Below are 144,179 nucleotides of genomic sequence, written 5' to 3'. Positions count from 1 at the left end.
CCTGTTTTTGTGTCGCACTTAGTTTTTCTCAGTATTAGTTTGTTTTGTGTTGCTGAGCCATTTGGCCTCCCTTAAGTTGAGTCCCAGTTTTGTTTTGTATGGAGTTTGTTTTTCATTAGGCCCGAGCAGCTAAGCGCTGCGAAGGCCTATTGTATCTGTAGGATTTCACTATTATTATTCCGGCTTCTTTTTCTTTTCCACGCGGAAACGCGAATGGGGAGGCCTTAACGTATTCGAAAACTCACGTAACTTTGCCCAAAATTGTCCCCCGCGTGAAATCGCATGATTTTAATGTACTCGAAAGTGGGCGTCGCCAAACTGCTCTATAGCGCCACCTAACGTGAGATAGCCCGAACCGTACATCGTAGAGATCTGAAACTCGGTATGTATGTAGATCGCCTCAAATCAAGAACAAAAGTCTCTTGGAGGTATGCTCTAAAACGTACAAGGAGGCGGCCATCTTGGGTCAAAGGGCAAATTTTGGCCATTTTTCATATTTACACACCTCGCAGGAAATTTTTCACGCCCCAGAGATTTTGAGCTACGGACTTCATCTTTGGTCGGTATGCAGTTAAGGGATGGGGGAACAAAAGTTATCAGAAATCTTGAGTTTTTGAGCATGTTTAGGGGGCTTGGCCAAGCGGCGAACTTGGCGTACTCGCCAGTGTAAACGAAACGCTATATCTTTCACCTAAAAAGTTAAATCAGCACCAAACTTGGTATGAGTCATCCATGTTGGATGCATGAGGGTCCTATGTGGTCATATGCTGACGTCATCTAAGCCCCGCCCCCTCAGAACAGGAAGTCACTTTCTTTACTTGTAAAGCTCCATCTCTGGCCCCATTCACCTAATCAACATGATCTTGTGTCAGAATACAGATAACATGTTGGTCTCACTTGCTTTAAAGCACCAACAGTTTTCAGATGAAGGCGTGGCTATGGCGGCTTGGTGAAGTCAGACATCACGCCGTTACCATACGTTTGGCTCTAAATTCTACAGTTTTGAGCCGAGATGCACCAAACTCACTGGGATCGATCCTAATCCGCCCCCCAACAGGTGTTTAGTCCAATATTTGATGGGCGTGGCCTAATGCCTCCACAGCGCCCCCTAGAAAATCTAAAAACATCAGCCCCAAGCCATGCTTTCACCGACAATCATGAAACTCAGCACACCTGTGCGTATTGTCAGGACCTACAAAATAGTGTGGGCGTGGCTTAATGGCACATTCCAATCCGTCGCCGTTTGCATACGTTCGGCTCTAAATCTCACACGCATCATCCGATTTGCACCAAACAAGATATGAATGACCTTTGTTAACCTCTAAAGAGCCCAATAGGATTATATTGGAGTGTGACTCCAGTGCGCCCCCTAGATCATTTAAACAGCTATATCTCCTTGAGATATCATCCGATCTGCACCATATTTTTTGTGCATCATTACGGAGCGGCGCTTGACACGTTGGCGTGGTACATTTCTGACGTCACTAAACCCCGCCCCCACAAAACAGGAAGTGACGGTAACTCCTGTCTGGAAGGTGAGATATCGGTCCAACTTTGAACACGTGCCACTGGTGTCGTACTGTCGTGGCCTGAAGGCGATTTGGGAGATTCGTCGCACGCTCCGCCCGGTGGACGGGTGCGGGAGACGCGTGACGGCGTTGATGACCACGTCGGGGCGGCGGTGCCGGCGCTCAGGCGGTCGCAAGGCCGGAGCTGCGCTTGGCTGCGAGGGCCGATATCACTGCTCGCAGTTTTAATTAGTTTTGGTTATTGTTTCTCATGTGCCACACTCCTGTTTGGAGGTCATTATCATCGTTTTCTGCCCAATTTCATATCCAACAAAATAAACCCCTTTTCTTTATCACCATCAAAACTGTCTGGGATCATTAATGTCAAGTCTCTCACCCGCTGGCCGAGCCGGGATGTAACAACTGGTAATAACACGTGATAACTTGTAATAACATGGAATAATTGGTAGTAACTGGTAATAACTAATAGCAACTTCTAATAACTTGTAATAACTGGTAGTAACTTGTAATAACAGGTAGTAACTTGTAATAACAGGTAGTAACTGGTAATAACTGGTAATAACTGGTAGTAATTGGTAGTAACTGGTAGTAACTTGTAATAACTTGTAGTAAAATTGTATCTATTTTGGACAATTAAACTCATCCTTTGCACAGTGAATTTCAGCTTTTACCCTCTGGTTCCCGTTTTAAATATCCACTAGCCCGGACAAACAGATACAAGCACTCTTTTATACCCTCCGCTGTTCAGCTGCTTAACTCCACTAAGAAATGCAGATAGCCACATGTCAGGTTGTGTATTTATTTATTTTCTAGGTAGGTCTAGTTTTTTATACTGTGCATCTCACTTCTCCATAGCATTGTTATCTTTAAATCTTACATTGTGCAACCCCCCCTAAACCAAAAAATGTATTTATTCAATATTATTATTATTATTCTTTTTATCTTCTACAAGTTTTATAATGTCTTGTGGGAGTATGTGAGTGTATGCGTGTGTACTACTGCTGCAAAACAATTGCCCAAGTTGGGACAAATAAAGTTACTTACTTGGTAATAACTAGTAATAACTGGTAGTAACTTGGAATAACTGGTAGTAACTTGGAATAACTGGTAATAACTTGGAATAACTGGTAATAACTTGGAATAACTGGTAATAACCCTGAACCCAAACAGGAGGGGTGTTCCCCAGGGAGGGTTCAAAGGCAAAGAATGATAACAAGCTGAGAAAACATGACGAAGCACGTTTGACCCGGTCCAACGGGCTACCAACGGGCTACCAACGGGCTACCAACAGGCTACCAGCGGGCTACCAACGCGCTACCAACGGGATACCAGTGGGCTACCAACAGGCTACCAGCGGGCTACCAACGCGCTACCAACGGGATACCAGTGGGCTACCAACAGGCTACCAGCGGGCTACCAACGGGCTACCAACGGGCTACCAGCAGGCTACCAACGGGATACCAGTGGGCTACCAACGGGCTACCAACAGGCTACCAACGGGCTACCAACGGGCTACCAACGGGCTACCAGCAGGCTACCAACGGGCTACCAACGGGCTACCAGCAGGCTACCAACGGGATACCAGCGGGCTACCAGCTACCAGACTATCACCTTATATGGACATTCACGTTCGTATATAAGCTGTAAAGCAAAGTGTAAAATGTCCAAAGAAACACAAAATACTCTGATTACCCAAGATGAACCGGAACTGTATTGATTACTGATTTCTTTTTTTTTTTTTCATTATTTTTGTGGCTTTTATGCCTTTATTCGACAGGACAGTGTAGAGAGACAGGAAGCAGGGGCAGAGAGAGGGGGAACAACATACATACCCATGGGCTACCAACGGGCTACCAACGGGCTACCCACGGGCTACCAGTGGGCTACCAGCAGGCTACCAGCAGGCTACCAGCAGGCTACCAGCGGGCTTCCAGCGGGCTACCAACAGGCTACCAACGGGCTACCAGCGGGCTACCAACGGGATACCAGTGGGCTACCAACAGGCTACCAGCGGGCTACCAGCGGGCTACCAAAAGGCTACCAACGGGCTACCCACGGGCTACCAGCGGGCTACCAACGGGCTACCAACAGGCTACCAACGGGCTACCCACGGGCTACCAGCGGGCTACCAACGGGATACCAGTGGGCTACCAACAGGCTACCAGCGGGCTACCAGCGGGCTACCAACAGGCTACCAACGGGCTACCCACGGGCTACCAGCGGGCTACCAGCGGGCTACCAACGGGCTACCAGTGGGCTACCAACAGGCTACCAGCGGGCTACCAGCGGGCTACCAACAGGCTACCAGCGGGCTACCAACAGGCTACCAACGGGCTACCCACGGGCTACCAAAGGGCTACCAACGGGCTACCAACGGGCTACTAACAGGCTACCAACGGGCTACCAGCGGGTTACCAGCGGGCTACCAACGGGCTTCCAGCGGGCTACCAGCGGGCTACCAACGGGATACCAGTGGGCTACCAACAGGCTACCAGCGGGCTACCAGCGGGCTACCAACAGGCTACCAACGGGCTACCCACGGGCTACCCACGGGCTACCAAAGGGCTACCAACGGGCTACCAACGGGCTACTAACGGGCTACCAACGGGCTACCAGCAGGTTACCAGCGGGCTACCAACGGGCTACCCACGGGCTACCAGCGGGCTACCAACGGGATACCAGTGGGCTACCAACGGGCTACCAGCGGGCTACCAGCGGGCTACCAGTGGGCTACCAACAGGCTACCAACGGGCTACCCACGGGCTACCAAAGGGCTACCAACGGGCTACCAGCGGGTTACCAGCGGGCTACCAACGGGCTTCCAGCGGGCTACCAAAGGGCTACCCACGGGCTACCAGCGGGCTACCAGCGGGCTACCAACGGGATACCAGCGGGCTACCAACGGGCTACCAGTGGGCTACCAACGGGCTACCAACGGGCTACCAGCGGGCTACCAACGGGCTACCAACGGGCTACCCACGGGCTTCCAGCGGGCTACCAGCGGGTTACCAGCGGGCTACCAACGGGCTTCCAGCGGGCTACCAAAGGGCTACCCACGGGCTACCAGCGGGCTACCAACGGGCTACCCATGGGCTACCAGCGGGCTACCAGCGGGCTACCCACGGGCTACCAACGGGTTACCAGCGGGCTACCAACTGGCTACCAGCGGGCTACCAACGGGCTACCAGTGGGCTACCAGTGGGCTACCAATGGGTTACCAGCGGGCTACCAACGGGCTACCAACGGGCTACCAACGGGTTACATTCACGTTCGTATATAAGCTGTAAAGCAAAGTGTAAAATGTCCAAAGTAACACAAAATACTCTGATTACCCAAGATGAACCGGAACTGTATTGATTACTGATTTCTTTTTTTTTTTTTTATTATTTTTGTGGCTTTTTATGCCTTTATTCGACAGGACAGTGTAGAGAGACAGGAGGCAGAGAGAGGGGGAACAACATGCAGCAAAAGGACTTCCCCTATGTTGATGCATATCTGATATGAGTTTATTCTCTCCAATAAACACTAAGGTATGTAGAGAGGGCATGACTGATTGACAGGGTAGGGATCCAATCATGACGCCATTCTCAGCCTGCGCTCCTACCGGGTAATCCATGTTATTTTTGTAATTAAATCATTAATTTTAAATTCAAACTGAAAACATGAACTGAATAAGTCATTCAAGTCAACGTGTCTCAAGTCAAGTCAAGTGGCGAGTCTTTAACTTCCAAGTCCGAGTCGAGTCTCAAGTCTTTTATTTTTTCAAGTCAAGTCACAAGTTATCAAAACAGCGACTCGAGTCCCAGGCTGTGTCCGAAACCGCCTACTACCTACTACATACTGCATACTACATACTACCTACTACATACTGCATACTACATACTACATACTGCATACTACATACTACATACTACATACTGCATACTACATACTGCATACTACTAACTGCATACTGCATACTGCATACTACATACTATATACTACATACTGCATACTACATACTACATACTACATACTACATACTACATATTATATACTACATACTATATACTGCATACTATATACTGCATACTACATACTGCATACTACATACTACATACTGCATACTACATACTATATACTACATACTACATACTGCATACTACATACTACATACTGCATACTGCATACTACATACTACATACTGCATACTACATACTACATACTACATACTGCATACTGCATACTATATACTACATACTGCATACTACATACTGCATACTACATACTGCATACTGCATACTACATACTATATACTACATACTGCATACTACATACTACATACTACATACTGCATACTACATATTATATACTACATACTACATACTGCATACTATATACTGCATACTACATACTACATACTGCATACTGCATACTACATACTGCATACTACATACTACATACTGCATACTACATACTACATACTGCATACTACATACTACATACTACATACTGCATACTACATACTACATACTGCATACTACATACTACATACTACATACTGCATACTACATACTATATACTACATACTGCATACTACATACTGCATACTACATACTACATATTATATACTACATACTACATACTGCATACTGCATACTACATACTGCATACTGCATACTGCATACTACATACTACATACTACATACTGCATACTACATACTACATACTACATACTGCATACTACATACTGCATACTACATACTACATACTACATACTGCATACTACATATTATATACTACATACTACATACTGCATACTACATACTGCATACTGCATACTGCATACTACATACTGCATACTGCATACTATATACTACATACTACATACTGCATACTACATACTATATACTACATACTATATACTGCATACTACATACTGCATACTACATACTGCATACTACATACTGCATACTACATACTGCATACTACATATTACATACTACATACTACATACTGCATACTACATACTGCATACTGCATACTACATACTAGATACTGCATACTGCATACTACATACTGCATACTACATACTACATACTACATACTGCATACTGCATACTACATACTGCATACTACATACTGCATACTACATACTGCATACTGCATACTACATACTGCATACTACATACTGCATACTGCATACTGCATACTGCATACTACATACTGCATACTACATACTGCATACTGCATACTACATACTGCATACTACATACTGCATACTACATACTGCATACTACATACTGCATACTGCATACTACATACTGCATACTAGATACTGCATACTACATACTACATACTGCATACTACATACTGCATACTACATACTGCATACTACATACTACATACTGCATACTACATACTGCATACTACATACTACATACTGCATACTACATACTTCCATACTACATACTACATACTGCATACTGCATACTACATACTGCATACTGCATACTACATACTACATACTGCATACTACATACTGCATACTACATACTACATACTGCATACTACATACTGCATACTACATACTACATACTGCATACTACATACTTCCATACTAGATACTACATACTGCATACTACATACTGCATACTACATACTACATACTGCATACTACATACTGCATACTACATACTACATACTGCATACTACATACTTCCATACTAGATATTACATACTGCATACTACATACTGCATACTACATACTATATACTGCATACTACATACTGCATACTACATACTACATACTGCATACTGCATACTGCATACTACATACTGCATACTACATACTACATACTACATACTGCATACTACATACTATATACTACATACTGCATACTACATACTGCATACTACATACTGCATACTGCATACTGCATACTACATACTATATACTACATACTGCATACTACATACTACATACTACATACTGCATACTACATATTATATACTACATACTACATACTGCATACTATATACTGCATACTACATACTACATACTACATACTACATACTGCATACTACATACTATATACTACATACTACATACTGCATACTACATACTACATACTGCATACTACATACTACATACTACATACTGCATACTACATACTACATACTGCATACTACATACTACATACTACATACTGCATACTACATACTATATACTACATACTGCATACTACATACTGCATACTACATACTACATATTATATACTACATACTACATACTGCATACTACATACTGCATACTGCATACTACATACTGCATACTGCATACTGCATACTATATACTACATACTACATACTGCATACTACATACTACATATTATATACTACATACTACATACTGCATACTACATACTGCATACTACATACTACATATTATATACTACATACTACATACTGCATACTACATACTGCATACTGCATACTACATACTGCATACTGCATACTACATACTGCATACTACATACTACATACTGCATACTACATACTACATACTACATACTGCATACTACATACTATATACTACATACTGCATACTACATACTGCATACTACATACTACATACTACATACTGCATACTACATATTATATACTACATACTACATACTGCATACTACATACTGCATACTACATACTGCATACTGCATACTGCATACTGCATGCTATATACTACATACTACATACTGCATACTACATACTATATACTACATACTATATACTACATACTACATACTGCATACTATATACTGCATACTACATACTACATACTACATACTGCATACTACATATTATATACTACATACTACATACTGCATACTACATACTGCATACTGCATACTGCATACTACATACTGCATACTGCATACTACATACTACATACTGCATACTACATATTATATACTACATACTACATACTGCATACTACATACTGCATACTGCATACTGCATACTGCATACTACATACTGCATACTGCATACTACATACTGCATACTGCATACTGCATACTATATACTACATACTACATACTGCATACTACATACTATATACTACATACTGCATACTACATACTACATACTGCATACTACATACTACATACTACATACTGCATACTACATACTATATACTACATACTGCATACTACATACTGCATACTACATACTACATACTACATACTGCATACTACATATTATATACTACATACTACATACTGCATACTACATACTGCATACTGCATACTGCATACTACATACTGCATACTATATACTACATACTACATACTGCATACTACATACTATATACTACATACTATATACTACATACTACATACTGCATACTACATACTGCATACTACATACTACATACTACATACTGCATACTACATATTATATACTACATACTACATACTGCATACTACATACTGCATACTGCATACTACATACTGCATACTGCATACTACATACTACATACTGCATACTACATATTATATACTACATACTACATACTGCATACTACATACTGCATACTGCATACTGCATACTACATACTGCATACTGCATACTGCATACTACATACTGCATACTGCATACTATATACTACATACTACATACTGCATACTACATACTATATACTACATACTGCATACTACATACTACATACTGCATACTACATACTACATACTGCATACTACATACTACATACTGCATACTGCATACTGCATACTATATACTACATACTACATACTGCATACTACATACTATATACTACATACTATATACTACATACTAGTATGTATGTAACTATATAAACTGGTAAACATGAAAAGACGTCACCAAAATAAAATAAATAAACCTGTTGCTGCGCGAGGATGACAGCGCGGCCGTGATCTGTGTGTGGTAACGGGGTCGGAAAGTACAGCGCTGACCGGCCACCTCTGTTCCAGAAGGCGCTCCAACATGCAGTGAGTTCCATCTCGTGGAGACATCCTGGATGAGTTTGTGTTCAACAACGTTCTGTTGTATTTGTTTTTCAGTGAGAGCCGCTGTAGCCTTGGCACTTTTCTTAAAATGTCCAACAAGACGTCTGGCAGCTGCTATAACTCGGCAAATGGGATTTTAAGAGCCGCACTGATGCACCGCTGCAAAGTGTGCCCTGCGCAACGAACTCCTGGGACGTTACCCCAGGACGGGTTACGCGCTAACTGATCGTTCTGTCCTTGTAACACTAATTTACCGTTTTGATTTGTTTGACGTCTTCCTTTGTCACGCCCTTCAAATTAAAAGTCCCGGGAGCCCTTTGACGAGACAGCTTTTTTTTTTCCTGCGACCAATCAACCAATGGAATTTGGTCGACTGGTAATTTTTTTGGTCGACCAACGACCAATCAATTATTTGCCGTCAGCCCTACTACATACTGCATACTACATACTGCATACTACATACTACATACTGCATACTACATACTGCATACTACATACTGCATACTGCATACTACATACTGCATACTACATACTGCATACTACATACTACATACTGCATACTACATACTGCATACTGCATACTACATACTACATACTGCATACTACATACTGCATACTGCATACTGCATACTACATACTGCATACTACATACTGCATACTGCATACTACATACTACATACTGCATACTACATACTGCATACTACATACTACATACTGCATACTACATACTTCCATACTACATACTACATACTGCATACTGCATACTACATACTGCATACTGCATACTACATACTGCATACTACATACTGCATACTGCATACTACATACTGCATACTACATACTACATACTGCATACTACATACTGCATACTACATACTACATACTGCATACTACATACTTCCATACTAGATACTACATACTGCATACTACATACTGCATACTACATACTACATACTACATACTACATACTGCATACTACATACTACATACTGCATACTACATACTACATACTAAATACTGCATACTACATACTACATACTACATACTGCATACTACATACTATATACTATATACTACATACTGCATACTACATACTGCATACTACATACTGCATACTGCATACTGCATACTACATACTACATACTACATACTGCATACTACATACTACATACTGCATACTACATATTATATACTACATACTACATACTGCATACTATATACTGCATACTACATACTACATACTACATACTACATACTGCATACTACATACTATATACTACATACTACATACTGCATACTACATACTACATACTGCATACTACATACTATATACTACATACTGCATACTACATACTACATACTGCATACTACATACTACATACTACATACTGCATACTACATACTATATACTACATACTGCATACTACATACTGCATACTACATACTACATATTATATACTACATACTACATACTGCATACTACATACTGCATACTGCATACTACATACTGCATACTGCATACTGCATACTATATACTACATACTACATACTGCATACTACATACTACATATTATATACTACATACTACATACTGCATACTACATACTGCATACTACATACTACATATTATATACTACATACTACATACTGCATACTACATACTGCATACTGCATACTACATACTGCATACTACATACTACATACTGCATACTACATACTACATACTACATACTGCATACTACATACTATATACTACATACTGCATACTACATACTGCATACTACATACTACATACTACATACTGCATACTACATATTATATACTACATACTACATACTGCATACTACATACTGCATACTACATACTGCATACTGCATACTGCATACTGCATACTATATACTACATACTACATACTGCATACTACATACTATATACTACATACTATATACTACATACTACATACTGCATACTATATACTGCATACTACATACTACATACTACATACTGCATACTACATATTATATACTACATACTACATACTGCATACTACATACTGCATACTGCATACTACATACTGCATACTGCATACTGCATACTACATACTACATACTGCATACTACATATTATATACTACATACTACATACTGCATACTACATACTGCATACTGCATACTGCATACTGCATACTACATACTGCATACTGCATACTGCATACTATATACTACATACTACATACTGCATACTACATACTATATACTACATACTGCATACTACATACTACATACTGCATACTACATACTACATACTGCATACTGCATACTACATACTATATACTACATACTGCATACTACATACTGCATACTGCATACTGCATACTACATACTGCATACTGCATACTGCATACTATATACTACATACTACATACTGCATACTACATACTATATACTACATACTGCATACTACATACTACATACTGCATACTACATACTACATACTGCATACTGCATACTGCATACTATATACTACATACTACATACTGCATACTACATACTATATACTACATACTATATACTACATACTATATACTACATACTATATACTACATACTAGTATGTATGTAACTATATAAACTGGTAAACATGAAAAGACGTCACCAAAATAAAATAAATAAACCTGTTGCTGCGCGAGGATGACAGCGCGGCCGTGATCTGTGTGTGGTAACGGGGTCGGAAAGTACAGCGCTGACCGGCCACCTCTGTTCCAGAAGGCGCTCCAACATGCAGTGAGTTCCATCTCGTGGAGACATCCTGGATGAGTTTGTGTTCAACAACGTTCTGTTGTATTTGTTTTTCAGTGAGAGCCGCTGTAGCCTTGGCACTTTTCTTAAAATGTCCAACAAGACGTCTGGCAGCTGCTATAACTCGGCAAATGGGATTTTAAGAGCCGCACTGATGCACCGCTGCAAAGTGTGCCCTGCGCAACGAACTCCTGGGACGTTACCCCAGGACGGGTTACGCGCTAACTGATCGTTCTGTCCTTGTAACACTAATTTACCGTTTTGATTTGTTTGACGTCTTCCTTTGTCACGCCCTTCAAATTAAAAGTCCCGGGAGCCCTTTGACGAGACAGCTTTTTTTTTTCCTGCGACCAATCAACCAATGGAATTTGGTCGACTGGTAATTTTTTTGGTCGACCAACGACCAATCAATTATTTGCCGTCAGCCCTACTACATACTGCATACTACATACTGCATACTACATACTACATACTGCATACTACATACTGCATACTACATACTGCATACTGCATACTACATACTGCATACTACATACTGCATACTACATACTGCATACTACATACTGCATACTGCATACTACATACTGCATACTACATACTGCATACTGCATACTACATACTGCATACTACATACTGCATACTACATACTACATACTGCATACTACATACTGCATACTACATACTACATACTGCATACTACATACTGCATACTACATACTACATACTGCATACTACATACTACATACTGCATACTACATACTTCCATACTACATACTGCATACTGCATACTGCATACTACATACTACATACTACATACTGCATACTACATACTGCATACTGCATACTGCATACTACATACTACATACTGCATACTGCATACTGCATACTACATACTACATACTGCATACTACATACTGCATACTACATACTACATACTGCATACTGCATACTACATACTACATACTACATACTGCATACTGCATACTACATACTGCATACTATATACTACGTACTACATACTATATACTATATACTACATACTATATACTACGTACTACATACTATATACTGAATACTACATACTACATACTATATACTACGTACTACATACTACATACTACATACTACATACTGCATACTACATACTACATACTACATACTATATACTATATACTACATACGACGTACTACATACTATATACTATATACTGCATACTACATACTACATATTACATACAGCTTACTAAATACTGCATACTACATACTGCATACTGCATACTACATACTGCATACTGCATACTACATACTGCATACTACATACTACATACTGCATACTACATACTACATACTGCATACTACATACTATATACTACATACTGCATACTACATACTGCATACTACATACTACATACTACATACTGCATACTACGTATTATATACTACATACTACATACTGCATACTACATACTGCATACTACATACTGCATACTGCATACTGCATACTATATACTACATACTACATACTGCATACTACATACTATATACTACATACTATATACTACATACTACATACTGCATACTATATACTGCATACTACATACTACATACTACATACTGCATACTACATATTATATACTACATACTACATACTGCATACTACATACTGCATACTGCATACTGCATACTACATACTGCATACTGCATACTGCATACTACATACTACATACTGCATACTACATATTATATACTACATACTACATACTGCATACTACATACTGCATACTGCATACTGCATACTGCATACTACATACTGCATACTGCATACTACATACTGCATACTGCATACTGCATACTATATACTACATACTACATACTGCATACTACATACTATATACTACATACTGCATACTACATACTACATACTGCATACTACACACTACATACTGCATACTGCATACTACATACTATATACTACATACTGCATACTACATACTGCATACTGCATACTGCATACTACATACTGCATACTGCATACTGCATACTATATACTACATACTACATACTGCATACTACATACTATATACTACATACTGCATACTACATACTACATACTGCATACTACATACTACATACTGCATACTGCATACTGCATACTGCATACTATATACTACATACTACATACTGCATACTATATACTACATACTATATACTACATACTATATACTACATACTATATACTACATACTAGTATGTATGTAACTATATAAACTGGTAAACATGAAAAGACGTCACCAAAATAAAATAAATAAACCTGTTGCTGCGCGAGGATGACAGCGCGGCCGTGATCTGTGTGTGGTAACGGGGTCGGAAAGTACAGCGCTGACCGGCCACCTCTGTTCCAGAAGGCGCTCCAACATGCAGTGAGTTCCATCTCGTGGAGACATCCTGGATGAGTTTGTGTTCAACAACGTTCTGTTGTATTTGTTTTTCAGTGAGAGCCGCTGTAGCCTTGGCACTTTTCTTAAAATGTCCAACAAGACGTCTGGCAGCTGCTATAACTCGGCAAATGGGATTTTAAAAGCCGCACTGATGCACCGCTGCAAAGTGTGCCCTGCGCAACGAACTCCTGGGACGTTACCCCAGGACGGGTTACGCGCTAACTGATCGTTCTGTCCTTGTAACACTAATTTACCGTTTTGATTTGTTTGACGTCTTCCTTTGTCACGCCCTTCAAATTAAAAGTCCCGGGAGCCCTTTGACGAGACAGCTTTTTTTTTTCCTGCGACCAATCAACCAATGGAATTTGGTCGACTGGTAATTTTTTTGGTCGACCAACGACCAATCAATTATTTGCCGTCAGCCCTACTACATACTGCATACTACATACTGCATACTACATACTACATACTGCATACTACATACTGCATACTACATACTGCATACTGCATACTACATACTGCATACTACATACTGCATACTACATACTGCATACTGCATACTACATACTGCATACTACATACTGCATACTGCATACTACATACTGCATACTACATACTGCATACTACATACTACATACTGCATACTACATACTGCATACTACATACTACATACTGCATACTACATACTGCATACTACATACTACATACTGCATACTACATACTGCATACTACATACTACATACTGCATACTACATACTTCCATACTACATACTGCATACTGCATACTACATACTACATACTACATACTGCATACTACATACTGCATACTGCATACTACATACTACATACTGCATACTGCATACTGCATACTACATACTACATACTGCATACTACATACTGCATACTACATACTACATACTGCATACTGCATACTACATACTACATACTACATACTGCATACTGCATACTACATACTGCATACTATATACTACGTACTACATACTATATACTATATACTACATACTATATACTACGTACTACATACTATATACTGAATACTACATACTACATACTATATACTACGTACTACATACTACATACTACATACTACATACTGCATACTACATACTACATACTACATACTACATACTATATACTATATACTACATACGACGTACTACATACTATATACTATATACTGCATACTACATACTACATATTACATACAGCTTACTAAATACTGCATACTGCATACTACATACTACAAACTATATACTACATACTGCATACTACATACTACATATTACATACAGCTTACTAAATACTGCATACTGCATACTACATACTACATACTACATACTATATACTACATACTACATACTACATACTACATACTATATACTACATACTACATACTGCATACTATATACTACAAACTATATACTACATACTATATACTACACACTGCATACTGCATACTACATACTACATACTACATACTACATACTACATACTACATACTGCATACTATAAACTACATACTGCATACTACATACTATATACTACATACTGCATACTACATACTATATACTGCATACTACATACTACATACTACATACTACATACTATATACTGCATACTATATACTACATACTGCATACTACATACTATATACTACATACTGCATACTACATACTATATACTGCATACTACATACTACATACTGCATACTATATACTACATACTACATACTGCATACTGCATACTACATACTGCATACTACATACTGCATACTGCATACTACATACTGCATACTACATACTGCATACTACATACTACATACTGCATACTACATACTGCATACTACATACTACATACTGCATACTACATACTGCATACTACATACTACATACTGCATACTACATACTGCATACTACATACTACATACTGCATACTACATACTTCCATACTACATACTGCATACTGCATACTGCATACTACATACTACATACTACATACTGCATACTACATACTGCATACTGCATACTGCATACTACATACTACATACTGCATACTGCATACTGCATACTACATACTACATACTGCATACTACATACTGCATACTACATACTACATACTGCATACTGCATACTACATACTACATACTACATACTGCATACTGCATACTACATACTGCATACTATATACTACGTACTACATACTATATACTATATACTACATACTATATACTACGTACTACATACTATATACTGAATACTACATACTACATACTATATACTACGTACTACATACTACATACTACATACTACATACTACATACTGCATACTACATACTACATACTACATACTATATACTATATACTACATACGACGTACTACATACTATATACTATATACTGCATACTACATACTACATATTACATACAGCTTACTAAATACTGCATACTGCATACTACATACTACAAACTATATACTACATACTGCATACTACATACTACATATTACATACAGCTTACTAAATACTGCATACTGCATACTACATACTACATACTATATACTACATACTACATACTACATACTACATACTATATACTACATACTACATACTGCATACTATATACTACAAACTATATACTACATACTGCATACTACACACTGCATACTGCATACTACATACTACATACTACATACTACATACTGCATACTATATACTACATACTGCATACTACATACTATATACTACATACTGCATACTACATACTATATACTGCATACTACATACTACATACTGCATACTATATACTACATACTACATACTGCATACTGCATACTACATACTGCATACTACATACTGCATACTGCATACTACATAGTACATAGTACATACTGCATACTACATACTATATACTACATACTGCATACTACATACTATATACTGCATACTACATACTACATACTGCATACTATATACTACATACTACATACTGCATACTATATACTGCATACTATATACTACATACTACATAGTGCATACTATATACTGCATACTATATACTACATACTACATAGTACATAGTACATACTGCATACTGCATACTGCATACTACATACTGCATACTGCATACTACATACTGCATACTCATTCGATCAGACAGTATGCAGAGCGTTTACCCACAATGCATTTCGCTCCTGCCCGAGCCGAAATCAGCCAGCCTGAAGCTGATTTCTCTTAAGCTCTAAACTCTGTAAACTTTAGCAACATTTGAAACATTTTCAGGTGAGAAAGTAGTCGTTTAGATCCCCAACGTGTTGAAAACCTGACAAAATACCGGCTGTTTACAATTTTGTTCCCACGAATTCGGCGCTGCTAAAGCTAGCCGCAGTTAGCAACGCACTTCCTGTTATTTTCACAAAATAAAATACCCGTTGCCTTTTATCATAGGGAAAGCCATTACCATACAATTGGTGCTTTTGTTTTGAAAACAGGAAGTGAACCTACCCTCGTTGTAGCTAGCTTGAAACTGCCGTTTTGACGGGAAATGACGATCGGCGACGTCACGTTACGTTGCATCTTGGGTAGTTTGAGTATGAGTAGTGACCTCATGATGCATACCCAACATTTCAGAGAATCTAGTATGCATCCGGGAACTTCTGCTTACTCAAACTCGCATACTAACTCAGAAAGTTAGTAGGAGTAGTGGGAGTAGTATGCGAGTCCCCATCTCTATAAGGAGGTGAACAAATAACAGAAACTGGCTCATCAAAGGCTTATTTTTTCTTAAAACTAAATTCGGTTTAAAGGAAAGTGCAGAACCTGAAAGATTTTCAGCTGATGCAGAGGAGAGAACTGGATGGATTAATCTCACAGTTTTTTCATGTTCAGAAGAATAATAAAATAATGATAACATAGACAGATAATGACAGGAACATTTTTTATTCATTTCAGTCTGTCAAAGTTTAAACAGAAGCTCAAAGTAAAAGCATTTCATAGGTTGGAGGCAGTCACATGGTCTGACAGGAAGTCATTACGATTGCAGCAGCAGCTACAGAAGTTAGTGGGACATCACATCAAGCGAACAGGTGAAAAGTTTATTATTCACCGATTTACAAATGTTTTCTCTCCTGAGCTGCACCATAAGATATTTATTTTTCCAATTCTGATAACTTTCTGTGGACAAAATCTTTATGCACAAATCTGTTGTGTTTTAAGCAGCCGAAAAATAAACAAAATGACAGAAAACATTCAATGTTTCCCTTTATAAATGATCCCAACATTCATAATTTATTTCTTATTTATTCATATTCTCAGTAATGTTTCAGATTAACAAGAAGCATGTTTCCCCCGTGAGATCGGTTAACTGTAGTTTTAATCAGAAAACGATCTTCTCGGTGAGATTGGTGAAGCTGAACTGATTAAAGTCTTCAGCAGAAGCAGCAGAAAGATTTGATGTTTGTAGTTCTAGTGAAACCTGAGATGAGTGAGAATAGCAGAAGGCTCATTTCATCATTTTCTTTTTGACCGCACGGTTCACTTTTTAGACAAATTTTTCTTCACACTCCTTACCGTGGAAACCCATCTTACACTCACACACTGCTTTCAGGACATTTTTTAAAGGGACACACTCACCTCTGTCTATACCACCGCAGTCCACATCTTTACACGGATCCTCGTTTTGCATCTCTTCATCACTTTTAATCATAACCCTAAAGTGCCCACCATCAAAAATCTTGTATTTATTACACTGTCCTTTGTGAATGTACGGTAATTCAGATGTTTTATCTTGATCAATGTACTCGTCATCTGAGTCTTGCTCTTTTTTACTGGGATCAACAACGCTATCATGACTTTTGCTGATATATGAGTGAACAGCTGTAACCATGCCCATGAGCTCAGCACCTTTGTTGTCCTTACATTGTTTGAGTTTTTCTATGACTTCTTGACAGTCGGGCTTTTTACCCAGGCACTTTGTGATGTCTTCCTTCACCTTTTCAGCCCTGCTGTAAGTCCCTTTGACCTGCTTAGCCACGGCTACACTAACTTCCCCTTTTGTCACTTCAGCAAATCCTGATAAAAAATGTTTATTCAGCTTTTTGAAGAACCAAAATGAATATTGTGAATTTCTAGTGATAAAGGCAACGACCAACCAGTCGTACCTGTCGAACTTCTGCTCCAGAGAGGACCGGATGTCTTTTGCTAGTTCACTGCGATCCTGGTTCTCATCAATCAGATCCAGCGTGTCCTTCTTAATGTATTCATCAGGGTGTAAAATGCAGTACTTGTGGATGTTGGACATGGCCATTGATGTTTCATGTGTGATTTTAATGAGTTCCTGATCTCTGTTAACTCCAATGGTGCTGTAATATAACCCACTGATGATGTTGCCCATGAACATAAGTTTATCAATCAGCACAGTGAAGTCATCGATGCTCTTTTCGTGACATCTAACATGGTCAGCCAGCAGCTTTCCAAAGTCAGTGATGAAGGAGGGTTGCTGTGCGTTTAGTAAGAGGTGCAGCTTATCAGGAGCAGACGCCATGTTTGTATGAAGTTCCTTAAAAGTATTCTTATATTGATCAGAGCACGAACCCTTACATTCATCTTGGAATTGGTCGAACTTTTTCCAGGCTAACATAATATTAATCTCAGCCTCCTGGTAGGGACCGCTTGCCCAGGTGTTCCACAGAGTTATTTCATGATGTCTGTCAAGCTTTTCATTTAGCTTTTTAAATTCAGCCTTCAGACTTCCTATTATTTGTTCTGTATCTCCTGCCTGCCCTGTTAACAACTTAAAAACAGCTTTTACATAATGCCTTGCAGGTTCTGGTATGAGGTCAAGAAGTGGCTCCGCTGCAGCTACCACCTTTATAATCTTATCTTTTACATCAGTAGGATTAAGTGGCTTCCCTCCAGTTACTATCTTTTTAACAGATTTTCCTACATCAGAAGGACCCGTCCTCTTCTGCAGAGCGTGGTGTTCCTGCTGGCTGGAGGACGGAGGAGCACTCAGGCTGCAGAGCAGGAGCGAGGACAGCACCAACAGCAGCAGCAGCTGGCCGGCCGACGCCATGACTGAGAACACACAGAAACATCTGTTTGCATCTGGCCAACAACAGGACGTCAGAAAGCTGAGTCATGACAGAACAATGATGACACAGCAAAAATATTCAGTTACGTTTAGCATTAAATGGGTTCAAATTCAGCAGTACAACAAACTCCGGATTCTAAACCCAGTTCATCCAACTCAGGGCCAGATGTAAGCGCTCCATCACAGAGACAAACTTAAGATTTACTAAAAAAAAAAGCCTTTGTAAGTAATATTTAATGCTGCAATATCAAGTAAATTTTACTCACCATAAAACAGTTTAGAAGATATTAAGTAACATTTACTTATCTAAGTTTTAAGTTATATTTATTTAAACAAATGAAGTAAAGTCTACTTGTTTTTCATAGGCAGGAACATCATTTTACTCATATACTCAACATAATTTTAAATAAATGAGTTTCAAACTTAATCACATTTTAACTACTGATTTTATCTATTGTTCTTATTTCTTTCTTTTTTTAGTTTAAAATCTAAATCCTGCTTTTTATTTCTACTGTTTTAATGTATCTGTAAAGCACTTTAAGTCGCCCTGTAGTTGAATTGTGCCGTACAGATAAACTTGCCTAAATTTTATATATCTGTATTATTTGCTGTTATGAAGTAACTTAGTAGATTTTAACGATACACTTTCAGAGTAAAGTTTATGTAGTATTTCCAGGTTTATGTACATACAACTATTAAACATTTAAATTGTATGAGGAAACCTGAGTAAAACTTACTCTTCCCCCATAATTCATGTATTACGTTAATAAAATGTTTCATTTTACTTTAGAAACTTGAGTTCTTACTGAATCTTAGAAATACAGTTACTCTAATAAAGTTTACTTCAGCAAAAAGTCACTTTGTTCAGTGCACTCGCTCCTCGGGACAGTTTAGAGACACCAGGTAACCTAACAGGCATGTTTTTGGGTGCTGGGAGAACCCGGAGAACCCGGAGAACCCGGAGAACCCTGAGAGAACATGCAGACAGACAGTGCTAACCACTGTGCAGCTGTGCAGCCCTCCTACACAGATACCACAAAGTAATTAAACTGGGATATTAACACAAGCCTGAACAAATGCAGCTGAAAATAAACATAGAAAACTAGATTTATTATGAGATTCTATTCAATAGTTTTTCTCAATCATTTTTTGAAATGTAATTTTAGTTGCATTTATCAACTTATTTACTGAGACATTTCTAAAAATGTTGTATTTATTTTGTATTCATGGCAGACACGAAGCAGCAGTTTCATTATTTTCTGATCGTACGTAAAACTTCTTTTGTTCTACGAGTTAAAACTCGTTATCCAAACATGTTTGACCTTAAAAATCAGCAATTTATCATTCGTGTTGATAGATTGTTAAAGGAAAAATAATCTTTAGTCCTGTTCAGACTACATGAAAAGGAGTTCACCTCAGACGTGGAGAGGAGTTCTGGAGTTCTGGAGTTCTGGAGTTCTGGAGTTCTGGAGTTCTGGAGTTCTGGAGTTCTGGAGTTCTGGAGTTCTGGAGTTCTGGAGTTGTGCAGTTCTGGAGCTCTGGAGTTCTGGAGTTGTGCAGTTGTGGAGCTCAGATCCGGTCGGTCGCACCACAGCGGGGTCAGTGTGCAGGTTGAAGGAGCTCAACAGGTTACTTATATGAACATTTCCAGCCACTCCCCTGATGGATCCTTTTCATCCAGTTTTGGCTGCAGAGGAAAAAGAGATAACGCTATCTGACATTCTTCTGGGAGGTTCTTCTTTCTTTTGAATTTCCCCCATTGGGGGATGAATAACGTATTTATCTATTCTGTTCTCATTGGTCTGAAAGGGTGTGTCCGTTTTGATAAGGCACCTTCCAAATAAGCCGTTCAAATTTGTTAAAGTTTAAATTTTGACCTGAGTCAAAGTCTCTGTGAACAGATGATCTTCTGAGAATCGTTCATTTTCATAATGAGCTGCTGCTGTAACCACAGTCAGAGATGTGTTATTAGTTCAGTGGCATATTTAATGTTCCATAATACAAACGGCACTAAATAACATGTGAAGATGAACTTTTTAACATTCCTGCAGGTTTAACAGCTATGAGAACACATTCTGATGCCCGCTGTTGTAAACACACGATATCTTTGAAATAAAAGACTGTTTTTTTTTTTTAACTATACTTGCAGTAAACTCATTTCCTCTCAAACAATTGGAAAAGTTTAAAAAATAGTGACAGGCAACTGACTGAAACTCTTCAAACAGATTATTTCTGTATCGTAAATCACAAAGTTGAGCTGCAACTATTTTTTCAAGAAGCCTAAAAGAGAGAGATGGGATGTGATGAGACTGAGTATAGTTTGTGAAAAATGGACCTTAACCCCTTAACGCCTATTGTTGCCTATATGCTACAAACCGTTTGGATCAATCAACCAGCTGAGATAGCATCTTTATTCCCCCAATGCCGGTTAGTCCATATTCACTACGGACCTGGGAACCTTTATATAAATAAATATGTAAAAAAAAAAAAGGGTGGATAAAAAAACATTGTTTTTTCACTGTTATATTACTGTGTTGTTGTTATCTTATTATTGACCATTATGCCTGGTGTTGCAAATAAGCAACATACCAAAATTTCTATTTATTTTTTGTGCAAAAGTGAAATGAATAATCTCAGCATTATTTACCATCTACTTAAAGGCTAAAACATTTTTTTTTTATATACAGCTATATAGATTCAGGCGTTAAGGGGTTAAAGGGTCAGAATGACTTGTGGAAGTGTCTGAAGTGGTATGATGTTTACATGCACTGCCATGAGGTCATGTTGCTCGATGGCTTTCTCTCTTCACTCCTCAGCTGGGAACCTGAGACAGCTGTTGCTGTCGCAGACTTTAAAATGTGTCGCCATTTTACCTCATCAACACAGTGACACTCGGTGTCCATGCCTCATCTCTTTCTTTTCCTCGATGAGCCACTTTTGATGCTCAGCTTCTGCTAACAAACCAACGTCTTTGCATCACTGACTCTATTATCAGACTGATAAACTGATTTCTGTTGTTGCCCCTCCGTTCTGCTGACTTCACCCCAGGAGCAGATGCAACAGCTGTGGAAAACACCCGTTAAAACACCTGAACATGTCTGTGCTGTTTAATCGTGAATGATATTCTCCAGTTTTGTTCTGAAGAAAATATCAATTTTCACATTCTATTAAGAATCATCTGGCATGAAACAAAATAAATAAATACAAAATGAATAAAGTGGTTCAGTTGAAAAGCCCAAACATCCTCCAGTCATAGTAAAGTAGCAAGTTTCTGGTTGAAAAACCTCGATCTGATCAGATAAAAGCTGACAGTTGAGACGTATTTGAATATGACTGACAATGTTCACTGTGGACTTGTCTCCACATTTGAATGCAGAGCTGTTACTGAGAACTGTATTCAAACTTCACATTGCAAACATGGAAATATATGAAGGTTGGTTATCCAACAATGCCTCTGTGCTGAAAAAAAAAAAAAAAGAAAGATTAATTGTGAGCTGGCACAGAGAGGACCAGATTAATATAATAATTCTATCATGAAAAACTTTCTCACTCCCAAAGATCCACATACCTGTTCGGTCCAATTTTTTCCAAAGTTCCAAGGAATGGAGAAACACTGGGACTCGGCTGGGATCGAACGCGCACTCCTTTTGTTGTAGAAAATAATTTATTGTGTCCAGGATGATAACAAGTGATGAATGAAAGTGCAGTCAAAATAAGTTAACAGTCCAAACTAAACGAAAAGATGATGAAAATGTAACAACATTAAGTAAGTACGGTCAAAAATAGTATGACAGCCCGGTCTGCATTTCCCATTCACCAAACCAACTCAAAAAACCCGGATATAATGACTTTTGACCCAATGACGTCACCCCAATGGGGATCGTCATACTTAAAGCAATCAACCTAATAACAAAACTAAATCATAATCCAGGCATAAGCATTCCACATTTTCCATAACAACTAAATATTTCATACCACATATGTCATACATAACCCAAATGTTACCTTAGTAGGCCAAAACATAAAAACCATAAAATGGCTGTAACATACCAATACTCGGTAAATAACCTTTGTTTTTCAGAGAACCTTTCTCACTTTCATTCTCATCGTCTGCACCAACACTGAACAAGAGGAGGTTGGAAGAGTCGAGAGGGAACGCAACCATTTTTTCTTTAACCCCTCGTCCTGTCCAGCATTATGGCAGCAGAACTGTAATCTGAATACCGTTTATGCTAAACACATTTGCTATGCCAAGGGAAGCTTTATGAATGTAAAGCTCAACCATCAGAAACAGAAACATGAAGAGACAAACATGGAAACCAATGAAAAATCTAACAACCAGCTGCTACACCTGTAAAAACAAAACTGAAGTCAATCCACGGCCTCTGTGGGGAGTCCAGCCTCAGAGGCACCAGGAGCACCTGGAAGCAGACAAACAGAGAACAAACACACAAACAAAAAAACAAGCAGAGAACAAACACACAAACAAACAAACAGAGAACAAACACACAAACAAACAAACAGACAACAAACAAACAAACAAGCATAAAACAAACAAACAAACAAGCAGAGAACAAACACACAAACAAAAAAACAAGCAGAGAACAAACACACAAACAAACAAACAGACAACAAACAAACAAACAAGCAGAAAACAAACAAAAAAACAAGCAGAGAACAAACACACAAACAAACAAACAGAGAACAAACACACAAACAAACAAACAAGCAGAGAACAAACACACAAACAAACAAACAAGAAGTACAAGCAGCAATCTCTAAATGAGACTAAAGATTCGGGGTCGGTTAAGGCTCTCCGTTTAGGCGAAAAGAAAATCTCTTTAACCGACAAAAATATAACCCTCAAGGCAGAACTCCTTTTAAAATATCAGCAGCCAATGGCCAAAGGCTTATTAAAATGTCTCACTGCAGAGTTCATCCAGGAAGAACTAAAAATACGATCTGACTTTGATGAATCCACATCCGTGAATAAATTGTTTGGTCATAATAATGAAGCTGTTGCACATTGTTTCCTTTATCATCCACCATAACTCTGGATTTGATGGAGTCGTATCCTACAGTGGGCGACTGGGAATATTTTCCCAACATCCTGTCTTCAACCCTCCTGTTGTCTTGCGGGTCCAAAGTGAGCCACCACCATGTTTAGCTGCAGAAAAAATACCGTAAACTATCTTTTTATGACTTTTCCTAACGGGACCCCATCATTAGAAAAAGTCACACTTTATTTTTGTTTATGTTTCCATGTGGGCTGTACACCACTAGGGCACAAAGATTGTCTTATGGGTCATTTTTGACCCGTGAATTATAAAAACATTTAAACACCAGAAAAAAGTTCGCTGTTTTTTTCCCTTTCAATATAATTAATTCAGAAGTAATTACTTCACATTTATATAATAGCAATAATAAACCTTTATTATGTAAAAGAAAACTGAGAAAACAAGAAAACTGTTGGTCCAACTGACCAAAAAAAATAAAAAGTGTAATCCTGAAAACTGCTGATTGTCTTTTTGTATTGTGTAACAAAAAATACATGAAAAAAATGTATTGAATTGAGTTGAATAGATGAATAACAGGTGGTTTCATCATACAAAATAGATTTTGGATTTAAAATTCAATTAAGTTGCTTTATTTTGGTCATTTTTGACCCATAGCACAAAGGGAGTAAACACAATGTTAAGACCGCACAAAGGGTTAATATTCTTCTGGCCGATCTACACAACCTGGACACTGTGCAAAGCCGTCGGCCCCCTGGATCCTCCTCACTGATGACATCACACAGGTTGTGGAGCACCGAGAGCTGTGATTGGTCAGCATCGACGTACAGTTTGTCAGAAGCAGCGAGGAGCCGATGGCACAAAGAGACCATGTGATCAGACCAAATCAAATTTATTGTAAAAACAACGGAAGCCCCAACGGACCAAGCACAGACGTGAAGAAAATTAAATCAAAAGAAAGAAAGAAAGAAAAATTAAAGTACTTTATTGATCCAAAAGGGAAATTAGAATTAAAATAATCAGAGGAGCTCAAATGATTCAACAGTAAATCATCAGAAATCCAGAAGATGTGACTGGAAAGTATAGCGGTGAGATCTACCTCCAGTAGGGGTCCTTAGGCCCCTCACGCTACCTGCCCACCTGCATGAAAGGTGCTACCTCCAGTAGGGGCCCTTAGGCCCCTCATGCTACCTGCCCACCTGCATGAAAGGTGTTACCTCCAGTAGGGGTCCTTAGGCCCCTCCCGCTACCTGCCCACCTGCATGAAAGGTGCTACCTCCAGTAGGGGCCCTTAGGCCCCTCATGCTACCTGCCCACCTGCATGAAAGGTGTTACCTCCAGTAGGGGTCCTTAGGCCCCTCATGCTACCTGCCCACCTGCATGAAAGGTGCTACCTCCAGTAGGGGTCCTTAGGCCCCTCATGCTACCTGCCCACCTGCATGAAAGGTGCTACCTCCAGTAGGGGTCCTTAGGCCCCTCATGCTACCTGCCCACCTGCATGAAAGGTGTTACCTCCAGTAGGGGTCCTTAGGCCCCTCACGCTACCTGCCCACCTGCATGAAAGGTGCTACCTCCAGTAGGGGTCCTTAGGCCCCTCACGCTACCTGCCCACCTGCATGAAAGGTGCTACCTCCAGTAGGGGCCCTTAGGCCCCTCACGCTACCTACCCACCTGCATGAAAGGTGTTACCTCCAGTAGGGGTCCTTAGGCCCCTCACGCTACCTGCCCACCTGCATGAAAGGTGTTACCTCCAGTAGGGGTCCTTAGGCCCCTCACGCTACCTGCCCACCTGCATGAAAGGTGCCTCCTCCAGTAGGGGTCCTTAGGCCCCTCACGCTACCTGCCCACCTGCATGAAAGGTGCTACCTCCAGTAGGGGTCCTTAGGGGCCCCTCACGCTACCTGCCCACCTGCATGAAAGGTGTTACCTCCAGTAGGGGTCCTTAGGCCCCTCACGCTACCTGCCCACCTGCATGAAAGGTGCTACCTCCAGTAGGGGTCCTTAGGCCCCTCACGCTACCTGCCCACCTGCATGAAAGGTGCTACCTCCAGTAGGGGTCCTTAGGGGCCCCTCACGCTACCTGCCCACCTGCATGAAAGGTGTTACCTCCAGTAGGGGTCCTTAGGCCCCTCACGCTACCTGCCCACCTGCATGAAAGGTGCTACCTACAGTAGGGGTCCTTAGGGGCCCCTCACGCTACCTGCCCACCTGCATGAAAGGTGCTACCTACAGTAGGGGCCCTTAGGCCCCTCACGCTACCTGCCCACCTGGGATCTGAAAGTCTTTTTGGATAAAAAGCATCAACAACATCATCAGTTAAAGACTTTCGTGAATCTTTGGGATGAAATAAGGAGCTGAAACAGGAAATGTGGCGCTCTGAATTTTATGTCCTTTCAGGGCTTCCGTAACAATAAACATGAAATACAGACGCAGCCTGAAATGCCTCCATCATCTGATAACTTTTCATGTCCTCACATCTGCAGAATCTCGTTCCTCTCGTTTCCTCAGATCAGTTACATTCTCAGGAAATCACTTTTCCAGGTCTTGAAGCATGAATTTCCAGGTTTTTCCAGGATGTGTGCAAACACAGATTGTTCATTGTGCTGAGCTCCCACTCTGACAGAAATCTGCCCCCCATGTCTATCCTCACCCTTTCCTCCCCCGTCTCCCCCCTCTGCTGCCTCTCTGCTCTCTTTCCCGCCCCTTTGCTGCCCCCTGGTGGTGGCTCTCAGTTCTTGCGCTGCTCCTGGTCTTTCCTTCGCTGTTTTTCTTTCTGTTTCCCCAGCTTGCCCAGAGCTTTTCTCTCCTTCTCCGCCGCCGTTTGGACGTCTTTGATGCGACGCTTCAGGGCGCCGCGATCGGACGAGCTGAGCACGCCCAGAGCCTGCAGAGGGCGAGAGGACAGGCTCAGGCGTCTCTTTGGAAACAGACTTTTAATGACATGGCTGGCATGAAGAGCTGAATTAGTATACACATTTAGACCTTTACATACGTATCATATTATTTTTATTTTTCTCCTTCCAGTTATTTATTTATTAATTTCATTTTGATAATTATTATTGCTATTATAATCGTTGCTTTTTTTTCTTGTATGTACCTTCTTGTTCTATGTTGTTCACCGTTTGTAAATTTAAAAAATGTGCAATAAACATATGTTTAAAAAAAAAGGAAATAAAAGAAAAATAAATAAATAATAATAGTAAAATAAAATACAGCTTTAATGGCAAAAAAAATTAAATAATAAAAAAGAAAATACAGCTTTAATAGCAAAAAAAGAAAAAAATAATAATAATATTAATAATAATAAAATAAAATACAGCTTTAATGGCAAAAAAAGAAAAAAATAATAATAATATTAATAATAATAAAATAAAATACAGTTTTAATGGCAAAAAAAAGAAAACATTGGGCCTTCAGCCTGCTGCCGTTCATCTGCTGCATCTGTACCTTCTTGTTCTATGTTGTTCACCGTTTGTAAATTTAAAAAATGTGCAATAAACATATGTTTAAAAAGAAAAAAAGGAAATAAAAGAAAACAAAAAAATAAATAATAATAATAATAAAATAATGGCATAAAATGCCATAAAATGGGGCTTTAATGGCAAAGAAAAAGAAAACTTTGGGCCGTCCTCACCTTCAGCCTGCTGCCGTCCATCTGCAGCAGCTGCTCTCCATCGACGTCTCGGGCACTGAATTCTGGGACGTACTGCTCCATGTTCAGCGCTCTGAGCCACTGGCAGACCTGCTGGGTGGTCCAGGAGGACATCGCAGAGGACGGCTCGTCCAAGGGCTGAGCAGGAAGAGAGGAGGAGCAGTGAATTCTGCAGAAACATGTTTCAGAGGCACAGCGTGTGTAGTTTTCTCTTTTTTCTGTCCTAACCCGTGTAACTGTTTAGAATGGACTTACCTTTTATTTTCTCCTTGTTTTTTATTTATTTATTTTATTATTTATTATCCCTTTTTTTATCTTGTGCATTTAAGATCCTTCAATTTTTTATATATATGGAGGTGTGAATATGTAAAGTTAAAAAAAACTGTTTACTTTTGAGTATGTCATTGTTTTGTCTATGGGACATGTTTGAATAAAAATTAAAAAATAAAAATATTTCTCTTTCCGTATTAATCACAGGTCATGAACTTTCAACTCCCATCATGCACTGTGTCGTTCTTAAAGGGGTATTATGACAGAAATAAATCTATGAAATAAATAAATAAAAAATAAAGTAATTTTAACACATATTTAGCCATAAACCAAATGAATTGTTTTAACTAAATACTAAATAAAATAAATAAATATACCCATTAATTGAACATATTTTCCGGGCTGTTACCTCGTCAGAGGACTGGGACAGGGTCTGGTACGGGTGGGACGATCTGGAGGAGGAGTCGACCGGAGGGGAGGTGGAGGAGGAGGTGTGCGGGGGGGAGAACTCCTCACTGAGAGCCGACTCCTGCAGGAGGAGGACACAGCAAGCACCCAGGAATCATTTATTTTCTGTATCACACTTCCTTTTCCTCACAGCAACTAAAGTTTCTGTGTTCACGTTAATATACAAATATATATATATATATATATATATATATATATATATATATATATATATATATATATATATATATATATATATGTGAAAATTAGGGCTGGGCACGTTAACTCGTTGATTATTTGACGCTGATAAATATTTTATCGCGCATTAACGCAGGTTTTATTTATTTATTTAAAAATAAATATTTTAAATATTTTTTACATTTAAAATAAATAAATATGAATATTTATTTATTTTAAAATAAATAAACAAATATATTTGGGGGGGGGGGGCTTCTGTGCCTTTAATGAATAGGAAAGTTCAGAGAGACAGGAAGCAGGGGGCAGAGAGAGGGGGAACAACATGCAGCACAGGGCCGTCCGATGCGGGACTCGAACCAGCTGCAGAGAGGACTATAGCCTCTGTACATGGGGCGCCAGCTCAACCCACTACACCACAGACCTGTTTTATTATTTATTTTATTATTGTAAAAGTCTGTTGCTCACAGGCTTTTATTTTGTAAAAGTATTTTGCTGTCTGCTGCGGAACCAGAAAATGTAAATGTAGATATAATTTATTTCTACAGCCCTTTACAAACAATCCTAAGTGCTTTACAGCAGGTAATAAATAAAGTGAAGAAGAAGTAAAAACAAATAAAAACAATAAAATAACAGTGAAAGCAATAAAATACAACAAAATCAAATCAGATAAAAGTGTCCTCATGCTACTGGGTATTAAAGCCATCCTAATAAGCAGGTTTTTAGCCTGGATGTGAAGAGGCCCAGGTCAGAAATAAGACTCAGCTGGACGGGGGGCTTATTCCAGAGCCTGGGGGCAGCTTTGGGAAAAGGCTCGCTCACCCCAGGGTTTGTGTTCTGACCTGGGCACTTCCAGCAGAAACTGATCTGCTGACCTCAGAGCTCTACCAGGACTGTTAAAAGCTCAGATAAATACGACGGGGCGAGGCCGTTAAGAGCTTTAAAAACAAACATTAAAGGGGAACTCCGGTATTTTCAACATTAAGCCTCTTTTCTGAGTCGTCTGCAATGTTTTAGAACCCCCCTCACCGCTTTTTTGATGTTTACTGCTGTCTCCGGTATTTGCCTAATTTTGATTCATCTCAACCTGCTCAGAACGGCAAGTCATGTGCATGTCCAAAAAGGTCCGTAAAAGCACCATAAACGTCCGTTTTCAAAATCATCAACTCACTGGAGTGGTTACTGGTGTGCACTGGTAATCCAGATCACATTTCGTAGCGAAAAGTTGCTTCTGTCGTGTTTTATTTGACATTTTGTAAATCCCATTGAGTTGTATTGAAGACTGGATGTTCGTCGATAGCGGACATGTTTGTAGTTCTCTCGCACCGGAAATGCTGCTAGGTGTATTGCATTTCCGGTGCGAGAGAACTACAAACATGCAAGACATGCACATGACTTGCCGTTCTGAGCAGGTTGAGATGAATCAAAATTAGGCAAATACCGGAGACAGCAGTAAACATCAAAAAAGCGGTGAGGGGGGTTCTAAAACAATGCAGACGACTCAGAAAAGAGGCTTAATGTTGAAAATACCAGAGTTCCCCTTTAAATGATTAAAATCAGTTCTATAAAGGACAGGAAGCCAATGGAGGGAGTTAAGAACAGGAGTGATAAAAAAAATACATTTTAAAAATTAAACAATTTAAAAATAAATAAATAAATAAAATAATAATAAAAATAAAAATAAAAAATAAATTAAAATAAAATAAAATAAAACAATAAAAACAATGAAAAAAAACGATTTTTTTTTTAAAAACAAATATTAAAATAAAAAATGAAAATTGTTTAAAAAAAATAATTAAAAAAAGAACAGGAGTGATCAAAATAAATGAATAAATAAATAAACAAATTAAAATAAAAAATAAAAAATAAATAAAATAAATAAATAAAAATGATAATGAAAAAATACATTAAAAAAATTAAATAAAATAAAAATAAAAAGGAACAGGGGTGATGTGCACACGTCTGTTGGTGTTGGTTAAAGACGGGCAGCAGCGTTCTGCACCAGCTGAAGGCGACAGAGAGAAGACCGGGAGACGCCCACATAAAGCGCATTAAAATAGTCTGACCTTGAACTTATTAGGGCACGGATGGCTTTCTCAAGGTCACGATGACTTAAAAACATTTTAACTTTGGCCAGGAGACGCAGCTGGAAAAAAGTAGTCCTGACGACATTGTTAATATGTTTGTCCGACCTCAGATCAAAGGTCAAAGGTCACTCCCAGATTTCTGACAGTTGAACTGAGCTTTGAAGACGAGGTGCCAAAGCCGGCCATCACAGTGTCCCCAAACACAATGCGTTCAGTTCTGTCATCATTTAAATGGAGAAAATGTTGGGCCAACCACTGCTTAATATCAGCAACACAATTAAACAAAGAACATTGTGCACAAGAAAAAGAAAGTAAGCGGCGGATCCACCAAACATGGAGAAGGGTACGGAACTTTTACTCGGCCGTTTTCATGTTAAAGTTCTTCCAGACGGCGGAGTCGACAGAACCAAAGTCATCTGTAAACTCTGCCAAGTTGAATTGTCTTCTCAGCGTAGTAGTTCCAGTCTAAAATATCACTTAAAGGCAAAACACACAACTGATAGCAGCAAGTCATTCAAGGAAACAGACAGTGGAGCGAGGCTTCTACATAAAAACTACAGAAAGATGCTGATGTTAAAAGTGTGTTTGCACAACAAATGTTATGGCACTTTCATTCATATGGCAGCACATTTAAAATAAAGCTAAATGCTAAAGGCTATACGCTACTTTTGGATTCATTTTTGGATTCTGCGTACAAATGCGATTAATCGTGATTAATCAGGGAAATCATGTGATTAATCGCGATTAATCAGGGAAATCATGTGATTAATCGCGATTAATTAGGGAAATCATGTGATTAATCGCGATTAATCAGGGAAATCATGCGATTAATTGCGATTAATAAGGAAAATCATGCGATTAATTGCGATTAATCAGGGAAATCATGCGATTACTTGCAATTAATCAGGGAAATCATGCGATTAATAAGGGAAATCATGCGTTTAATTGCAATTAATCCGGGAAATCATGCATTTAATTGCGATTAATAGGGGAAATCATGCGATTAATTGCGATTAATCAGGGAAATCATGTAAGTAATTGCGATTAATTATGATTAATAAGGAAAATCATGTGATTAATTGCGATTAAGGGAAATCATGCGATTAAAGACATGGTTGGTAATCCTGTTCAGAAACACATTTTGTAATACTGGGTGAAATGGTCCGTCTATCCTGAGAGAAATCTATACAAGATGTATTTAGAAAAAGGGACGAAAATATCGGAATGGGGAGGGGAAGGGGGGGGGGGGGTGGAGCTTAGAGGAGGGACCACTTTCGAATCTTGCTAGCTCTCTTGCTAGCTCTCTAGGATTACCTACCATAGCTTTAATTGCAATTAATAAGGGAAATCATGCGATTAATTGCGATTAATCAGGGAAATCATGTGATTCATTGCGATTAATTGTGATTAAGGAAAATCATGCGATTAATTGCGATTAATCAGGGAAATCATGCGATTAATTGCGATTAATCAGGGAAATCATGCAATTAATCAGGGAAATCATGCGATTAATTGCGATTAATCAGGGAAATCATGTGATTCATTGCGATTAATCAGGGAAATCATGCGATTAATTGGGATTAATCAGGGAAATCATGCAATTAATCAGGGAAATCATGCGATTAATTGCGATTAATCAGGGAAATCATGTGATTCATTGCGATTAATCAGGGAAATCATGCAATTAATCATGGAAATCATGCGATTAATCAGGGAAATCATGCGATTAATTGCGATTAATCAGGGAAATCATGCGATTAATCAGGGAAATCCTGTGACTAATTAGATTAAACATTTTAATCGTTGCCCAGCCCTAATGAAGTGGAGCGACCATCAGCCACCTGATGGGACACACTGATACACCTCACTGGGATATACAGTAAGGACACCAGGAGATCATTGGAATGAGATAAATGAGGTCAAATGATATCAAAGAAAGGCAAAGTGATCCTGACTGAAGCGGCTGGACCAGAGGGCATCACAGCAGACGCTCAGGACAACTACAAACACCTCGGGGCATTTTACTCTTAAAACAGAAATCAGGCATCACTCAGGGCACACTGCAGCCTGTCGGAGCCATTAGCAGCTCGCTGATGGACGTTTAATGGAGCTCTTTCCTTCCTCTGAGCTTTAATGGTGAAGAAGATGAGTCATGGCCCCAACAGATAAAAGAGAAACAAGAGAATCCAATGTGAATGTATGTATGTGCCGTAGACATGGACACACAGTCCTTGTGTGTCCATGTCTACGGCACATAAACATAGGTCCTCTGGGCTCTAACCACACATACAGCACCAACCACAGCTGGGGGATCATGTGACTCTGTTGGGTAAAACCACAGCTGGGGGGTGATGTGACTCTGTGGGGTAAAACCACAGCTGGGGGGTCATGTGACTCTGTGGGGTAAAACCACAGCTGGGGGATCATGTGACTCTGTGGGGTAAAACCACAGCTGGGGGATCATGTGACTCTGCTGGGTAAAACCACAGCTGGGGGATCATGTGACTCTGTGGGGTAAAACCACAGCTGGGGGGTCATGTGACTCTGTGGGGTAAAAGCACAGCTGGGGCATCATGTGACTCTGCTGGGTAAAACCACAGCTGGGGGGTCATGTGACTCTGTGGGGTAAAACCACAGCTGGGGGGTCATGTGACTCTGTGGGGTAAAACCACAGCTGGGGGGTCATGTGACTCTGTGGGGTAAAACCACAGCTGGGGCATCATGTGACTCTGTGGGGTAAAACCACAGCTGGGGCATCATGTGACTCTGTGGGGTAAAACCACAGCTGGGGCATCATGTGACTCTGTGGGGTAAAACCACAGCTGGGGCATCATGTGACTCTGCTGGGTAAAACCACAGCTGGGGGATCATGTGACTCTGCTGGGTAAAACCACAGCTGGGGCATCATGTGACTCTGCTGGGTAAAACCACAGCTGGGGCATCATGTGACTCTGTGGGGTAAAACCACAGCTGGGGCATCATGTGACTCTGCTGGGTAAAACCACAGCTGGGGGGTCATGTGACTCTGTGGGGTAAAACCACAGCTGGGGGATCATGTGACTCTGTGGGGTAAAACCACAGCTGGGGCATCATGTGACTCTGTGGGGTAAAACCACAGCTGGGGCATCATGTGACTCTGCTGGGTAAAACCACAGCTGGGGCGTCATGTGACTCTGTGGGGTAAAACCACAGCTGGGGGGTCATGTGACTCTGTGGGGTAAAACCACAGCTGGGGGATCATGTGACTCTGTTGGGTAAAACCACAGCTGGGGGATCATGTGACTCTGTGGGGTAAAACCACAGCTGGGGCATCATGTGACTCTGTGGGGTAAAACCACAGCTGGGGCATCATGTGACTCTGTTGGGTAAAACCACAGCTGGGGGGTCATGTGACTCTGTGGGGTAAAACCACAGCTGGGGCATCATGTGACTCTGTGGGGTAAAACCACAGCTGGGGGATCATGTGACTCTGTGGGGTAAAACCACAGCTGGGGCATCATGTGACTCTGTTGGGTAAAACCACAGCTGGGGGGTCATGTGACTCTGCTGGGTAAAACCACAGCTGGGGCATCATGTGACTCTGTGGGGTAAAACCACAGCTGGGGGGTCATGTGACTCTGTTGGGTAAAACCACAGCTGGGGGATCATGTGACTCTGTTGGGTAAAACCACAGCTGGGGCATCATGTGACTCTGTTGGGTAAAACCACAGCTGGGGGGTCATGTGACTCTGTGGGGTAAAACCACAGCTGGGGCATCATGTGACTCTGTTGGGTAAAACCACAGCTGGGGGGTCATGTGACTCTGTTGGGTAAAACCACAGCTGGGGGGTCATGTGACTCTGTGGGGTAAAACCACAGCTGGGGGGTCATGTGACTCTGTTGGGTAAAACCACAGCTGGGGGGTCATGTGACTCTGTTGGGTAAAACCACAGCTGGGGGGTCATGTGACTCTGTTGGGTAAAACCACAGCTGGGGGGTCATGTGACTCTGTTGGGTAAAACCACAGCTGGGGCATCATGTGACTCTGTGGGGTAAAACCACAGCTGGGGCATCATGTGACTCTGTTGGGTAAAACCACAGCTGGGGGGTCATGTGACTCTGTTGGGTAAAACCACAGCTGGGGGGTCATGTGACTCTGTTGGGTAAAACCACAGCTGGGGGATCATGTGACTCTGTTGGGTAAAACCACAGCTGGGGGGTCATGTGACTCTGTGGGGTAAAACCACAGCTGGGGCATCATGTGACTCTGTGGGGTAAAACCACAGCTGGGGCATCATGTGACTCTGTGGGGTAAAACCACAGCTGGGGCATCATGTGACTCTGTTGGGTAAAACCACAGCTGGGGGGTCATGTGACTCTGTTGGGTAAAACCACAGCTGGGGGGTCATGTGACTCTGTGGGGTAAAACCACAGCTGGGGCATCATGTGACTCTGTTGGGTAAAACCACAGCTGGGGGGTCATGTGACTCTGTTGGGTAAAACCACAGCTGGGGGGTCATGTGACTCTGTTGGGTAAAACCACAGCTGGGGGATCATGTGACTCTGTTGGGTAAAACCACAGCTGGGGGGTCATGTGACTCTGTTGGGTAAAACCACAGCTGGGGGGTCATGTGACTCTGTGGGGTAAAACCACAGCTGGGGCATCATGTGACTCTGTTGGGTAAAACCACAGCTGGGGGGTCATGTGACTCTGTGGGGTAAAACCACAGCTGGGGGGTCATGTGACTCTGTTGGGTAAAACCACAGCTGGGGCATCATGTGACTCTGTTGGGTAAAACCACAGCTGGGGCATCATGTGACTCTGTGGGGTAAAACCACAGCTGGGGGGTCATGTGACTCTGTTGGGTAAAACCACAGCTGGGGGGTCATGTGACTCTGTTGGGTAAAACCACAGCTGGGGGGTCATGTGACTCTGTTGGGTAAAACCACAGCTGGGGGATCATGTGACTCTGTTGGGTAAAACCACAGCTGGGGGGTCATGTGACTCTGTTGGGTAAAACCACAGCTGGGGGGTCATGTGACTCTGTTGGGTAAAACCACAGCTGGGGGATCATGTGACTCTGTTGGGTAAAACCACAGCTGGGGGGTCATGTGACTCTGTTGGGTAAAACCACAGCTGGGGGGTCATGTGACTCTGTTGGGTAAAACCACAGCTGGGGGGTCATGTGACTCTGTTGGGTAAAACCACAGCTGGGGGATCATGTGACTCTGTTGGGTAAAACCACAGCTGGGGGGTCATGTGACTCTGTTGGGTAAAACCACAGCTGGGGGGTCATGTGACTCTGTTGGGTAAAACCACAGCTGGGGGATCATGTGACTCTGTTGGGTAAAACCACAGCTGGGGGGTCATGTGACTCTGTTGGGTAAAACCACAGCTGGGGGGTCATGTGACTCTGTGGGGTAAAACCACAGCTGGGGCATCATGTGACTCTGTTGGGTAAAACCACAGCTGGGGGGTCATGTGACTCTGTGGGGTAAAACCACAGCTGGGGGGTCATGTGACTCTGTTGGGTAAAACCACAGCTGGGGCATCATGTGACTCTGTTGGGTAAAACCACAGCTGGGGGGTCATGTGACTCTGTTGGGTAAAACCACAGCTGGGGGGTCATGTGACTCTGCTGGGTAAAACCACAGCTGGGGGATCATGTGACTCTGTGGGGTAAAACCACAGCTGGGGGGTCATGTGACTCTGTGGGGTAAAACCACAGCTGGGGGGTCATGTGACTCTGTTGGGTAAAAGTCTGCAGGAACCGCTTGTCATCCAAGATGAGAAAATCAGGAAAATCAATGCACATAAACACACACATGCTGCAAACTGTGAGTGTTCAGATAAAAACAGTTCAGACGTTTCACAGCAGAGGTCCTGCAGCAGGAAAACATTCTCAGAACCAACGGGAAACTCCTCTGAAATGTTCTGATACGATCCAGACTGGGCTCACTTCTCCTGAAAAAAACAACTCATAAGATTTACTTAAAAAACCCTTTGTAAGTATTTGCACTCAAATGATTTCAGTAATATTTAATGCTGCAATATCAGATAAATTTTACTCACCATAAAACAGTTTAGAAGATATTAAGTAACATTTACTCAATTACATCTAAGTTTTAACTTATATTTATTTAAACATTAAGTCTACTTGTTTTTCATAGGCAGGACATCATTTTACTCAAAATTTTAAGTAAATGTTATATATCTGTAGTATTTGCTGTTATGAAGTAACTCAGTAGATTTTAACGATACACTTTCAGAGTAAAGTTTATGTAGTATTTCCAGGTTTATGTACATACAACTATTAAACATTTAAACTGTATGAGTAAACCTGAGTAAAACTTACTCTTCCCCCATAATTCATGTATTACGTTAATAAAATGTTTCATTTTACTTAAGAAGCTCGAGTTCTTACTGAATCTTAGAAATACAGTTACTCTAACAGAGTTTACTTCAGCAAAAAGTCACTTTGTTCAGTGGACCCTCCGGACTGGGGTCATTTCTCCCGAACTTTAACCCTTCAGAATGTAAAATAAACTCTCTGGTTCCATTTAAAGAACGCAGACGTACTCATTCTTGTTCTTCAGTGTTTTAACCCATTGAGGCCGGGAAAGCATTGCAGCATTTCTACCTTTAAAGCAATACAATGTAACTTCTCAAAAAGCCCACTCTGGAGCTCCCCCTACAGGCTTGGAGGTAATGTACGGTTACACTGTCGTAAATACAACACCCTTTCACTTTCACTTTCACGTTTGTTGACGAACCGGCGAGGAGTCAGAAGGTGCAAGCTATGTCGACCGAGAAGGTAAGAGTAATCAAATGTACCTGGCAGCGTGAGAGGGTCTATTTGTTTTTGCGGTAGGTGTGCCAGAAAGCAAGTCGAAGTACTTCCGCTCAGCTCCCGGGCCGCTCCAGCAAAGTTACATAGCGTAGTTATTCCATCTCAGACCCCCGAAGGGCATAGGAGACAGGCCAGTCGTAATATTAAAACTCATTCTAGCCGCACAATTTGTTTCAAGCTGTTATTTTAAGGTAGAAATGTCACATAGTATTACTTTAAGGCCGGGAAAGCGTACACGTCTTTTTTCATGTATAAGGTTGTTTTGCACCAATTATTGACCTCTGCGCTAATTAAATGCATTATATTAGACACGTGAGAGTGTCGTCATGTTCCTCGTGTCATTGTTTTGAAGTCAAAGACCTCATGACACGTGGAACATACTGTAATACACATAAACACATTGAAAGTACTCATACAAAATAGTCACTTGAAGCTGGTTTTAATCATTATGAAAGAGAAATTGAGTTTGTACGGTCTTTTAAAAGTGCGATTTCTGCGATCTGCTGGTGAGCTTCCTGTTAGTCCGTCACGTGCCCTATGACGTGCACTCCGGAACGATCCTGACATCTGTCATAGCTACATCAGGGATTCTGACAACTCCTCCGAATCATCCTCGGATCCTGACACATTTTTCGAAGTGGCAGAGTCCGACCAATGCTGGAGGACAATGTGAGGGGCGTTATGCCCGAATTTACGAGCCATACCTGGATGAGTTGGAGCCACACGGTTCCACGGAAAGTTCGGATGGCGAGGCGGAAGGCGCTGTTGCTCATATGCCTCATATGCAGTGGCGGTCCGACACTGATTTACGCCCCGGGCGAAACCCGGTGCTGGTTTATAATAATAAACTTGAATCCACTGTGTACTTGTATGTAACTTTATTACCAGCGTCCTGATATAACGACTCTGCCTCCTAACGCTCTCTGGTCGCTATGGTAACGCTGAAACATGTCTTCAAAATGCAGCTTTCTTTTTCTTAGTGGTCACAGCCTCTTCTTCTGTCTCCTCATGTGAAGAAGCTTTCCAAACACGCCTGTTTTAGACTCATTTTGCTCGGTTCGTGGGTTTAATTTCAGCGCTGATGCTGAGCGAGTCAAGAACAGACGGATGGAACGGAGAAAATTCGGTCATTTTTCAAAATAATGTGGCTCTTTGTGGTAACACAGTCAAAAATGCGGCTCTGACCGGTTGGCCACCCCTGCTTTAGGGGTTCTTGTGGGGGGTGTGAGCCAATGCCAGTGGTAGATGAGTCGGTGTGCTGCTGAACAGTCTAAAGTGTGCGAGAGGAGGAGGGAGCACACGTCATTTTTATGACGTCTGCTCCAGGGACGCTGCCTGTGGATTTCAGTGGCGTGCGTTCAAATTTCGAAAAATAACAGAGAACCGGGCATATTTATCACAAAAATGTATTTCAACTCGAAAATAATAGTTATTTCAGACTAAACAAAAAAAGGTCGTCTCCAGGTGTCATGAGCCCTTTAAGTTACATCGAACATGGAGGACTTTCAGTGGGAAGACATTTCAGACGGGAGCGGTTGTGAGGAGTTTCTTGGCTCTGATGATGCTGATGAACGTGCTGACCCAACTGATGGAGATTTATGGCGAGCACATATGTTTTAGGATGATTATGAAGGGTTTGAATGTGAGTGGAAGACTGACAATTAGCACCGTAATCGACGGTTTCAACCGCACACCAGCGGTGAAAATGGATTTACCTGCAGATGCCACACCGTTGCAGGCATTTAATCATATTTTTACTGAGGAGCTTTGGGCGCATCTCGTTTCCGAGACGAACAGATACAGTGAGCAGGTACTTCAGACTCCAGCTCGAGCAAAGATGGCAAGGTGGTCCCACGTAACTGTGCCGGGGATGGAAACGTTTATTGGAATGTGTATGGGCTCCTTGTGCTGCCAGTACGAAGAGATTACTGGCGATAAAATAAATAGATAAATAAATCATTTAAATATAGAATAAAATTTTATTTTATTTTATTACTGTTTTCTAATTGAAAATAGTGCTGTTCCTGCACTTTACTTTTTACATTTTCTATTTTCGTGAAGGTGTATGTAAATAAACTCAATTTCCAAAGAAAGCCACAGGTGTAAACTCTCAAATACTTTTTGAATTTTGTTTCTATCTGCTACAGAGGCTGAGAAATCAATCATTTAGTAGGCGTTGACACAATTGCTGAATTTCCAGAAAAACTTCAGGTTTTAGGGGGTCTTTCTGAAATCGCCCATAGGTTTTACAGGCATTCTTTTCCAGGCGTTTTAGGCCTAAATGGGTTACACAGAGAGATGAATACAGGTAACCAGGGACAAAGTGTCGGGCCTCTTTCCTACCTGAGAGTGAGACTTTGTGGGCCTCTGGGAGCCCAGCGGGGGGATTTTGGGGGAGCAGGGCGGCGTCCCGGAGGAGGACAGCGAGCCCCCCCGTCCTTCGCTGAACCAGGAGAAGGAGACGAAGGATCCGGAGGACCGAGACGGACTCTCTGAGGGCTCTCTGAGGACAGAGGACAGCGTCAGGACGGGAAACACACGGATTCTGACGACTTGTTGTTGTGTGTGAGGGACCCACCTGCTGCCCACGGAGAACCTGTTGGATTTATCTTTCCTCACTCTGATGTAGGAACGCCTGAGCGTCACCCTGAGACACAGAGACAGAGCTGTGGACGTTTCCTCCCTTCATCTCACATTAACCATGTAGCACCCACAGCTGCAGATATGCAACAAGCTTTTTATTTATTTACTTTGTTTATTTACATAATATTTTTATTTATATTTTTATTTACATTATATTTTTATTTATATTTACATTATATTTTTATTTATATTTACATTATATTTTTATTTATATTATTTATTTACATTATATTTTTATTTATATTTATATTATTTATTTACATAATATTTTTTATTTTTATTTACATTACATTTTATGTCACAGCATCATTTTCTTGGCTCAGTGATCACACTCTGCTCTGCGGTGCTGTTCTGGTTGGTTCTGCTCTGCTTTGTCCACCTTTCACAGCGCTAATGGGAGCTCAGCTCTCCAAATTGTATTATTATGATTATTTTTTTTGCCTTCATGTGCACATTTTTTATTTACATTACATTTTTATTTACATGATATTTTTTGCATTTTATATGTGCTTGACTTTTTCACAACAAAGATCTGTGAAATCTGTTTGATTTGTTGTTGAATGGAAAGTTTATGATGGTTGCGTTCCGCACTTTGTATTAAGAATATTCCATAAAGGATTATTATATACATTTTATTGTGGCAGCAGCAGTTACTGGTGAACTTTCACTATAACGATCTGCAGAGAATGACTTGGTTTTGGGAACTAAATGAATCAGGAAAGCCCACAGCTGCAAATATGCAACATTGCCTAAAATGATCAAAAATAGCCAAATTCCAAAAATATTGGTTTATTCCCACCCAAAAAGATGCAAGAAGAGCCAAAATGATTTTTCTCAATGATTATTCATATGCTGGGTGCTACAAGGTTAAACACCAGTTGTACGCATGCACCAGTTTAGTCAGTGAGCTCTTTGTCTTATGGGTCATTTCTGACCCGTGAATTATAAAACCATTTAAACACCAGAAACATTTTTTTCCCCTTTCAATATAATTAATTCAGAAGTAATTACTTCACATTTATATAATAGCAATAATAAACCTTTATTATGTAAAAGAAAACTGAGAAAACAAGAAAACTGTTGGTCCAACTGTTTTTAACAGTTTTTTAACAGTTATTTAATGGTGTTTTAACAGTTTTTTAATGTTTTTTTAATGTTTTTTTAACAGTTTTTTAACAGTTTTTTAAGTTTTTAATGTTTTTTAACAGTTTTTTAACAGTTTTTTACAGTTTTTTAAAAGTTTTTTCAATTTAATTAATTCAGAAGTAATTACTTCACATTTATATAATAGCAATAATAAACCTTTATTATGTAAAAGAAAACTGAGAAAACAAGAAAACTGTTGGTCCAACTGACCAAAAAATAAATAAAGTGTAATCCTGAAAACTGCTGATTATCTTTTTGTATTGTGTAACAAAAACTACATGATAAAAAATGTGTTGAGTTGAGTTGAATAGATAAATAACAGGTGGTTTCATCACACAATGTTAAGCACACAAAGGGTTAAAGAAACAAAGTCTCACCCCAGGTCCAGGAAGCGTCTCTTCGTCTTCTTGTCAAAGACGACGGTCGGGCTGCCGGGATCAGCTGGGCTGGCGTCGCGACTCGAATCTGAGACCAACACTGACGCACAGAACCAAACACACATCAGCGCCTGCAGAACAACACGACTCGGCAATCCTTCAAAGCTCCTGATGCTCTCTCAGGAGGAACAACACTCCAGGTGCGTACCTTCGCTGTCGGGCCTCCGGTTCCTCCTCATGTAGACGGGCGAGCAGTCGGAGGAGGGGTAGGATTTAGATGGAGAGCTGCTCGGCGTAACTAAGGCCTCCTGAGACGTGGCGTTGGTCAGCTGATGGTACCGCCCCCGCGGGGGAGTAGCCAGTGATGTGCCTCCATCCTCTGGAGAGCGACGGCCCTGACAGATCCAGATGTTTCAGGATGAAGGATGATGTTTTACACGATTTCATTCATGGGCTGTGTTCCAAACAGCATACTACTCCTACTACTCCTACTACTCATACTACTCCCACTACTCATACTACTCACACTACTCATACTACTCCCACTACTCATACTTCTCATACTAACTTTTTCCCAGGATGCATACTAGATTCTCCTAAATGTTGGGTATGCATCATGAGGTTACTACTCATACTCAAACTACCCAAGATGCAACATAACGTGACGTCGCCGATCGTCATTTCCTGTCAAAACTGTCACGCCCATCGACTTATGTTTTTAGTTTCATGTTTTAGGTCACGGTTTTTGAGTTTCAGGCCGTTTCTCAATATATGTTCTTGTCCGTTCTTGTGTTCTTGTGAAACGTCATCAGTCGCAGCCCAAGTACTGTCCCAAGACACAAGTTCGCATTTCGCCGAGAACGGTGAAAGTTCCCGGATGTGTTCTCGACACGCCCATTTTACCGAGGATGCATCGGTAGCTAACTTGTGCTAACTTGTCAGCGCAAATATCCCACAATGCACTGCGCTCCTACCCGAGCCGAAATCAACAGGCTGAAGCTGATTTCATTTTAGCTCTAAACTCTTTAAATATATCACTTTATCCACGTTTAAAACATTTTGAGGCGAGAAAGTAGCCTTTTAGATCCCGATTTTATCGTTCATTTGTCTTAATACCAGCTATTTACAATTTTGTTCGGAAGAATTTTGCGTCTCAAACTTGTTAATCAGAGCAGGCTGCCTCGGGCACGAAGAACGCATCGTCTCAAAACTGAAAACGGAGCATGTGTACTTGTGATCTCCCGAGTTCATTCTTCCGAGGTTGACTAGCAAGAACATTCTCCTCAAGAACACAAGTCTGTTCTTTGCATTCTTGGTATTGAGAAACGGCCTCAGTCTATGTTTAGTTTTTAGGTTAGCCATGTTGTAGTTTCCCTGCACTCTGTTAATTAGTTTCACTCACTTCACCTGTGTTTTTTCCCTCAGCTGCACCCAGTCACCAATCACTCACTCCCTATTTAGCTTCCTGCCTCCCCTCTCAGTTTGTTGGTTCTTTGCTTGTCTTCCCTGCCTGCCATGTTTTTCACCTGCCCTTCATGCATGCCTGTTCTGACCTAAAGTTAAGTATTTATCTAATCCATGCCTTGTTGAGACCTTTGTTTGTTTTTTCACAGTTTGATTTTTGAATCCGGCTAAGCCGCGCTTAGTGTTGAAACTTTGTTTTTTGTTAATAAATCAGCCTTTATTTTTGAAAAGTCCGCATCCGTGTCCTTCCCTAAACCCCACCCTGACAAAAACGGCAGTTTCAAGCTAGCTACAACGAGGGTAGGTTCACTTCCTGTTTTCAAAACAAAAGCACCAATTGTATGGTAATGGCTTTCCCTATGATAAAAGGCAACGGGTATTTTATTTTGTGAAAATAACAGGAAGTGCGTTAGCTCACTGCGGCTAGCTTTAGTAGCGCCGAATTCGTGGGAACTAAATGGTAAACAGCCGGTATTTTGTCAGGTTTTCAACACGTTGGGGGTCTAAACGACTACTTTCTCACCTGAAAATGTTTCAAATGTTGCTAAAGTTTACAGAGTTTAGAGCTTAAGAGAAATCAGCTTCAGGCCGGCTGATTTCGGCTCGGGCAGGAGCGAAATGCATTGTGGGTAAACGCTCTGCATACTGTCTGATCAATGAGTATGTAGTATGGAAGTATGTAGTTTCGAACACAGCCACAGTTTCCATAACAAGCTTTAAATCTGTGCTGTGCTCTGATTGGTCTCACCAGTGATGCATCAAAAGAGAAGGCGGGGCTTCGAGACGACAGCAGTGAATCAGGGGAGGGGGAGGAGCCTCGCATGGCCAGGTGGAGAGGTGAGCGGGCAGACTGTAGTGGACTGTCCTGGCATAGAGACACACACATCAGAGTTAATCTGAATTAATATCTAAGTAAGTAAATTAAATCAGCTGGTTAACTCTGGATCAGGGGGTAAGAAGATGTTCATAAATGATGTTGCTGATATGGGATGTCATACAGCTTCATGTCAGAGGAGGCGAACTGTCCCTTTAATCTGAATAAATATCTACATCCCCAGAGTCAGGACGATCTCTACCTTCCTGTCGAAGCCGTCGTCGCCCTCCGTGGAGCTCACGCTGTCACGGTAACGGGACCTGGAGGGGCGCTGCCGGCGGGCCTTGACGGACAGCTGGGCTCGGCCTTTCTGGATGCTGTTGTCCAGCAGCTCGGTCTCTGGGATCGCCTCATTGAGGTCTGAAACACAGTGCAGGGGCCACATTTAATTCATTAATGTTTCCTCCAAGGGTGGAGGGGCCGCGTTCTGTCAGGTGGCGTACACCAGTGGTTTTCAAAGTGGGGGCCGCTAGGGGGCGCTAGGGGGGCCTCAGAAAATTGGAGTGAAGATGATAAAAAAATAGAATTTAATTTTTTTTAAACATCATTATAAAAAATTGTCAAATTTACAGCCGTACAGAAAAATGGCGTCCTCTGTCTGGAGACCCTCTCAAATGAGTGTTTAAAACCTTCAAAACTTCAGCGTCACCTGATACAAAAACACCCAGCAGACTTCTTCAGACTAAAGAAGAGCATTTAGTCAGGCTGCGTTCACACAGCGAGCTGCTGTCCGTGAAGAAAAGAAAGAAAATACCTTCTAAAAGTTGATGTTTATTTACACATTTTGTAGCATTGTCTGTGGATTGCAAAGGGGGCCAGAAGCTGATGCTGTTTGGGGGACCTCGGCATGGAAAGGTTTGGGAACCCCTGGTGTACATGACACCTGGTGAGATAACAGGATGGACGGACGGACGGACGGACGACTGATGGAAGGATGGATGGATGGCTAGATGGATGGATGGAGTGATAGATGGAGTGATAGATGGATGGATGGATGGATGGATGGATGGATGGATAGATAGATAGATAGATAGATGGATGGATGGAGTGATAGATGGAAGGATGGAGTGATAGATAGATGGATGGATGGATGGAAGGATGGATGGATGGAGTGATGGATGGAAGGATGGATGGATGGAGTGATAGATGGATGGATGGAAGGATGGATAGATGGATGGACGGACGGACGACTGATGGAAGGATGGATGGATGGAGTGATAGATGGATGGATGGAGTGATAGATGGATGGATGAACAGCAGTTTGTGCTGCTGGGTTTTCTGATGACACTTTGAGTTTTCATTAAAACCAGCTCCTCCTCCTCCATCAAATATTCAAGGAGCTGACCATCAGCCGCACAGTTAGACAGCAGCTCCCACCCTGAACTTTATACTTCTTTTAGTATATATTTAGTATATATATATTTAGTATATATACTTCTTTTAGTATATACATCTTTATACATCTCCATGACCACCTTTAAATAGGTGATGAATACTAGTTAACTGTTGGTGCTTTCTGTGTTTCTCATCACTGTTTAGATGTGAACAAACTGTCAGAGGGGAAGATAATGACCTCCTGCTGTTCCTCCCCCACACAGAGCTAACAGAGCTTTATTTCCCAGGGGGAGAGAGGGGAGAGAGGGGAGAGAGGGGGAGGTAAACCTCCGGGAGGAGATGAAGAGCAGAGCCGGGACAGACGGGTTGGAAAGCATCAAAGTCAGGTGACTCTGAGAAAGTAACGACCTGATGAACAAAGGATGGAGCGATGAGACAGAAATGAGATGAGCGATGGGAGCTGGAGGGAGGAATGTGTGGGGGAGGAATGTGTGGGGGAGGACGCAGAGGGCCGAATCATATTAGATGGGGGAGGAAGGAGAAACATCGGGTGATATTAGAAACACTGGAGAACAGCAGCAGGAGGACACATTGGAAACGTGCTAATCAGCAGAATCAGCTGCTCCAACGACCTCAGTGACTCCAAACTAACTGGAATTATTTTCTTCAGGAAATCAGAAACAGACATTCATTCCTTTCCTTTTTCAGATTTGATCAATTTCTGGTTTAGATTTGCTACTTGGAAACCTCAGAATATGTGTTGAAATAGAGTTTACAGACTCGTCACAGTAGTCATGACGGTCTTCGTGTTAGCGAAGCTTTCCTGAGGACATTTCGAAGCTTTATCGCATAGATAAACGCTGCAGAGCTCTGATCAGAGATGGGACCAAGTCACACATGTTAGCGTTGCCAACTCCCTGAAAAATAAATAAGGGACACCTCATTAGAGAAGGGCCGGCCTTCCCTCTTCCTGGCCTGGTGAATTTTTTTAGCTCTTTTTTTGTGAGTGAAACGATTTTTTAACTATTTAACTCGAACCTGAATTGAATTAGATGCATATTTTGGAGTGACATGAACACATGTGAAACAAATTATTATCCAGCAATTCACTTTAATACAAAATACCGAAATTAACTGAATAAAATAAGTATCTTTCTTAAAGGAGAAGCTCATTTTTTTACACCTGGACCTTATTTCTGGCATAAAATACGTTCATCTAGTCACCGATAACAGTTTGGTGAAAGTCGGCGTCCTTCGTAAGATATTTAGATCACTGGAGATTCGTTTATATCTGTTTATTATCTGTCTTTATTTCACCGATACTTTAAGACTAATGAATGAATGAACACGTACTGTAGCACTGTTAGCTCAGAGCTGTTAGCTCAGAGCTGTTAGCTCAGAGCTGTTATTTTGTAGCAGAGTGGTGCAAAAAGTCTACATTAAGTGGTTTCAGAGAGTTACATGGTTCTGTAAAATAATTCAGAAAATAATACAGCAATGTACTTTGTACTTTTGAATACTTAAGCAGGGCCGGCCCAAGCCTTTATGGGGCCTTAAGCAGAATTTCATTTGGGGCCCCCCTACCATCACCTCAGCTCCAGATGCCTCATTATTCCACAGGCTACACTGTTCTGTGTGTAACGGACCCACAATTATTAGCATTATTTGTAATCATCTTACATTATACAGGAGTCATTCTTGTTTTTAACCTTAAAGGGATAGCAAACTCATAAATATGGTTTAATTAACTTCTACATAAAGAGTGATGTATAAGTATGGCTCATTAATTTAACTATTTGAAAGTAACATCAGCAGGCTGGAGACTGCATTTATAGTAAACACGTTAAAATGTTTAATTTCTTTCAGATGTGCAATGGTGTGCAAAGTGTTCAAAATCCAAATACAAAATGGAATCAAATGACATTCACATTATCTTACAGAAAAATAAAGTTGTAATCAAAATTAAATACTTAAATAATAATAATAAATACAATACTTAAATAATTTTGCCCAAAGGTGGCAGCAGCCAACAGGAGGCATAAATTAACCTAGTATTAGTATTTTGTCAAAATATAAAAAAAAATTTTGTGGTGTAATACAATTTCGTTTAAATTATTCAATGTTATTTTAATTTCATGTATATATTTACTTTTTTATCACAACGTCTCGATGCTCTCTGGGGCCCCCTGGTGGCGTGGGGGCCCTAAGCGACCGCGTAGTTGGCATATGCCTTGGGCCGGCTCTGTACTTAAGTATTTTTAAAAGTAAGTTCTTCAGTATTTTAACTTGAGTAAAATTTTGAACTTGTAGTTGAGTAAGATTTGACCATGAGTATCAATACTTTAAATAAAGTACTGGAGTTGAGTACTTTGTCCACCATTGCTTAAAGCTGTCTGCTTACTGTCACCCATGCATGCAACAGTACCTCCTTGACCAATGAGCTGACAGCGTATTTTCAGGTGTGAATGTGCTGTCAGCTCATTGGTCACAGAGCAGGACAGGGCCTGGGAACAAGTTTACCGTACATTTTCATATAAAGCCCCGTTATTCATTTCCATTGGCATGATACTGACTATTTTTCAGACTCTCACAGTAATATGGGACAAAGTGCTGTTGTTTCTAAATACGGGACGATTCCGTTTTTCAAGGGACGGTTGGCAACCTTAACACATGTGCAAGTCTCAAGTAATTTTTTCTTGGTCAAGTTAAGTCACCTTATTATTGCAATTTTACCTGCAGAATCTGATCTTAGTAAAGTGAAAACACAAAGATATAAGTAACTGTCAGTAAACATCATTGGCCAATGGGTCCAACCTGTCCACCCCGTATCATATCAAGCTAACGTTAGCTAGCTACCGACTAGGCTTACAGGATAATATTAGCTAATTTGACGAGCACTTACTGGTCAGAATGGATCTTCAAATGACGAACAAAGTTCGAAGTTATGCTAGATGCTCAACACTCAAGTCATTCAAGTCATCGTGGTTCAAGTCAAGTGCCGAGTCTTTAACTTCCAAGTCCGAGTCGAGTCTCAAGTCATCAAAACAGTGACTCGAGTCCCCATCTCTGGCTCTGATTGACTAGCCGAGCATTCCTGTGACCACCAGGTGGCGGTAACGTGCAAAGAGATGCAGCAGAGTGCAAGACCCTGAAGACGAATGCATGAACCAGTCACTGTTTTCCTCAGAAGCTTTGAAGCTACAGCTGTAATGTGTCATTATGGTTGTTATGAAGTGAAACGAGGTTTCATGAGGTGTGTGCGTCTCACCGAACACGCTGTCCGTGTCATCCAGGCTGGCGGACATGGTTCAGCACGATCTGTTCAGACGGAAGACAAAAAAACAACAAGATTCATCAAACACAACAAGGACCAAACAAGGAGGATCAAAGAGTCATTTTTACTCCTGAAAACAACTCTGAAATACAACAGAAAGTTTCCTAAAATACAATGAAGACTTCCAACTGTGATTAGTTTTATTTTATAGTTTATTTAACAGGAAGAATAACTGATTCTCATCACTGTGGACCCCAGATGGTGCATGATGATGGTCCCTGAGGACCCCAGATGGTCCATGATGATGGTCCCTGTGGACCCCAGATGGTGCATGATGATGGTCCCTGTGGACCCCAGATGGTGCATGATGATGGTCCCTGAGGACCCCAGATGGTCCATGATGATGGTCACTGTGGACCCCAGATGGTGCGTGATGATGGTCACTGTGGACCCCAGATGGTGCATGATGATGGTCACTGGACCCCAGATGGTGCATGATGATGGTCACTGGACCCCAGATGGTGCATGATGATGGTCCCCGTGGACCCCAGATGGTCCATGATGATGGTCCCTGTGGACCCCAGATGGTCCGTGATGATGGTCACTGTGGACCCCAGATGGTGCATGATGATGGTCACTGTGGACCCCAGATGGTCCATGATGATGGTCCCTGTGGACCCCAATTGGTCCATGATGATGGTCCCTGTGGACCCCAGATGGTCCATGATGATGGTCCCTGTGGACCCCAGATGGTGCATGATGATGGTCACTGGACCCCAGATGGTGCATGATGATGGTCCCTGTGGACCCCAGATGGTCCATGATGATGGCCCCTGTGGACCCCAGATGGTGCATGATGATGGTCACTGTGGACCCCAGATGGTGCATGATGATGGTCCCTGTGGACCCCAGATGGTGCATGATGATGGTCACTGTGGACCCCAGATGGTCCATGATGATGGTCACTGAGGACCCCAGATGGTCCATGATGATGGTCCCTGTGGACCCCAGATGGTCCATGATGATGGTCACTGTGGACCCCAGATGGTCCATGATGATGGTCACTGTGGACCCCAGATGGTCCATGGTGATGGTCCCTGTGGACCCCAGATGGTGCATGATGATGGTCCCTGTGGACCCCAATTGGTCCATGATGATGGTCCCTGTGGACCCCAGATGGTCCATGATGATGGTCCCTGTGGACCCCAATTGGTCCATGATGATGGTCCCTGTGGACCCCAGATGGTCCATGATGATGGTCACTGTGGACCCCAATTGGTCCATGATGATGGTCCCTGTGGACCCCAGATGGTGCATGATGATGGTCACTGTGGACCCCAATTGGTCCATGATGATGGTCCCTGTGGACCCCAGATGGTGCATGATGATGGTCCCTGTGGACCCCAGATGGTGCATGATGATGGTCCCTGTGGACCCCAGATGGTGCATGATGATGGTTCCTGTGGACCCCAGATGGTCCATGATGATGGTCCCTGTGGACCCCAGATGGTCCATGATGATGGTCACTGTGGACCCCAGATGGTCCATGATGATGGTCCCTGTGGACCCCAGATGGTGCATGATGATGGTCACTGTGGACCCCAGATGGTGCATGATGATGGTTCCTGTGGACCCCAGATGGTGCATGATGATGGTCACTGTGGACCCCAGATGGTCCATGATGATGGTCCCTGTGGACCCCAGATGGTGCATGATGATGGTTCCTGTGGACCCCAGATGGTGCATGATGATGGTCACTGTGGACCCCAGATGGTCCATGATGATGGTCCCTGTGGACCCCAGATGGTGCATGATGATGGTCCCTGTGGACCCCAGATGGTCCATGATGATGGTCCCTGAGGACCCCAGATGGTCCATGATGATGGTCCCTGTGGACCCCAGATGGTCCATGATTCAATTCATTTTTATTTATATAGCGCCAAATACAACAAATGTCATCTCAAGGCACTTAGATAGTAAGTCCAATTCAAGCCAATTGGAATTCAATTAATTAATAATAATCATAATTCATAAAATAATCCAATTCGTTCATATAGAGCCAATTCAAAAACAATTTCCTAGCTAAGAAAACCAACAGATTGCACTGAAAACTTTTTGTTTTTCGGTCCAGCAGCTTAACTATGGGATGTTTCATGATGATTGTCCCTGTGGAACCCAGATGGTCCATGATGATGGTCCCTGTGGACCCCAGATGGTCCATGATGATGGTCACTGTGGACCCCAGATGGTGCATGATGATGGTCCCTGTGGACCCCAGATGGTCCATGATGATGGTCCCTGTGGACCCCAGATGGTCCATGATGATGGTCACTGTGGACCCCAGATGGTGCATGATGATGGTCCCTGTGGACCCCAGATGGTCCATGATGATGGTCCCTGTGGACCCCAGATGGTGCATGATGATGGTCACTGTGGACCCCAATTGGTCCATGATGATAGTCACTGTGGACCCAAGATGGTCCATGATGATGGTCACTGTGGACCCCAATTGGTCCATGATGATGGTCCCTGTGGACCCCAGATGGTCCATGATGATGGTCACTGTGGACCCCAGATGGTGCATGATGATGGTCCCTGTGGACCCCAGATGGTCCATGATGATGGTCCCTGTGGACCCCAGATGGTGCATGATGATGGTCACTGTGGACCCCAATTGGTCCATGATGATAGTCACTGTGGACCCAAGATGGTCCATGATGATGGTCACTGTGGACCCCAATTGGTCCATGATGATGGTCCCTGTGGACCCCAGATGGTGCATGATGATGGTCCCTGTGGACCCCAGATGGTGCATGATGATGGTCCCTGTGGACCCCAGATGGTGCATGATGATGGTCCCTGTGGACCCCAGATGGTGCATGATGATGGTTCCTGTGGACCCCAGATGGTCCATGATGATGGTCCCTGTGGACCCCAGATGGTCCATGATGATGGTCACTGTGGACCCCAGATGGTCCATGATGATGGTCCCTGTGGACCCCAGATGGTGCATGATGATGGTCACTGTGGACCCCAGATGGTGCATGATGATGGTTCCTGTGGACCCCAGATGGTCCATGATGATGGTCACTGTGGACCCCAGATGGTGCATGATGATGGTCACTGTGGACCCCAGATGGTGCATGATGATGGTCACTGGACCCCAGATGGTGCATGATGATGGTCCCTGTGGACCCCAGATGGTGCATGATGATGGTCACTGTGGACCCCAGATGGTCCATGATGATGGTTCCTGTGGACCCCAGATGGTGCATGATGATGGTCACTGTGGACCCCAGATGGTCCATGATGATGGTCACTGTGGACCCCAGATGGTGCATGATGATGGTCACTGGACCCCAGATGGTGCATGATGATGGTTCCTGTGGACCCCAGATGGTGCATGATGATGGTCACTGTGGACCCCAGATGGTCCATGATGATGGTCACTGTGGACCCCAGATGGTGCATGATGATGGTCACTGGACCCCAGATGGTGCATGATGATGGTCCCTGTGGACCCCAGATGGTCCATGATGATGGTCACTGTGGACCCCAGATGGTCCATGATGATGGTCCCTGTGGACCCCAGATCGCCCATGATGATGGTCACTGTGGACCCCAGATGGTCCATGATGATGGTCACTGTGGACCCCAGATGGTCCATGATGATGGTCACTGTGGACCCCAGATGGTGCATGATGATGGTCACTGTGGACCCCAGATGGTGCATGATGATGGTCACTGGACCCCAGATGGTCCGTGATGATGGTCACTGTGGACCCCAGATGGTGCATGATGATGGTCCCTGTGGACCCCAGATGGTCCATGATGATGGTCCCTGTGGACCCCAATTGGTCCATGATGATGGTCACTGTGGACCCCAGATGGTCCATGATGATGGTCACTGTGGACCCCAATTGGTCCATGATGATGGTCACTGTGGACCCCAGATGGTCCATGATGATGGTCACTGTGGACCCCAGATGGTCCATGATGATGGTCACTGTGGACCCCAGATGGTGCATGATGATGGTCCTTGTGGACCCCAGATGGTGCATGATGATGGTCCCTGTGGACCCCAGATGGTCCATGATGATGGTCACTGTGGACCCCAGATGGTGCATGATGATGGTCCTTGTGGACCCCAGATGGTGCATGATGATGGTCCCTGTGGACCCCAGATGGTGCATGATGATGGTCCCTGTGGACCCCAGATGGTGCATGATGATGGTCCAGCTGAAATGGAGTTCAGATTGGCTTGCTACTTTTATTGTTATTTTATTGCTAATTTTATTTTAAATTAAATTTCCATCTGTGATGAAGTCATTCTTATTGCTTTTATTGATGACTCTCTTGTGATGCAGTTGCTGTTTTGAAGCACTTTGGTCAGCTGAGGCTGTTTTAATGTGCTATATAAATACATTTTGAATTGAATTGCAGCCCGAACATTCACAGATTCCACTGGAGACCGGACATGCTGTGGGTGTTAGACCTGTGGGCTGCTTCAGAGGCTGGGTGGAGATGCCGGGTGGCGATGCCGGGTGGAGAGGCCGGGTGGAGATGCCGGGTGGAGAGGCCGGGTGGAGAGGCCGGGTGGAGATGCCGGGTGGAGAGGCTGGGTGGAGAGGCTGGGTGGAGAGGGTGGGTGGAGAGGGTGGGTGGAGAGGCTGGGTGGAGAGGCTGGGTGGAGAGGGTGGGTGGAGAGGGTGGGTGGAGAGGCCGGGTGGAGAGGCTGGGTGGAGATGCCGGGTGGAGAGGCTGGGTGGAGAGGCCGGGTGGAGAGGCCGGGTGGAGAGGCCGGGTGGAGAGGCTGGGTGGAGATGCTGGGTGGAGATGCTGGGTGGAGATGCTGGGTGGAGAGGCCGGGTGGAGATGCTGGGTGGAGAGGCTGGGTGGAGAGGCTGGGTGGAGATGCTGGGTGGAGATGCTGGGTGGAGAGGCTGGGTGGAGAGGCTGGGTGGAGATGCTGGGTGGAGATGCCGGGTGGAGAGGCTGGGTGGATATGCTGGGTGGAGAGGCTGGGTGGAGATGCTGGGTGGAGAGGCTGGGTGGAGATGCTGGGTGGAGAGGCTGGGTGGAGAGGCTGGGTGGAGAGGCTGGGTGGATATGCTGGGTGGAGAGGCCGGGTGGAGATGCCGGGTGGAGATGCCGGGTGGAGATGCCGGGTGGAGATGCCGGGTGGAGAGTCTCACACAAACTGATGCAATGAGACAAACACACAGAGCAAAGCGGCTCTCGTTCCCGGAGGAGGAAAACGCCGCGTCAGTCAGAAAGCGAGGGAGGAAGGTGTGATGAGGATGGCAGCAGAGAAGAAGCCCCGACAGAAGAAGAAGAAGCCCCGACAGAAGAAGAAGAAGCCCCGACAGAAGAAGACAGAAGAAGACAGAAGCAGACAGAAGCAGACAGAAGCAGACAGAAGAAGAAGAAGCAGAAGAAGCAGACAGAAAGCTTGGGCTCGGCGCTGAACAACAGACGGACTCACCTCTCGGAGCGTCTCCCTCTCTCTGTTGTCATGGCGCGTCAGCCTCTCCTCCTTCTGCCTCCAGCAGCAGCTGGTTGCCGAGGACCGCAGCTCCCAGAGTTCCACGGGGCTTCTCCGGGGCCTGTCGGCAGGTTTGGGCCGCAGCAGGGGATTGTGGGAGCCGTAGTTTCCTCCTGCGGGCTCCTCGGGCTCGGCCGGAGAGTAGGTCTGCTGACGGCTGCTGAATGCTGGCTCACCGCTACTCAGCAGAATGCTGCAGCCTCCGTCTGAGGCAGCCAAGGACAGCCGAGAGGAGGCAGGGGGAGGCAGGGGGAGGCAGGGGGAGGCAGGGGGAGGCAGGGGGAGGCAGGGGGCGGAGGATTGGGTGGAAGAGGCGGAGCCATGAGAACAGCACAAACAGGAGAGAAATCAGATGGAAGAGCTGCGAAACACATGATGCAGAGTGACTAAAGTCACGTGGAAAACACACAGAAGGGAAATATTTTCTGCTTTTTCCTCAGAAAATTCCTCCACAACCGTGTGAGAGACTGATAACATCATACAGAAAATTATTACTTTAAGCTATAGCTGCTAAATACTTAGCCTATATGTGGTTACTTGTTTCTTTTACACACTTCATCTGCATTAAGGGAAATATTTTCTGCTTTTTCTCAGAAAGACTCAATGAAACCATGAAAATTTCAGGTCGGGCTGAAGGCTGTTTGTTGAGCTTCTGAAATCATTTGTGGACCTCCTGAGGGGATATGTGCAGCTCTGTGGGATCACCGCAGATTTTAAAAATACGTTTCCAAAATTCTGAATTATATTCTGAGGCCCCAGAGTCCTGCAGCGCCCCCTGCTGGCCGAGGGTTGTGATGCACAACACACACTTTAGGGGCTCTGAGACTGAAGTTCTGCTTTCAGAGATCCAGAAAGAACAACTTTAGGGGCTCTGAGACTGAAGTTCTGCTTTCAGAGATCCAGAAAGAACAACTTTAGGGGCTCTGAGACTGAAGTTCTGCTTTCAGAGATCCAGAAAGAACAACTTTAGGGGCTCTGAGACTGAAGTTCTGCTTTCAGAGATCCAGAAAGAACAACTTTAGGGGCTCTGAGACTGAAGTTCTGCTTTCAGAGATCCAGAAAGAACAACTTTAGGAGCTCTGAGACTGAAGTTCTGCTTTCAGAGATCCAGAAAGGAAAATCTGTCAGTTTTAGCAGAGTCAGCAGTGGAATTACGGGACCTGCTAAAGCCAAGAAATGGGAAGTTATTACGAGTGCTGTTAATTCCGTGTCAGCTGTAGTTCGTAATGTCACTGAAATAAAGAAATGGTTTGATATGAAAATGGCTTAAAAAAAAACGTCTCGCCGTGGCCAGGCGCAGCTGAGCCGTCAGCAGGCGGCTGAACAGATATCAGGGTTCCAACATGAAAAACATGATCAACTACAGACTTAAATATCATTTTATTGGGTACATGAAGTCAAATCAAACCAGAAAATGTGAAAACAAAGTTAAAAAAAAAGACAATAATGTAAATAATAAGCAGCGAGTGATGTCATCATCAGTGTGACATCATCGGGCTGGTTGCCCAATTCCAGAAACTTCTGACTTCCTGCTGTCAGTGTGTGCACGTGTGTGTGCACGTGCACGTGTGTGTGCACGTGTGTGTGTGTTTAAGGCAGCGTTTCTCTGACCTTTGACCCCGTTCTAAACTCACTGAGTTCACATGTGCCCCCCCGACCTTCGTCTTCATCATTCAGAACTTCTCTGAATATATAAATCAGTCAATAAATACTCCAATAAATAATCCATAAATATCATCAATAATAAATAAAACATCATAAATAACCTGCAGCTGATTCAGAAAACTGATCACACTATTATTTTCTGTCATTAAGATCATTTGGTTGTAAAAGTGTTTATAAATAAATTAAACTGGATCAGGTCTCAGGTCGTTGTTCCCTGCAGCTGCACCTCAGTGTGAGGACGTTGGTAAGCAGCAGAAGAAGAAGAAGAAGAAGCGTGGGAGGCGTGCCGGGCACGCTCAGACCTGCGCGCCGTCTGTCCGCTCTGACTGCAACCTTTTCTGTTTCCTGGAGAGTTTCTAAAGGCTGCCGTCACATTCCTGACAGCCGGAGCGGCCCGACGTGCCGCGACCTGCCACAGGCCTCCAGGACTGATCTGATCTGGATCTGATGTGGCGGCGGCCTGATAAAGATCCTGGTCCTGGTCTCATTGCCCCCCCCACCCCCCCGCCACCATCTCTAAAAACAGAGACACATGTGCAGTGTGGAGGTTTCTCCGTCCCTGGGTGCTCCAGCTCAGCTTCAGGGCTGTAAAAAGGTGGTTGGACCTCAGAAGGAGTCAGAATCTCCTCGCTTTGAGGTTCACAAACTTCTGAGGCGCTGCTGCATCATGGTTAATGTTCCTGAAACGTTGGTTTCAGGCGAAGATCTCAGCAGCTGAAGCCCGCCGCTGGACTCTGAGGGAAGCCCGAGCAGCTGGTCGCCGTCCTCCGTCACAGTGGTGGGCGGGGCTTACGCTGCAGCTGCGGCTCACGGCCTGTAGGTGGCGAGCGCCCTCAGGCTGCGGGTCAGGTCGTGGCAGAAGGAGCGCAGCTGCGTCAGCGTCACGTGGACCAGCACCTGGACCGTGTAGCTGTCCTGAAGATGAGGGGCCAAGTCCAGCCTGGGGGTCCGATCCGAAGCGTCGGCTCCGAGCTCCCCCAACTCCTTCAGCTGCAACACACCGACAGCGTCAGCCAATCACACCATGATCACATGATCACACACTGGAAAAAATCTAAATCTCAACAAGTATATTTGTCTCATTGAGTATCTCATTACACTTAATATCAGACACAACTGCCTAACAAGTACCATTTCAGCCAGATATAGGGACTGGTTTTAATACAATGCATCTGGAATATCTTGTTAAGTGAAAAAGTCTTAAAAACAAATTGTTTTGAGTCATATTTCACATGAAACAAGCTTTTTTTTTTTTACATTTAAAGAGGTTTTTAAGTTAATTTCAAGATCACTTTTATCTCAAAAGTCCCAAATATCACATTTTATTTCAAGAAATCTTGACGAGCCGATTTTCACTAGTTCCATTGGCAGATTTTTTTGCTTATTTCAAGCAAAATCGTCTTTTATTTGTTGTTTTTTTACTTATTTTTGATCCCAGCTGCTCATGCAAAGATGAAGCAGCAGCTAACCCTGACCCCGCTGTGATGTCGCAGCAGGTCTTACCTTGTTAATGTGGGTCAGCAGGTCTCTGAGGTCCGCCCTCAGGTCCTCCAGACCGCTGAGTTTACCGGACAGAACTCCCAGCAGCTCCTGGTACAGCTGGCTGCCGGCCGACATGTGGCTCACACATGTGTCCTGCAGGGACAAAACATCCTGTTACGTTCAGAGTCAGAGAGTCAGAGAGGCAGAGAAAACCCTGACAGTGCTGAGCATCTTCAAACTGTTCCACCTTTCCCCCCGAGAAAGAGTCCCATAAAAAACTCTCCAAACAAGAAAGAACCGCTTAACTTCCACAGCCGCCCAAGCAACCCAAAGATCTCACATAAACTCCACCTCAGTACACCTCAGAGACCGCTGTGGTCGCCCTAATACCCTGAAACAACTGGCTTCACACAAGATATGACTCTGACTCTACCCCCAAACCAGTCATAGAGCCTTCTATGACCCTAACCCTTCCTAACCCTAACCCTTTGGCCTAGGGTTACCTAAGCGCACGCTAGGTCCTTTAACCAACGCACGCTAGCTCCTTTAGCCAGAGCACGCTAGCTCCTTTAACCAACGCACGCTAGCTCCTTTAGCCAGAGCACGCTAGCTCCTTTAACCAACGCACGCTAGCTCCTTTAGCCAGAGCACGCTAGCTCCTTTAACCAACGCACGCTAGCTCCTTTAGCCAGAGCACGCTAGCTCCTTTAACCAACGCACGCTAGCTCCTTTAGCCAGAGCACGCTAGCTCCTTTAACCAACGCACGCTAGCTCCTTTAGCCAGAGCACGCTAGCTCCTTTAACCAACGCACGCTAGCTCCTTTAGCCAGAGCACGCTAGCTCCTTTAGCCAGAGCACGCTAGCTCCTTTAACCAATGCACGCTAGCTCCTTTAGCCAGAGCACGCTAGCTCTTTTAGCCAGCGCGAGATGCAGGCACAATGGATCGGTTTTTAATTAAAAAAGGGCAAAAACCAGCACAGAAACCATGCTCATCCTGAATGTCTCACTATGATTACAACAACAAACTACAAATACAACATGAAGAAAGTCAAGGACATGCACGCCAGCTTCCGCTCATCCCAGTATTAAAGGTAAATGTGGTCTGAATTGAAAATGTATTGGCTGTGTCGTTTCTTTTTTGTGTGGAAAATCTGCCAATGTGGCTCTTGTGAAAAAAATAGTGAGTATCACTGCTGTAGACTGACCGGAGTGAAGCGTCCCGACAGCGGCTTGAGGACGGGCGCGGCGGGGATTCCCATCGACGTCACCATCAGCTGCAGGTTCGAGATCTGACTGGAGGGGTCGAGGGTGAAACCCTGAGGAAGAGAGGACACCTTTAACCCTCCTGTTGTGGTCCAAAGTGAGCCACCACCATGTTTAGCTGTAGAAAAAATACCTTAAACTATCTTTTTATGGCTTTTCCTAAAGGGACCCCATCATTAGAAAAAGTCACACTTTATTTTTGTTTATGTCTCCATGTGGGCTGTACACCACTAGGGTACAAAGATTGTCTTATGGGTCATTTCTGACCCGTGAATTATAAAAACATTTAAACACCAGAAAAAAGTTCAGTTTTTTTTTCCTTTCAATAGAATTAATTCAGAAGTAATTACTTCACATTTATATAATAGCAATAATAAACCTTTATTATGTAAAATAAAACTGAGAAAACAAGAAAACTGTTGGTCCAACTGACCAAAAAAAAAAAAAAGTGTAATCCTGAAAACTGCTGATTGTCTTTTATATTTAAGTTGCTTTATTTTGGGGCTTTGGCAGGGCGGTGCGCTCACCTCGGTGCTGACGGAGGCGCTGTGCGCCGCAGGAATGTCTCTCAGGATTTTCTCCACCAGCGTCTTCGCCCGCTCGGCCGCCGCTTTGAACGCCGGCGAGCTGATGGGAGCCGATTGGACCAGAGATGCAAACAGGAAGCAGTGCAGCAGGGCAACAACTGGAGGGATGAGAGCGGCTTTAATGGGATGCACGAGGAGATGAATACACATTCAGGACCAATATTTGGCTGATTAATGTTTTTAAACCTGTGATAATATATAACATAACATATTATAATATAACAGAGGAAAAAATAGAAAGATACTTTATTTATAATAGAACATGTTGTTCACATTCTAACTGTAACTGGACCCTCAGGATCAGTTCATTTTGATTTGTTTATTTAATTCTGGCCCCAACGGTGTGCCGTACACCCGCTGACACGGGCTCAGGTGAGCCTTCAGTCCGGAGCGCGCGCCTCAGGTGTGCACCTACCTGTGGTGGAGTCCATGTCTCAGGGTGGCTGTGCTTGTCCGTGCGTCGGTGAGTGTCCGCCCCGCAGCTCCGCAGTGTCTCTATGAACCTCCATTAGCGGCAGTTTGGGTGTTTTAAGCGCGCGCTGCGCCGCTGGGGGGGTTTCCTCTGACGGGGTCCGGAGTCATGAAGAAGTCCGAAGTTACGAAGCCGCCGGGAACCTGCGTCACACTGATCGAGAGGTGCGCAGGAGGAGGTGTGCGCGCTGCAAGCTACAGGTGAACCACGTGACCGCAGCCTTTATTTCAACATGCTGAGTCAGTCCCGGAGTCTGAGATTAAAGACTGAAGAGTTCCGGGAGGTCTGAGGAAGCAAGAAATGACCTCAGAGGGCTGAGAGTTACTGATACCTGCTGGTTTTAACGGCTTTAACGTTGTTTTTTTTACTGTTTTAAACAGTTTTTTTTTTACTATTTTATGTTCCTGCAGCCAGATGTGCCTGCAGACAGATGTGCCTGCAGCCAGATGTGCCTGCAGCCAGCTGTGCCTGCAGACAGATGTGCCTGCAGCCAGATGTGCCTGCAGCCAGCTGTGCCTGCAGACAGATGTGCCTGCAGCCAGCTGTGCCTGCAGACAGATGTGCCTGCAGACAGATGTGCCTGCAGCCAGCTGTGCCTGCAGACAGATGTGCCTGCAGCCAGATGTGCCTGCAGCCAGCTGTGCCTGCAGACAGATGTGCCCGCAGACAGATGTGCCTGCAGCCAGCTGTGCCTGCAGACAGATGTGCCCGCAGACAGATGTTCCTACAGACAGATGCGCCTGCAGACAGATGTGCCTGCAGACAGATGTTCCTACAGACAGATGCGCCTGCAGACAGATGTGCCTGCAGCCAGCTGTGCCTGCAGACAGATGTGCCTGCAGCCAGCTGTGCCTGCAGACAGATGTGCCCGCAGACAGATGTGCCTGCAGCCAGCTGTGCCTGCAGCCAGATGTGCCCGCAGACAGATGTTCCTACAGACAGATGTCCCTGCAGACAGATGTGCCTGCAGACAGATGTGCCTGCAGCCAGATGTCACACATCTGTCAGAGGGAGGGGCCTCTCGGAGCATCCTCTGGCCCGGCTGACCGATGGGCGGCTTGGCTCAGAGCTCCAGAAGTTTCTGAAAGGAAACCCTGAAGAGCCGCTGGAGCCGCCATGAGTCGCCCAGGCAGTCCAGGATTTCTTCAACAGGGAAACCCACCAAAGGAGGAGGAAGTGAGTAATGAGCCACAGGGTTAGGCTTTCAGGACTCTGAGAACCGGAAACAATGAGTCAAAACAACACAAACAAAACCTGTTACAGGTTCCAGCTCAGCTGTGGTACATTAGAGTTTCATCCAGAACCAGGACCAGAACCGGTCCGGTTGGATCTCTGGCTGAGTGATGCCTGCTGCAGGTTTCATTAGACAGAACACGGATGTTGTTGGATTTATTTTCTGCGTCCCCATGCAGCTCAGCGGTTCTGAACAGAGCCGGTCTGATCTGCAGGTATGAGGAAGTGGCGTCTGATGCATTGAGTGTCAGAGCAGAGTTGTGCAACAGTGTAAGAACCGAGGGGAGGGCGAGTCTTTGTGTTCCTGTGTGTCATCGCTCTTTAAGAAATCCTGGAAATGTGTCAGCAGGAAACATGGCTGCTGTCCCCGCCTCACTTCCTGCTGCTGTCAGCAGGCTCTGCAGCTTCTTCACATTCATGCTGGAACCAGCTGCGGGGCAGGAAGGCAAAAGCACCAATTGTATGGTAATGGCTTTCCCTATGATAAAAGGCAACGGGTATTTTATTTTGTGAAAATAACCGGAAGTGCGTTAGCTCACTGCGGCTAGCTTTAGTAGCGCCGAATTCGTGGGAATAAAATTGTAAACAGCCGGTATTTTGTCAGGTTTTCAACACGTTGGGGATCTAAACGACTACTTTCTCTCCTGAAAATGTTTCAAATGTTGCTAAAGTTTACAGAGTTTAGAGCTTAAGGGAAATCAGCTTCAGGCCGGCTGATTTCAACTCGGGCAGGAGCGAAATGCATTGTGGGTAAACGCTCTGCATACTGTCTGATTGATTATGTATGTAGTATGCAGTATGTAGTATGCAGTATGTAGTATGCAGTATGCAGTATGCAGTATGGAAGTATGCAGTATGTAGTATGGAAGTATGCAGTATGTAGTATGCAGTATGGAAGTATGCAGTATGGAAGTATGCAGTATGTAATATGCAGTATGGAAGTATGCAGTATGTAGTATGCAGTATGTATTATGCAGTATGGAAGTATAAAGTATGCAGTATGCAGTATGGAAGTATGCAGTAAGTAGTATGGAAGTATAAAGTATGCAGTATGCAGTATGGAAGTATGCAGTATGTAGTATGGAAGTATGCAGTATGCAGTATGTAATATGGAAGTATGCAGTATGCAGTATGTAATATGCAGTATGGAAGTATGCAGTATGCAGTATGTAGTATGGAAGTAATAGTATGCAGTATGTAATATGCAGTATGGAAGTATGCAGTATGTAATATGCAGTATGGAAGTATGCAGTATGTAGTATGCAGTATGTAATATGCAGTATGGAAGTATGCAGTATGCAGTATGGAAGTATGCAGTATGTAGTATGGAAGTATGCAGTATGTAATATGCAGTATGGAAGTATGGAAGTATGTAGTATGGTAGTATGTAGTATGCAGTATGTAGTATGGAAGTATGCAGTATGTAATATGTAGTATGGAAGTATGCAGTATGGAAGTATGCAGTATGTAATATGCAGTATGGAAGTATGCAGTATGTAGTATGGAAGTATGCAGTATGGAAGTATGCAGTATGTAGTATGGAAGTATGCAGTATGGAAGTATGCAGTATGGAAGTATGCAGTATGTAGTATGGAAGTATGCAGTATGCAGTATGGAAGTATGTAGTATGGAAGTATGCAGTATGGAGTATGGAAGTATGCAGTATGCAGTATGAAAGTATGCAGTAGGCGTTTTCGAACACAGCCAGGGTCCATACAGGTGTGTGTTATGGAGGGAGAGAAGAAGAAAAATGATTAAACATTTATTAAAAAAAGGTGGCTTGGGCATCTGGTTTGGATGCCTCCTGGACGCCTCCCTGATGAGGTGTTCAGGGGCCGTCCCACTGGGAGGAGGACCCAGGGAAGACCCAGGACACGTTGAAGAGACCTCATTCGCAAATACAGGAACTGGGGAACGCGGCCCTCGGGAACGCGGCCCTCGGGAACGCGGCCCTCGGGAACTGGGGAACGCGGCCCTCGGGAACGCGGCCCTCGGGAACGCGGCCCTCGGGAACGCGGCCTTCGGGAACTGGGGAACGCGGCCCTCGGGAACTGGGGAACGCGGCCTTCGGGAACTGGGGAACGCGGCCCTCGGGAACTAGGGAACGCGGCCGTCAGGAACTGGGGAACGCGGCCCTCGGGAACGCGGCCTTCGGGAACTGGGGAACGCGGCCCTCGGGAACTGGGGAACGCGGCCCTCGGGAACTGGGGAACGCGGCCCACGGGAACTCGGAAACCACGGCCCTCAGTTCCTGGAAACATTTCAGCTCCTTCTCCTCAGCTGGGTCTGTTCTGGGTTCCATAGGAACACATCTGACGGAGGTGTTTGGTGGTCGGTAGCTCCGCCAGCTATTACAACGGAATTCGAGGAGGACCGTTCTTAGAACGGCGTTCTTAGAACTTTTCTGTCTGAATGCGGCTGTTGTTTCCAGTTTCTGCTGATTGAAAGGACTCAACTGTCCGCCTGGTGGTACGAAGTGGTACTACGGCAGAGTCTGACTTTAGCTGAGTTTCTGCCACGTGTTACAGTCTCAGCCGCAGCTTCCTCACATTCTGTTCATCATTTTAACCATTTTTAGATGATTGAAACAGGATAAAATGGATTTATGGATGATTTTAAACTAATAGTCATAGATTCTTGTGGTTTACAGAAATGAAGATCTGACAAACGGAGCTGAATTGGAAAACAAATGTAAATATTTTCACGTGATAAGAAGCTGCAGGTTGAGGATAAAGTCATGCTTGAAGCTAAAAGAGAAAAACATGTTCTCTGGCCTCTGATGTGACATTTTGTTTGTTAGCATCGAGCTAACTTATTGGAACGAAATTCCAGGAGGACGGTTCTTAGAACGGCTCTGTCCGAACGCAGCTTACGTCTCTCGGCTGGCCTGGGAACGCCTCGGGGTCCCCCCAGAAGAGCTGGAGGAAGTGGCCGGGGACAGGGCCCTCTGTCTGGGTTTCTCTGCTCAGGCTGCTGCCCCCACGACCCGACCCCCGGAGAAGATGATGGATGGATTTATTAACCCCTTAACGTTTTTATGTCCCGCCGGCGGGACGTTGCATACTTCAGGGCAAATCTGGGGTTTTCCTCAGCCCCCCTTTATATGTACCTAAATATGTTATATACCGTTGGAAAGCTAAGGGTCTTGTGATTTCAATGATGTATGGCAATCCAGGATACAATCAGAACTGTGGACACAATAAACACTTATGTAAAACCAGTCGCAGATACAAAAAAGTGTCAAAGTCACCTATAAAGCCTCACGGTATTTTAAGAAAAGATACAACTCCAACAAAAACGGTCCTGATACGTTGGCAAGGGTCCAGTAAATGTGCTCCAGTAAAATAGTTATTCTACAACAAGTCTGACACAAAGTCTGCGGCGAAAAACTTTCAGAATTTCTGTCAGAGGCATATTTGTCCGCACATTCTTGATCATAACCTCAGTTAGCATGCATGTATGCTAACTTCATTTAGCATGCATGTATGCTAACTTCAGTTAGCATGCATGTATTAGCCCCGACGTGATACCGAAACTTTTAGCTTTTGAATGACATGTTACTTGTTCCAATAGATGCCTGTTTACCCCGTCTGCTGGGGCACAATAATCAGTTACTCACTGATGCGTAAAAAGTATCTGCCCCTAGTCTTATGTGTGCGGCTTTAACAAGTTTTGGCGGATTTTACTTTGGAGTGGCGCATTGAATAGCAAATGAAATTCTGAACAAATCGGCATTCAGGTTGAGGGGTGGTCTCTTCTTCCATATATGGAAAATGTAACGCGTAAAAAGCGTCACAGAGAAATAGTCTAGCTTTTTGAGTTGCAAATTACACATCGTCGTGCGTAATTTCAGATTCTGCAGTTTATTGGTTTATTTTTCTAAAACATGGCAAACGGACATAAAAACAAAATACAGTATTTATTTAATTATTATTATTTTTTCTGCCTTTTGAAATGTAATAATTTGTGTGCAGGACATATTTTGATACGATTTTGTTCTTCCCTACTGCCCTTTTAGGTACATGGGGGGGGTGACCTATCAGATGGCCTGATAAGATACTTCTTGCACAGAACACAGAAGTAGACTTCCTTGTTCCACTTCATGGACGGTGCTTTTGTGAATGCATCTTGCAAGAAAGAACATGGCGGAAGCAGAGGTGAGGTTCCTTTGCACCAGAAGACATTCAGGGAGACCTTAGCCTTGGAGTTGCAGAGACGGGGTCTACCACCTCAGCTGAGCCTGTGCATACATCAGGACGCATCAGGACGCATCAGGACGCATCAGGACGCATCAGGACGCATCAGGACGCATCAGGACGCATCAGGACGCATCAGGACGCATCAGGACGCATCAGGACGCACCAGGACGCATCAGGACGCATCAGGACGCAGCACTGCTGGATGCAGCACATCAGGACGCAGCACATCAGGACGCATCAGGACGCATCAGGACGCTTCAGGACGCAGCACTGCTGGATGCAGCACATCAGGACGCATCAGGACGCATCAGGACGCATCAGGACGCATCAGGACGCATCAGGACGCATCAGGACGCATCAGGACGCATCAGGACGCACCAGGACGCATCAGGACGCACCAGGACGCATCAGGACGCACCAGGACACATCAGGACGCATCAGGACGCATCAGGACACATCAGGACGCATCAGGACGCAGCACTGCTGGATGCAGCACATCAGGACGCAGCACATCAGGACGCATCAGGACGCATCAGGACGCTTCAGGACGCAGCACTGCTGGATGCAGCACATCAGGACGCATCAGGACGCATCAGGACGCAGCACAGCTGGATGCAGCACATCAGGACGCATCAGGACGCAGCACAGCTGGATGCAGCACATCAGGACGCATCAGGACACATCAGGACGCAGCACAGCTGGATGCAGCGCATCAGGACGCATCAGGACGCATCAGGACACATCAGGACGCATCAGGACGCATCAGGACGCAGCACAGCTGGATGCAGCGCATCAGGACGCATCAGGACACATCAGGACGCAGCACAGCTGGATGCAGCGCATCAGGACGCATCAGGACGCAGCACAGCTGGATGCAGCACATCAGGACACATCAGGACGCATCAGGACGCAGCACTGCTGGGTGCAGCACATCAGGACACATCAGGACGCATCAGGGCGCACCAGGACGCATCAGGACGCATCAGGACGCATCAGGGCGCATCAGGACGCATCAGGGCGCATCAGGACGCATCAGGACGCATCAGGGCGCATCAGGACGCATCAGGACGCATCAGGACGCATCAGGACGCATCAGGGCGCATCAGGGCGCACCAGGACGCATCAGGACGCATCAGGACGCAGCACTGCTGGGTGCAGCACATCAGGACACATCAGGACACATCAGGACACATCAGGACGCATCAGGACGCATCAGGACGCAGCACTGCTGGATGCAGCACATCAGGACGCATCAGGACGCATCAGGACGCATCAGGACGCAGCACAGCTGGATGCAGCACATCAGGACACATCAGGACGCATCAGGACGCATCAGGACGCATCAGGACGCAGCACAGCTGGATGCAGCACATCAGGACACATCAGGACGCATCAGGACACATCAGGACGCATCAGGACGCATCAGGACACATCAGGACGCATCAGGACGCATCAGGACACATCAGGACGCATCAGGACGCATCAGGACGCATCAGGACGCAGCACAGCTGGATGCAGCACATCAGGACGCATCAGGACGCATCAGGACACATCAGGACACATCAGGACGCATCAGGACGCATCAGGACGCATCAGGACGCATCAGGACACATCAGGACGCAGCACAGCTGGATGCTTGAGGTGCAGACACTGCCAGACAAAGACTCCTGTGAAGTGTGCCACATGTGATGTGGTCCTATGCTTTGTCCCAGGCAGAGACCGCTACAATGATTAGCATGTTGCCAACAGCAAAAAATGTCAATACAAATTGTAAATACTGTTCAGTGTGGTTTGCTATGTCATTATTTATGGATATAAACTAATTTAATTTAGAACAAACTATTTGTTTGGACTTTTATTGTATGCACAAAGCTCTGGTTACAGACAGAATGTGTTTGTGCTTCCGTTTCTCTTTGTCAGTAATACTGACAGAGGACCTGGATGTGAGAGAAGACAGTCCCAAGTGTAACCTTTCATTAGAGCCCCAGATCATGACTGTGTGTTGAAGCGTTCAGGAATGGCTGCCCCCCCCTCTGGCACAGCTCTGGCACAGCTTTGGCACAGCTTTGGCACAGCTCTGGCACAGCTCTGGCACAGCTCTGGCACAGCTCTGGCACAGCTTTGGCACAGCTCTGGCACAGCTCTGGCACAGCTCTGGCACAGCTCTGGCACAGCTTTGGCACAGCTCTGGCACAGCTCTGGCACAGCTCTGGCACAGCTCTGGCACAGCTTTGGCACAGCTCTGGCACAGCTTTGGCACAGCTTTGGCACAGCTCTGGCACAGCTCTGGCACAGCTCTGGCACAGCTCTGGCACAGCTTTGGCACAGCTTTGGCACAGCTCTGGCACAGCTCTGGCACAGCTTTGGCACAGCTCTGGCACGATGCTAAAGTCACTGTTAAGACACATATTTAGGAAGAAAAAATTTGGCAGACAGAAAAATCATCTCTTTCACTGTATTCCAGCTCATATTGCTCTGTGACAGCAGCACTTACAGAGATTCTGACTGTTGTAGGTGAAAATTCAGAGTGTTCTCTTTTAAAAAGAGACCTCAACCTGCCCTCTACTCCAAGTGGTTCAAGTACAGCTTTCAATTTACTTTGGCTATGCTTTTTTTAGGAGTTGCAGGCAAAAATTGCCCGCCTGTTAAGGGGAACTTAAATGAATCTTCTTCAAACCAAAAGTCTTTTCAACAGAAGTCTTCACTCGCTCAGCCTCTCTGGCAGTGTTCAACAAAGCCACTCACACGTGTTTCCAGGTAAGTTTCCAGGTAAGTTTCCAGGTAAGTTTCCAGGTAAGTTTCCAGGTAAGTTCCCAGGCATTCCACAGTGAGAGAAACAGTCCATAAGAGTTTCCACGGTGGATCCGTGCACAGCAGCTCCCATCTGACAGAATGCAGCACTCATCAGGCCTTAGTGGCCACAGCTGTGTGGAGAGGGGTGCAGTTCTCCACTCCCCCACCAGATGGAGCCATGGCGAGATGTGGTTGGAGCCAGCTCACTGGAACGGAGCAACCATAGATATGTATAGAACCATAGATATGTATAGAACCATAGATATGTATAGAATCATAGATATGTATAGAACCATAGATATGTATAGAACCATAGATATGTATAGAATCATAGATATGTATAGAATCATAGATATGTATGGAATCATAGATATGTATAGAACCATAGATATGTATAGAACCATAGATATGTATAGAATCATAGATATGTATAGAACCATAGATATGTATAGAACCATAGATATGTATGGAATCATAGATATGTATGGAATCATAGATATGTATAGAACCATAGATATGTATAGAACCATAGATATGTATAGAATCATAGATATGTATAGAACCATAGATATGTATAGAATCATAGATATGTATAGAATCATAGATATGTATAGAACCATAGATATGTATAGAATCATAGATATGTATGGAATCATAGATATGTATAGAACCATAGATATGTATAGAACCAGAGATATGTATAGAATCATAGATATGTATAGAATCATAGATATGTATAGAACCATAGATATGTATAGAACCATAGATATGTATAGAATCATAGATATGTATAGAACCATAGATATGTATAGAACCATAGATATGTATAGAATCATAGATATGTATAGAATCATAGATATATATAGAACCATAGATATGTATAGAATCATAGATGTGTATAGAATCATAGATATTAATAGAACCATAGATATGTATAGAATCATAGATATGTATAGAATCATAGATATGTATAGAATCATAGATATGTGTAGAATCATAGATATGTATAGAATCATAGATATGTATAGAACCATAGATATGTATGGAATCATAGATATGTATAGAATCATAGATATGTGTAGAACCATAGATATGTATAGAATCATAGATATTAATAGAACCATAGATATGTATAGAACCATAGATATGTATAGAATCATAGATATTAATAGAACCATAGATATGTATAGAATCATAGATATGTATAGAATCATAGATGTGTATAGAATCATAGATATTAATAGAACCATAGATATGTATAGAACCATAGATATGTATAGAATCATAGATATGTATAGAATCATAGATGTGTATAGAATCATAGATATTAATAGAACCATAGATATGTATAGAATCATAGATATGTATAGAATCATAGATATGTATAGAATCATAGATATTAATAGAACCATAGATATGTATAGAATCATAGATATGTATAGAACCATAGATATGTATAGAACCATAGATATGTATAGAATCATAGATATGTATAGAATCATAGATATTAATAGAACCATAGATATGTATAGAACCATAGATATGTATAGAATCATAGATATTAATAGAACCATAGATATGTATAGAACCATAGATATGTATAGAATCATAGATATGTATAGAATCATAGATATTAATAGAACCATAGATATGTATAGAACCATAGATATGTATAGAATCATAGATATGTATAGAATCATAGATATTAATAGAACCATAGATATGTATAGAACCATAGATATGTATAGAATCATAGATATGTATAGAATCATAGATATGTATAGAACCATAGATATGTATAGAACCATAGATATGTATAGAATCATAGATATGTATAGAATCATAGATATATATAGAACCATAGATATGTATAGAATCATAGATGTGTATAGAATCATAGATATTAATAGAACCATAGATATGTATAGAATCATAGATATGTATAGAATCATAGATATGTATAGAATCATAGATATGTATAGAACCATAGATATGTATAGAACCATAGATATGTATAGAACCATAGATATGTATAGAATCATAGATGTGTATAGAATCATAGATATTAATAGAACCATAGATATGTATAGAATCATAGATATGTATAGAATCATAGATGTGTATAGAATCATAGATATTAATAGAACCATAGATATGTATAGAATCATAGATATGTATAGAATCATAGATGTGTATAGAATCATAGATATTAATAGAACCATAGATATGTATAGAATCATAGATATGTATAGAATCATAGATATGTATAGAACCATAGATATGTATAGAATCATAGATATGTATAGAATCATAGATATTAATAGAACCATAGATATGTATAGAACCATAGATATGTATAGAATCATAGATATTAATAGAACCATAGATATGTATAGAATCATAGATATGTATAGAATCATAGATATGTATAGAACCATAGATATGTATAGAACCATAGATATGTATAGAATCATAGATATGTATAGAATCATAGATGTGTATAGAATCATAGATATTAATAGAACCATAGATATGTATAGAATCATAGATATGTATAGAATCATAGATATGTATAGAATCATAGATATTAATAGAATCATAGATATGTATAGAATCATAGATATGTATAGAATCATAGATATTAATAGAATCATAGATATGTATAGAATCATAGATATTAATAGAATCATAGATATGTATAGAATCATAGATATGTATAGAATCATAGATATTAATAGAATCATAGATATGTATAGAATCATAGATATGTATAGAATCATAGATATGTATAGAATCATAGATATTAATAGAATCATAGATATGTATAGAATCATAGATATTAATAGAATCATAGATATGTATAGAATCATAGATATTAATAGAATCATAGATATGTATAGAATCATAGATATGTATAGAATCATAGATATTAATAGAATCATAGATATGTATAGAATCATAGATATGTATAGAATCATAGATATTAATAGAATCATAGATATGTATAGAATCATAGATATTAATAGAATCATAGATATGTATAGAATCATAGATATTAATAGAACCATAGATATGTATAGAACCATAGATATGTATAGAACCATAGATATGTATAGAATCATAGATATGTATAGAATCATAGATATGTATAGAATGGCTAGATGTCTCGTCCGCGTTGCTGGGCAACGGAGTGGAACGTTCGCAGATGGCGGCCATCTTACCACAGGCAGCTCTCTCTGGCCGACCACATTGTGTTGATGGTGAAACACTCAAACATTCAAGACATGACTTGCTTAATTCTCAAACGTTTAGGTTATTATAAACATCAAAGTAGTAAGCTAATTATCACACTACAGACGAAGTCCATATTTATTTTTTAATATAAAACCGTAAATATTTCAGGTTTATTTGCCCCATGACTCAGCTTTATTTACCCCTTGGGATGACTCCCTCAGGGAAATTCAAGTCCCCAGTAGCTCCAAACACACACATAGGATCTCTATAAATCTAAACACAGTATAATATAGAATAATTAATATCATATCATTAAAATATAATTAATATAGAATAATCTAAAACAAAGTGTAAAAAAGAATATAGGCTATACAAGATATACAAAGTAAAGAGTTAAATAAAATAAGTTATAGCACTATGGTTGAGTTATTGCCCATATTGCACTACACTTGTGTTAATTACACATTGTATGCACATAGTCTGACCATAAATAGAAAAGATATTGCACAGTAGTGACGTGAATTATTGCACAGATGACCGAATAAATAAAATATCCCACGGGGTCTTTTAGTATGGAAAATAGTGTAAAATGGTGGAGATTTCTGCGAGATCAGATTAATAGCGTCAGAGCAGATCACTTAGCGTAACTATGGTTACCTCAGGTTTGACTGTCTCCCGGACATCTCACCCTGTGGTAAGATGGCCGACTTGTGCGGACGTTCTAAACTCAGACGTAACACATCTAGCCATTCTGTACACATCTATGGTTCTATACATATCTATGGGTTCCAGGATCTCAGCGTGATGGCCTGTAGGCCTTTTTCTGTTTCTATGTTGGTGTAGAGGCTTTCTACATCCACTGTGAATAACATGCAGTTTGGGTCGAGGTTGAGTGCTGTGCTTTTTTGTAAAAAATCCTGCGTGTCCTTGATGTAACTCTCATGTTGGTTGGCCAGTGGGTTCAGGTGGTAATCCAGGAATTGTGTCGTAGGATTCGCCCCCGCAGTCCGAGACGATGGGGCGGCCTGCCGGGAGTTTGTTTGGAACCGTCCATTTTTCTGGTTCCTTGTGTATTTTGGGTAGAAGGTAGAAGTATCGGGGTCTGTTGGGTTGTTCTGTAGGTTTTGCATTTGGGATTTGGTTAGAAATTTACGCTTGTGTAAGTTTTCCAAGATGTTGGTTATTTCTTTAATTAAATTCAATTCATTTTTATTTATATAGCGCCAAATACAACAAATGTCATCTCAAGGCACTTAGATAATAAAGTCCAATTCAAGCCAATCGGAATTCAATTAATTGTAATCATAATTATTCATAAAATAATCCAATTCATTCATTTAGAGCCAATTCAAAAACAATTTCCTAGCTAAGGAAACCAACAGATTGCACTGAAACTTTGTTTTCAGGTGCAATGTCCCGTCCTGAGCGTGCCTGAGGCGACTGTGGAGAGAAACGACCGTTTGTGGGCAAATTCAATTTGCTCCCGGGCTAGTCTAGTCAGTTGTGGCCGTTTTGCGAGGCTGAAAATCGAAACTTAATCAGGCCAATCAAATGGTGAGGAGCGGGGTCGGGGGCGGGGCTACCTAGTGACGACAGAGGTGCGAGGTTTCAGTGTGTAGTTCCAGAGAGAGGTAAACAATGGCTGCGCCCAGCCAACAGTCTTTCCATTTGGCTTTGGCAGCGACTCTAGAACATTTAAATATACAGTTTTCTTTGCGAGACGAACAGATAACTGCACTTAAGTTTTTCTTGAAAAAAAAGGACGTTTTCGGAGTTTTGCCCCCCGGGTACGGTAAAAGTTTAATTTACCAGCTTGCTCTGTTTGTGGGACGACGCTCTGATTGGTTGTTGCGCCATCCTATTGCGCGGCGTTGAGTGCAGAGGCAACTTAACAGACAGCCGTTTATCCCGCCCACACTGCTATCCAGCGTCACCAGACCCCTGCACAGCTTCTTGCTGTACGGGTCTGGCTTGCTAGGCTAGGTAATCCGGCTAGTTGGCTGGGGTTTAAAAAATAAAGCGTTTTGCTTCTCAGAACAATATGCGTTCAACAGAGTAATACATTTGCATCACAAAATGGTTCTTCAGGAAAAAGTCAGAGCTCACAATCTCTTGGCCCTATTTTCTCCCTCTCTACCGTTTTATTCAGTTCTGAATCAGCTTTTAATCAAAGATTAATCTGATGGTTTCATATCCGTCCTGATCTGTGGAACCACTTGAATCCTTTCAGAGTTTTTAACCTTTTTCTCATTAGTTTGGATTTATTGTTTAAGCAGATTTTACGTTGTTACGGGATGTTTTCTGTCTCCAGCCTCAGAATCTAAACTTTAAACTCTGAGGAAAAGGATGTCGACCCTTCATCTCTGCTGCTCCTTTCAGGGTTCAGGTGCTTTCAGAGCATGGGATCATTTCCTCTTAAAAACCCAAGAAGAAGAAGTCCAGCGGACCTTCTCTGGCCTCCTGCTGCTCGGCGGCGCCCCCCGGTGGCTCACTGAGGTCACACGCCATCCTCTGAACTCTACAGATCTAAGCGGACACACACAGCTGGAGTATCGCCTGGTTTCTCCTCCCGTTGCCGTGGAAACGTGTCGACAGTGACCACAAACACAGCGGCGTAAACAAAAACAGAGTGTTTATTTATCTCAGAAGGAAACAAACAAACAACAACAGCAGAGAGAAGTTCAGAGCTGTGACATCACCGCAGGAAACCAGGAGAAAAAAAAAGTAAAGGAAGAGGGGGATTGTGGGTAATAACCGATCTGCTAATACACAAACTACTTCCTGTCTGCACAGGAAGTCAGAGAAGAGGCTCATGGGAAGCTGTCGTCATCGTCCTCGGCCATTTCTTTGGCGAACTCCAGATCCTGCTGCTCGCGTTCCCGACGCTCCTGAACACACCACACACACACACACACACACACACACACACACACACACACACACAGAGAAAACAGATGAATGAATGTTCTGACAGGTGGATCACATGACCCAGAGGATGTGTGTCTGTTTTACTGTGTGTGTGTGTGTGTGTGTGCGTTACTGTGTGTGTGTTACTGTGTGTGTGTTACTGTGTGTGTGTTACTGTGTGTGTATTACTGTGTGTGTATTACTGTGTGTGTGTGTGTGTGTTACCTCGGCTGACTCCAGGTCCTTGTTGTAGGCTTTAGGAGGAAACCTCATGGCCTGCAGAGGAGACAGATCAGTTAACTGTGACCATGCAGTCTTAAAGTGCCGTTACAGACTGAAGTGGATCGGATCGGGTCGGACTCGGCCCTGCGTTAGGGGCCCGCAGGTAAACGCAGCTAACGCAGGTAAACTCAGCTAACGCAAGTAAACGCAGCTAAACACAGCTAACGCAGGTAAACGCAGCTAACGCAGGTAAACGCAGCTAACGCAGGTAAACGCAGCTTACGCAGGTAAAGGCAGCTAACGCAGGTAAACGCAGCTAACGCAGGTAAACACAGCTAACGCAGCTAAACACAGCTAACGCAGGTAAAGGCAGCTAACGCAGGTAAACGCAGCTAAACACAGCTAACGCAGCTAAACACAGCTAACGCAGCTAAACACAGCTAACGCAGGTAAACGCAGCTAACGCAGCTAAACACAGCTAACGCAGGTAAACACAGCTAACGCAGGTAAAGGCAGCTAACGCAGGTAAACGCAGCTAAACACAGCTAACGCAGCTAAACACAGCTAACGCAGGTAAAGGCAGCTAACGCAGGTAAACGCAGCTAAACACAGCTAACGCAGATAAACACAGCTAACGCAGGTAAACACAGCTAACACAGCCAACGCAGGTAAACGCAGCTAACGCAGGTAAACACAGCTAACGCAGGTAAAGACAGCTAACGCAGGTAAAGGCAGCTAACACAGGTAAACGCAGCTAAACACAACTAACGCAGGTAAACACAGCTAACGCAGGTAAACACAGCTAACGCAGGTAAACACAGCTAACGCAGGTAAAGGCAGCTAACGCAGGTAAACGCAGCTAACGTAGGTAAAGGCAGCTAACGCAGGTAAACACAGCTAACACAGGTAAACACAGCTAACGCAGGTAAAGGCAGCTAACGCAGGTAAACGCAGCTAACGCAGGTAAAGGCAGCTAACGCAGGTAAACGCAGCTAACGCAGGTAAACGCAGCTAACGCAGGTAAAGGCAGCTAACGCAGGTAAACGCAGCTAACGCAGGTAAACGCAGCTAACACAGCTAACGCAGGTAAACACAGCTAACGCAGGTAAAGACAGCTAACAAAGGTAAAGGCAGCTAACGCAGGTAAACGCAGCTAAACACAGCTAACGCAGGTAAACACAGCTAACGCAGGTAAACACAGCTAACACAGCCAACGCAGGTAAATGCAGCTAACGCAGGTAAACACAGCTAACGCAGGTAAAGGCAGCTAACACAGGTAAACGCAGCTAAACACAGCTAACGCAGGTAAACACAGCTAACACAGCCAACGCAGGTAAACGCAGCTAACGCAGGTAAACACAGCTAACGCAGGTAAACACAGCTAACACAGCCAACGCAGGTAAACGCAGCTAACGCAGGTAAACACAGCTAACACAGCCAACGCAGGTAAACGCAGCTAACGCAGGTAAACACAGCTAACACAGCCAACGCAGGTAAACGCAGCTAACGCAGGTAAACGCAGCTAACGCAGGTAAAGGCAGCTAAACACAGCTAACGCAGGTAAACACAGCTAACACAGCCAACGCAGGTAAACGCAGCTAACGCAGGTAAACACAGCTAACACAGCCAACGCAGGTAAACGCAGCTAACGCAGGTAAACACAGCTAACACAGCCAACGCAGGTAAACTCAGCTAACGCAGCCAACGCAGGTAAACTCAGCTAACGCAGGTAAACACAGCTAACGCAGCCAACGCAGGTAAACTCAGCTAACGCAGGTAAACTCAGCTAACGCAGCCAACGCAGGTAAACTCAGCTAACGCAGGTAAACACAGCTAACGCAGGTAAACACTGCTTACGCATCTAACGCAGGTAAACACAGCTAACGCAGGTAAACACTGCTAACGCAAGTAAACGCAGCTAAACACAGCTAACGCAGGTAAACACAGCTAACGCAGGTAAAGCCAGCTAACGCAGGTAAAGGCAGCTAACGCAGGTAAACGCAGCTAACGCAGGTAAACGCAGCTAAACACAGCTAACGCAGGTAAACACAGCTAACGCAGCCAACGCAGGTAAATGCAGCTAACGCAGGTAAACACAGCTAACGCAGGTAAAGACAGCTAACGCAGGTAAAGGCAGCTAAACACACCTAACGCAGGTAAACACAGCTAACGCAGGTAAACACAGCTAACGCAGGTAAACACAGCTAACGCAGCCAACGCAGGTAAATGCAGCTAACGCAGGTAAACACAGCTAACGCAGGTAAAGACAGCTAACGCAGGTAAAGGCAGCTAAACACAGCTAACGCAGGTAAACACAGCTAACACAGCCAACGCAGGTAAACACAGCTAACGCAGGTAAAGACAGCTAACGCAGGTAAAGGCAGCTAAACACAGCTAACGCAGGTAAACACAGCTAACACAGCCAACGCAGGTAAACGCAGCTAACGCAGGTAAACACAGCTAACACAGCCAACGCAGGTAAACGCAGCTAACGCAGGTAAACACAGCTAACACAGCCAACGCAGGTAAACGCAGCTAACGCAGGTAAACGCAGCTAACGCAGGTAAACGCAGCTAACGCAGGTAAACGCAGCCAACGCAGGTAAACGCAGCTAAACGCAGCTAACGCAGCTAACGCAGGTAAACGCAGCCAACGCAGGTAAACGCAGCCAACGCAGGTAAACGAAGCTAACGCAGCTAACGCAGGTAAACACCGCTAACGCAGGTAAACGCAGCTAAACGCAGGTAAACGCAGCTAAACGCAGCTAACGCAGGTAAACGCAGCTAACGCAGGTAAACTCAGCTAACGCAGGTAAACACAGCTAACACAGCTAACGCAGGTAAACACTGCTTACGCATCTAACGCAGGTAAACACAGCTAACGCAGGTAAACGCAGCTAAACACAGCTAACACAGCTAACGCAGGTAAACGCAGCTAACGCTGGTAAACGCAGCGCTAACTGTCCTCAGCCGACGTAAGAACATTCAGGAGCTATCCGGCCCGTCTTATTTAGGTCTATAAGAAAAGTGGGAGGAGCTTAGCGGTCAGCTGGGCGTTACCTTGACGGACATGTTATGAATGTCCAGGCAGAAGGAGATCCTCTGGTGGAACGCCAGCTGCGGCTCTCTGGTGCCGTAGATGTCCATGGTCTCCTTTGATTGGACGAAGCCCTTCTCGTGGTTGATGCTGGCCTCGATCACGCCGTCACGGATCGCCTGCGCAACACACGGGTCACATGATGGTCACATGATGGTCATGTCATGTCCAGTCGTTCTGGACAGAGAGGGGTCATTAAATCTCCGTTACCTTGGCGACGATGAACTCGGCGTCCTCGGGGCTGTCGAGCTGCAGCTTCTGAGCGATGTCGGCCAGAGAGATCCGAGAGTACGACAGGCTGATCATACGCACGCCTGAAGGTCACACAGAGGTCACAGCAGAGGTCACACAGAGGTCACAGCAGAGGTCACACAGAGGTCACAGCAGAGGTTACAGCTGTAACAGCGCACAGACTGTGATGTCAGAGATGAGGTGCTGCGTGATTGGCTCACCGGTCTTGATGACGTTGTGTCTCAGGCGGATGATGAGCGTGTACGTCCCGTCCGTCTGAAACTTCTCACCAAACTGCTCCAACACCTGGTTAAACTTGGCCAGGTTACCGGTCCTGACCGCTGCGGCACACAGAGTTAAAGAGTCAGAACTGTGGGGATTTAACCAGAAAGAACCAGTTCTGAGTTCAGACCTGAACCAGAACTGGAACCACCAGAGAAGAAGAGTCCTGAGGTGGGACCCAGGCTGTGTTCCAAACCGCATACTTCTAATTCTCATACTAACTTTCTGAGTTAGTATGCGAGTTTGAGTAAGCAGAAGTTCCCGGATGCATACTAGATTCTCCTAAATGTTGGGTATGCATCATGAGGTTACTACTCATACTCAAACTACCCAAGATGCAACGTAACGTGACGTCGCCGATCGTCATTTCCTGTCAAAACGGCAGTTTCAAGCTAGCTACAACGAGGGTAGGTTCACTTCCTGTTTTAAGAACAAAAGCACCAATTGTATGGTAATGGCTTTCCCTATGATAAAAGGCAACGGGTATTTTATTTTGTGAAAATAACAGGAAGTGCGTTAGCTCACTGCGGCTAGCTTTAGTAGCGCCGAATTCGTGGGAACAAAATTGTAAACAGACGGTATTTTGTCAGGTTTTCAACACGTTGGGGATCTAAACGACTACTTTCTCACCTGAAAATGTTTCAAATGTTGCTAAAGTTTACAGAGTTTAGAGCTTAAGAGAAATCAGCTTCAGGCCGGCTGATTTCAGCTCGGGCAGGAGCGAAATGCATTGTGGGTAAACGCTCTGCATTCTGTCTGATCGATGAGTATGTAATATGTAGCATGTATGTAGCATGTAGCATATATGTAGCATGTAATATGTAGCATGTAGTATGTAGCATGTAGCAAGTATGTAGTATGTAGCATGTATGTAATATGTAGCATGTATGTAATATGTAGCATGTAGCAAGTATGTAGTATGTAGCATGTATGTAGTATGTGGCTTCGAACACAGCCCTAGTCAGAGGTCACGTTTGCCGGTCAGAGGTCAGGTACTGACCCTGGGTCAGCAGGAAGTAGGGCATCAGAGATCTTTTGAGGGACGGCTGCCTGAACTGAAGCCTGTCTGGAATCTCCCCCAACAGCAGCTCCACCACGATCAGCAGCTTGTGGACCTGCAGACAGACACGTGATCAGCGGTGTGCAGGAGGTCACATGAGGTCACATGAGGTCACATGAGGTCACATGATCCCCTGCGTGTGCATGTGTGCGTGCACGTACGGTCTGCTTGAAGCCCACGGCGGTGTGCTGCGGGGCCTTCCTCAGAGCGTTGGTCAGGGTCCTGCGGGCCTCAGAGTACTCCAGCTGGATGGCCTTGATGCGACCTGCGGGGTCACATGACACAAGGTGAGCGCTGGGCTGGGGGGAGGGGCCGCACTGACAGGTGGGGGGCTCACCTGTGTAGCAGAGGCTTAAAGGTGGGGGGCTCACCTGTGTAACAGAGGCTTAAAGGTGGGGGGCTCACCTGTGTAGCAGAGGCTTAAAGGTGGGGGGCTCACCTGTGTAACAGAGGCTTAAAGGTGGGGGGCTCACCTGTGTAGCAGAGGCTTAAAGGTGGGGGGCTCACCTGTGTAGCAGAGGCTTAAAGGTGGGGGGCTCACCTGTGTAGCAGAGGCTTAAAGGTGGGGGGCTCACCTGTGTAGCAGAGGCTAAAGGTGGGGGGCTCACCTGTGTAACAGAGGCTAAAGGTGGGGGGCTCACCTGTGTAACAGAGGCTAAAGGTGGGGGGCTCACCTGTGTAGCAGAGGCCTAAAGGTGGGGGGCTCACCTGTGTAGCAGAGGCTTAAAGGTGGGGGGGCTCACCTGTGTAGAGGCTTAAAGGTGGGGGGCTCACCTGTGTAGCAGAGGCCTAAAGGTGGGGGGCTCACCTGTGCAGCTGTTAAAAGGTGGGGGGCTCACCTGTGTAGCTGCTTAAAGGTGGGGGGCTCACCTGTGTAGCAGAGGCCTAAAGGTGGGGGGGCTCACCTGTGTAGAGGCTTAAAGGTGGGGGGCTCACCTGTGTAGCAGAGGCTTAAAGGTGGGGGGCTCACCTGTGTAGCAGAGGCCTAAAGGTGGGGGGCTCACCTGTGTAGCAGAGGCTTAAAGGTGGGGGGCTCACCTGTGTAGCAGAGGCCTAAAGGTGGGGGGCTCACCTGTGCAGAGGCCTAAAGGTGGGGGGCTCACCTGTGTAGCAGAGGCTTAAAGGTGGGGGGCTCACCTGTGTAGCAGAGGCCTAAAGGTGGGGGGGCTCACCTGTGTAGCAGAGGCCTAAAGGTGGGGGGGCTCACCTGTGTAGCAGAGGCCTAAAGGTGGGGGGCTCACCTGTGTAGCAGAGGCTTAAAGGTGGGGGGGCTCACCTGTGCAGAGGCCTAAAGGTGGGGGGCTCACCTGTGTAGCAGAGGCCTAAAGGTGGGGGGCTCACCTGTGTAGCAGAGGCCTAAAGGTGGGGGGCTCACCTGTGCAGCTGCTTAAAGGTGGGGGGCTCACCTGTGCAGCTGCTTAAAGGTGGGGGGCTCACCTGTGTAGCAGAGGCCTAAAGGTGGGGGGCTCACCTGTGCAGAGGCTTAAAGGTGGGGGGCTCACCTGTGTAGTAGAGGCCTAAAGGTGGGGGGCTCACCTGTGCAGAGGCTTAAAGGTGGGGGGCTCACCTGTGTAGTAGAGGCCTAAAGGTGGGGGGCTCACCTGTGTAGAGGCTTAAAGGTGGGGGGCTCACCTGTGCAGAGGCTTAAAGGTGGGGGGCTCACCTGTGCAGAGGCCTAAAGGTGGGGGGCTCACCTGTGTAGTAGAGGCTAAAGGTGGGGGGCTCACCTGTGTAGTAGAGGCTAAAGGTGGGGGGCTCACCTGTGCAGCTGCTTAAAGGTGGGGGGCTCACCTGTGTAGTAGAGGCTAAAGGTGGGGGGCTCACCTGTGTAGTAGAGGCTAAAGGTGGGGGGCTCACCTGTGCAGAGGCTTAAAGGTGGGGGGCTCACCTGTGCAGAGGCCTAAAGGTGGGGGGCTCACCTGTGTAGTAGAGGCTAAAGGTGGGGGGCTCACCTGTGTAGTAGAGGCTAAAGGTGGGGGGCTCACCTGTGCAGAGGCCTAAAGGTGGGGGGCTCACCTGTGTAGTAGAGGCTAAAGGTGGGGGGCTCACCTGTGTAGTAGAGGCTAAAGGTGGGGGGCTCACCTGTGCAGAGGCTTAAAGGTGGGGGGCTCACCTGTGCAGAGGCCTAAAGGTGGGGGGCTCACCTGTGTAGTAGAGGCTAAAGGTGGGGGGCTCACCTGTGTAGTAGAGGCTAAAGGTGGGGGGCTCACCTGTGCAGAGGCTTAAAGGTGGGGGGCTCACCTGTGCAGAGGCCTAAAGGTGGGGGGCTCACCTGTGTAGTAGAGGCTAAAGGTGGGGGGCTCACCTGTGTAGTAGAGGCTAAAGGTGGGGGGCTCACCTGTGTAACAGAGGCTTAAAGGTGGGGGGCTCACCTGTGTAGCAGAGGCCTAAAGGTGGGGGGCTCACCTGTGTAGCAGAGGCTAAAGGTGGGGGGCTCACCTGTGTAGTAGAGGCTAAAGGTGGGGGGCTCACCTGTGTAGCAGAGGCTAAAGGTGGGGGGCTCACCTGTGTAGTAGAGGCTTAAAGGTGGGGGGCTCACCTGTGTAGTAGAGGCTAAAGGTGGGGGGCTCACCTGTGTAGCAGAGGCCTAAAGGTGGGGGGCTCACCTGTGTAGCAGAGGCTTAAAGGTGGGGGGCTCACCTGTGTAGCAGAGGCTAAAGGTGGGGGGCTCACCTGTGTAGCAGAGGCCTAAAGGTGGGGGGCTCACCTGTGTAGCAGAGGCTTAAAGGTGGGGGGCTCACCTGTGTAGTAGAGGCTAAAGGTGGGGGGCTCACCTGTGTAGTAGAGGCCTAAAGTAGGGGGGCTCACCTGTGTAGCAGAGGCCTAAAGGTGGGGGGCTCACCTGTGTAGTAGAGGCTAAAGGTGGGGGGCTCACCTGTGTAGCAGAGGCCTAAAGGTGGGGGGCTCACCTGTGTAGCAGAGGCCTAAAGGTGGGGGGCTCACCTGTGTAGCAGAGGCCTAAAGGTGGGGGGCTCACCTGTGTAGCAGAGGCTTAAAGGTGGGGGGCTCACCTGTGTAGCAGAGGCTAAAGGTGGGGGGCTCACCTGTGTAGCAGAGGCTTAAAGGTGGGGGGCTCACCTGTGTAGCAGAGGCTAAAGGTGGGGGGCTCACCTGTGTAGCAGAGGCTTAAAGGTGGGGGGCTCACCTGTGTAGCAGAGGCTTAAAGGTGGGGGGCTCACCTGTGTAGTAGAGGTATCTGGCCCACTCGTTGTTGTTGGCGAGCTCGGGGAACACGGACTTGGACACCAGCTTCTCGGCCTGGTCGTACAGGTTGAAGTGCAGGTAGTTCCTGAGCAGCAGGTTGAGCAGCACGGCCTGCCCGTCGGCATCGTGCCGCAGCGTCGACGTGCGCAGGCGCGTGTGCAGGAAGCTGGGGGGGACACAGAGGTCACAGCAGAGGTCACACTCTGTGGGCCCAGAGAGGGCCGACACCTGAATTAGCTCTGTGTTTACCTGAGTTAGCTGCGTTAGCTGTGTTTACCCGAGTTAGCTCCATGTTTACCTGAGTTAGCGCTGTGATTACCTGCGTTAGCGCTGTGATTACATGCGTTAGCGCTGTGATGTGATTACCTGCGTTAGCGCTGTGCTGTGATTACCTGCGTTAGCGCTGTGCTGTGATTACCTGCGTTAGCGCTGTGATTACCTGCGTTAGCGCTGTGATTACCTGCGTTAGCACTGCGTTTACCTGCGTTAGCTCTGCGTTTACCTGCGTTAGCTCTGTGATTACCTGCGTTAGCTCTGCGTTTACCTGCGTTAGCTCTGTGTTTACCTGCGTTAGCGCTGTGATTACCTGCGTTAGCGCTGTGATTACCTGCGTTAGCACTGCGTTTACCTGCGTTAGCACTGCGTTTACCTGCGTTAGCTCTGCGTTTACCTGCGTTAGCTCTGTGATTACCTGCGTTAGCTCTGTGTTTACCTCACACAGGGCCCACAGAGGTGTGTATGTTTACCTGCGGAGGGTGTCCAGATGGTTCTGGAACTCGTACACTCGAGCGTGGTAATAGTAACATTTGGCAGCGATCAGGTCCAGAGCTCTGCTTTTCTTTGAGCTGATCTTCTGCAGCAGCTCGTCCGACACCTTCTGAGCCTGCAACACATCATCATCATCATCATCATTATCACCATGGAAACATGACAGAAACGAGCCGATGGACACACAGAAACAGGGACTGGAGGGAAGGCAGACCTCGGTGTATCTCTTGTTGTTGGTCAGGTGCACCACCAGCAGCAGCTGCAGGTACGCCTCCACCTCCGGCATCAGAGGAGCCGCCGCCGCCTTCCCCGTCCTGGGACGAAACTGAACGTCTCCGTCAGCCATCTCCATGGGCTGAGACACACAAACACAGGAGGGATACTGATCATCTGAGCAGGAAACAGCCTGAAACAGCTTTAAATCCTGCTGAAACAGCCTGAAACAGCCTGAAACAGCTTTAAATCCTGCTGAAACAGCCTGAAACAGCTTTAAATCCTGGTGAAACAGCATGAAACAGCTTTAAATCCTGCTGAACACAGCCTGAAACAGCTTTAAATCCTGTTCAACACAGCCTGAAACAGCTTTAAATCCTGCTGAAACAGCCTGAAACAGCTTTAAATCCTGCTGAACACAGCCCGAAACAGGCTGAAACAGGCTGAAACAGCTTTAAATCCTGCTGAAACAGCCTGAAACGGCTTTAAATCCTGCTGAACACATCAGCAGCAGCCTGAAACTTGTTGTGAGGTCACCTCCTCCAGGAAGCCCAGCAGGAAGTCTCTGGCGGCGGCGTTGTTGGTGAAGAAGCCGCAGACGGCTTTGTGCAGCACGTTGGCGTTGAGGCGGCGGCTGGTGGACGGCAGCGCTCTGAGAGCGCGCAGCACGAAGCGAGGCTCCTTCCCCGACACCGCCTTCTCTATCTGCTTCACGTGCTCCTTAATGTCTGCGGAGAGGAGACAAGCAGGTCCAGTTAGGGCTGTGCATTCATTTCAATTTCTATTTGGCCTCCCAACGATCACCAAAATAATACAATCGAGAAAAAACTATTATTTTTAAAGGTGACAGAGAATCAAAATCATCTTTTTCACGTTTTTGGTGTTAGTTCTGAGTCTCCCCGCTGTGCCAGCAAGTGTCAGAACCTCTGTTTCAAGTACTCCCCTTTTTGAATATCCCCCAGAAAAAGTGCCAACCCGTGTTTGTGAAAAAGTGATGCCACTTTTTCAGCAATCGCCCCCCCAAATCCACAGCCACCCCGTTTCAGACACGCCCCTTCGGCGAGAAACAGGAACAGGTGAGCCTTCCAAGGCTGTGAAAGCGGACTACGATCGTTACATATTCCCCCGGAAAGCAATGCTCGCGATCAATGGCTTTTATTTATTTTTAACAGCATCCCCAGTACATACAACCGCCGACTTTTCTTTTGCTCTGCGCATTTCACGGAGTACAGTTTCACAAAGCTTGCTCAGTTAGGGTCAGTTCCGACAGGGACAGACAGACTGCAGCGAGCTGTGCGCTCCGCTGAGAAGCTGATCGGCTGCAGCCTCCCATCTATCCATGACCTGCACGTCTCCAGGACTATGGGGCGAGCAGGTCGGATCACAGCTGACCCTTCTCTATTTGCACCACTCCCCTCGGGCAGGAGGCTTCGCTCCATTCGGACCAGAACCTCCCGTCACAAAAACAGTTTTTCCCCCTTGCAGCTGGACTTATGAACACTTCATAATCACCTCATAACCTGCCCCAGTCACTTTACCATCATTAAACCTGCACTAATGAAGCTGCACTGTTGTTGCTCTGTATATTGGATACTGTGTATTGTTGTACACACCTTGTACATTTTATATTCATATATTTTTATTTTTTATTATTATATCCTATGTTACATGTTTGCACCTTACGCCGCAGCAAATTCCTAGTTAGTGAACACTGTTCACTAACAATGGCAATAAAACGAATTCTGATTCTGAACAAAGTCAACCCCAGCAATCAGTACAGCCTGTAAGTATCACATTTTATTTTGTTTTAAATGTGTTGTGCCATATTCCTGTTGTAAGAATTGCACGTTAGCTCTGGCTTGTTCATCTAAAGGGAATGAGCTTTCTTTCCAGTGAGTGTATTACTCTATAGCTCTGTTTTCGGTGAGAGCAAGGGCAGCCGAATAGCCCCAACACCTACCTGCATTTCATAATGAGGTTGCCAGATGAGCTCTGAAACGACGCCAATAAGGGCAAAAGACGCATTCTAAACCCAGCATAGTAACAGCTGTTTCAGAGAGCCTTTTAGGGAGGTTCTGAGCCATTACAGACCCAACCAATTTTTTTTGGGCTACATATCATATCACAGAACAAGGATTAATGCCCCATTCAACCTTTCTCTATCACCTTTAAATTAGTATTAAGTTCTGTTTTGCAAGAACTCGCATCTTGCGTTCTGAATGACACGCGCATGCGCACATCCGCCCCTCCCGAAGCCTCAAACTCTCTCAGCCAGAGGAAGGCAGGTGCTCAGAAGCAGGGGACTGCACGGTCTGCACAGCAGGCAGTGATACGAAGGGAGAGAAAATAGGGCCAAGAGATTGTGAGGTCTGACTTTTTCCTGGAGAACCATTTTGTGATGCAAATGTATTACTCTGTTGAACGCATATTGTTCTGAGAAGCAAAACGCTTTATTTTTTAAACCCCAGCCAACTAGCCGGACTACCTTCATCAGCACCAAAACGAGGCTGGAACTCTGCTCACAGGACGCAGCAGGGGGTAAGAAGATGTTCAGAAATGATGCTGATATGGGATGTCATACAGCTTCATGTCAGAAGAGGCGAACTGTCCCTTTAAAGAGGCGAACTGTCCCTTTAATGAGGCGAACTGTCCCTTTAACCACTGATCTGACAGAATAACTGCTGAGACCGGCTCATCGGATCCATCCAGACTGAGCTACAGGCTCAGCTGTAAGCAGGTCCAGGACCCACGTAGACCACCTACGTTCAGGTCTGAACCGGTGTGAGGAGGCCTACTGCTGACCCAGGTTTAACAGGGTGGTGGTTTTAAACTGGACCTGGTTTCAGGTCCACATAGCCTTCAGACTGTAAATATCTCACATTTCCACTTGTGGAAGAAACAGAATAAACCAAGTTGAAGCGCATTAACACAGTACTGCTGTCTCATTGTTGACCATATCAAGTGGTCTGGGTCTGGGTTTGTGTCTGGATCCGGGTCTGGCACTGGTCTGGCCCTGCTCTGGGCCACAGAACCGGGCCATAAACCCGGTTTAAACAGGCTGCTAACGGTTCGTCTCTATCGGTATTTACGATGTTTGATGTTTTCCAGCAGTTAGCTTAATGCTAACATGCTAACGGCTGCTGCTATGTTTGTGTCGGTAACGGAGTCCGACAGTGAACCGGCCCCGGTCCCGGACTCTCCCCCCGGTTCTAACAGAACTTTTAACCCGGTTTTACCCTCCAGCGTCAGGCTGTCCTGCTCTTTGGGCTTGGCCGCGTTGGCCGCCTCCTCCTCCGGCATCTCCACGTCCTGCGGCTCCGGGGCCGCGTCCTTCGCCTCCTTCGCCTCCTTGGACTTGTCGGACTTGGAGTCCCGGTCCCGGCCTCCCGCCTTGTCCCGCCGCTTGGCCGCAGTCTCCTTCATGTTGTCTGGGGGACTAAACTGAGAGGTTTAACCCGGTTTGATGAGCACGGCCGCTTCACTTTATCCGCACAATGACTAAACAGTATTCTTCCGCGCGGAGGATTGTGGGAAACCGCAGGCAGCGGCAGCTGATGGCGGAAACCAGCGCGCAGGCGCAGATAATCGATGACAGAAAAGTCGATCCTGCGCTGCTGAGTCAGAGCCGCAGAGGGAATAAAAACGTAGAGAACAGTCATTATAACTATTAAAATAGAGAAGATAAACTAGATTTAACTTGATAGGAGATTGCTGAGTTAAAAGACATTTTCACTAAATCATTTTTTTTAATTCAAATATTTATTAGTGTTTTAGTTGGTACAAGACAAATACAGTATCACAGACCACATGTTTACATTCTGAAGATGAGAAGAAAAAGTCAGTTGGAACCACATGAAAAACCAAGTGTATGCATGTCCAAAAAAAAACACACATCATTAAATACACCTCTCAGGTACCAGTAACAATATATTCAACACATATTTCACATTTTGTCAGGCTTATTTTCCAATCTACTAACTATTTATTGTATAAATGATCCCACACTGATACTATAGTTTTGTCCCTTTTTTTAAGCTTGTTGAGCATGCATTCCATTAAATCATTTTTATCTTTTACATCCCATATTTGTCATTTACTTGGATGATTTCTATATTTAGATAATAAGTTACAAAGTTTGGCCGATGGTTTGGATCTTATAAATGACACCCAACATGATGCCTCTGGTTATTCTGTTATTATTACTACTTAACCCCTGAGTATGTGGCTGCATTAAAAGAAAAAAAGTAGGGCTGGGCGAGTTAACTTGTTATTATCGCGCTAACTTGTGAATTATTTAATGCCGATAAATATTTTATCGCGCATAAACGCAGTTTGTTTTCTTATTTATTTTATTATTGTAAAAATCTGTTGCTCACAGGCTTTTATTCTGTAAAAGTCTGTTGCTCACAGGCTTTTATTTTGTAAAAGTCTGTTGCTCACAGGCTTTTATTCTGTAAAAGTCTGTTGCTCACAGGCTTTTATTTTGTAAAAGTCTGCTGCTCACAGGCTTTTATTCTGTAAAAGTCTGCTGCTCACAGGCTTTTATTTTGTAAAAGTCTGTTGCTCACAGGCTTTTATTCTGTAAAAGTCTGTTGCTCACAGGCTTTTATTTTGTAAAAGTCTGCTGCTCACAGGCTTTTATTCTGTAAAAGTCTGTTGCACAAAGGCTTTTATTTTGTAAAAGTCTGTTGCTCACATGCTTTTATTCTGTAAAAGTCTGCTGCTCACAGGCTTTTATTTTGTAAAAGTCTGTTGCTCACATGCTTTTATTATTGTAAAAGTCTGTTGCTCACAGGCTTTTATTCTGTAAAAGTCTGCTGCTGTCTGCTGTGGAACAGGAAAAGAAAGTAATCGGCGGATCCACCAAACATGGAGAAGGGTACGGAACTTTTACTCGGCCATTTTCATGTTAAAGTTCTTCCAGACGGCGGAGTCGACAGAACCAAAGTCATCTGTAAACACTGCCAAGTTGAATTGTCTTCTCAGCGTAGTAGTTCCAGTCTAAAATATCACTTAAAGGCAAAACACACAACTGATAGCAGCAAGTCCTTCAAGGAAACAGACAGTGGAGCGAGGCTTCTACATAAAAACTACAGAAAGATGCTGATGTTAAAAGTGTGTTTGCACAACAAATGTTATGGCACTTTCATTCATATGGCAGCACATTTAAAATAAAGCTAAATGCTAAAAGCTACACTGGAAAAAATCTAAATCTTACCAAGTATATTTGTCTCATTGAGTATCTCATTACACTTAATATAAGTCACAACTGCCTAACAAGCACCATTTCAGCCAGATATAGGGACTTGTTTTAATGCAATATATCTGGAATATCTTGTTAAGTGAAAAAGTCTTGAAAACATCTTGTTTTGAGTCACATCTCATATGAAACAAGCTTTTTTTTTCATTTGAAGAGGTTTTTAAGCTAATTTCAAGATCACTTTTATCTCAAAAGTCCTAAATATCACATTTTATTTCAAGAAATCTGATTTTCACTAGTTCCATTGGAAGATGTTTTTGCTTATTTCAAGAAAAAACATCTTGTATTTGTTGTTTTTCTTATTTTTGGAGGGGCATTTTTTCCAGTGTATACACTACTTTTGGATTCATTTTTGGATTCTGCGTACAAATGAGATTAATCGTGATTAATCAGGGAAATCATGTTCAACATTTTCAACATTAAGAACAGAACACATGTAGCTCGAGCTGCTATCAGGCAGGTGACAGGTGTCCGGTGGGCGGGGCTTACAGCGGCTCGTGCCGCCTGTTCAGTGCTGATAGAGCTCTCGCCCCGCAGCGCGTGCAGGGGAGAGGCTGCTGTGAGCAGCAGAAGAAGAAGAGTCAGAGTTCTGAGGTGGACCCTGTTCTGAAGTGGACCGGATCCAGGTTCTGCGCTCCTGCACGTGCACGGTGAGTACCACATATGCACGTGCACACACAGACATGCACAGTTATTAATGAAGTCAACTGAAATCAATAACCTGATCAGTCAGCTGGAGTTTGAGTGTTTGAATATATCCGGTAACATTAGGAAACAATCAGCTGGAACCAGTGACTCCTCAGTTTGCTGTTTGTTTCCAGGATTTTCCAGGATTTTCCAGGGTTTTCCAGGGTTTTCCAGGATTTTCCAGGTGTAGATCAGTTTGAGTTTGAGTGTTTGTCACAGCTGTTAAAGCTGGACACCAGGCTCACCTCTGGTCTGGTTGATGAGAAATATTTTGAGTTGGAAGAAGAACTCGCAGACACCATCAGACCTGGTTCTGGTTCCGATGGAGCAGGTCTAAGTTCAGCCTTAAAAACCTCCAGGACCTCCTCTGTGATCAACATCAGGGGTGTCGCCACAGTGCGTTGCTCACTGCGGCTAGCTTTAGTAGCACCGAATTCGTGGGAACAAAATTGTAAACAGCCGGTATTTTGTCAGGTTTTCAACACGTTGGGGATCTAAACGACTACTTTCTCTCCTGAAAATGTTTCAAATGTTGCTAAAGTTTACAGAGTTTAGAGCTTAAGAGAAATCAGCTTCAGGCCGGCTGATTTCAACTCGGGCAGGAGCGAGATGCATTGTGGGTAAACGCTCTGCATACTGTCTGAGCGATTAGTATGTAGTGTGTAGCATGTAGCATGGAGCGTGTAGCATGCAGCATGTAGTATGTAGCATGTAGCATGTAGTATGTAGCATGTAGCATGAAGTATGTAGCATGTAGCATGTAGTATGTAGCATGTAGCGTGTAGCATGCAGCATGTAGTATGTAGCATGTAGTATGTAGCATGTAGCATGTAGCATGTAGTGTGTAGCATGCAGCATGTAGTATGTAGCATGTAGTATGTAGCATGTAGCATGTAGCATGTAGCATGTAGTATGTAGCATGTAGTATGTAGCATGTAGCATGAAGTATGTAGCATGTAGCATGTAGTATGTAGCATGTAGCGTGTAGCATGCAGCATGTAGTATGTAGCATGTAGTATGTAGCATGTAGCATGTAGCATGTAGTGTGTAGCATGCAGCATGTAGTATGTAGCATGTAGCATGTAGTATGAAGCATGTAGTATGCAGCATGTAGTATGTAGCATGTAGCATGTAGTATGTAGCATGTAGTATGTAGCATGTAGTATGTAGCATGTAGCATGTAGTATGTAGTGTGTAGCATGTAGCATGTAGTGTGTAGCATGAAGCATGCAGCATGTAGCATGTAGTATGTAGTATGCAGTATGCAGTATGCAGTATGTAGTATGCAGTATGTAGTATGCAGTATGTAGTATGCAGTATATATTGTGCAGTATGTAGTATGTAGTATGTAGTATGCAGTATGTAGTATGCAGTATGCAGTATGTAGTATGCAGTATGTAGTATGCAGTATGCAGTATGCAGTATGTAGTATGTAGTATGCAGTATGTAGTATGCAGTATGTAGTATGCAGTATGCAGTATGTAGTATGCAGTATGTAGTATGCAGTATGCAGTATGCAGTATGCAGTATGTAGTATGCAGTATGTAGTATGCAGTATGCAGCATGTAGTATGCAGTATGCAGTATGCAGTATGCAGTATGTAGTATGTAGTATGCAGTATGCAGTATGTAGTATGCAGTATGTAGTATGCAGTATGCAGTATGTAGTATGCAGTATGTAGTATGCAGTATGTAGTATGTAGTATGCAGTATGTAGTATGCAGTATGTAGTATGCAGTATGCAGTATGTAGTATGCAGTATGTAGTATGTAGTATGCAGTATGCAGTATGTAGTATGCAGTATGTAGTATGCAGTATGCAGTATGCAGTATGTAGTATGTAGTATGCAGTATGTAGTATGCAGTATGTAGTATGCAGTATGCAGTATGTAGTATGCAGTATGTAGTATGCAGTATGTAGTATGCAGTATGCAGTATGCAGTATGCAGTATGTAGTATGCAGTATGTAGTATGCAGTATGCAGTATGCAGTATGTAGTATGCAGTATGCAGTATGTAGTATGCAGTATGTAGTATGTAGTATGCAGTATGCAGTATGTAGTATGCAGTATGTAGTATGCAGTATGTAGTATGCAGTATGCAGTATGTAGTATGTAGTATGCAGTATGCAGTATGTAGTATGCAGTATGCAGTATGCAGTATGCAGTATGTAGTATGCAGTATGTAGTATGCAGTATGTAGTATGTAGTATGCAGTATGCAGTATGCAGTATGCAGTATGTAGTATGCAGTATGTAGTATGTAGTATGCAGTATGTAGTATGCAGTATGCAGTATGTAGTATGCAGTATGTAGTATGTAGTATGCAGTATGTAGTATGCAGTATGTAGTATGCAGTATGCAGTATGCAGTATGTAGTATGCAGTATGCAGTATGCAGTATGCAGTATGCAGTATGTAGTTTGCGGTTTCGAACACAGCCCAGGTCTGACAGGTCAGCTTCTGGTCAGCATAGACAGTGGTCAGATTGAAACATACAGCTGCTAACAGCTGGATATGTGTACACATGTTAAAAACAGACTTTTACATTTTAAAAATGGAGGATGTTTAAAATATACTTTTACATTTTAAAAATGAAGGATGTGTAAAACTAGACTTTTACATTTTAAAAATGAAGGATGTGTAAAATAGACTTTTACATTTTAAAAATGGAGAATGTGAAAAACATTTTAAATGATGCAAAAACTATTTGTTACTCAATAAAATTTCCATAAAACCAAAATAATTCAAAATGAGTCATTCAAATGAAAACTTTGAAACAAATTTAATTGGAGTTGTGAGAAAAATGGCTCCACGTGCATTTATTGGTCCATTTATTTGTTCAGGAGCTCCGCCCACTCTGACATCACAGCGTTCCTACGGAAACGACACAGATGAGCAGGTTGCTGCTGTCCTCCCCTGACGGCCCGGCCAGAGAAAGACCTGAAGAAGAGGAAGATGAACAGGAGGAAGAGGAGGAGGAGGAGGACTCCATCTGTCCCCCCTCTTCTCCTCCAACTCCCGTTTCCATGACAACGTCAGAGGACAATCCCGCCACTCAGGCAGACGCCACAGGACAGACTCCTACAGGTCAGGACATCAGCTGGGACTCAGAGGACGAGACGGGCGTCACGCTGTCGGACTCCAAAGAGGAGGAGCTACAGGAGGAGGAGGAGGAGCTACAGGAGGAGGAGGAGGAGCACGACGAGGAGGAGATGAAGGCCGTGGCGTCTTCGCCCGACGGACGATTCCTCAAGTTCAACATCGAGATCGGACGAGGTTCCTTCAAGACGGTTTACAAAGGACTCGACACCGAGACGATGCTGGAGGTGGCGTGGTGCGAGCTGCAGGTACAACAACAGGTACACATGTTACAAAACAGGTAAACAACGGGTACACATGTTACAAAACAGGTAAACAACGGGTACACATGTTACAAAACAGGTAAACAACGGGTACACATGTTACAAAACAGGTAAACAACAGGTACACATGTTACAAAACAGGTAAACAACAGGTACACGTTACAAAACAGGTAAACAACGGGTAAACAACGGGTACACATGTTACAAAACAGGTAAACAACAGGTACACATGTTACAAAACAGGTAAACAACAGGTACACAAGTTACAAAACAGGTAAACAACGGGTACACATGTTACAAAACAGGTAAACAACAGGTACACATGTTACAAAACAGGTAAACAACGGGTACACATGTTACAAAACAGGTAAACAACGGGTACACATGTTACAAAACAGGTAAACAACGGGTACACATGTTACAAAACAGGTAAACAACGGGTACACATGTTACAAAACAGGTAAACAACAGGTACATGTTACAAAATAGGTAAACAACGGGTACACATGTTACAAAACAGGTAAACAACGGGTACACATGTTACAAAACAGGTAAACAACGGGTACACATGTTACAAAACAGGTAAACAACAGGTACACAAGTTACAAAACAGGTAAACAACGGGTACACATGTTACAAAACAGGTAAACAACAGGTACACATGTTACAAAACAGGTAAACAACGGGTACACATGTTACAAAACAGGTAAACAACGGGTACACATGTTACAAAACAGGTAAACAACGGGTACACATGTTACAAAACAGGTAAACAACGGGTACACATGTTACAAAACAGGTAAACAACGGGTACACATGTTACAAAACAGGTAAACAACAGGTACATGTTACAAAATAGGTAAACAACGGGTACACATGTTACAAAACAGGTAAACAACGGGTACACATGTTACAAAACAGGTAAACAACAGGTACACGTTACAAAACAGGTAAACAACAGGTACACGTTACAAAACAGGTAAACAACGGGTAAACAACGGGTAAACAACGGGTAAACAACGGGTACACGTTACAAAACAGGTAAACAACAGGTAAACAACAGGTAAACAACAGGTAAACAACGGGTACACATGTTACAAAACAGGTAAACAACGGGTACACATGTTACAAAACAGGTAAACAACAGGTACACATGTTACAAAACAGGTAAACAACGGGTACACATGTTACAAAATAGGTAAACAACAGGTACACATGTTACAACAGGTAAACAGGAGGTAAACAGCATGGAAACAGCAGGGAAACAACACATAAACAACAGGTAAACATGTTACAAAACAGGTAAACAATGGGTAAACAACGGGTAAACAACCAGTAAACAGCAGAGAAACAACAGGTACATATGTTACAAAACAGGTTAACAACGGGTAAACAACCAGTAAACAATAGGTAAACAATAGGTAAACAACAGGTAAACAGCAGGGAAACAACAGGTAAACAACGGGTAAACAATGGGCACACAACAGGTAAACAACAGGTAAACAACGGGTAAACAACGGGTAAACAATGGGCACACAACAGGTAAACAACAGGTAAACAACGGGTAAACAACGGGCACACAACAGGTAAACAACGGGCACACACCCTTTAGCATCAGAACTGGACCCTTTAGCATCAGAACTGGACCCTTTAGCATCAGAACTGGACCCTTTAGCATCAGAACTGGACCCTTTAGCATCAGAACTGAACAATTTAGCATCAGAACTGGACCCTTTAGCATCAGAACTGGATCCTTTAGCATCAGAACTGGACCCTTTAGCATCAGAACTGAACAATTTAGCATCAGAACTGGACCCTTTAGCATCAGAACTGGATCCTTTAGCATCAGAACTGAACCCTTTAGCATCAGAACCGGATCCTTTAGCATCAGAACTGAACCCTTTAGCATCAGAACTGGACCCTTTAGCATCAGAACTGGACCCTTAAGCATCAGAACTGAACCCTTTAGCATCAGAAATGGACCCTTTAGCATCAGAACTGAACCCTTTAGCATCAGAACTGAACCATTTAGCATCAGAACTGGACCCTTTAGCATCAGAACTGGTGCATCAGAACTGGTGCATCAGAACTGGTGCATCAGAACTGAACCCTTTAGCATCAGAACTGAACCCTTTAGCATCAGAACTGAATCCTTTAGCAGATAACAATAGTTTCTATATTGAATCGGATCATTTTAGGCTGATGGAACCGGGTGAAACAGCCTCTGTGGAGTTCTGCCCTGTAACGTAATCAGTCTGCAGAGGCCTCAGAGCGTCAGCAGGGGTCCTCACCGGTGCACGTGCATGTGCACGTGCACGTGTGTGTGATAATGTGTGAGTCAGCAGTTTGTGCAGTATCTGACGCACACACAGCTGGCGGCCGATGATAACACATTACAGACGCCACTGGAACTTGGATCTCTTCTCGTTTGTCCGGCCCAAAAACCTATTGTTATAATGATGTATCGATGTTATTAATAAAGCTCAGAAACCAGCATTTTATTCACATTAGAGCACAGAAAACATCTTTAAAGGGGCAGTTCGCCTCTTCTGATATGAAGCTGTGTAACATCCCATATCAGCAACATCATTTCTGAACATCTTCTTACCCCCTGCTGCGTCCTGTGAGCAGAGTTCCAGCCTCGTTTTGGTGTTGATGAAGGTAGTCCGGCTAGTTGGCTGGGGTTTAAAAAATAAAGCGTTTTGCTTCTCAGAACAATATGCGTTCAACAGAGTAATACATTTGCATCACAAAATGGTTCTCCAGGAAAAAGTCAGACCTTTTGTTTCCTTTCCTTTCCGTTTCTTTCTTTCCCTTTGTTTCCTTTTGTTTTGTTTCGTTTCGTTTTCTTTTGTTTATGTGCCGTGCAGAGCGAGCAGCAAACAGCATAACAGGCGCGGCTGTCGGCAGGCGGCAGCAGGCAGTGATACGAAGGGAGAGAAAATAGGGCCAAGAGATTGTGAGGTCTGACTTTTTCTTGGAGAACCATTTTGTGATGCAAATGTATTACTCTGTTGAACGCATATTGTTCTGAGAAGCAAAACGCTTTATTTTTTAAACCCCAGCCAACTAGCCGGACTACCTTCATCAACACCAAAACGAGGCTGGAACTCTGCTCACAGGACGCAGCAGGGGGTAAGAAGATGTTCAGAAATGATGCTGCTGATATGGGATGTCACACAGCTTCATGTCAAAAGAGGCGAACTATCCCTTTAACTGCTTCATTAAGAACATCAGCTCATCTGGAATCTGATTAGATGTGTTAAACATCTGGACTGACCTGCCTGCAGTCCAGTATCTTTGGATGATATCATGTTTCGTAGATAATAGAAGGTGTTTTTCTTTTTCCCATCTTTACTTCTGAGAGACTCTGCCTCTCTTAGGTGCTCTTTTGAACCCAATCACGTTGATGATCATGTTCCTCCAGCTGTTTCCCTTCAGTAGCACCTACTTTTCCAGCCTTTTGTTGCCCCTGTAGCAGCTTTTGTTGCTGCCGTCAGACTCCAGATGAGCTGAAAGTTTCCAGCGAAACGTCCTGAGAGCTGAAAGCGTCCTTCATGGGGAGGTTCCTCACGTGTTCTCCTGTGTTCGTGTTCAACAGACCCACCGCCTGACCAAGTCTGAGCGCCAGCGCTTCAGCGAAGAGGTGGAGATGCTGAAAGCTCTGCAGCATCCCAACATCGTGCGATTCTTCGACTCCTGGAAGTCGACGCTGAAGGGTCACAAATGCACCATCCTGGTGACGGAGCTCATGACGTCTGGAACCCTGAAGACGTGAGTTTTCACCAGATCCTGGAAAAAACCTCCTCAGTCTAAGCTTCCCTCCTGCTCTACTCCACATTCTTACTTTTAGCCATTACCCTAACTTATCTGTTTCCAGGTTTCGATTCCAAACAACCTCTTTATCGTATTTTAATCCCTGAAAAAGTTCATTTTCACTGTCAAAGTTCCCAAAAGAGCGCTGCACATTTTTCAGAGTATTTAACCTCGGCTCAGTCCCTGTGCCCTGCAGAGTTTCTAGTTCCCGAACACCTCACTCTAATTAAAGTTTCTAAATGTCGCACAACTATTTTATATTCCTAACTTCTACTCAACTACTGCATTACAGTTCTGTAACGCTACACTAACCCCGCCCATCTACGTATCTCTGCGTAACCCAATGCTTTGTGGAAATTCAGTTCCCATAAGCCCCTCACTCCTTTCAGGTTCCAAACCTTCCAACATTTTAGTTTTAATTCGGTGTTCTGCACACCTTTAGTTTATTAACACCATGTTTAGTGTTTTTTGTTTTCTTATGCCTGATCACCAAGTGTTGCTTTTGGTTCCCTAACTCTCTAAAACATCTGAGTATACCAATGTCTTTTGGAGACTTTTGGTGTGTTTTGACCCGAATCTGAGTTCCTGAACATCACGTTTGTCTTAGTTGTCAGCATCCTGAACTTATTCCGCTTCCCCAACATCTCAAAGCTCATTTTGGGTTTGACTCATCTCAGCACCTGATCTCCACGTTTAAACTCGTGCAGGTATCTGCGCCGGTTCCGTCAGATGAAGCTGAAGCTGCTGCAGCGCTGGAGTCTTCAGGTCCTGAAGGGACTTTACTTCCTGCACTCGCGCTCTCCTCCGATCCTGCACCGAGACCTCAAATGTGACAACATCTTCATCACCGGACCCAACGCCTCCATCAAGATCGGAGACCTGGGCCTCGCTACGCTCAAGAAGGCCTCGTTCGCCAAGAGCGTCATCGGTAAGCCTCTCACTCCAGCCTGTGGACCAACGCTTGGATGGTCCAACTCCACTCACATCCAAGTCACTCATCATGTGACTGTAGAAGCCACGCCCACTAACCACCTGACTTTAACCCTTTGTGCGGTCTTAACATTGGGCCTCATGCAAGAACCGTTCGTACGCACAGATTTGTTCTTAAATCGTCCGTACTAGTGATTTAAGAGAATTTGTGCATTCACCAATCTTTTCGTATTTTACGTTTTCTTTCAGGTACGAACAGAATTTACAGTGATCCAGAGCTGTCGTAGGAGTTTCGTAAAATAGTCCGCTGTTATTCCAATCAAGTTTGCTTGACTAATGGATTGTATATTTAATTACTTTGAAGAAAACATAAATAAATATACATTATACCCCATAATGATGCTGACATTATTCTGTTTGACTTAAAATATGCACTAATCGAAGGTTAATTTGAATCTGTATATAACGGGAAGCGTAACCAGCGGCTGACTTGCTACTTTTGGATCAGCGCGTCAGGCTCTTGGAAGAGAGCGTGTGGAGACAGACGAATGGCTGAGATCGCGATTTAGATCACCAAGGACTGTGCTGCTGCAAATATGCAGCTTGCTAGAGCCACAACTCCAGAGAGAAACACGCCGATCAAACCCAATTCCACCACACGTCCAGGTCCTCACCATCTTTGGATTTTGGGCCACTGGAACCTTTCAGAGGGAGATTGGAGACAGATCGGGGGTGTCCCAGTCCTCTGGGAGTCGTGCGCTCCCCTTGGTCATCAAAGCTCTCATCAGTTTATCACCCATGGTACATCAGATTCCCATACACCGCTGTCCAACAAGTACAAATTAAGAGGGACTTTCATGCCGTGGCTGGACTGCCAATCATAATTGGAGCACGAGACACATATATACGCATCCAAACTCCCGTGCTGTCGTGGAGCGCACTGAGCTGAAGGCCAGGTGGGTGTGTCTCGATACAGCGGGGGGCAAATAGCCCAGAGAAGGCATGCCAGATTTGCGCAATATTGCCATGAACGAGGGGTCTCCACCTGAACCAGCCCAGGCAGACCAGAAGGTGTGGTGCCAGAAGACCCCCCTCATGGACCACCCCATCAAAGAGCCATCATGATGAGGCAACAGCTGATTGCACGGCTTTAGTTGCAGTCATCGATCGCCTGCCCATGGCGAGACGTTTTTTTTTTAAGCCATTTTCATATCAAACCATTTATTTTTTTATTTCGCTGACATGGTATTAACAGCACTCGTAATTGCTTCCCTTTTCTTCACTTTAGCAGGTCCAGTCCACTGCTGACACTGCTAAAAATGACAGATTTTCCTTTTTGGATCTCTGAAAACAGAACTTTAATCTCAGAGCCCGTATTCTCAGCACTCAACACTTCCTGGCACAGCAGCGAGGAAGCACAGCCTTATATGGTATCATTTAGGGCGTGGAGTATGCAAATCTACTATCCTCGTGCACGTGAACTTAAGATACGTACAGGTGTGATTCATCATTTACGCAGGTCGTTTACACACTTTTTCCGAAGTTAAGAGTGTTTGTTGAATCTGACGTGGCGTGTTCGTATGAGACCTTCTTACGAAAAAAGTGAGAGAAATTTAGAATAAAAATACGAAAATGTTCTTGCATGAGGCCCATTGTGTTTACTCTCTTTGTCCTACGGGTAAAAAATGAGCCGCCCTACCAAAGCCCCAAAATAAAGCAACTTAATTGAATTTTAAACCCAAAATCTATTTAGTATGATGAAACCACCTGTTATTTATCTATTCAACTCAATTCAATACATTTATTTTCATGTATTTTTTGTTACACAATACAAAAAGACAATCAGCAGTTTTCAGGATTACACTTTTTTTTTTTTTTTGGTCAGTGGGACCAACAGTTTTCTTGTTTTCTCAGTTTTCTTTGACATAATAAAGGTTTATTATTGCTATTATATAAATGTGAAGTAATTACTTCTGAATTAATTATATTGAAAAAAACAGTTAAAAAAACAGTTAAAAACAGTTAAAAAACAGTTTAAAAAAACTGAACTTTTTTTCTGGTGTTTAAATGTTTTTATAAATCACGGGTCAAAAAGGACCCATAAGACAGTCTTTGTGCCCTAGTGGTGTACAGCCCACATGGAAACATGAACAACAATAAAGTGTGACTTTTTCTAATGATGGGGTCCCTTTAGGAAAAGTTATAAAAGATAGTTTAAGGTATTTTTTCTAGCTAAACATGGTGGTGGCTCACTTTTGACCCGCAAGACAACAGGAAGGGTTAAACCAGTCAAACTTCCAGTTTAACCAGACACACTGTTAGCAGGATCACGATTAAATGCTAAAGTAAAACATATAATCTAATAAATAAATAAATCTAATCTGCGTTCAGGAACTCCTGAGTTCATGGCTCCGGAGATGTACGAGGAAAAGTACGACGAGGCCGTGGACGTCTACGCCTTCGGTATGTGCATGCTGGAGATGGCCACGTCCGAGTATCCGTACTACGAATGTCACAACGCTGCCCAGATTTACCGCAAAGTCACCAACGTAAGGCCACGCCCACCTCAAATAAGGCCACGCCCACCTCAAACGCGCCGACTTCCTGAACTCTTCCACCTGTTTTACTGCCTGTTTGTCTCTCAGGGAATCAAACCGGACAGTTTGTTCAAAGTGAAGATCCCGGAGCTGAGAGAGATCATCGAGGGCTGCGTCCGGACCAAGAGCAGCGAGAGGTTAGTTCACTGTCTGCAACAGCAGTGGGAAAATTCTGTGGTCAGTTCAGTCTGCAGCCACAGTGGGAACATTCAGTGATGGATCCGTCCGCTCCGCAGGTTCACGGTTCCCGAGCTGCTGGAGCACCGCTTCTTCCGGGAGGAGACGGGCGTGCACGTGGAGCTCGCCGAGGAGGACGACGGCGCCACGGCGGCGCTGAAGCTCTGGCTGCGGATGGACGACAACAAGAAGCTCCGCGGCAAATACAAAGACAACAACGCCATCGAGTTCCTGTTCGAGCTGTACAAAGACGTGCCCGAGGAGGTCGCCCAGGAGATGGTGCGCACGCCGCCGCGTGATGACGCCACGCGGACCGGAGGTCACATGGTCTAACCGTCCCTCCGTGTCTCTCAGGTGATTCTGGGGTTCGTGTGCGAGGCCGACTACAAGCTGATCGCGCAGGCCATCAGGCACTGCGTGACGGCCGTGAAGCATCAGCGGGACAAACGGCGCCGCCTGCAGGAGGACGCCGGCGCGGAGGAGGAGCCCGCCGCCCAGACGCCCGAGCCGGCCAATCAGAAACGAGCAGCTGCCGTGAACGTGCCCGCCGCTGGAAACGTGGCGTCTCAGGTGCGTCCGGAGCTCATTCTGATGGTTAAATGTTTTCACACTGAATTTATTTAGTTGCATGATTGGTTTATATTCAGGAAGAATTCAGTTTTAGCCCCTTTTTAGCCCCTCCCCTTCTGCGTCGTAATGCCATTTTTTGTTTTTTTTGGACTGTAGCCTGTACATGGGGCGCCTGCTGAACCCACTACGCCACAGACCACCCCCGTAATGCCGTTTTTTAATTACTTTTGGAAAATGAGTTTTTACGTTTTCGCCTAATTATTTTGAATATTTAAGCATTTTAATGCTGTTATTTGTCTACTCAGAAGAAGAAAAAGTCTTATTGTCTGTAACACAGTGGATTAACTCCCCTGTTTAAAACACACAGCATGATGCCTCCCCTGGCTGGAAACAAACCCCGCCCACAACGCCCACGGCGGCAGTGACATCACTGTGGTCGGGCGGCAGCAGCCCGGTGGATTCTGGGATCAGCAGCATCTCCGGCAGGACGGACGGAGACAGAGACGAGGACGAAGACAAGACGACCAAACCAGCGTCTCCCTCCTCTGCTGCATGTCGGCACATTTCATTGTTGTTTCATGTTCCATTGTTTTAATTATTAGGGCTGGGCGAGTTAACTCGTTATTATTTAACGCTGATTAATATTTTATCGCGCATTAAGCCAGGTTTTATTTATTTATTTATTTGAAAAAATAATAATAATTTTTTGTGGCTTTTGTGCCTTTAATGGAAAGTTCAGAGAGACAGGAAGCAATGGGCAGAGAGAGGGGGAACGACACGCAGCACAGGGCCGTCCGATGCGGGACTCGAACCGGGTTGTTGCTCACATGCTTTTATTTTGTAAAAGTCTGTTGCTCACAGGCTTTTATTCTGTAAAAGTCTGTTGCTCACATGCTTTTATTCTGTAAAAGTCTGCTGCTCACAGGTTTTTATTCTGTAAAAGTCTGCTGCTCACAGGCTTTTATTCTGTAAAAGTCTGTTGCTCACAGGCTTTTATTCTGTAAAAGTCTGCTGCTCACAGGCTTTTATTTTGTAAATGTCTGTTGCTCACAGGCCTTGATTTTGTAAAAGTCTGTTGCTCACAGGATTTTATTCTGTAAAAGTCTGTTGCTCACAGGCTTTTATTCTGTAAAAGTCTGTTGCTCACAGGCTTTTATTTTGTAAAAGTCTGTTGCTCACAGGATTTTATTTTGTAAAAGTCTGTTGCTCACAGGCTTTTATTCTGTAAAAGTCTGTTGCTCACAGGCTTTTATTCTGTAAAAGTCTGTTGCTCACAGGCTTTTATTCTGTAAAAGTCCGTCGCTCACAGGCTTTTATTTTGTAAAAGTCTGTTGCTCACATGCTTTTATTTTGTAAAAGTCTGTTGCTCACAGGCTTTTATTTTGTAAAAGTCTGTTGCTCACAGGCTTTTATTTTGTAAAAGTCTGTTGCTCACATGCTTTTATTTTGTAAAAGTCTGTTGCTCACAGGCTTTTATTTTGTAAAAGTCTGTTGCTCACATGCTTTTATTTTGTAAAAGTCTGTTGCTCACAGGCTTTTATTTTGTAAAAGTCTGTTGCTCACAGGCTTTTATTCTGTAAAAGTCTGTTGCTCACAGGCTTTTATTCTGTAAAAGTCTGTTGCTGACAGGCTTTTATTTTGTAAAAGTCCGTCGCTCACAGGCTTTTATTTTGTAAAAGTCTGTTGCTCACATGCTTTTATTTTGTAAGTCTGTTGCTCACAGGCTTTTATTTTGTAAAAGTCTGTTGCTCACAGGCTTTTATTTTGTAAAAGTCTGTTGCTCACAGGCTTTTATTCTGTAAAAGTCTGTTGCTCACATGCTTTTATTCTGTAAAAGTCTGTTGCTCACAGGCTTTTATTCTGTAAAAGTCTGTTGCTCACAGGCTTTTATTCTGTAAAAGTCTGTTGCTCACAGGCTTTTATTCTGTAAAAGTCTGTTGCTCACAGGCTTTTATTCTGTAAAAGTCTGCTGCTCACAGGCTTTTATTCTGTAAAAGTCTGCTGCTCACAGGCTTTTATTTTGTAAAAGTCTGTTGCTCACATGCTTTTATTTTGTAAAAGTCTGTTGCTCACAGGCTTTTATTTTGTAAAAGTCTGTTGCTCACAGGCTTTTATTCTGTAAAAGTCTGTTGCTCACAGGCTTTTATTCTGTAAAAGTCTGTTGCTCACAGGCTTTTATTTTGTAAAAGTCTGTTGCTCACAGGCTTTTATTCTGTAAAAGTCTGTTGCTCACAGGCTTTTATTCTGTAAAAGTCTGTCGCTCACAGGCTTTTATTCTGTAAAAGTCTGTCGCTCACAGGCTTTTATTTTGTAAAAGTCTGTTGCTCACAGGCTTTTATTCTGTAAAAGTCTGTTGCTCACAGGCTTTTATTCTGTAAAAGTCTGTTGCTCACAGGTTTTTATTTTGTAAAAGTCTGCTGCTCACAGGCTTTTATTTTGTAAAAGTCTGTTGCTCACAGGCTTTTATTCTGTAAAAGTCGTTGCCCAGCCCTAATCAGTATTCAACACCCTGCTTATTATTTGTTTGAGTTAATCTTGCGCCACCCTTCTGTTGCCATGGCAGCTGACTGTGAGGCTGAAGCCACGCCCCCTCCTGTCCCTGCCCTGGTGCCTCAGGAAACCCCTCCACCAGAAGCTCCTCCCCCCGTCGCCTCCAGGTCCCACAAAGCTCTGCCCTTCCCAGTGCTGCGCTTCCCCAAGGTGAGCCGGGGTGGGGCTGAGAGGGGCCACGACTAAAGCCAAGATTTGGTCGGTTCAGAACGGTACGGACCCGTACCGTTCTGAACCGACCCGTACCGGACTGCATAGTGGAAACGAGGCTTTATAAAGGCTCATTTATGCTCACGTACATAAATACGTACGTATTTCAGCCTCCAGAGGAGCTTAATGACTCCTGATTTGAAATCTCTTTCTGTCCTTCAGAGCATTGCTGTGTCCCAAAGTGCTGAGAGACCAACACCTGAATCCGGCTTCTCCTCACCTGTCGACAGGTGTCACCCACACACACGCCGACCTTGCGCTGTTTCAAAATCCAGCTCAACACCACCTGAAAATACTTTTTTTTTGATCTTCTGACGAAGAAAAGACAGGAAAATGTCTCTGTCTTTATATTTGTTTCACATTTAAACGTGTTGGCATCTTTTCCATTTGCAGCTACTCGTCTGACCTGACCTCAGGTTTGAGTGACGGCAACGACGGCCAATCAGACAAAGGCAACCAGGAGACAACTAAAAGGGAGGAAGCAAAGCAGTTCAGGAGGAGAGCCAGAGCTCGTCTGAGGATCACAGGGGTGAGTCACAGCTGGAAACATCACCTTTAACCTCCAAACAATTACATTACATTACATTACATCACATTACATCACATCACATTACATTACATCACATCACATTACATTACATTACATCACATCACATTACATTACATCACATTACATCACATTACATCACATCACATTACATTACATCACATCACATTACATTACATCACATTACATCACATTACATTACATCACATTACATCACATTACATTACATTACATTACATCACATTACATTACATCACATTACATCACATTACATCACATTACATTACATCACATTACATCACATTACATTACATTACATTACATCACATTACATTACATCACATTACATTACATCACATCACATTACATTACATCACATTACATTACATTACATTACATTACATCACATCACATTACATTACATCACATTACATCACATTACATTACATCACATTACATCACATTACATTACATTACATCACATCACATTACATTACATCACATTACATCACATTACATTACATCACATTACATTACATTACATTACATTATATTACATTACATTACATCACATTACATTACATCACATTACATTACATCACATTACATCACATTACATCACATTACATTATATTACATTACATTACATCACATCACATTACATTACATTACATCACATTACATCACATTACATTACTGTCATTCTGCAGACGCTTTTATCCAAAGCGACTTACAATCAATCAATCAATCAATCAATCAAACTTTATTTATATAGCCCTTTACAATAGCAAACTGGTAGTCAAAGTGCTTTACAACAGGATAAAAACAACAATACATAAAACAAAACATAAAACACAATTCAGAAATGGTAAAAGTGCTAAAAGTTCTGCAGGGCATTAAAAGCCTTCCACAAGTGCAATAAAATTAATTGAATAAAATTTGTATAAAATTAAGATAATTAAAAAAGACCGGATAGAATGGATGCAAAGTGGCCCTAATCAGTGTACCCTAGTGTACCAGTGTACCCTAACCAACAGATTATGACCCCTAAACATACCCAGAATGTTTTAGTTCCAAAACATAACCAAAAAAAGTCTTAAATGTAACTACAAGTTACGGTTTACAAGTTACCGTTACTCAACCTAACTTAGAAGTTATGGTTCCTAAACCTAGCCAAGAAATTATGGTGTTATGGTTCCTAAACATAACTAAGAAGTTATGGTTCCTAAACCTAGCCAAGAAGTTATGGAGTTATGGTTCCTAAACCTAACTAAGAAGTTATGGTTCCTAAACCTAGCTGTGATGGAGTGACCATCACTAGGGTTGTGGGTGTGTTCTGACTGTCACGCCAATGAGCCTGGCTCTTTGGTGTAGTGGTCAGAGCCCCAGTTTAGTACCCAGAAGGCCGGGGTTCGAGTCCCGGCGGCGTAACTCTACTCCCCTTCACTACAGTAGCCAAGAAGTTATGGTTTTATGGTTCCTAAACATAACTAAGAAGTTATGTTTCCTAAACCTAGCCAATAAGTTATGGAGTTATGGTTCCTAAACCTAACTAAGAAGTTATGGTTCCTAAACCTAGCCAATAAGTTATGGAGTTATGGTTCCTAAACCTAACTAAGAAGTTATGGTGTTATGGTTCCTAAACCTAACTAAGAAGTTATGGTGTTATGGTTCCTAAACCTAACTAAGAAGTTATGGTTCCTAAACCTAACTAAGAAGTTATGGTTTCTAAACCTAGCCAAGAAATTCACGATAAATGGATGGACAAATCCCGGCTGTATCAGCCCTGTGTGTGTTTGTGTGTTCAGGTGTCCGACAGGGCAGACCGGGTGGTGGAGTGTCAGCTGCAGACTCACAACAATAAGATGGTGACGTTCAAGTTCGACCTGGACGGAGACAATCCGGAGGACATCGCCTCTGTGATGGTGAGGACAGCCGCCAGTGAGCCTCAGAGGACAGGCCGACGTCATAGATTCTGAATGTGCTGACTCTTAAATTCACAAACACGATGTGCAACTTCCGTTACCGTCTGCCCTCAGATCCACAGAGACTTCATCCTGCGGTTCGAGCGGGAAGGATTCATCCTGCGTATGTATGACATCATCAAGAAGGCAGAGTCGATGATGCATCAGCAGCATCCAGCAGACAAAAACAGGTCGTCCCACCCGACTGCCTCCCAGGTGTGTCTCCTGTGTCACCAAGTCTGTAAAGTGTACAGAAAGATGTTTTTACAGTTAAATAACTGAAACTATCCATTGGTTATTTAACTTGTCACAGAGTGTCTGTCAGTGGACCAATGATCCTTCTCCGTTTTGTTTTCTCTCATTTTTTAAGTCAAATCCGTCAGCAAAGGGCCTGTCTAAGACTCTGTCCAAGTCTTTATTTCCTGGTAAGCAGGGAGAAAATAAAGGTGTTTGTGGGTTACTTGTCACTCCATCTTTAAAAGCTGACTCATTGATTGAGATCTGCCCCCGTCAGACACTGATGATGGCGACCCCTCCCCTTTGAAAGCCGCTGACTTCAGCATTGACCCTGAGGCCACGCCCCCTGTCAGATCGCCAAGGTCACAGTCTTTCCAGAGCTTATCAGGTACATCAACACAAAATCTGACCATCAGTTTTTAAGGATAAAACATGACACTGTTGTCTGATTGTAGACATCTGCAGGACTCAGAATAGACCAGAATGGAGTATTCAATTCAATTCAATTCAATTTCTCCCCGAAGCGCTCAGGTCCAAAGATAATGACTTCAGTTTTGTCTGAATTTAGAAGCAGACAGTTCTGAGTCCTCCAGGTCTTTATGTCTTTAAGACATGCTTGTAGTCTGACCAACCTATTGGGTTCACCTGGTTTTATAGATAAGTACAGCTGAGTATCATCAGCATAGCAATGGAAATTTATGCCATGCTGTCTAATAATGTTACCTAATGAAAGCATGTATAAAGTGAAAAGAATCGGTCTAAGCCCAGAACCCTGAGGAACTCCACCCTGAGTATTAACTCCGTATGGTTCTTGAAAAGCTCTCAGATTCATTTGGGTATGCAAAGAAGTTTTTAATGTCACTCTCACTCGTAAAGGTCCTTTTATGTCACGTGGACGCTACCTTGCACCGTGCACTGGGATGTACCTGTTACAGCCTGAGCTTCTCTAGGCCAGTTTTCTGCTTTGAACTGCACCACGTGGTGGTGAGAGGAAGTTGGCTGAATGTGACAAACATTATCTGATTTACAGTGAAATCACAGAATTTTATTTATTTAGTTTATTTGACAGGGACAATACAATCAGACATAGTTACAAATCAAAGCTTGTAGCTGATGTGATGCATACAGAGTATAGCAACAAGTGCTAATTTACAACTCCCGTCCCTGGTTAGGCTTTTCTATGCTGACACAAGACCTAAAATAGACATTAATTTACATAAGAACATTAATCTATAAATACAACAGTGCAGTTCAAACTTTCATCTCATTCATTCACTCTCCCATTTTTACAAGTGAGTACAGTTTTGGTTTGTTTTAAGCCAAAATTTAAGTTTAAAGGTGAACAATTTAAACTCACTGATGGACTTAATATCTGTGGGCAGTGAGTTCCAGAGTTTACAGCTTTTGTAAGAAAAGACCGACTGTCCAAACGATGTTCTGCACTTGCTACCGGTGGACACAGGAAGTGATGCGAAGAAGAATCTGGACTTTAAGATGCCTCCTGTGTTGCACTCCAACGGTGCCATTGCATGTTGAATGTTGGAGTTTGCTGCTTGGAGTTTAAAACTTTTTATAACTAAATCCATCTGTCTGTCTCTGCAGCGTCTTCATATCAGAACCCCCACCACCCCCTCCATTACCCCCACGCAGGGTCCACCAACCCTCCCCTGTCTCAGCACCCCACTGCTCCTCAGTATCATCTCCCCACTCACCCCTACTCCACCTACACAGCCTCCTTCCCCACCCGAAGCCCCCTCCCCCATCTCCCCCGGGTCCACAGTAACCCATCGCTCTTCACCCCCATCTCCTCTTCCTCTGCCCCTCCTCAGTGGCCTTCCCCTGACCAACCTCTCTTCTCTCTGGCCAATGTGTTGTCTGTGGCCATGAGCGTGGCCCAGTCCCTCAACCAGGGTTTTTATCCCCATCCTCAGGCCCCATTTCCAAACCCCCAGGCTACCTTCTCTCCTCCTGGATCTCCATCTTTGGGCCCTAAGCTCCACCCTCCAAACCACACCTCCTTATCCTCTTCCTATTTCCCCCAAACACTATACACACCCACAACACCTCAAACAGGCTCCACCCACGACAGGCAGCAGGGATTGTCATCCAGCCGACTTACAGACACACCTCAGGTAGGAGAGAGTAAGCACAGGTGGGATGGTGGGACCAGAATCATCTCATGAACTTTTAGTCGTCATATAGGGGGTTTGAGGAACCCGGTTTCTGTAGTAGCGTGGGGAGTTGGAGGAACCCGGTTACTGTAGTAGGGTAGGGGGTTAGAGGAACCCGGTTTCTGTAGTAGGGTAGAGGGTTGGAGGAACCTGGTTTCTGTAGTAGGGTAGGGGGTTGGAGGAACCCAGTTACTGTAGTAGGGTAGGGGGTTGGAGGAACCTGGTTTCTGTAGTAGGGTAGGGGGTTGGAGGAACCCAGTTACTGTAGTAGGGTAGGGGGTTGGAGGAACCTGGTTTCTGTAGTAGGGTAGGGGGTTGGAGGAACCCGGTTTCTGTAGTAGGGTAGGGGGTTGGAGGAACCCGGTTTCTGTAGTAGGGTAGGGGGTTGGAGGAACCCGGTTTCTGTAGTAGGGTAGGGGGTTGGAGGAACCCGGTTACTGTAGTAGGGTAGGGGGTTGGAGGAACCTGGTTTCTGTAGTAGGGTAGGGGGTTGGAGGAACCCAGTTACTGTAGTAGGGTAGGGGGTTGGAGGAACCCGGTTTCTGTAGTAGGGTAGGGGGTTGGAGGAACCCGGTTTCTGTAGTAGGGTAGGGGGTTGGAGGAACCCGGTTTCTGTAGTAGGGTAGGGGGTTGGAGGAACCCGGTTACTGTAGTAGGGTAGGGGGTTGGAGGAACCCGGTTTCTGTAGTAGGGTAGGGGGTTGGAGGAACCCGGTTACTGTAGTAGGGTAGGGGGTTGGAGGAACCCGGTTACTGTAGTAGGGTAGGGGGTTGGAGGAACCTGGTTTCTGTAGTAGGGTAGGGGGTTGGAGGAACCTGGTTACTGCAGTAGGGTAGGGGGTTGGAGGAACCCGGTTTCTGTAGTAGGGTAGGGGGTTGGAGGAACCCGGTTTCTGTAGTAGGGTAGGGGGTTGGAGGAACCTGGTTTCTGTAGTAGGGTAGGGGGTTGGAGGAACCCGGTTTCTGTAGTAGGGTAGGGGGTTGGAGGAACCCGGTTTCTGTAGTAGGGTAGGGGGTTGGAGGAACCTGGTTTCTGTAGTAGGGTAGGGGGTTGGAGGAACCTGGTTTCTGTAGTAGGGTAGGGGGTTGGAGGAACCCGGTTTCTGTAGTAGGGTAGGGGGTTGGAGGAACCCGGTTTCTGTAGTAGGGTAGGGGGTTGGAGGAACCCGGTTACTGTAGTAGGGTAGGGGGTTGGAGGAACCCGGTTTCTGTAGTAGGGTAGGGGGTTGGAGGAACCCGGTTACTGTAGTAGGGTAGGGGGTTGGAGGAACCCGGTTACTGTAGTAGGGTAGGGGGTTGGAGGAACCTGGTTTCTGTAGTAGGGTAGGGGGTTGGAGGAACCCGGTTACTGTAGTAGGGTAGGGGGTTGGAGGAACCCTGGTTTCTGTAGTAGGGTAGGGGGTTGGAGGAACCTGGTTTCTGTAGTAGGGTAGGGGGTTGGAGGAACCCGGTTTCTGTAGTAGGGTAGGGGGTTGGAGGAACCCGGTTTCTGTAGTAGGGTAGGGGGTTGGAGGAACCCGGTTACTGTAGTAGGGTAGGGGGTTGGAGGAACCTGGTTTCTGTAGTAGGGTAGGGGGTTGGAGGAACCCGGTTTCTGTAGTAGGGTAGGGGGTTGGAGGAACCCGGTTTCTGTAGTAGGGTAGGGGGTTGGAGGAACCCGGTTACTGTAGTAGGGTAGGGGGTTGGAGGAACCCGGTTTCTGTAGTAGGGTAGGGGGTTGGAGGAACCCGGTTTCTGTAGTAGGGTAGGGGGTTAGAGGAACCCGGTTACTGTAGTAGGGTAGGGGGTTGGAGGAACCCTGTTACTGTAGTAGGGTAGGGGGTTGGAGTGACCCGGTTTCTGTAGTAGGGTAGGGAGTTGGAGGAACCCAGTTACTGTAGTAGGGTAGGGGGTTGGAGGAACCCGGTTTCTATAGTAGCGTGGGGAGTTGGAGTAACCGGGTTTCTGTAGTAGGGTAGGGGGTTGGAGGAACCTGGTTTCTGTTGTCGGGTAGGGGGTTGGTAGACAATTGGTTTCTGTAGACAAGTTAGGGACTTAGAACATTAATATTCATACATCTGTTGAGGAAGTATTCGTCATATATGGGATAACATTTAGGATTAGAAGCTGCAGCATACATTTTTTTGTTAATTTCTTCCAGCACCACAGTCCAGCCCAGTTGAAGGTCGGATCACCTCCACCTCGTCGTGGTGAGTTCCTGCTGAAATCATAGTGACATCACACCTGAATTAACCTGAGTTCTGATCATGTTTTTGACTGATTCACAGGTTCAGAGAGTGTCTCTCTTCCCATTCTGACCAGTACTCCCAATCACAAAAGAGATCTCTCTGACTCCTCTACTTCCTCCACCTCCTTTTCACCTCAATCAACTCCTCACACCAAAGTAAGACATACAGAGACATTGTCTTTTCTATCTTTTCTGTGACGCTTTCTGTGATCAGTTTACTTAAGTTTTAATTTGAGTGCTACTCATAAACCAAGAGGACATTTAGTGGAACCTTATTGAGATCCTAATAATGAACAGATTTTTGAAGGTGTTTAATTTTATGCTGTTTTCATTGTGCTGTGTCAAGGTCTTAATCAAGCTTTAACTACATTCTTGAATCAATGTTAGTTTAATTCCATTTAACAAAGAGGACTGTGATATAAGCATAAATTCCTGGAAATGTTCAGGAATCAGAGATAGCACCAGGATGAAGGCACACCACCTTTAAATAAACATCTCTGTGAGAAATCTTTTGATCTTTTTAGCAAATCAATCCATCGGTCATGTGGGGCTCCGGATCCTATCCCAGCTGCCATTGGGTGAGAGGTGTGGTACACCTGGACAGGGCGCCCGTTCATCTTAGGAATAACACAGAGACAGACACACTCACACCTTTGGCCCATTCAAATCAAATCAAATCAAATCAAATTCATTTATATAGCACATTTCATGTACAAACAATCCAAAGTGCTTTACATAAAATAAAAGCATTGCAGCAGGGAGTGCAAGAAGCATTAAAAAAATACATAAAAGAATATAAAGAGAAACAAATAAAATAATTAAAATGATTAAAAACAAGCAACAGTCCAGATAAGTTCAAAGATAGCGTGCATGAGAACAGAAATGTTTTTAACCTGGATTTAAAAATGTCTCCATTTGGTGAAAGTTTAATCTCCACTGGCAGTTTGTTCCACTTGTTGGCAGCATAACAGCTAAATGCTGCTTCTCCATGTTTAGTCTGGACTCTGGACTGGACCAGCTGACCTGAGTCCTTGGATCTAAGAGCTCTGCTGGCTTTATATTCTCTGAACATATCACAGAATGTATGATGTATGTAGACTGACTGGAAGCCAGAGTAAAGATGTTAAAGCTGCTGTGATGTGTTCAGATCTCTTAGTCCGGGTTAAAACTCCAGCAGCAGCGTTCTAAAATAAAGCTCTTCGTGTCTGTGACTAACCTCATTGTCCCAATGATGGCTGCCTGAATCAGATCAAATCCCTGATGCTGCCTACAGAGAGACCTCTGGGTCTTCAGCAGCTGTTTAAACTCAGTCCTACAGGCTGATGCTCCTTCTGGACCTCTAAGTTCCTCTCAGGAACCTCGTCTGGTTCGTTCTCATTCTACCACCCCGACAAACAAGACAGTCTCAGTCCAGACTGTTCCCACTGCTGGTTCCATGGAGGTGGAACCTGCTACCCAGGTGCTATCAGAGCAGGGCAGAATGTCCTCAGAGAACAACACCCCCCCTAACACACCTAACTCACACTGACTCTGGACTTCTGGACCGGTTTTACTTGGACTCTGTGCCATAATCAGAGTTAGCTCTTTTTTTTCCTAACAATATGTTTATTGATATTTGAAATTTTACTCCCCCCCCCCCACACACACACACATACAATCGGTATAAACAATACTGCAACACAACAGCATTCACATCCATAATAGTCACAACAAGAAAAAGACATAAGCTAAATGATAAATAAATCAAATTTAAGGTTTAAAAAGGAAAAAAAAAGGGGTACACGACATAGATATACTTGCAGGATAAGTTCTGCAGTAGCCTGTACATAATGAAAGACTTTAAGTGCCTAGGTCTAATCATGGCCATCACAATTAAGAGAAGTGCTCTTTTGCAAAAAGGCCGCAAAGCTTCCCCAGCATTTATCAAAAAGCAGAGTTTTTTTTCCTGAGATTAAACATAATCTTTTCTGAGGGTAAGTATGATGAGAGCTCTTTAAGCCACAAGGAAACACCAGGGGGCTCCCCACTTTTCCAGCGAATGGCTATACATTTATTCGCTGCAATTAGAGCCAGTCTGATAAAGCGAATTTTGTCCCTCACATTGATTGGTGAAACTGAGACGTCCCCCAGTAGCGTCAGTCTCGGGTTGGTTGGGATGTCCACCCCCACAATTCCTTTAATATTGTTTAAGATAGACCTCCAGTATTGTTCCAGACAACTACATGTCCAGAACATTTGCAGAAGGGTCCCTTTTTCCGTCTTACACCCAGGACAGTATTCTGAATAGCTACTACTTATTTTGTGAAGGCGTTGAGGTTGAACTGTAAAATTTTGTGCCGGCTATTATAGGAGAAAGACTGAGAGCTATCACAAATCAGCTTCCATTCAGAGTCCTCAGAAGCATAGCCGATGTCAACAGACTTAGCTCTTAATGCTGACACCAGAGTTTCTGACTGAACTGAAGCTTGAGTGATGTTCAAAACTTGAAGTAATATTTGGATAAAGGCATCAGGTCCATTAGGACATGTGTTTATTAAATGTAATGCATGTTCTCGTTTGCAGGTGTCTCCTCCTCTGTCCTCTCCGACACCTGAAGGTAAGACGCACCTGTCGGACAGTAACACATACAGAGCAGTTTCTTCATAACAGGCATTTAATTCATATACAGCTACATTGTCTGCATAAAAACGTTGTCACTATTATTGATAATGAAACAACAATCAGTACAGAAAGTGACATTAAATTTGAGCAACTAACATTTGTACCTGAGACTTATGAGCATGGATCATTTCCAATCTTTAAAACCAACTTTTCTATGTTGATAAACTAAAAATATTGTTGCAACGTAAAATATGCAAGTTATAAAAAAATTCCTGTCTTCATGGATAAAAATGTGGATGTTTTGAATAGGAAGATGGTGATACATCTGCAGGTCTCCATGAATCCAATATGGATCGGCCCATTGTCACTGATGCCCAATCTCGAATTTTCTTCGATATCTTCCTGCTTTGTTTTACTTTCAGTCTGAGAGAAATAAATCATTCTGATTGGTCGGTTGCTGTCCTGTATCCAGAGTCTAAACACCTGGTTGACCTACAGAGGTGATAACCAGCGTGTTAGGCACAGTTAAACCAGATAACCAGAAGATAATTGGTAAATGTTGACCCTACTTTGTGGTACAGACCTCTGGTTAATTTGGTTCTGTCCATCTCTTTAACCCCGATCATTACTCACAGTGACAACCAACTGACCCGGGAACATTCACTCACTTCGTCCCAAAATGACATATGAGGAACTCATCGGGGCAGTTCAGGTTTCAGTATCTTCTCCGAGGACACTTTGACATGGAGACTGGGGAAGTTGGGGTTCCAACCAGCAACCTGTGGATTGAAAAATGACCCCTTTACCTCCAGAGCCGCAGAAACCAGGACCCTTATGCCTTGTGTACACCAAGAGCGACCTACGCTACCTGAGCGCCGGAAATCATTATTTCTCTATGGAGGGTGAGCGAACTGCGCTACCAGAGCGAATTCCAGCGATTAAACTCAAGCTAACATTATGGTAATGAGCTACGACGCAGTTCGGCGAAAACCAATGACAATCCACAGATTGTAGGGGTCCGACAATCCGCCGGGTTCGCGGAAACAGACGTGTAAACTTTGGTTTCTAGTTCCTACGTATTTATTCAATTAATTTTAATGTAGAACGTGCACGTGTATGTTGTTTAATGTTACTGATGTGAATTTGCTATAGGTCTCAAAAATCCGAGTACAGCCTGGCATGCTTGCTGAAAGTGATACAGTATGTGTCTGTACGATGAGTAAAGAACAGCGTTTGGTTGATGCTGACGGTGTTTTTTACGTGTTAAGCGCCTCCACCAGGTGGCAGTAATACTTCATATTAGACTCTTGCTTTTCCGAGACAAACTATCCGGTCTTGACACTATGCTCGTCTTCCGAAGTGAAGAGCCAGATGTTAAAGTCTTTTGTTTGAAGCAAGATCGTATTCCTCTCAAAAGAGCGGGGGTGCTGCACAGCCGCGGGCCTTTAAAAATGGAACATTCTGAATGTGACGTCACGAGCGAACAAAGCGAATTCTCAAGCGAAGCTTCTCCAGCTACCTCCGCTACCAGGCAGCGTAGGTCGGCCTTGGTGTACACGCAGCATTACAGTCCAGGCTTTCATTTGATTTTTACTCTCCTTTTTACCATGTATTTAGACTTAAGCTCTTCCTTAAATTGACCTTGGAATGTCACGATTTGTTTTCTATGTCTGATGAGTGCAGACTAACATATTTGTTTAGCGAAAAAGGTTTTTATTTAGTCCAATATGTGTTGGAAGCTCACCAACTTTATGTCTGAGTGGGGTTGGTGTCTACTGAGGACCGTATATGTTGGATAAGCAATTATGGAGATAATCTTTTGACTATTGCTTTTTATTACTTATGGTGTGTCCTGTCAGCCCATGCGGGCTGGGCACCTTTTTGGTGTATGACACCGTTTAACAAAACAAACAAACAAACAAACATTTGAATGACCTTTTTCCCTCCTTTGCAGAGAAGAAACCGGTCTTCACTGTTGGTCGTTTCCAAGTGTCGCCCTCTAAACCTGTTCCTGCTGTCCGTAACCAAGAGCCCCGCCCCCTCAACCAGGTCACGCCCACCGCTCACTCCCCGCCTCCTTCCAGGAAGAGCCAATCGGAGAGCGACACAGGAAGCAGCACGGAAGAGGAGAGCGAATCAGAGAGCAGCAACTGCACGTTGACCCTCCCTCCGCCCGGTTACCATGACAACCCGGCAGACCAGCCGGGGAAGACGACGGGGGGTCGCAGATTGAGTCTCGGTCTCTGGGAGGGGTCAGCCGTCGCCCCCAGACCGAGCGGCAGCAGCTTCAGCCAATCACGGAGACGCTCTGCCACCTACAGCTCCGACGAATCGGAGGGCGAGGAAATGTGGGAGGAGCTATTGGAGCTACGTGAAAGGTGATTGGTGGATCCGTGAGATGAGAAAGATTATTTCCTTTAACACGTTTGCTCATCTGAAAGTTGATAAAACATCAGCATCTCACCTGGGATGGAAAAAAAGTTTAACGTTTTCTAAAATGTCACAAAAGTTAAATCTGTATTTTTTGATCAATTTAAACCTTTATTGAACAGAAAAGTCCAAATTAATGGTTTTCAGAGTCTTCACCAACCAACTTCTTTGTATTTAGCAAACAGAATCAAATAGTCGAATCTGGGTCAAAAATGTGCAGTGATCAAAAACTGCATTTCCCACAATGCATGCCGATCATGTTACGCGCAGTGACGGCATCCCGCCACTAGACTGCAATGTTTCCAAATCGATGTGTTTTTCCCAATAAGTGGAATTGAAAAATACAAATAATCAAATAATGATCCCAAACTGTCCAGGAAGAGAAAAACTGATGCAGATGCCCTTACATCTGTATCAGTTTTTCTGTTTCGGGAAAGATCGAAAGGCAAATACGTGTTTGTGCTTCAAGGAGAAAAAACGGTTTGTCTTCTGTGTTATGAGGCGGTTGTCAAAGAGTACGATCTACGTCGGCATTCTGAGACCAAACACGGAGCTCAGTGTGCCGACATTACGCATCAAGAAAAACAACAAACTGCCCGAGAATTAAAAGGCGATCGCAGCAGAATGTGTTCCCGAAAGCCACAACCGGAAACAAAAGCTAGCTTTGTTCGATATTTCAGGTTTGGAACAAAGTAAATGTCATAACTTGTGTTTGATGTTATGTTTCTTTATTTACTTGATAGTTTGATGGCTGATGGATGGAGTTGATGTGGGTTTCATAACCTGACAAATTAAAAGGATTAATGATATAAAAACAGAGCAACAAGCAAATATATTTTTGTTTTACATCTATACAAATAAATATGTAATATATGTAACTTGAATAAGTAATAAATGAAGAGTTATTTAACATTAAGGAGTAGTTACATTTCTAAGTTACATCTGGCCCTTTGAGGGCAGCGATTCTGCTGATGTGGCCTTCGGTGAAAATGAGTTTGACGCCCCTGCTGTGGATTCTGGAAACTTTCTGTCTTTCTGGGACTCCAGAACAACTTTTACCGAGTGCAGCAGGTTCTACGTTTGGTTCTGTTTTCTAAATATGATGAAAATGATGAGTAAAAAAACGAATTAAACATAATTGATGTAACTGTTAATACTTCATTGAGTCATTATAATTCTCCTTTTGTAGATGAAAAACTATGAATGTGACGTCAGACTGAACTCAGCTTCAGCTTTTCAGAGTGTACCAACGAGATGTTTCAAAGCTTCATTTCACATGATGAAAAATCATGTAACCGCCCCAAATAAGGCCTTATTACATTCCAGTTGTGTCAGTAAGGTGTTACACTGTTCTTAAATCCAGATGTGCATTTCACGCTGCGTTTAATCAGAGATGTAGGTTATGAAACAGCTATAAATCTGCTTTGTCATGGCCTGAGATCTCATTGGTCTGCAGTTAAGGGATTTGGCCAGCAGATGTCACCATTTTACATCATCTAACTCCAACACTGACCGTTAGACTTCTTCCTTCTTCTCCCAGACACCTGATACAGGTGCAGAACCTACAGGGGCATCAGAAGAGAGAGATCGAGGAGCTTTACCACCGGAAAGGTAAAGCCCCGCCCCCCGGCATCGTCCCTCCGGCTGCCATGTTGAACCACCGCCAACGGCGCCTCTCCAAGTCAGGAAACCATCCTGCACCTCACAAAAACAGCCTGCAGAGGCTGGAGCTGCTGCCCCCTGCAGGTGGGAGGACACACTGCAGCCTGCAGACCAGCACACACCAGTTAGTGTGACTGAAACATGTGTGTTTCTGCTTCAGGCATCATGAGGAAGAGCTCGGTGAGCGGCAGCAGCAGCGGATCTCAGGACAGAGCGCTGAGAGGAGTCACATTTGCCCCCGAACACAGCAGCGTGGTGAGTAATCATAAACTATATACATTCCTGTGACCCCTCCTTTAAGGTGAGACACTACAGGTGAATGGGGTAATATTTTAAAATAATAGATATCACCATGAAACTTCCTCAGTTGATTACTCATACAAGTATGAAAAATAAATGTATTACAAGTTTTATAAATTTGCATGTTTAACCTTGTAGCACCCACAGTTGCAGATATGCAACAAGCTTTTTATTTATTTACATTATTTACATTATATTTTTATTTATATTTTTATTTTCATTACATTATTTGATTTTTTAAATTTACATACATTATTTACATTCATGTGTAATATTTTTTTACATTACATTTTATGTAAAAATGGGTGGGAATAAACCAATATTTTTGGTTTATTGGCAGTTGCATATCTGCAACTGTGGGTGCTACAAGGTTAATTATGCAAATTAGGCATTATCTCATTAAATATGCGCACATTTGCATATATTTCTGGAAGATAGATCTGAACATGTGATAAAGCCAGGTGCAAAATCCTTTTTTTCATTTTGTTTACGCACAAAATGAAAAGAAAATTACTGAGGGATTTCAGGATATCTGCTTTCATTTTCTAGGAAATCAAAATATACTGTCCATAGCCTAAAAAACATCAATTTTGTATAACTGGAAAGTTTGGTGTTAGTAGGTGCTCCATAGGCTGAGATATTGATACTGGAAAAATACAAAAAAAATTAAGATTTAAATAGGGGAATTCATTTTGGTAAATTTGGGCGAAACGTACTGCCGCGATTAAACAAAATGTGATGAAATAAACATTTTAAATTTATGTTTTGAAATAACACATATTGAAGGAGTAGACTGGCCCAAAATCTAAAAATTGACCACTGCATGAAAAATCCCTGTTGTTGCCCGCCGTGTCTCGCCTTAAAGAAAAAAAACAGTTTGCTCTGATTGGTCAGCTCCGCTGGCCTGATTTGGCCCCGCCCATCTCCCCCACAAAATTTCAAGAACAGCTTGTGCAGCTTTTGCCACACGCACGATACCCTGAGTGCATAATAACCCCAATGCAGAGGGGTTTTTGAACATTTCTAGGGGGCGCCACTGAGCCATTTTGCTCCGCCCACACACGATACCCTTTACATACGTACGAGGTCGTCAGGGTGGACGTGTGTACCAAGTTTCATGACTTTGCGATGATGATAAGGCTTTCATATTGCAAACGCCATCACACGATTTTCACCGCCTGGCCACGCCCACACCGTTCAGAGTTTGGAAAAGTTCCTCCATGATTTCCCCCCCCATGTCTTAAGAGTAACCTGGCCAAGTTTGAAGTCTGTAGCATTAAATCTGTAGGACGAGTTCGATCATATGCAAGGCGTGGAATCGGTCAAAAATGGCACCAAAATGCACATTCCTTCCAAAATGGCCGCCTTCCTGTGGACGTGGGACCATGGCGGCAAGAGACTTTTCTGTGCGTCTGGGCATGATGAATGAGTGTACCGAATTTCGTCGTCCCACGCGAAACTAACCCCAATGCGTGGGCCATTTTTAAGCATCGTAGGGGGCGCTACAGAGTCAATGAGCAACTCCCAAAAATATAAAGTTTAGATTCTTTCAATAAACCTATTGTGCAGGACCATTTAATAATAACTCATTTGACCTCTGACCTTTGTGTTGCAGTGAGGACGAGCCGCTGAAGGCAGAAGATGCAGAACAATTCATCTAAAGGAGACTTTAAAGACGTTTCAGCTTATCAGGAATAAAACATGGAGCCTTAATGATAAAACATGGAGCCTTAATAATAAAACATGGAGCCTTAATGATAAAACATGGAGCCTTAATGATAAAACATGGAGCCTTAATGATAAAACATGGAACCTTAATAATAAAACATGGAGCCTTAATAATAAAACATGGAGCCTTAATGATAAAACATGGAGCCTTAATGATAAAACATGGAGCCTTAATAATAAAACATGGAGCCTTAATGACAAAACATGGAGCCTTAATGATAAAACATGGAGCCTTAATAATAAAACATGGAGCCTTAATGATAAAACATGGAGCCTTAATGATAAACATGGAGCCTTAATGATAAAACATGGAGCCTTAATGATAAAACATGGAGCCTTAATGACAAAACATGGAGCCTTAATGATAAAACATGGAGCCTTAATGATAAAACATGGAGCCTTAATAATAAAACATGGAGCCTTAATGATAAAACATGGAGCCTTAATAATAAAACATGGAGCCTTAATAATAAAACATGAAGCCTTAATGATAAAACATGGAGCCTTAATAATAAAACATGGAGCCTTAATAATAAAACATGGAGCCTTAATGATAAAACATGGAGCCTTAATAATAAAACATGGAGCCTTAATGATAAAACATGGAGCCTTAATAATAAAACATGGAACCTTAATAATAAAACATGGAGCCTTAATAATAAAACATGGAGCCTTAATAATAAAACATGGAACCTTAATAATAAAACATGGAACCTTAATAATAAAACATGGAACCTTAATAAGAAAACATGGAGCCTTAATAATAAAACATGGAACCTTAATGACAAAACATGGAGCCTTAATGATAAAACATGGAGCCTTAATAATAAAACATGGAGCCTTAATGATAAAACATGGAGCCTTAATAATAAAACATGGAGCCTTAATAATAAAACATGAAGCCTTAATGATAAAACATGGAGCCTTAATAATAAAACATGGAGCCTTAATAATAAAACATGGAGCCTTAATGATAAAACATGGAGCCTTAATAATAAAACATGGAGCCTTAATGATAAAACATGGAGCCTTAATAATAAAACATGGAGCCTTAATAATAAAACATGGAACCTTAATAATAAAACATGGAGCCTTAATAATAAAACATGGAGCCTTAATAATAAAACATGGAGCCTTAATAATAAAACATGGAGCCTTAATAATAAAACATGGAGCCTTAATAATAAAACATGGAGCCTTAATAATAAAACATGGAGCCTTAATAATAAAACATGGAACCTTAATAATAAAACATGGAGCCTTAATAATAAAACATGGAGCCTTAATAATAAAACCTGGAGCCTTAATGAGCCTCGGGATGGAGGAGCTCCTGCAGCTTTGCCTCGTTTACACTGGATCTTCAACATGCAGGACATTCAGAGGAAGTTTGGGGAGGTATTCAGACTTTTAGAGAACCCAGATCTCAGTTCAGGAGCACGCTGGGTCAGAAAACGTATTTTTAAAGCATCTTTTATTTATTTATTCCATCAAATCAGACCAGATGTTGAACTGAAACGTCTTAATTTGGTTTAAAGATGAACCTGTGTGTCCGCAGACAGTATTTATATGCTGACATAAAGAGATGAAAATGTGTGTTTGAGTGACGTTAAAATTTAGATGATATTTTAATGAGTTTTTAAAGTTGTGAAACCTGGTTTTGAATGTTTCTGGATTTTAAGAGTTTCTGTTAATAAAATGTCATTGAAATGGAAGAATGATGAAAACGTGGTGATGAGTGTCGGTCCCTCCCTCCCTGTGATGTCCACAGCTTTCCAGCCTCTGTGGTTTTCTCTTTCACTTGGTGCTGATAGAATCAGCCAACAGGGAGCGTCTGATGGCGTCAGCCAATAAAAGCTGTGAACATCGAGCTGACTAACCCTAACCCAAACCCTAACCCTAACCCAAACCCTACCCTCACCCAAACCCTACCCTAACCCAAACCCTACCCTAGCCCTAACCCTAACCCTAACCCAAAATCTACCCTCACCCAAACCCTACCCAAACCCTACCCTAACCCAAACCCTACCCTAGCCCAAACCCTAACTCTAACCCAAAATCTACCCTCACCCAAACCCTACCCAAACCCTAACCCTACCCTAACCCAAACCCTAACCCAAACCCAAACCCAAACCCTACCCTCACCCAAACCCTACCCAAACCCTAACCCTACCCTACCCCAAACCCTACCCTAGCCCAAACCCTAACCCTAACCCATACCCTACCCTACCCTACCCTAACCCAAACCCAAACCCTACCCTAACCCAAACCCCAACCCTACCCCTACCCGAACCCAAACCCTACCCTGCCCTAACCCTAAACCTACCCCTACCCCTACCCTAGCCCTAACCCTAACCCTACCCTAACCCAAACCCTAACCTAACCCTAACCCCAACCCTACCCTAACCCAATTCCAAACCCTAACCCTAACACCTAACCCAAACCCTAACCCTAACACCTAACCCTACCCCAAAACCTAACACCTAACCCTAACCCTAACCCTACCCAAACCCAAACTCAAACCCTACCCTTACCCAATTCCAAACCCTTCCCTAACCCTAACCCAAACCCTACCCTACCCTTACCCTTACCCTAACCCAAACCCTAACCCAAAGCTGATGAGATAAAGTTCGTGTAAATCACTCAAGAAAAAAGAAAGCCCAGATTCTTAAGTCAACACCACAGAAGGAAGAAGCTCCAACTTTTAAAGAGGACCAACAAGACCGATGTTTCTGAGGACCATCTGAACCGATGTTTCTGAGGACCATCTGGACCGATGTTTCTGAGGACCATCAAGACCGATGTTTCTGAGGACCATCTGAACCAATGTTTCTGAGGACCATCAAGACCGATGTTTCTGAGGACCATCTGAGGACCATCAAGACCGATGTTTCTGAGGACCATCTGAACCAATGTTTCTGAGGACCATCAAGACCGATGTTTCTGAGGACCATCTGAACCAATGTTTCTGAGGACCATCTGAGGACCATCAAGACCGATGTTTCTGAGGACCATCTGAACCGATGTTTCTGAGGACCATCGGGACCGATGTTTCTGAGGACCATCTGAGGACCATCAGGACCGATGTTCAGCCAGAAGAAGATGAGTGCAGCCAGCTGGGACAGGATTGGACCGGCAGAGACTGAGCTGATTATGATTTCTCGTTTCTGATTTTGTGTGAGGAAATCATCCGTCCATCTGTTGATCTTCACCTGCACACACATGCATCTGTGTGGTGGTTAAATGTTCTGACTCTTACATGGTTGTTTGTTGTTATTCTCTTAAAACCAGAAGAACATTTTTATCATTGATTGATATTGTGACTGCAGAGCTGAAAGAGCTTCAGCTCAGTGATTTCAGTAGCAGCAGGATGTGGTTAGAGCATTGAGACACTTCCTGAAATTAATCTTTCTAACGGCTCCGTCATAGAAAAACGGTAAGACTTTTTGGCTTTTTGTCACATTTCTGTTGCTGCAGGAACCGACTTTAGAAGATTCAAATATAAAATGACTCATGTTTCAGAAAGTCTGAGTAAAATCTGAAGCCATGTGGGGATTATTTAGCCAGAATCCATCGGTCTGATGCTGTGACGGTTTGCTACGGTTAGAGCTGCAGCGTGCAGGAAAGAGCTGGAGTCTGAATTAAATTCAAAATTTTGGATCATCAGCAGAGATTAAAGGGACAGTTCGCCTCTTTAACATGAAGCTGTGTAACATCCCATATCAGCAACATCATTTCTGAACATCTTCTTACCCCCTGCTGCATCCTGTGAGCAGAGTTCCAGCCTCGTTTTGGTGTTGATGAAGGTAGTCCGGCTAGTTGGCTGGGGTTTAAAAAATAAAGCGTTTTGCTTCTCAGAACAATATGCGTTCAACAGAGTAATACATTTGCATCACAAAATGGTTCTCCAGGAAAAAGTCAGACCTCACAATCTCTTGGCACTATTTTCTGAGGACCATCAAGACCGATGTTTCTGAGGACCATATGGACAGAAGCAAAACGCTTTATTTTTTAAACCCCAGCCAACTAGCCGGACTACCTTCATCAACACCAAAACGAGGCTGGAACTCTGCTCACAGGACGCAGCAGGGGGTAAGAAGATGTTCAGAAATGATGTTGCTGATATGGGATGTTACACAGCTTCATGTCAAAAGAGGCGAACTGTCCCTTTAAAGGTGCAGAAGAAAGCTTTGATATTTCAACCTGAAAATGAGTTGAACAAGTGTTTCTTCTGAAATGTTTGATTCAGATTGAATCAAAAACTAAAACATGAAGTCAAAGCTTTCTTTCCTGAAACTTTCTCACAAGCATCTCGACTTCCTCTGAACATTTCACGTTGTTGCTTTACACAGGTGGATCTGAGCGACGTCATGTGAGCGATGTCATGTGACGTCCTATCGTTCGGTCAGCTGTGGCCTGTCGAGTCATCACAGCTGGAGTCCATTATGAGGGGATGGAACAGCTGTTAAAGTGAGTCTCAACTGCTCATTGTTAAGTTTTTAAACAATATTAGCCCCTTATCGCCTGAATTTATATAGCTGTATATAAAAAAATGTTTTGTGTGTGTTTTAGCCTTTAAGTAGATGGTAAATAATGCTGAGATTATTAATTTCACTTTTGCACAAAAACTAAATAGAAATTTTGGTATGTTGCTTATTTGCAACAACAGGCATAATGGTCAATAATAAGATAACAACAACAACAGTAATATAACAGTGAAAAAACAATGTTTTTTTATTCACCCTTTTTTTACATATTCAATTCAATTCATTTTTATTTATATAGCGTCAAATACAACAAATGTCATCTCAAGGCACTTAGATAATAAAGTCCAATTCAAGCCAATTGGAATTTAATTAATTGTAATCATAATTATTCATAAAATAATCCAATTAGTTCATATAGAGCCAATTCAAAAACAATTTCCTAGCTAAGGAAACCAACAGATTGCACTGAAACTATATTTATTTATATAAATCTGCAACAGGAAATAAGTCCGTCACTTTGCGGTCCCACTAGAAACAAGTGCTTGTCGAAGGTTCCTAGGCCCGTAGTGAATATGGACTAACCGGCATTGGGGGAATAAAGATGCTATCTCAGCTGGTTGATTGAGTCAAACGGTTTGTAGCATATATGCGACAATAGGCGCGTTAAGGGGTTAGTGAAGCTTTAAAAGCTCGATATCTTTGTTGTAATTTATGACAAATAAAGAGCTTTTCAACAGGTTCTGGCATGACGCTGCATCCAGACTACATGTGTGCGATGGGGTGGAATCACTAATTGTCCTCCGAGCTGAGGTCTCATCCTGATTCCGACTGGGACACCATGGCAACAGTAATAGAGCTGCTGGAGTCTCTGGAGGAACTGAGAGAAAGAGAACTGAAGATATTCAAGTGGTATCTGCAGCAAGCCGAGTTCCTGAAAGACTTCCCACCCATCCCCAAGAGCCACCTGGAGAACGCAGACCAGCCGGACACGGTGGACCTGATGGTGCAGGCCTACGGCCATCGGTGTGTGGAGGTGGCCACCAGGGTTTTAAGGAGGATGAGGAGGAACGACCTGGTGGAGAAACTATCAAACAGCGACTCGGAGTCTGCAGGTGAGTCACAGAAACACCGCACAGTCAGCCGGTTTAGATCAATGATGGTTCATGTGGCACCTTTAACCTTTTGGGTTTCTTACAGTGGGTTGTTTCATTAATTATTGCACATTTTCACTCTGTATGTGCAGCGCTTCATTCTCCACAATCGCTCACTAATGAGCCTATCAGGGCAGACGATGGGCTCATCATCAAGGACGATGCTGGGGGTCAAACCGCTGAAAGGCCGCCTGTTGAACCACTGCCCCGGTCAGCTGAAGGACCACCTAATGAACCACTGCCCCGGTCAGCTGGAGGACCACCTAATGAACCACCGCCCCGGTCAGCTGTAGGACCACCTAATGAACCACCGCCCCGGTCAGCTGAAGGACCACCTAATGAACCACTGCCCCGGTCAGCTGAAGGACCACATAATGAACCACCGCCCCGGTCAGCTGAAGGACCACCTAATGAACCACTGCCCCGGTCAGCTGAAGGACCACATAATGAACCACCGCCCCGGTCAGCTGAAGGACCACCTAATGAACCACTGCCCCGGTCAGCTGGAGGACCACCTAATGAACCACTGCCCCGGTCAGCTGGAGGACCACCTAATGAACCACTGCCCCGGTCAGCTGAAGGACCACCTAATGAACCACTGCCCCGGTCAGCTGTAGGACCACCTGCTGAACCACTGCCCCGGTCAGCTGGAGGACCACCTAAAGAACCACCGCCCCGGTCAGCTGAAGGACCACCTAATGAACCACCGCCCCGGTCAGCTGTAGGACCACCTAATGAACCACCGCCCCGGTCAGCTGGAGGACCACCTAAAGAACCACTGCCCCGGTCAGCTGTAGGACCACCTGCTGAACCACTGCCCCGGTCAGCTGGAGGACCACCTAAAGAACCACCGCCCCGGTCAGCTGTAGGACCACCTAAAGAACCACCGCCCCGGTCAGCTGAAGGACCACCTAATGAACCACCGCCCCGGTCAGCTGTAGGACCACCTAAAGAACCACCGCCCCGGTCAGCTGAAGGACCACCTAATGAACCACCGCCCCGGTCAGCTGAAGGACCACCTAATGAACCACCGCCCCGGTCAGCTGGAGGACCACCTAATGAACCACCGCCCCGGTCAGCTGAAGGACCACCTAATGAACCACCGCCCCGGTCAGCTGTAGGACCACCTAATGAACCACTGCCCCGGTCAGCTGTAGGACCACCTAATGAACCACTGCCCCGGTCAGCTGTAGGACCACCTAATGAACCACTGCCCCGGTCAGCTGGAGGACCACCTAATGAACCACCGCCCCGGTCAGCTGAAGGACCACCTAATGAACCACTGCCCCGGTCAGCTGGAGGACCACCTAATGAACCACCGCCCCGGTCAGCTGTAGGACCACCTAATGAACCACCGCCCCGGTCAGCTGTAGGACCACCTAATGAACCACTGCCCCGGTCAGCTGAAGGACCACCTGAGTCTGCAGGTGCAGGTGAGGCCACTCTGAACTGCTCAGCACATTTTATTCCAACAGTTAAGGTGGGTAACAGTTTAATCATTGTGTTCCACTAGAAATGACTCAAACTCAGATCTTTTCAATGGCATGCTGTTGTGCAATTCAAGGTAGTACACCGACTTCACTGGTCGAAGGTCAGGTTGTCTAGAATTAGACAACCAGAGTTGGACCCTACATGCGATAGATGCAAGCAAGCTCCTGCAGGTCTATTACATATGTTCTGGACATGTCCAAGACTATATCATTTCTATTTTCAAGACTTTCTCTAAAGTGCTAGGAGAGCCATTGGATCCTTCCCCCTTTATTGCCCTATTTGGTGTTGCACCACAATGTGTACGTCTCAGTAATTCTAAGTGCACCTTGTTGGCCAGGAGACTTATACTGTTCAGGTGGAAAGACCCTCGTCCCCCCTACGCATTCTCATTGGGTCAAAGAGATTATGCAACATCTTAAACTGGAGAAGATCAGATACTCTCTCCAAGGGTCTGCTCAGAGATTCTATCCAGTCTGGCAGCCTTTCTTGACATTTGCAGTTGATACTGCATCTATAGGATCATCCCCACTAAAGGAACCTTTGGCAGTTCCTATAACCTTTTCAGGAACGGGGCCGTTTTTTCCCTCATTGGCACATACAGGAACTAGGGACCACGGCCCTCGGGAACTAGGGACCACGGCCCTCGGGAACTAGGGACCACGGCCCTCGGGAACTAGGGACCACGGCCCTCGGGAACTAGGGACCACGGCCCTCGGGAACTAGGGACCACGGCCCTCGGGAACTAGGGACCACAGCCCTCAGGAACTAGGGACCACGGCCCTCGGGAACTAGGGACCGCGGCCCTCGGGAACTAGGGACCACGGCCAGGGCTGGACTGGCATCTGAAAAGGGCCCGGGCACTTTTTGATCACTGAGGGCCCAGCGCGCATATATGTATATATATATATATATATACACACACTTCTCTCTAATTATCATTAATCCTCCATTTAATCCTTGTAAGGTGTTCATGTTTTTGTTACATAGAAGATATTCTGGCCCAGTGGACCTGGGACTAAAGGAGGGGAAAAAAGCTGCTGTGCACCCACATGTTCCCTTCATCCTGCTTGTGAAGTTCTGAGTATCTTTGTTTTTGAGGATAAGAGATAGAGAGAGGAGGATAACTAACTTTATTTTCCAGATGATGAGCCCTGGCCAGTGAATCTCATTGTGAAAAAAGTATTCATACCATTTTCCTTCAGCAAAACCTGAAAATGGGTCCCACAGACCCAAGCCAGGGATAAGCAAAGCAATATTTCACCAACACACACAACACTGTATAGAAAAGGAGCACCAGCACCACACACACACTGTTGTATGTTCTAAGTCTTACTGAATCAAATTAAACATGTAGTAATAATTTCCTGGGTTCAATTATTTTATATTGCTCAAAATTGCTCCAGTCCACAGATACTGTCAGTGAGCTTACTGAATGGAATGTTAACCCCCGCCCCCCAGGCATAAACTGTAATGCAGACTGATCAAAAGAGCCTAAGATAGTGCTTATGTCTGTGTGTTTTTTTCTCGGACACGTCATTTTTTTCTCCACAGCAAAACCAAAAAAAATTATACCAAATGGGTATTTTTGTGACTGATTTGATGAAGTCAGGATGACAACTTGGTCTCGGTTTCAAACTTTCAGGCAATGGGAAACGAAACGCTGAAGCGCCCAATAGCTACACTGCATTGGCTAGCGGGTGTGTTGAGATGAATTCTAACCTCAATCTCTCCCTGCTGGGTCACGTCTCCTATCTCCGTCTCCTCCTCCTCTGGTTCCCCAGCTGGAACCATCTCCTCCGCCTCCTCCTCCTCCTGTTCATTCTCCACCACCTGTGCGCTCGTTGATGATGTACCGGCGGCCCCACTGCTGCCCCAACCTGAGGTCGAGCAGCCAGGTTCCGCATCTCCCACGGCCCCACTAACCGAACCTGAGCTCGAGCTTGTGCTTTTAAAAAACACATCGGTGATTTTAGCGCATTTTACCAAGAGAGTCGTCTCTTGGTTTTTGTTTTCTCTTTTCTTTACGTTTGTCATGGCCACTCTTTTGTTTCTCCATTTCGCGTCCTCTTTATCCACCAGAGCTTTAGCCGAATATAGCCAAGTGAAGTCAGCTAAACTTGGGGTTATAATGATGATGATGACTTGGGTCAAGTGGGCCTGTAGGGAGGGGCGGGCCTTTGACAACGTTAAGCATTCTCATTGGACTAGAGCTCTGTGCGTCAGGAGAAACATCCAATGGGCCCCGACGTGTCATTTTTTTACCGTCGCAGTCAATAAAAAATATAATATATATATGTATATTTTATTTACGGCCCTCGGAGGGCCCGGAGGGCCCAAATCGCGGGAGGGCCGTTCGGGATATGCCCGAACGGCCAGATAGCCAGTCCAGCCCTGACCACGGCCCTTGGGAACTAGGGACCATTTTAGCTCCTTCTGTTCTGGGTTCTAGGTTCTATAGGAACACATCTGATGGAGGTGTTTGGTGGTTGGTAGCTCCGCCCCTTGGTGGTCGGTAGCTCCGCCCCCTCCATGTTAGCTTCTTGGTGGTGTTTTTTCTTCTTTCCTTACTCTTACCGGGTTTTGTTTTGTTCTGTTTTGTTGTTGAATGTGGCACTAAAGTCTTCACCGTTTCGTCCTTTTCTTGTCTGCAGATGTGAAGACGCCATCACCGCCTCCCACGCCGAACACTCGGTGCCCGGCCACGCTGCAGTCCCACCTGCAGAGCGCGCTCAGATGTGCGCGTGATGCTCAGATGAGGCGGCAGGAGGAAGCTTCGCCTGAAACCATCCCACAGCTGTTCGTCACATCACCTCAGGTCAGGACTGCGATGGAAGCAGCTCGGCCCGCAGATCCGGAGCAGCCGCTCAAACTGAGCGACATCCTTCAGCGGCTGTCCGCCGCAGGCGGCGCCCTCAGGACTGTGGTGACCAATGGGGGGCCTGGAACGGGCAAATCCTTCCTGGTGCAGAAGTTTTTGTCGGACTGGGCCGAACGAAGAGCCAACCAGGAGTTCCACCTGATCTTCCCCTTCACCGCTCTGCAGCTGAGTTTATGGAGAGGAGAAAGGTTTCGTTTGGCAGAGCTGATTCACACGTGTGTGGCAGACCTGCCCGGCTGTGGCATCAAAGAAGAAACTCTGAACCACGTCTTCACAGCGCTGCAGAACTCCAGCTGTGACCAAAGGGAAGTCAAACTTCTGTTCATCTTCGACGGTCTGGATGAGTGTCGACTTCCTCTGGACTTCCACGACGAGGAGCCCCTGACCGATGCTACAGAGCCCACCTCAGTGGATGTGCTGCTGACAAACCTCATCAGGGGGGAGCTGCTTCCCTCTGCTCGCCTCTGGATAACCACACGACCTGCAGCAGCCAATCAGATCCCACCTGGCTGTGTTGGCATGGTGACGGAGATCAGAGGGTTCACTGACCCACAGAAGGAGGAGTACTTCAGGAAGAGATTCAGAGATTCAGAGCAGGCCAGCAGGATCATCTCCCACATCCAGACATCCCGAAGCCTCCACATCATGTGCCAAATCCCGGTCTTCTGCTGGATCACTGCTACAGTTCTGGAGGATGTGTTGGAAACCAGAGAGGGAGCAGAGCTGCCCAGCACCCTGACTGAGATGTACATCCACTTCCTGGTGGTTCAGATCCACCAGGCACAGAAACGCTGCGTCCCATTGGACTGCGTCCGATGCATCCGGTCACTGGCGAAGCTGGCGTTCCATCAGCTGCAGAGGAACAACTCGCTGTTCGGCGAGGAGGAGCTGAGGCGCAGCCGCATCAGCGCGGCGGCGGCGGCAGAGTGCGCGGCAAGCTTCAACCACATCTTCACTCAGGCCTGTGGGAGGAGGAAGCACAAAAGGCCGAAAAATATGTTCCGCTTCGCTCACCCGGGCATTCACGCATTCCTGGCTGCTGTCCATGTGATGACATCACTGCTCGCCAACGACAGAAACGTGATGTCTGCGCCGAGAATGACGGCGCTGAGTCTGCTCGTGTGTTCCAACCGAACCTCTGCAGTCACGGTCAACAAAACCGCCGTGAAGAAGGCCTTAGAGAGTCCAAACGGACACCTGGACCTGTTCCTGCGCTTCCTCCTGGGTCTGTCCCTGCAGACCAATCAGGGGCTCCTACGAGGCCTGCTGACACAGACAGGAAGTAGCTCACACACCAATCAGGGGCTCCTACGACCCCCGCTGACACAGACAGGAAGTAGCTCACACACCAACCGGAAAACAATTAAGTACATCAAGAAGAAGCTCAGTGGGAATCTGTCTGCAGAGAGAAGCATCAATCTGTTCCACTGTCTGAATGAACTGAATGATGATTCAGTGGTGGAGGAGATCCAACAGGCCCTGAGTTCAGGACGTCTCTCCACAGATAAACTGTCTCCTGCTCAGTGGTCAGCTCTGGTCTTCATCTTACTGTCATCAGGAAAACATCTGGATGAGTTTGAGCTGAAGAAATACTCTGCTTCAGAGGAGGCTCTTCTGAGGCTGCTGCCAGTGGTCAAAGCCTCCAACAAAGCTGTGTGAGTCTCATGTGGCGTGTTCCCACTATGCAGTCCGGTACGGGTCAGTCCGGTACGGGTCAGTCCGGTACGGGTCGGTTCGCTTATTTCTGTGTTTCCACTCCCACCAAAGCGTAGCGGTCCAATGGAACCCGTTCCCATGGAACCCGTTACCATGGAACCCGTTACCATGGAACCCGGTCCCATGGAACCCGTTACCATGGAACCCATTACCATGGAACCCGTTACCATGGAACCCAGTCCAATGGAACCCGTTACCATGGAACCCGGTCCAATGGAACCCGTTCCCATGGAACCCGTTACCATGGAACCCGGTCCCATGGAACCCGTTACCATGGAACCCGTTACCATGGAACCCGGTCCCATGGAACCCGTTACCATGGAACCCATTACCATGGAACCCGTTACCATGGAACCCAGTCCAATGGAACCCGTTACCATGGAACACGTTACCATGGAACCCGTTCCCATGGAACCCGGTCCAATGGAACCCGTTACCATGGAACCCATTCCCATGGAACCCGTTACCATGGAACCCGTTACCATGGAACCCGGTCCCATGGAATCTGAACCTGGCATTAAGCTGAAGAAGCTTGGAGGTGGTTCCACATTATGGACGTTATTTGTTATTTGTTGTTATTTGCTGTTTACGCTTCGGCTCCGCCCACCCCTGAGGGTCCCCTTTGTACAGTGGGAACGCAAGCTGACCCCAAAGAGACCCGACCTGTACCGTTCTGACCCGACCCGTACCGTTCTGACCCGACCCGTACCGGACTGAACCGACCCGTATCGGACTGAACCGACCCGCACCGGACTGAACCGACCCGTACCGGACTGAACCGACCCGTATCGGACTGAACCGACCCGCACCGGACTGAACCGACCCGTACCGGACTGAACCGACCCGTACCGGACTGAACCGACCCGTACCGGACTGCATAGTGGAAACGAGGCTATGGTAGTGAATCATTGCAGCTGCAGTTCTTATTGGAATTCTGAAATCTGTATTCATACTTGATCCAAGCTGTTAACAATGGTCTGTCAGTCGGTGGATGTGGGAGGTTTTAAATTCTAACCGATGTATGGTGTCAAATGAATTCCCCAGATTCTATATTCAATTATTCAAAAGAGAAAGCCATTGAGAGCAAGCTCCGTTTTCCAGTGGTGCCCTGATTACAGTTAAAGTGCAATTAGAGAATAATGATGTACATATACATAAATGATGGTATACACTGTAAAAAAAAGTGGAAAAAATATGTACAGCAGTCCAAAATGGTGCATCTGAGCCGTAAAGTAAATAAAGGAAAAATAACTAGAAGAGAATGAACTCAAAGTAAACACAGAAAACTGTTTGATACTAAAATACAATTGGAACATATAAATATAGAACATGGCTGTAGTTGAGCCTGGTTCTGTGGAACAATCGGCCGAACTGAAGCAGAAGCGAAGCTCCCAGAACACATTCATGTTTTCTTGACGTTTCCTGATGCCTCCCAACAGCCTGGGGAGGTGTGGCCTGTCGTGGAGAAGCTGTGAGACTCTGTCCTCCGCCCTCAGCTCCCACAGCTCCAGTCTGAGGCAGCTGGACCTGAGCGACAACGACCTGCAGGATGCAGGGCTGAAGCTTCTGTCTGCTGGACTGCAGAGTCCAACCTGTAACCTGGAAGCTCTCAGGTTGGTGATCAAAAGAAACATTTGATTCTAACACTCCCCTTTTCCATATACACTACATGACCAAAAGTACTCACTCACCCATCCAGATACTTAAGTTCAGGTGTTCCAGTCCCTTCCATGGCCAGGCAGGGGCGCCGAAAAGGGGGGTAAAAAGAGAATTATTCTAGACTACGGGCCCATGATTAAGAGGGGCCCAGAGAGGCCCTAATAAAATTATAATACTGACAAAAAATAATATGACACTAAGTTATTAACTAACTTATAATCACAAATATATTTTATTTACAATTTACTGGTAACAATAACTTTATTTGTTTTGGAAACATTACGTTTATGTTTTGTATTTTTCAGGTAGCCTAATTTAGAGTTTAGAATCAGAGTTGCAGCAAATAAATGAATTCCATTGGATTCCTTGTGCTCAGTGTTTACCTTCCTCAACTGTCATGTTTTTCTTTTTTCACAAATATGGGAACGATAGTCAGAAATACCATTAAAATGCAGAGTTTTATGTAAAATAGCATCACAAATTTTCGCCAACCTCCTGGCCGGCTGTTTGGGGGCCCAGTAAAAATTATTTTCATGGGCCCCAAAATCCCTAGCGGCGCCCCTGGCCACAGGTGTATGAATCCAAGCAGCTAGGCATACAGACTGCTTCTACCAACATCTGTGAACATCTCAGGAGCTCAGTGAATTCCAGCGTGGTACCCTGACAGCTGTCAGTGGTGTTATAACAAAGTGGAAGAGATTGGGAACAGAGCAGCAACCAGGAAGTGGTTCGGCCAGGTGACAGAGCGGGTCAGCGGATGCTGAGGCTCATAGTGCTCAGAGGTCGCCAACTTTCTGCAGAGTCAGTCGCTGCAGACCTCCAACCTTCATGTGGCCTTCAGATTAGCTCAGGAACAGTGTGTAGAGAGCTTCATGGAATGGGTTTCCATGGCAACTGCATCCAAGCCATACATCATCAAGTGCAATGCAAAGCGTCGGATGCAGCGGTGTAAAGCACGCCGCCGCTGGACTCCAGAGCGGTAGACTCTAGACTCTACAATCTGTGCGAATCCATCCTACATTCCAGGTGTCCAGAGTGAAGCCAGTCAAGGAAAGCTCCACCTCCCCAACTCACTGATGGAGATCCTGCCTACTCTGTTCGGCGCCTGATGCGCCCTCGTCGCCGGGATCGAGGTCTCCAATATTTGGTCGACTGGGAGGGTTATGGTCCAGAAGAGAGGTCCTGGGTTCCTGCTCGTCACATCCTCGACCCCCAGCTTATTGGTCAACCTTCCAGGACCATGCCGCCTCCGGGAAACGCTCGTCTGGGACTCGCTGCTTCACCCGTGCACAACGTCTGCGATGAGAAGGAGACGGCGTTGGATGAGACTGGGTCCCTCCCCCAAACTCCCGCCACCCACCCAGCTGAGGAGGACCTGTTACAGTGGAAAGCTTGCCCAGAAGAGTTGAAGCTGTTATAGCTGCAGAGGGGGGGCCGACGTCCTATGCCAGCCAGAGGGGAGGTGTTGTAGATGGTGATGGATCCTTCCTACCAGCAGCCATCACCATCTTCAACACCTCCCCTCTGGCTGGAAGAGAACTTCAAGCTCAATAGGCTTGAAGTCTCTCCTAAAAAACAATAACAAAGAAAAAAATAAAAATACTGTAGATTTGTATATAGCGAATATTTATTCACTATTTTTATTTTATTTTATTTTATTCATTTTATATTTATTTTATTCTATTTGCTTGTTTTTACTTTAATTGTTTTCATATCTTTACTGTATGCTGCTGCAACAAAACAATTTCCCAAATTGGGATGAATAAAGTATCTATCTATCTATCTATCTATCCATCCATCTATCCATATATCTATCCATCTATCTATCCATCTATCTATCTATCTATCTATCTATCTATCTATCTATCTATCTATCTATCAATCAAACCCAAAGAATTAAGGATGGGATGTTACTAAAGTTCATATGTGTGTAAAGGCACATGAGCCAATACTTTTGGTAATATAGTGTATGTACTCACATGTATTTATAGTATTTTACATCACTTTGTCTTCCTTGTTGAGTCAGAAAAGAATCTGGAGATAATTCAGCCACCTGAATTACCACATTTCAAGCTGAATAGAAATATTTGCATTCTTAAGAGTTAATTTGATTTTTCGGTTTTGAAAATCAAAGCTTATTTGTAACCCTGCAGCCTGTCGGGCTGTCTGATCACAGAGGAAGGCTGTGCTTCTCTGGTCTCAGCTCTGACCTCCAACCCCTCCCATCTGAGAGAGCTGGACCTGAGCTACAACCATCCAGGAGACTCAGCAGCGAAGCAGCTCTCAGCCGGACTGGAGGATCCACGGTGGAGGCTGGACACTCTCAGGTATGGACTGACGAACCAGACACTAATCGTAAAGACACACTGATGTAGATCAGGCAGTTCATTTTCCTGGGCTGGCTTCAGCTCCTCCTGTGCTCCACATGTAGACCAGGTGGTGGTTATACTTCAGGATCAGATCGCTGCCCAGTTAAACCTAAGTGATCTGGTCAATGCACTGGTTTGACTGTGGTTTCTTTCCTAGGTTGGACCACTGTGGAGAGCAGAGGCTCAAATTTGGTTTGAGGAAGTGTAAGTGTTTTTCTTTAATTCATAAAGTTAGGCCAGAATGTGTTCACTGGAATGTACGACTTGGATTTCACCCAAATCCTCTTACAGTTGTTGCTCCGGCTGCTCATGGGTGGGACCTCAGCAGCCGTCAGATAGATGAGCTGCTGACTCATCAGGCAGAGATAATCAGACCTGTGGGGTGAATGTGGTCTTGACTTTTGTTTCCGGTTCTGTCATCAGATGCCTGTGAGCTTGAGATGGACCCAAACACAGCAAACAGAGAACTGAAGCTGTCTCACAACAACAGGAGAGTGAAGTTGTCGGGGTGGGAGTCATGTCCTGACCACCCGGACAGATTCGACTGCTGGCCTCAGCTGCTGTGCAGAAATGTTCTGAGCGGTCGCTGCTACTGGGAGGTCGAGTGGAGAGGAGAGGCTGATATAGCTGTGAGCTACGGAGGAATCAGCAGGAAAGGACGTGCCTCCAAGTTTGGGAGAAACAATCAGTCCTGGTGTCTGGCATGCAGTCTGACCGGCTACGCTGTCTTCCATAACAACTCGACTAAAGCCATACTCCCCTGCTTCTCCTCCTCTGTCGGTAACAGAGCAGCAGTGTATGTGGACCGCCCGGCCGGCACTCTGTCCTTCTACAGAGTCTCCTCCGACACTCTGATCCACCTCCACACCTTCAGCACCACGTTCACCGAAGAACCTCTTTATGCCGGCTTTGGCATGAATGCAGACCATACCTCCTTTTTAAATTTTAGGTCCTCAGTGTCACTGTGCAGAATGTAGGACAGGGCTACTCAAATGGCGGCCCGCGGGCCCAGAAGCAATACCCGAGTGGCCAGGGCCGGCCCAAGCCTTTATGGGGCCTTAAGCAGAATTTCATTTGGGGCCCCCCTACCATCACCTCAGCTCCAGATGCCTCATTATTCCACAGGCTACACTGTTCTGTGTGTAACGGACCCACAGTCATCAGCATTATTTGTAATCATCTTACATTATACAGGTGTCATTCTTGTTTTTAACCTTAAAGGGATAGCAAACTCATAAATATGGTTTAATTAACTTCTACATAAAGAGAGATGTATAAGTATGGCTCATTAATTTAACTATTTGAAAGTAACATCAGCAGGCTGGAGACTGCATTTATAGTAAACACGTTAAAATGTTTAATTTATTTCAGATGTGCAATGGTGTGCAAAATGTTCAAAATACAAATACAAAATAGAATCAAATGACATTCACATTATCTTACAGAAAAATAAAGTTGTAATCAAAATTAAATTCAAAATTGCTCTCGGGGCCCCCTGGTGGCGTGGGGGCCCTAAGTGACCGCATGGTTGGCATATGCCTTGGGCCGGCTCTGCGAGTGGCCCAACTTGTGGTTCAGCCAAAAAAGCAGAGAAAAACCATGAAAAACACAGTTCGTGAAAATTAGCTCAAAATTCCTACAGTAGCGCGTTGTTCTGAAAGTTACTGAGAGAACCAAGTTAGCAGCTCAACTCCAACTGAAAAAGTTCGTCTCTCTCAACCCTCAAACGAAAAACTGACGATGAAACCGTCGTTTTAACCCGCCTGGGCGGACAGACGCCGTTTTATTTTACCCCCAACGCCAAAGGTTTTTTTTTCTTTAGTTAAACACACCTGGTGATGTGCTACGGTCAGATATGACCAGGATGTTACTTTGATTTCATTTAAAAATGTAGACAACATTTTGTCACCAAAATATTCTTTTTAGTATTTTAAGTGAAAAATAGCGTCGCTGTTACCCCAGGTTCTATTTATTTAGAGACGTTTGTAATGCACTTTTTGATGTTCTTATGTCAGATGTTTATTTCATTCAAAAGTGAAAACCATTTCATCACCACTGATGTGCACTTTTTGTTTTGATGCCCGGGTTATTTCAGGAGTCAGAGTACTGCGACTACCTCCGTTCATTTAAAAGTTTTGAAATGTGTTTTACAAAAATACAAAGAGGGGAAATGATGAATAAACATCACATGTCATTTCATTTTATTTGTGTTGGTTTGAAATTTGTCATCACCTCCTCCTTGAATGGCCCAAATTTCTTGGCGAAAAGTTGCTTCTGTCGTGTTTTATTTGACATTTTGTACTGAATGTTCGTTGATATCACTCCGCCACCGCTAAGAAAATAGTGCGCGCATGAACGAGCTGCCAAATAAAACACGACAGAAGCAACTTTTCGCCATGAAATGTGATATGGATTACCAGTGCACACCAGTAACCACTCCGGTGAGTTGATGATTTTGAAAACGGACGTTTATTGTGCTTTTACGGACCTTTTAGGACATGCACATGACCTGCCGTTCTGAAGCAGGTTGAGAAGAATCAAAATTAGGCAAATACCGGAGACAGCAGTAAACATCAAAAAAGCGGTGAGGGGGGTTCTAAAACACTGCAGACGACTCAGAAAAGAGGCTTAATGTTGAAAATACCAGAGTTCTCCTTTAAATGATTAAAAGAATATAAAGAGAAACAAATAAAATAATTAAAATATATAAAGGGAAACAAATAAATGAATTCAGATTCAGAAAACTTTATTTATCCCATCAGTGGGCAATTAGGTTTGCAGTCCCAGTCTCCATCAATCAACATTAAAGTATGAATAAGAGAAATAGATAGATAAAACATATACATCTTAACACACACATACAGTCAAACACCCTGTCCTGTCAGTGATGAACAGCGCTCAGTAAATCAAATTGTCAGTAATATACTCTATCCCTACACCTTATTTAATATTCTGATGGTTGTAGGAATGAAGGATCCAAAATACCTTTTGGTTTTTGTCCTGACAGAATAATAGCGCCTCCCAGAGGGCATTAATGGAAATTCACCACCTAAAACATGATCAGGCTGACTGATGATACTTTTAGCCTTTTGGACTCAGACTGTTTAGCTGTGATCCAATCATCTTTGATGAAGTGTTAACAATGCTGCTGAGACTGTTCTTGTCTTTGACTGATAGGCTATTGTACCAACATAAAAAAGAAAAAGTTAAAAGACTGATAAAAGTTACGTAAAATGGTTTTAGAGACACTGAAGGAGTTAAGCTTCCTCAGCAGATGAATTCTCTGTTGTCTCAGTGTTTACATGAAACTTGAGCTCACTGTCAAATATTGTACCTAAGTACTTGTAAGAATCAACGATTTCCACATCCCCCCCATGTATGACACTTGCTATTGGTTCTGCCTTTGCCCTCCTGAAATCAATTATGAGCTCCTTTGTTTTGGCTACATTTAAATCTAAAACATTATTGTCGCACCACTTCACAAATGATGTCAACGCTAGCCCATGACTGGAATGTGGACCTCGGAATAAAGATAACAGTGCAGTGTCATCTGAAAACTTGACTAGGGGGCTTCCTTGTTGGGAAGACCTGCAGCTATCTGTGTACAAAATAAATAACAAGGGAGAGAGTACACATCCTTGCGGCGAGCCAGTATTTGAAGTAATAGGTTGGGACAACTGACCATTTACAAAAACTCTCTGTGTTCTATCTGTTAAAAAATGTAAAAGTAGCAGCAATAGTTGATTCGGTGCCTGAAAATCATTTGTTAGTCTCTCGATCAGGATATGTGGCTGCATTTTGTTAAAAGCAGAAGAAAAATCTGCAAATAAAAGCCTAACATGGGACCCAGGCTTCTCCAAGTGTTTGTATACTGTATCTAAAATAAAACGTTTTGCGTCCTCCACACTTCTAGCAGTTTGATAAGCAAACTGTAATGGATCCAGTTTTCCAGTGACCAAGGACATCATTTCAGCTTTAAGGATTTTTTCAAATTTTTTCATCACCAAGGACGTAAGAGCAACTGGTCTAAAATCTTTCAGCTCCTTGGGTTTATTTAGTTTGGCTAGTGGAATTATGGTGGAGCTCTTCCATATCTGGGGAATATGGCCTTCTTTTGCACACATATTGAAGAGGCCGGTGAATACTGCACTCAGTTGGTCTGCACAGAAGCGTAATGTGCGCCCACAAACAGCATCAGGACCAGCAGCCTTCCTAATATTGACCTTCTTAAACAGGGATGCTACTCGTTCCTGAGATATCATTAGGTCATTATTATGAACCAGAGTGTTCCTCAACATAGAAATATTATCAGAGAAGTCCGATGATTCAAAACGTGAGTAAAATAAATTAAAAGCATTAGGAAGATCACATGACTCAACCCCTGGAACAGTAACAGGCATTCTCCTTTCAGCTTGCTGGTTTAATGATGCCGTTGACTTAATTCCTCGCCAGGCGGCTCTAAGATCCCCCCCACTGTATTGTTCTTCTACATTTCATTTTAGCTTTCCTGATCTCATTTTTTACTTGGACGCTGCTTTAATCTCCCAAATGTCCCCAGTGTAGAAAGTCCTCTTTTTCTTGTTAATGACAGGTTTAAGTTCTTTCGTCACCCATGCTTTACTGTTCGGAACAGTGACAGTTGTCTTAGTGGGGACAACCATGTCCACACAGAATGTGACGTATGATGATACAGTGTCTGCTAGTTCAATGTTCTCAGACCCCTCCTGAAAGCACTCCCAGTCAAAACATGCTTGAAGTGAGGAGATGCTGTCCTCTGAGCAGACTTTCACCGTTCTCTCCTCATGTTCTACGCGTCTAAAAGAGGGTTTGTACGCTGGCGCGAGGTAGACGCTGCTGTGGTAGGAAGCTCCCAAGGACGGCATGGGTATGGAGCTGTGAGCCCCCCTTACTGACCCATCACACAGATCAACAACTGACCCATCACACAGATCAACAACTGACCCATCACACAGATCAACAACTGACCCATCACACGGATCAACAACTGACCCATCACACAGATCAACAACTGACCCATCACACGGATCAACAACTGACCCATCACACAGATCAACAACTGACCCATCACACAGATCAACAACTGACCCATCACACAGATCAACAACTGACCCATCACACGGATCAACAACTGACCCATCACACAGATCAACAACTGACCCATCACACAGATCAACAACTGACCCATCACACGGATCAACAACTGACCCATCACACGGATCAACAACTGACCCATCACACGGATCAACAACTGACCCATCACACAGATCAACAACTGACCCATCACACAGATCAACAACTGACCCATCACACGGATCAACAACTGACCCATCACACGGATCAACAACTGACCCATCACACAGATCAACAACTGACCCATCACACGGATCAACAACTGACCCATCACACGGATCAACAACTGACCCATCACACAGATCAACAACTGACCCATCACACAGATCAACAACTGACCCATCACACGGATCAACAACTGACCCATCACACAGATCAACAACTGACCCATCACACAGATCAACAACTGACCCATCACACAGATCAACAGAGGTCATTTTCTGTGTTGGAGCGCAGGTCACATATTGCTCATACGTTCTCATAGTCCTACTCAAATCACAGTGGTTAAAATCCGCCTAAATGAATTTAGGTGCGTCGGGGCAAATTCCGTCCAGTTGGTGCGTAGTGTCTGCAATCAGCTGAGCAGCAGCACCAGCAGCAGCTGCTGCAGCAGCGCGGGTGAATATATACCAGTTATATGATGGAAAGCAGTTCTATGTCGGCGGTACAGACTTTTCCCTGACCGTGATGATGTTGCCATAGCGCTCACCGATATGAAAACACCCCCCTCCTCCTCTGCTTTTCCCTTCGTCTCCGATGACCTGTCCAGCCGAATTGGGCTTCCAAACCCAGTTATTGACAGATCCTCGTCTCGATCTTGGCCGGTGAGCCATGATTCCGTGAAAGCGAGTAAACATGATCCCTGATCTCCCCTCTGGTCTTAGTCCATAATTCCAGTTCGTCAGTCTTGTTGCGGATGGATTGCACATTTGATGGCAGTATAGTGGGAAGCGGTGGTAACTTATCCAACCGAAAAGCTTCGAGTCTCCGGCGTAGGCCGCCTCTCTTTCCTCTTTTCCGAGGCCTCGGGCCGGCGGTTATACTGCAGTGCCCTCGGGATGGTATCGGGGATAATCCCAGAGACTGAAGTCCGCAACGAGAGGAGAAACTCTCTGCTGTGTGCTCTGCCGGTAATTCCGCGTCCACCTGCTTCCCAACAGGTAGGGAACAGTAACAACGATACAACGAGACCGAGAGGAAGAGCACAAAAAGAGAGTTCCCAAAGTTTGCATGGCTGAAAATCACTGACAGTACACATTCATACGCGAAATTAAGTTTAAAAGAGTTCAAAACATCAAAAGATAGAGACGCACGCGCCCCGGCTGACAATCAGCTGTCAGCTGAATTAAAATGATTAAAAGAATATAAAGAGAAACAAATAAAATCATTCAAATGAATTTAAAAACCAGCAACAGTCCAGATAAGCTCAAAGATAGCGTGCAGATTTCATGCATAGACACATGAGAACAGAAATGTTTTTAACCTGGATTTAAAAATGTCTCCATTTGGTGAAAGTTTAATCTCCACTGGCAGTTTGTTCCACTTGTTTGCAGCATAACAGCTAAATGCTGCTTCTCCATGTTTAGTCTGGACTCTGGACTGGACCAGCTGACCTGAGTCCTTGGATCTCAGAGCTCTGCTGGCTTTATATTCTCTGAACAGATCACAGATTGTAAACCATCAGCAGGCTTTTAAAATCTATTCTGTGACTGACTGGAAGCCAGAGTAAAGATTTTAAAGCTGCTGTGATGTGTTCAGATCTCTTAGTCCGGGTTAAATATTTTATATATATATATATATATATACAATCTAATAATGGGTGAGTGAATACTTTGGGTAATATAGTGAATATGGAACACATTTCATTTAATATTGTTAATTTAAAAATCCTAGAGGAAACAGTTCGGCAGCTGAAATCAACAACTTGTTCTCTGGACATAATACCATCCGACTTGTTTAGTTTTTCCAGACTAAACATGGAGAAGCAGCATTTAGCTGTTATGCTGCCAACAAGTGGAACAAACTGCCAGTGGAGATTAAACTTTCACCAAATGGAGACATTTTTAAATCCAGGTTAAAAACATTTCTGTTCTCATGTGTCTATGCATGAAATCTGCACGATATCTTTGAACTTATCTGGACTGTTGCTGGTTTTTAATCATTTAAATGATTTTATTTGTTTCTCTTTATATTCTTTTATGTATTTTTAATGCTTCTTCCACTCCCTGCTGCAATGCTTTTATTTTATGTTAAGCACTTTGAACTGTTTGTGCATCAAATGTGTTATATAAATA

The 144,179-nt window shown here is 44.1% G+C and overlaps 7 protein-coding genes across 9 annotated transcripts; 3 read left to right on the top strand and 4 right to left on the bottom strand.

Annotated features, from left to right (window-relative positions):
• Positions 1-18,729: 18,729 nt before the first annotated feature.
• Positions 18,730-22,514, bottom strand: LOC142371324 (uncharacterized). The gene is made up of 2 exons (XM_075453974.1): positions 22,313-22,514; positions 18,730-20,882 (listed from the first exon to the last, which is right to left on the bottom strand). The coding sequence occupies exon 2, from the start codon at positions 20,878-20,880 to the stop codon at positions 19,348-19,350; it is 1,533 nt and encodes a 510-aa protein (XP_075310089.1). The 5' UTR covers positions 20,881-20,882; positions 22,313-22,514; the 3' UTR covers positions 18,730-19,347.
• Positions 22,515-28,588: 6,074 nt separating this feature from the next.
• samd14 (sterile alpha motif domain containing 14) lies at positions 28,589-56,260 on the bottom strand. Its single transcript, XM_075454667.1, has 11 exons — positions 55,993-56,260; positions 50,502-50,551; positions 46,101-46,258; positions 45,773-45,889; positions 43,769-43,955; positions 43,561-43,660; positions 41,973-42,041; positions 41,738-41,897; positions 30,245-30,364; positions 29,548-29,703; positions 28,589-28,797 (listed from the first exon to the last, which is right to left on the bottom strand). Exons 2-11 carry the CDS (start codon positions 50,536-50,538, stop codon positions 28,642-28,644), a joined length of 1,260 nt encoding a protein of 419 aa, XP_075310782.1. The 5' UTR covers positions 50,539-50,551; positions 55,993-56,260; the 3' UTR covers positions 28,589-28,641.
• A 1,165-nt stretch (positions 56,261-57,425) lies between these two features.
• Positions 57,426-61,503, bottom strand: csf3b (colony stimulating factor 3 (granulocyte) b). Its single transcript, XM_075454006.1, has 5 exons — positions 61,466-61,503; positions 60,991-61,148; positions 60,406-60,516; positions 59,221-59,352; positions 57,426-58,707 (listed from the first exon to the last, which is right to left on the bottom strand). Exons 1-5 carry the CDS (start codon positions 61,479-61,481, stop codon positions 58,525-58,527), a joined length of 600 nt encoding a protein of 199 aa, XP_075310121.1. The 5' UTR covers positions 61,482-61,503; the 3' UTR covers positions 57,426-58,524.
• A 14,093-nt stretch (positions 61,504-75,596) lies between these two features.
• On the bottom strand, positions 75,597-88,512 carry psmd3 (proteasome 26S subunit, non-ATPase 3). The gene is made up of 12 exons (XM_075454165.1): positions 88,201-88,512; positions 85,502-85,692; positions 84,966-85,106; positions 84,730-84,866; positions 83,959-84,149; positions 80,941-81,044; positions 80,720-80,834; positions 79,659-79,778; positions 79,417-79,520; positions 79,170-79,325; positions 76,114-76,164; positions 75,597-75,869 (listed from the first exon to the last, which is right to left on the bottom strand). The coding sequence occupies exons 1-12, from the start codon at positions 88,385-88,387 to the stop codon at positions 75,792-75,794; spliced, it is 1,575 nt and encodes a 524-aa protein (XP_075310280.1). The 5' UTR covers positions 88,388-88,512; the 3' UTR covers positions 75,597-75,791.
• A 2,231-nt stretch (positions 88,513-90,743) lies between these two features.
• LOC142370904 (serine/threonine-protein kinase WNK4-like) lies at positions 90,744-121,695 on the top strand. Of its 3 annotated transcripts, none has more exons than XM_075453430.1 (24): positions 90,744-90,874; positions 93,752-94,255; positions 97,872-98,044; positions 98,794-99,014; positions 101,408-101,565; positions 101,662-101,750; positions 101,850-102,069; positions 102,145-102,360; positions 102,728-102,914; positions 104,924-105,060; positions 105,283-105,350; positions 105,514-105,649; positions 107,476-107,592; positions 107,707-107,847; positions 108,002-108,056; positions 108,146-108,256; positions 109,471-110,000; positions 112,179-112,227; positions 112,306-112,421; positions 114,828-114,861; positions 116,821-117,244; positions 118,837-119,042; positions 119,119-119,213; positions 120,874-121,695. In XM_075453430.1, exons 2-24 carry the CDS (start codon positions 93,800-93,802, stop codon positions 120,874-120,876), a joined length of 3,942 nt encoding a protein of 1,313 aa, XP_075309545.1. In that variant the 5' UTR covers positions 90,744-90,874; positions 93,752-93,799; the 3' UTR covers positions 120,877-121,695. The 3 variants fall into 3 exon arrangements, with proteins under 3 accessions (XP_075309545.1, XP_075309544.1, XP_075309543.1); XM_075453429.1 differs by having other exon boundaries at positions 93,752-94,267; positions 114,828-114,854; positions 116,820-117,244; XM_075453428.1 differs by having other exon boundaries at positions 93,752-94,267.
• A 3,429-nt stretch (positions 121,696-125,124) lies between these two features.
• LOC142371839 (uncharacterized) lies at positions 125,125-130,857 on the top strand. Its single transcript, XM_075454585.1, has 4 exons — positions 125,125-125,453; positions 126,208-126,582; positions 126,714-127,695; positions 130,764-130,857. Exons 2-4 carry the CDS (start codon positions 126,309-126,311, stop codon positions 130,855-130,857), a joined length of 1,350 nt encoding a protein of 449 aa, XP_075310700.1. The 5' UTR covers positions 125,125-125,453; positions 126,208-126,308.
• LOC142371631 (NLR family CARD domain-containing protein 3-like) lies at positions 127,517-139,090 on the top strand. The gene is made up of 6 exons (XM_075454343.1): positions 127,517-128,054; positions 130,764-132,645; positions 134,146-134,319; positions 136,519-136,692; positions 136,892-136,938; positions 137,158-139,090. Exons 2-6 carry the CDS (start codon positions 130,865-130,867, stop codon positions 137,709-137,711), a joined length of 2,730 nt encoding a protein of 909 aa, XP_075310458.1. The 5' UTR covers positions 127,517-128,054; positions 130,764-130,864; the 3' UTR covers positions 137,712-139,090.
• Positions 139,091-144,179: the final 5,089 nt, after the last annotated feature.

This window comes from Odontesthes bonariensis, chromosome 21, assembly GCF_027942865.1.
Source record: "Odontesthes bonariensis isolate fOdoBon6 chromosome 21, fOdoBon6.hap1, whole genome shotgun sequence".
NCBI classification, from domain to species: domain Eukaryota; kingdom Metazoa; phylum Chordata; class Actinopteri; order Atheriniformes; family Atherinopsidae; genus Odontesthes; species Odontesthes bonariensis.
This window is presented reverse-complemented; position numbering and strand designations above follow the sequence as displayed.

Excerpts from the sequence above, each read along its gene's own strand:
- LOC142371631 (XM_075454343.1), top strand. The coding sequence starts at position 130,865 with ATGAGGCGGCAGGAGGAAGCTTCGCCTGAAACCATCCCACAGCTGTTC. Across the intron at positions 132,646-134,145 it reads AAAGCCTCCAACAAAGCTGT|CCTGGGGAGGTGTGGCCTGT; the intron begins GTGAGTCTCATG and ends GCCTCCCAACAG. Across the intron at positions 136,693-136,891 it reads TGGAGGCTGGACACTCTCAG|GTTGGACCACTGTGGAGAGC; the intron begins GTATGGACTGAC and ends TTTCTTTCCTAG.
- samd14 (XM_075454667.1), bottom strand. The coding sequence starts at position 50,538 with ATGTCCGCCAGCCTGGATGACACGGACAGCGTGTTCG. Across the intron at positions 46,259-50,501 it reads TGACACGGACAGCGTGTTCG|ACCTCAATGAGGCGATCCCA; the intron begins GTGAGACGCACA and ends ACTGTGTTTCAG. Across the intron at positions 30,365-41,737 it reads CCACAAAGTCTCACTCTCAG|GAGTCGGCTCTCAGTGAGGA; the intron begins GTAGGAAAGAGG and ends CTCCTCCTGCAG.
- LOC142371839 (XM_075454585.1), top strand. The coding sequence starts at position 126,309 with ATGGCAACAGTAATAGAGCTGCTGGAGTCTCTGGAGGAACTGAGAGAA. Across the intron at positions 126,583-126,713 it reads CAGCGACTCGGAGTCTGCAG|CGCTTCATTCTCCACAATCG; the intron begins GTGAGTCACAGA and ends CTGTATGTGCAG. Across the intron at positions 127,696-130,763 it reads CCTAATGAACCACCGCCCCG|ATGTGAAGACGCCATCACCG; the intron begins GTCAGCTGAAGG and ends TCTTGTCTGCAG.
- LOC142371324 (XM_075453974.1), bottom strand. The coding sequence starts at position 20,880 with ATGGCGTCGGCCGGCCAGCTGCTGCTGCTGTTGGTGCTGTCCTCGCTC.
- LOC142370904 (XM_075453428.1), top strand. The coding sequence starts at position 93,800 with ATGAGCAGGTTGCTGCTGTCCTCCCCTGACGGCCCGGCCAGAGAAAGA. Across the intron at positions 108,257-109,470 it reads GTCTTTCCAGAGCTTATCAG|CGTCTTCATATCAGAACCCC; the intron begins GTACATCAACAC and ends CTGTCTCTGCAG. Across the intron at positions 117,245-118,836 it reads CTATTGGAGCTACGTGAAAG|ACACCTGATACAGGTGCAGA; the intron begins GTGATTGGTGGA and ends TTCTTCTCCCAG.
- csf3b (XM_075454006.1), bottom strand. Across the intron at positions 60,517-60,990 it reads GCGCCTCCGTCAGCACCGAG|GGTTTCACCCTCGACCCCTC; the intron begins GTGAGCGCACCG and ends TCTCTTCCTCAG. Across the intron at positions 58,708-59,220 it reads TGCTGACCCACATTAACAAG|CTGAAGGAGTTGGGGGAGCT; the intron begins GTAAGACCTGCT and ends GGTGTGTTGCAG.
- psmd3 (XM_075454165.1), bottom strand. The coding sequence starts at position 88,387 with ATGAAGGAGACTGCGGCCAAGCGGCGGGACAAGGCGGGAGGCCGGGAC. Across the intron at positions 81,045-83,958 it reads CAGATACCTCTACTACACAG|GTCGCATCAAGGCCATCCAG; the intron begins GTGAGCCCCCCA and ends GTGACCCCGCAG. Across the intron at positions 75,870-76,113 it reads AGGACCTGGAGTCAGCCGAG|GAGCGTCGGGAACGCGAGCA; the intron begins GTAACACACACA and ends TGGTGTGTTCAG.